We start from the raw sequence: 111,643 nt of genomic DNA on the forward strand, positions 1-111,643 counted from the left end.
GGACTTTAGGATTTTGTTTTCGCTGGTGTCCAAATTAATTCTGTTTTAACTTTCAGATTTAAGTTTGTCATGAGGGCTACTGCATGTTTTCAACCTGAAACAGTTTTTATCTAAAGGTAGGTGGGCTTTAAAATGTAGCAATAATAGTTCCTGACATTTTAATTTTTTTAAAATCTAGTTAAAAACTAACTAAAAGAACAGCTTTCGATTTTATAGTTTTGCCTTTCGTCTTGTAAAGAACACATACTGTTTTCCCTGTTTCCCCCTGTAATAACAATTAGATGACAAGTATTTAAAAGTTTGCTTAGTGTCAGAACTTTGCATAGATACTTTCCCCTGCAGTGACCTGGTAGATCATTTAGTTTTTTATTATCGCTCAATTAAACAGTTTTATGTAGCATCAGCATCACCACCTGTTGTTTTTTTAAGAGAATTCATTTCAGGTCTTCTTCAGATGATATTAAATCAGAAAGAATGACACGTCACACCACTCATGCTGCAGAAAAAAGACAATAAGAGAGTGATTGCCCTCAAAATCCAAAATAGAACTCATTGGTAGGACAGCTATAGCAGTGCTGCTCCTGCCCTTAAAGAGCTAAAAAAGCAGGTGAACCAGAAAACACACGAGTCAGCAGTATTTTTGCACCAATGCATGTGCACAGTTGAGGTCCACGGAAGTTTAAACTGTGCAGTGACAGACACATCTGGTTGGTGTTGTAGGAAAGACATGGGTCAGTTTTTGGTTTTCTTTGCGTTCTCTATGATAGAGGTGAATCTGCATAGCTTTCACTCTGAGTTTTGATTGGATGAGCCACAGATGTTGAATTAAGCCATTAGTGAAGTCCTAATGTGTAACAAGCTGAAGGGACAAAAACAGCTTTTTAAATCTTGTTGGGGAAAGTCACCATGATCTGTAGCTTTTACATCCTGGTGATCAGTGTAATCAATGATACTGTGCACGGTTCCCTCGCACAGCGCCCCAGGTTTGACTGTCCAGCCTCTCCCGAGCATGACTGTTAATGAGAATGCACACTTTCTCAGGATCTCACACATATGTGCTTTGAAGCACAACAAGGTAAATGATTGTATGCATTCAGTGTCTTACTGCAGGACACACAGTCCACTCACATGTGTCTTAAAGATAAAGATAAAGATGACCTTTATTAGTCCCACAGGTGGGAAATTTGTTTTGTTACAGCAAAAGTGCAAAGTTATGTTATTTACTTAACAACAATATGATTTTCACAGAAGCAGTTCCATGCTCAGGCAGAGTTAGCAATCATATTACCTGAGTGCAAAAGTCAAAGTAAACCACACCCATATCCAACTCTTTAAGCCAATCAGAGCATGGCTCACTTAACAGTGGCACACAGTGGTCACACTGGTTGAATGAACTGGAGTCTGGGGGGCAAGCACTCTTCAGCACAATATGAATCACATAGTTCGAGTACAACCTAAAGTACTGGCTGTTACCCTCCATCAGTATCAAAAAACTGGCTGACTGACTCGAATTTAGCCGTGTTGTAAGACTTTCTTCCAGAAGGACTCGTATCATGTTTATACACCACATCAAATCAGAGCGACTTCTGCCAAACTTCTTTAAACCTCACTTGTTGTAGTTCCCACAATAGGAGATGTCATAAGTGCCACATTTTGTCCCGATGACACACAGAAACACACATATAAACACACACACACACACAAGCTGAAAACAATACACTGTCACAGCTGGTAAATAAAACCTCGCTACACCTGATGCACTGCAGTGCTATGTGGCAGCAGGTGTGACATGCTGAGAAAATCTTTGTGGCTCAATAATGGACGTACTCTTCTCTGTCTGCGGCCACAGATGAAATGCCTTTAAGCAAAGCGCTTAGGAATGACACCCACCCGTTTCTGACTCAAAAAGGTTTGTGTCCTCACCTCAACAACAACAAGAAAACATGATTTAAAAGGAACACAATGTCCATGGACAAGAACAGCAAGTTCTTATTAATTGCTAATTTCACCAGGTTTTGTCTCTGACTAGAGTTCGGTCTTATAGAACAAAAGCAGCAGACTGTAGTTACTATTCAGTGTTGCCTCAATCTAAGGAGCTGGAACTACAGTGAAAAGCAATGATACTGAAAAGGCACTCAGATGCTCACCAAATCACTACAACAAGGGAAGCAAACTAATGAACAAACAAAAAACTCCTGTTCAGATGGGTAGAGATAAAAACAAGTCAGCAAAATATTCAGAAACAGTACAGTCCGCCTGTGGGGATGGATGATGAACTTTAAACAGTGTTTACAGTGTTTCATCACATGATCAACCATAGGCAATAATGGGAAATGGCAAATGATGAAGGTTAAAAGCCCAATGGTTTAATATTTTTATTTGATGTGATTGTACCGTCTGATGCTCAAACAAATTTTGTTTTTTTCTTTGTAAACAAACAAACAAAAACACCAGACTGGAAGTGTTTGTGTGCGAGCTTTAAATCATTCATCAGAAAGAGCCTTACATAATGTGGCCCTGATAAGTAGCTGACTTGCAGTTATACTTGCTGTGTGTTTTAACTTGAACTCCAGCTACTGAATAACATCAGAGGGGGGTGTGGCTCCATATTTCAAACTCTTACTTTTCCAAGAGCTTAAAATCAGACACTTAACAGCTCTGACAGTTTAAACCTGTCTTGGAGTCAGTGTGCTCAGAGCAGAGTTGACGCAGAGGGACATTATTTGAAGAAATCTTTGCTCTGTATGCAAAAGTGTTTCTCATGTCTCAGATATGAAGCATCTAAAAACACCCAGCTCTGCCTGTACCACCATGGCCGATCGTAGCCTCCCCTACCTGAGGCATTTCTGCCCTCCGGTCAATTTTGCCCGTATCACAAATTACTAACAGTCTTGCTGTTAGTAATTTGCTTTCTTATCCTGAATTTCTTCAGCGCTGCCTCTTGCAGCTGCAGTTGCAGTTAATGCTTAGCACTCCTCACGCCCCATCCAGAGGAATTCTGCAATACTCACCTGACCCGTTCCTCCAGCTTTCCAGCCGGAACCTTCGCCCATCCTCTCACCACCTTCCCCTTTTCATTAAATTCACCTTTATCCGCAACCTGTCTCCCCTGGTTTGTGCCTGCTTTTGGATTTCTTTTTAATAAAAAGCTCATTTTCCCCTGGCTTTTGTGCACTAGTTTAGTTAGCTGATCATATCAAGAAGCCCCACTGAGAGACTTAAAAGAACAATGCACAGAGTGAGTGCATTGCAGAGAGTGAAATGAGTGGTGAAAGCTGATGAAAACCCTTTTGTGGAAGGGAAACATTTTGAAGTGAGGCTCGACTGCTGAAATTAATACTTTAGTCTAACCACAGGTGATTCGTTCATTAAATATCATGTTCATACTCAATTCAAAACATATTTTTTTATGTGGAACTAGAAGGACATTAATGCTGCTTATTTTAGTTCATCTACTTATCACCGAACCCACCGATTTTATGTGTGCAAAAAATCTGTTTGTGTTTGTGTGTGTGTGGCTTTGTCTTAAAACCTGTTTTTTAAACCTTATTTATATTTTGCCTGTTTTTCTTTGCGTTTGCTTCCAGGTACTACACAACTCGTTTGTTGAAAATGAGAGCGACGTCAGGTGACGTGGTTCTTCGGAAGGTAGAGTCACACAGGTACAACAAGCAATACAGCATAAAACACCACTGCAGAACATTTTTGGATACACCCTGGTCAGTGCAGTTTTACAGTTGTACTAATGTTTACCTTCATGGTCACCATCTTTGATCACTAACTTGCGTTGCTGGTGCTTCTCTGACTTTCTAAATTGGAAATCCAGGGGATGTTCTAGATTCACTGGAAACTTGGAAATTCCAATTTTCTCATTTTTCATTATTTATTGCTCCCCACAAACCTTGCCAACCCCTGACCCTGTCACCACTGTTCTCATAGATATGTCCACTCCACACTGGGAACACCCCACAAGAGCTGCCCATTTTTCTTGCTTCTAACTCATCAACTTTGAGGCCAAAATGTTCACTTGCTCCCTAATATATCCCACTAACAGGTGCCATGATGAAGAGATTGAATGTTAATCACTTCACCTCTGGGTGCTCATAATGTTATGCGTGATTGGTGTGCAGTGGCTTCCTTAACAATATTTATTGTCTGATCCCACGCCTACACAAAACAGGCAAAACAAGTATGAGAGCAAATTGGGTGTCCCACAGACGATATAAAAACCTGGACACGGGTTTTTTGGGAGGGGTGACACAGACCAGATAACCTAACCCCACTAATTACGCGTCTTTGGACTGTTGGAGGAAGACAGAAAACCCAGAGAGAACCCACACGGACACGGGGGAGAACGTGCAAACTCCACACAGAAAGGTCTGGCCAGATGGTGGAGTCAAACTCTGGACCTTCTTGCTGTGAACTAACCACCATGCTGCCCTAAACAGCACACATATATGCTAATTAGGGCTAAGTAACTTACAGATAAAATCCAGAAACTTTACCAAAACTGAAACATAGACTTCTTGGGTGGGCTGTACCACACAGCAAGTAATAGATTTCACAAATAATTCTCGTTCCAAAATGTTCTTTATAACACTGTAAACATGCTTTTAAATCCTGTAAAACTGAACATTTTAATATAGGACTCGATGTCCATCAGTTGGACACTAACTGCAGTTGTTGTTGTCTCCGGAGGTTAGCACTTTCACTTTACGCTTTCTACAAAATCCATGTTCGTCAAAGTGTTGCCCAGATGAGTGACAGCCCTTAGTAACATTTTGTGTTGTCCACAAGAGCAAAAAGGAAAGAATAAGCTTCTGTATGTTCAGACACAACTATTGAACACTACAATAAAGAGCACAGACCAAGACTGAGGAAGCATTTCTGCCCAATTTCAGCTCTTCTGTTGCCTTCTGTAGATTTCACAGCAGATTAAAGCAGACACAAAGAATCCTGAATAAAACTGCATGAGAAAATTCTTTAATGGTAAGGTTGCTGGCCCCCTAAAAGAGCCAAGCAAAGCTTGGAAAAGAAAACACGAGCCAGTCAGGTTGTTGCACTGACACATGAAAACCATTGAAACTGTGTTACTGTTGTTCTTGTTGGCTTCAGATGTCTGTATAATTCAGTGCTCGGGGGGGGGATGGACCAGAGACACTGATTGTGTCAGCACTCTTGATTGTACCTGGCGTTGTTTCAGTTTCCAAATGTGTAATGTAAGTATGACCTAATTTTGACCTAATTTTGAAGCTGTTTTCAACAAAAAAGGCCTGCTATGGCCTGCTTTAACAACATGCTAACTAGGGATGGGTATCGTTTAGGTTTTATCTGATACCAGTACCAAACCGGTACTTTTGAAACGGTGCCGGTGCTTAAACGGTGCTCAAACCGGTGCTTAAAGAATGGAGAACACAAAATTGGTCCAAAAACCTCTCATGTTCAGCTGTTTTTTTGTAAAAAGATAACAATGTTAGCCTTTTCTGCAGCTATAGGGCATATATGGTATCAGTCTTGGCTGGAAGCAGTGCTTAAACAATGGAAAAAACACAAACTTTGTCCAAAAACCTCTCATGTTTAACTGTTTTCCACTTTTTCTTTGGTCATTTTAGCCTTTTTGGCCAGGGTGAAGGGAGTATCTGCCATCAAACAAGAAGACAGCCGCATGTAACTACGACGGTGTTTGTTAGTTCACCTTACATGCATTAATGTAATAATGTGGTTAGCGTACTCAACGTTAATTACACACGAACAACATGAAGCTACTCACGCAGAGGAGAACGGCTGCTGCTGCCATCATCATCCGTCATCATTTCTGCTACGCTGACAGGACTAGGGGCCAGGACTCTACTCTTCGGGTTTCTGGGGGATGTTGCTAACTCCGGGTCCGATAACAGGCACCACACCCGCAGTAGATGTGCGCGGTGTGAGGTCTCGCAGCAAGCTATCAAACACGGCGCATTTCTCGGCTTTTAATTAAAGCGCTATGCGTCGCCAGGTGTTTCATCAGATTCGAGGTGTTACCTCCTTTGCACAGTATCACAGTATCACCTTAAAGCACTTGTTGCAGGCTGCTGAGTTTGCATCTTTTGCTGTGAAGTACAGCCAGACTTTGACCGCTTCGCCTTGGGCGTTTTTAATCTGTAGCTCTGCTCTAAAAGAACGTACGTACCTGGGCCGGCCTACTACACTTGCAAAGGTAAAATGATTGGCTAGAATCCAAAGTGTATGACATCTCAGGGAAAAAAAAAAGCACCGAAATAAAGCACCGAAATGTGCGCTGCTTTTCGGTCTGGTTACTACCGTTTATGTCAGAACCGGTACCATTATGGCATCCCTAATGCTAACCTTATTTACATACATAGTCTTTGTCTTCTTCATGTTCTGTTGATATACAAAGGAATTCCAAGCAGTGGCTCCATTGTGTAGGGGTTAAAATTTTTGCCTAACAAGCAAAAGATCAACCTTTTTCAGAAAAAGCAACTGAATGATAAAGAGTACTGGAGTATATTGGAATAAGACTTGCATTTGGTAGCTTTTCACTGGAACTGTCAGTAAAGCACAGCTCGACTGTTTGATTTGTTGCTTTCAAACCACTGTGGTGAATGCACAGAGGTATAATTACAGAAATTGTCCAAATACCTTTGAACCTACAAAAATCTGGTAGAAGGACATTGGACAAATGCAGCATTTGTCAAGAAATGCCACCTTTAAATTATAAACCAGTAAGAAAAAGGACGAATGCCAAACATTAACCAGCGTTCTCTGCAGCGACACGTTACAAGCACTAAATGAATGTCCTGGACGCGTGCATTTTTCTCACACAGCCTGGGCAAATAAATGAGCACTCAGTCGTCAGCGAGAACCAACGAACTACACAGCAATTTTAACCCAATCACTGCCTCTAATTGCTTCAAAAGAGACTAGTGTGTCGAAATTTGGTACTGTGCACCACGGTTACTGGAGAAGATGAAAACTGGGTAAGAAAGAGAGATAAGTAACTAGAGAAGAGTCAAAGGGAAGAGGACAAAATTAGAGAGGAGCAGACAATAGTGGTGACATCTGTGAGAAAATGAGGAGGGAGAGGTGTAAAGAGAAAAGGAGAAAAAAGATGAAATGATATGGGAGCGGGAGGAGAGCAATAAAAGATCTGCTTATTATAACATTTAGAAAGAGAGTGACAAAAGGAATATGGCAAGACATTCGATACAGGAAAATGAGGAAAGTGAAGATGTCAGTGCACGGAAAGAAAGGAGAAATTAGAACGTAAAGTATGCAGAGGAGAGTCTCCTGTTGCAGGCCTCCTTCCTTTGCAGTTTTCTCACTGGGTCTTATTATAGAGCTGAATGTAATGCATGTATCATGTGTAATGCAGACCTCATTATATGCTCCCTCTCCCATGTGTGTCACTATGTTCTGCATTCCTATCTGAGGTGCCGATAACGTTGCCGCGCACATGACACCGATGACAAACTTACTGAAGGTTTGTTGTGCTTGGTGAGGGGTGAAGGAATATTTAATTCCCTGGCTCAGTGGAGCGCCCTGATGGATCAACACACAAGGAAGCGTTCTGTGCTATATGCTTCTGATGTTGTAGGTTTACGTCTGACATGCAGTCCTCCGACTTCCTCTCTAATTCCTCCCTGATAAAAAAAAAAAAGAGAGAAAAAAGTGGAGGAAGAGTTTGATCTTTGATAATCTCAAAAACTTCCCAACCTCAGAATAAGTGTGATGCTCTCACTAATTTTGGAGATAAAACACAGAGCAGGAAGGATGAGGGGGATGAGTCTTGCATGGCTGATGTAATATGATGCCGTTTTGCTGAGTATCCAAAACCAGAGGGGATAGTCAGGCACTCAGGGTTTAAAAGCTCCGATGCAAATTGGTTTCATCCATGCAGACATTAGCATCATCAAAAGGCTAATTCAGCTCTGGAACCGGAATATCAGCACACAGAAGGTAAAATAAACAACATAATTAGCAAAATGTGACTATAATTACATTTTAAGTGGATAAAGAAGAAAAAAAAATACACACAGAAAATCTCTCTAATCTCTTTCGCAGGAGGTGGAAATGACACGACATAATTAGAGTCCGTATCAGGAGAGAAGAAATTCCTTAAGGTGAGCTTAAATTCACGAGTCATTATATCAAATTACAACTCATACTTAAATAAGGATGAAGGCTATTAATGTAAAGAACTGCCCTGAAAAAAAAACACTCCTGTGCCTCACAGTCACAGGTTAAATCTATAATACCGTGTAATCAGCTGTGGAACACATTTAAATGGATTTTCTCAGCTGAGAATATGCCCTCTGAGGTGGGGTCTGATTCACATATGGCTTATTAGCTCTGGACACCCATCCATAGCTTTAATTAAAATGCACATTTATTTTAAAAAGGAAAATAAACAAAGTACTGCTTAGTTGAGCTATTTAGGGATCTGGTCATTAGAGCAAAGGCACTGTAGTTAATAAGGGATTAATGGAGCCCAATTTTAATGTTTAGAAAGTTTGTTCAGAAGCGAAAGAAGTTCACTGGTTACAGCTACAACGCTTCATATCATGACACTAAATACATACTGTGAAAAACACCACTCATTTGGGTCAAAAATTACCTTCATTTGAAAAGTGCAGAGAATATTCACTATATGATCATAATTGCTACTCAAACTTGGCGTGCGAGAGCGCTCTCAGCACGGCCTCTTTGCACCACATCATGTATCTATTTAATTAGGACCAGGGAGGTTTCTCATCAATGTAAGAATCAAAGCTTTTCTTCAGGTCCTAAGGGCCAGATGTGTAGAAAAAGGGGAAAAGAAGTTTATTAGCGCCTTCATTCCCCTCCTCAACCTCAATATTAAAACCACAGATAATCATTTCGCTATGATGCAATGTTCTACTTGATTCCTGGCATTAATTCCTGATGTAACTTTGACAATAACACAGCAGTTTTAACTGAGGGCAGCGACTGCCCACTGCTGCTCCCCTGCAGCAAGACAAAAATTGCTTAAGGAACACAACAAAGACCCAGGCCCATAACTCCTGTGTTAATGCCCCAGTGGTTTAATAAGTTCAAACAAAGTGACTGACTTAGTTGTATATTTCTATCACATGACAAAACTAGAGGTGGCAAAATAAGATTCAACTTTGTTACTCAAGTAAAAGTAAAAATGTACAGGTTATGAAAACTAATAACGTGTATATTAAGTACAAGTAAATACACATACTTACCTCTGGATACAATCTATGCAGACTTTCCTAAACAACATGAGCTGTGTTCACTTTTATCCACATTTAGCTGGGTCTAGGCAATAAACTTCTTTGAGCTTATGATTTAGGTTTAAAGACGTCTTTGCAAAAAAAACATGTTGGAAAGTTTCCAGGGTTCCAAGGTTCATATGGATTTTATATTGTAGCAAAATGATTGGAAAGCTTTCAGTTAAATCGAACTTTAAATTAGGTTAGCAGTTAAGAAAATCCTCCTCTTGACTCCATTTGTCCTTTCTGGTACCTTTATTTTATTATGTAGCACTAATGTGCAGGTATGCTACACACACTGCACACAAAGCTGCCAGACAGCTGCCAGGGGTTACTTTACTTTCAAACTATAATTATCCATTAGAGATGACATATCTGGTAGTTTCCTGGTGGAAGATAGTGTTGGTTTTAAATGTTGTAGAATATTTGTTTATAATGGAGTAAATAGGCAAATGAAAGACATTAAAACTTTTATGACAGTGTGTAACACTGTCAGCTATGTCATACACAATGTTTTTTCTTTTAGCCACTTTATACATTAATGATGTTAATAAAAGCTTGTTTTATTCATCATAGAAACAGTTAATACTTGCAATTAATTGATTGTTATACCACATTATAAATACTATTAATTAGAAAGCTATCACACCACTGGGTTAATGAGTGTTTCTATGAAAATCAGCTTAAACCATCCACATGGAGCCATGCATACACTTACATACAGTATGCACATGTTCTTCTTCAGGTGACTGCCTTCATTTCTAACCCATGCGAATGAACTTGACTGATTAGAGAGAATTAATCAGAGTAACAAGCTGTTGGAAATCCTGTGTGGGGGTGCAGACAGACACATCCTTCATCTGGAGGACTTACTTCAATGAATTCCAAGGAGACACAGGGTCCCACAAAGATTAGCATTTTTATTCTGCCTGTTTAGACAGTGGTGTGATTTTGTTGGAGAGATTAGGGAAATATTAAAAACAGCTTTAACCCAGATTTTTTAAAAAAACTACTCAGGCTGTACAATAATAAATTTCCTCATTAGAATAACACCCGGAGACTGAGGCAATGACAGGTATTGTTTGTAAATATTAGATGATTTCAGTATAATTTTACAAAGTTAGAATTATGTAGTGGGGCATAGTTCTCCAAAGAAGACTTCACTCAGAAGTAGTATTTTCCAGAAAGTGAAAGATTCTATTAACCATTAACATCTGTGATTCTATAATATATGGTGAATGATGACAGGTTTATTTTTCCAAATAAAATGTAAAGTCCTGTCCTTGATAACTTGTGTGTTCACTGCTCCGTGAACACTGATCATTTTGATACTGATCAGTGATTTTGACATGGTCCATGCAGGCACGTCACTGCAGCCCCTGTGGCCTCTGCTCTGTGGCTGCTGGGTGTCTGGGGCTCTCCTCAGCTCTTTCCAGGAGGGTGGCGCGGCTGCCCCCCCAGTAGCCCTCCTTGGGCTCTCGCGCTCTAGGGGGCCTCTGGATAGGGCCCTGGGGGGCAGGGCTGTGGCTCCCCACACCCTCTAGCAGATACATGGAGAAACCTTTTGAATAGAAGCGTGTTCACACACACACAGGTGCTCACAGACACACACTATATCTTCCTTGGCTGCTGCCTCAAAGCATACCCTGCACTATTGGTCTTGCATGCTGCTCAGTAACATTCAGTATTTATTATTTACTGTTACTCTGCTCATCTAGGTTGTTGCTGTGGTTTCCTGTCTGTGTTGTTCTCTTTTTGCTTGTTTTCCTTTTAATTCCAACAGGTGATTATTTGTGTGTGTGTGTGTGTCTTCTCTCACTGCCCCTCTTCCCCTCTGTTTATCTTTCCCTCCCTTTCTTTCTTTCTTTCTCCTTCTTTAATAAGTTAAAATAATATAAAGTATTAAAAATAATAATAATAATAATAATAATCAATCAAGTGGACCAAGATGGCAAAGCCATAATGACCCACTTGGAAAAGTTAATCCGCTGGGCATCTTTCTTGGAATCCAGACAATAATTCTGATTGCTAAAGTACCAAACGGGACTTTAGTCCTAGTTATTGTTTCTTGTTCCTAAGTTGTTTTTTTTTATGTTTGTACTTTTGAGTCTCATTTAACAGCAAATAAAATTGCCTCCTTTGTTTCACTCCCTTTGTCTCTGGATCCTTCGTTTGGGTCCTAACTCTGCCTGCCACACAGCCATGTGTGACAGATTAGTTCAGTGGTGTTTCTTGTCAACTATTAAATGTTTCAGTGTTATACAGGGAAAAATGTCCTCAGCACATAGTTTGCTTGTGATGTATACGTATAAGTGCTCAGTGCAGACATCTTCAATAACACTTGTTCGTCACCCCTCCTTCATCAGTGTCTCTGTATCCACTTGCTTCAAGCAAAACGAGATAATTATTGCTCATGCAATATTTTCCCAGCTGTCACTTGATGCCTGCTGGGGAGTTTTACGTTCCTCCCCCATTCAGTCATTACAAGCTCAATGATCCAGTCCACACTGGTCTGGTCAAATGACCACACCTCAACGAAACGAGAGCTAACACAGACAGACACAGACACAACTTGTTGTATAGCAAAACTTTTGATCATGCACGGGTGTTTTGACTAGCGGCAACCTGTAAAAGCATGGGTTGATTTATAAATACATATATTAAAGTAATATTTCTGTAATCTTTCAGAGAAAATAACAATAACAACACAGAAATCTGTTATAAAACTGATTAATGTGCCTTTGAAAAGAATCATCAGACAAACAATTCACATTTATCTATTAATTATATTATCTTGTTTTGCACACAGTCTGCTGTAACGTCTCAGACCGACACCAACCAAAACCACATTAGTCACTGCTGAATACTGATAATGTCATTAGTTACGTGCTGCCCTGTTTTGCACCGGTGCACAATTGAATCCATTAAATTGAATGAATGGTGAATGTGGCATGGAAAATTTGCTGGTTTGTTTTTTTCTTTTTTGTTCATCAAAGTGGCTCTGGTTCTGAAGAACATAAAGACTTTCAGAACATCCATTAGCTGTTTGAAACCTGTTTCCTTTCCCCCAGCTCGACTCACAGAAGCTCAGAGTGGATTTCCAGCTTTTCAAGTGTAAACCTAAAGCTTTCCACTTTTGTCAAAGCAGTTAAATACATTTCCTTCAACAGTTAGTCCAACATTTCTTGTGACCACTAATTTGAAGTACTTTAATCTTTTCTGGTCATCGAACTATTTGGCACAAAAACCAGTTTCACACCACTGGTGACTTCAGGTGCATCCTCATTTTCAGAGCCAATGTTTTGAAAAATTCCTCACAATGCAGGGTCTCCACCCAAAGTCCAGCATCCTGGGGTTCTGTGAGCAATGAAAAGAGGGAGGGCAAACATTAGTGAGTGTCAGGGCCACAATCAGGATGAAACATGGAGACATACATCAGGAGGATAGAGCTGAAGCTGACAGCTGAAGACAGACAGTTATGAGGATCAGGAAGAAGAGCTATCATGGACCAGCAGGCGCCTGCATGGAATGCACCATCAAAAAACAGAGGAAGTGGCTGACATCAAGAAATCCTTCACTGCAGGATGCCAGTAGATTAGTGTAAAAAGTGTTTACAATAACTATAAATAACTATAAAAAAAAATAAATTGGGTTAGTAACTGTAAATTTAATTTACTGTCTCACTGTAAATTTTAATTACAGTAAAGTCACTGTAAATTTAATTTAAATAATTTACAGTAACTTCAACTGTAGCAGTTTCACTAAAAAGGCGCGTAACTCCAGGGATGAACCAGTGTTGTCTCTGCACAGAACATACAACTTAGCAAAGAATCTACTTTTAAATTGCATCTTTAGGCACTTTGTTACAAGTATCCTGTTCCAAAAACCCATGATTTGTTCCCATTTTTTGTTGTTGTTGAATCTACGAAAAAAGACAAGAATTTGACGAGCACAAAATAGTATTTTTGCACCAACAAGATGATTCCTGAAGAGCTATTAGCTGAAAACTTGGCATATGTCAGCATGGTGTGCAGTATGTCCTTGACAACTGGGGAAACTGGAAAGGTGGAGGGAAAAAGAGGAAGTGGAAGGCCTCATTACTATGTGGTTAAGAAATAGGAATAAATCCAGCAAAGACCTGATACAGGACAGTCTGGTCTTGACCATCTGCTGGTCCATCTACTGGTCACTGAAGCTTCATCAGAAAAGGGCTTAGTGGAAAGGCAGCTGTCAAGAAGTTATTGTTAAAGAAGGGAACGAGTGAGAGAAGGCTAAGTTATGCAAACTTACAGAAGAGTTGGGCTGGAAATCAGCTGCAACTTGTCTTCATAGTGATTTCGTATTTGGATTTTAGCCAAATACTATTGGAGATCTTGAAAAAATGAATATAACGTTATTATAAAGTTCTGAACCGAGACAAGTACCGTCAGATTTTGATCCACCATCCAATGCCATCTGGGGCATTAGTCCAACATCCAACAAAGAGCTTTGAAAGTGCTTCAAGAAAACAGAAGAAAGCTTGTCTACAAGAGTTCAGGCTGTGTTGAAGAATAAAGCCACAACAAATATTGTTTTTATATCGTTGATATATTGTTCTTAGAATTGTACAAACTCTGGTTTTGCCTTGTATGTCTATGTGTGGTTGGATATGTTTTGTAAGACATTGCTGCACCTGTTTCCCATTTTCCTACCAAAATATATACAAATGAGGGGCGGCTAAAGACTTTCACACAGTATTGTAATCTGGGAAGCTCATACTCTGCTCAAATGACATTTCTAAACAACCAAGAAGATTAGTAGCTCCAAATAGTTATTCAGTCTGGAAAAACAACAGGAGGCAAGTCACCATGTCGATGACAACTGGAGCTATCCTGCTTTGAATTCATTACAAACCTCCACATTAAGTCCAGTGGAGTCGGTCTCCTCCTCCTGGAACTTTACTCTACAGAGCTAGACCATGTTCCCCTGAAACATCAGGACAGCATCTTTTTAACTGTATTATAACAGATGCTAATATGCTACCACACTATGGCATTACTTATGACTTGTGAAAACATGGTTTCATTAATGGTTATACATAGTGTGACCTACCATTGATGGCCAGTATCTTGGTAATTTAACAATGTATTTCATAGAAATTCCAATGAAACAGGGTTGAAATTGTAGCATGTAACACATGAAAGGTGTTTGGTGATTTTACAGAGGACTGTGTACGCCTCTGATCAGTGCAGGCAATATATTTTTTATTGTTGTTTTGTTTTGTTTTGCTTTTAGCCAAAGAGCATTGCTGTAGCTTCCATGAGTTTGGGCAGAGACAGCCTGGACGCAGATATCGCAGGCTGATTTTTTTTTCCATGTCATAAGTGTTCAGGGCTTTCTCTAAATTGGACATATTTTTTAAGCTCATTTCAAACAGGCACTCCATTGTGTTAATCCAAAAATACCTCCATGTCTTTTTTAACCTTTCATAAAGTTGTGCCATTTTTTCTTCTTTTCAAAGAGAAAAAAATTAAGTAACTATTTATTAGACTTTTTAATTAGACTTTCCATGAAACATTATGTAACTTTGTTAAGAAAGGTGTTTTAAAAGATACTTTATTATAATACTTTCATTAACCATTTATCTGGCAGAGCGTCAATAAAACAATAAACAGGTAGAAGAAGGTAAAAAGCAAAGAGTTGAAAAATTTATCGTTAGTCACATATTATTTTTAACTTAACAATCAACTTCACAGTCTTCTACCTGGCAAGACTGTTTTTGTGTTTCCTGCATCCTGAACTGCACAACTCTCAAATCAAACATATGACTGGATTGGCGAATGCCCTAACATTAAAGCACCATTTAATTTCTTTGTAATTCACTTCAAATTACTGTTAACATGAAATTTTGAGTGACTCCTGATTAGCTAACAATATCAGAAGAGGAAGCTTAAAATGACCTTTCATATATTTAGCTAATCTTATTTTTGGCTAATGAATAACTTACCAGCTGAAGTGTCCAAGCTACAGCCAAACTGACACAACAAGTTGTTGCAAATGACAAACGTGAAAGTACTGAAAGAAAGATGCATTTTAAACTATGAAAGGACTGTGAAACCTCAGGTTCTTCTGTCTCACACAGTTAAGTCACTGACTTACAAATTAGCTAACATGAGCTTGGTTGGTTGGTTGGTTGGTTGCAGTCAATAGACTTACATAGTTTATGTTAACTAACTAATAACTTACCAATAACTCAGGGAAAAATAAGGACACAAAGTAAAACCAGTCCACTCCCTGGCTGTAACAATGGGTTTTAATGAGTCAGTCAATACAGACCTCCAATTTAGGGATAGCCTCTTCCCGTTCTAACATGACTGCGCACCAGTGCACAAAGCAAGGTAAATAAAGGCATAGATAAGCGAGCTTGGTGTGGAACTTGCCAGGCCTCCCCATCCAACATCAGCATCTGACCTCACAAATGCACTTCTGAAGGAATGGCCAAACAAACACATAAACACTCCTAAACCTGGGGGAAAGCTGCAAAGGGAGGGCCAACATCATATTAAACCCAAGGGATTAAGAATGGGATGTCGCTCGAGTTCCTACGCGTGTGAAGGAAGATGAGCGAATACTTTTGGCAATATAGCGTACCAGAGCAGCTGTTTCATACAAATCAGATTTGGGCCTTCTGTGAAGATTTGTGTTAATTCCTAAACTCTGAACTGTCCCACAGTACCTTAACACTGCTGCAGTTTTGAATGCTGGCAGTAGATGTTAACAGTAAAGACAATAAAACCCGTTAGTACTGTGCGCATTCCCCATTTTTCAGCCTGTGTTGTATAAGACTTGTTGTGATCCCAAATCACCAAGGCTCAAATGAAAGTTTAGGGTAAATCATTTTCAGTTGATATGAAATGCTCTTGGCTAGTGATTGATTGCTCCATCCAGACAAAAAACAATATCAAAAAAGAAGGGAATTACCTCCATTCTTCTCCTGCAGACGACAGTTATTGTTGATGGCCTTATAATGCATTAGTCACCAGATTAGGTGGTGCTACTATCATCCAACTTTTCTTTTGTCTGCTCTCGAGGGCTTGATCTCTAAGACATTACATCCAACATACAAGGTTAGTTTCCAGCTCAATAACTACACTAACAACTCTCTGTGTCCCTGCACGGAGCCTCAGTTTGTTTTTATTTGCCTTTAGCCATCGACTGCCTTTGCTCCTGCTGCCGTCTGGGGCTGACAGATATGATGTCTGTTTGTCCAAAGCTATTATCTGCTGCTTCTATTATTTTGATTTTAATTAGTTGTAGTTTTCTTCCATTAAGAAAAAAATACAAACAATCCAAAACTAAATTAAGGGCAATCTGCTGTTATGCTCAATTAAATCTGTTTGGACTGAAATTTATTGTAACTCCTGTTCTCATCATGTGTCCTTGCAATCTGCATTTATTCCTAGTAGAGGAGCTTTAGGTTGAATTTCTTCAATTATTAAGAGTCTCATGGATTATCTTTAGTTTCCAGCTTGAGGGTGGGAGGGAGGTTTGATGGGGAGGGGGGCTGCTGTAATAGAGAAAGTAGCATGCTGAAATTTTCAAATTCAATACATGCCTTTTCTATCCTACTGTCCCAACTCGGTTAACAACAACAAAGCAATAAATCATATCAGACCACAACAACAGCAAAATCAAAGCATACAATGGAGGGGAAATTTAGAAAAAGGCAAGACAATTAGCAAATGAACTTCAACCATCCCCAGTGTGCTACTCAACTGCATAAGGTTTAACACATTTTATCTGATGGTAACCTTTCATATCACACAGGTGAAAGTACATCCAGCCAGACATGCAGGATTAAAGGCTATCTTTCATACAGCATGATTCTTAGTAGTCATGTTGTATGTTAGATCCTATTTTTCACATTTTTCCCCTCATGCCAGAAGCAGTTCCAGGAGATGACTTTCTCTCCCTTAGTGTTGTTCTACTGGGAGTCTCTTCCTGTTACTGCTACAATCACACTATGCATGGAGATTGCAGCACAAACAAAATTAGTGCATCTGAGTGCAATGAACTTGCAATCTTGTTGACTGTTCTTGTTGGGGACCGGGCCTGCAACCACTCGCAGTCAGCTGCTGTCTTCAAAGTGACTTTGGTGGATCAAGATGGTGATAAAATGGCAAAACAAAGTGAGTCAGTAATGTTTACAGTACATCTGTTTGTGATACTACATAGACTAATTGGGATAAAATAACAAAAACTATTGCCATCTGTTGTAAATCTGTTCCCATTTATTTAAAACAGAAATTTTCATTCAGTACTTACATGCAAAGTCCAGCTAAACAGAAATTGATCCACAAATGGTGACAAAAAACAAAGAACAGTCATAAACAGATTACAACCAGTTGGCAACCAGGGAAGTTGAGTCCACTACAACGAGATGCATCACAGATGACTTCACTAAGTGGTGCACTTTTATTTGGAGAAATTAGCTCATACTGACAATCTGCCTGCATTTATTGACCAGTGTGTACGAGCGACTGCAGTCAGTCGAAGTCAGATGTGTTTGGAGACAGGTTGTCTTCCACCAGGTGTCCCGTGCAACACGTGGGCAACACAGGCCTCCAGGCAAAGGTGTTGCCCAGAGGCCTCAACCATGTAGTTACACTTGGTTGCAGTAACTACTTTTATTTAATTACTGAAAGCAAAAAAATAAAACACAATCACTGGGCAACCACCAGCTTTTCCTAGTCTCAAGGAGATCGCCCCCTTTTTTTTTACTCTAGTGTGACTAAACCATAAAAGGACATTCGTCATCCTCACAGTCAACAACTGCTTCTCACAGGGGAATGCTGAGGCCTTCTCTCTAACTGCCTTGAGATGATTCTTGATATGCACTAGGGCTGTATAAAATTAAAATAAAAAATCACTGAAAACCATAGAAAACTAACCCCAATACATAATTTGGCATCAGTTATCAGTCTTTATTTGACCTGAGTCTTTCGTAGTATAGAATGCTATAAATGTATATTCCTAAACCTCTCTTAATAAAAAGAAAGAAAGAAAACAAGGCTTTTAAGATTTCAGCGATCCATCTATTTTCTTCCACTTATCCAATTCAGGGTTCCAGGAGCTTGTCCCAGGTGTCATAGAACAAATAGCGGGGTACACCCTGGACAGGTCACAGGCTATTGCAGGGCCAACGCAAAAAAAACCAAAAACCATTCATACCAGCAGCCAAATTAGAATCTCCAGTTAACATAATTACCATGCAGAGACGGGGAGACCATGTAAATCACACAGAGACACTCTGGATTCGAACCTGGCGCCTTCTTGCTGTGAGGCGCCAGCGCTAACCACACCATCCAGATTTCACAAAACAAACCACAAATGCAGTTTAAAAGAAAAAAGCCTAAACATTTATCTTTCATTTTTAAAATCCTTAAAAGTTGTTCAGCTTTGTAATCATATGTACCATTTCCATCACTCAGAAGCCGTCCTAGTAAAAGTCACAGTCAGACTAAAACACATCCTTAAGATTAAAGAGACAGTGCTATTCCAGTTTAAATAATACTTATATGCTAGATTGTGATTTAGTTACTGAGTACCATGGTGTTATCACACCCCAAAGCTTAGAGGGAAAGAACCTTTGAATGCATCTTAGTTACTTTAAATAACTGTAAAGCTGTGATTAATGTCAGGCAGCTAAAACACAAAGTCATTACACTGTTAAACACAAATTCTGGTCTTTCCCATTAGTCCTGCACACCCTTACTCACTTAGTCTACCAAGCGATATAAATGGCACACTAGATTTGTGACATTAAACTCTGGATGTAAATCATAAGGTGTGGCTTCCACTAATGTAATCATAAATTTCAGAGGTATGGGGCTTGAGGGAAACTACTCCATATTCTCTTTTGTACTATAAGATAAATAAAGCACTTAAGGCTGCTCGGGCTGACTACTTTCAAGGTTTTGTGATGCTAGAAGTTTGGCTTCAATGCTGAAGTTCCATCACTCTCTCGCAGCATGACTCCTCATGTCTGGGCATTGGCTTAAAAAATAGCTGAGATCGCCTGTCAAGTTCATTATACTTGAAATCTCCTGTCAGCTTCTTTTTCATTCTTCTCTCTCTCTCTGCCTCTGTCTATTTTCCCTTTCTCTTTTCTCAGCTCTTGTTCATCAACATTAGCACCAGGCAACTCAGGGAAATGTTCTGTCTCTCCTTTCACTATTTTTTCCCTCTATCCTTCTTCCTGCTGTTTCTCCTCCTTTTCCTCGTGGCCCTGGCATCAATAATTCACAGTCCCCTGTGGAGGCAACCACACGGTGGACTGATTAAACATGAGAGAGAGAGGAAGACGGAGAGAGATTGTAGAGGTGTGAGGTAGGTGTAGTGGAGCAGGAAGGTGATGGCAAAGATGAATCAATCTTTGAAATGCACTAAATACAGATTTGAGATTTGCAGTATGACCAGAAATTAGTTCATTATTGACTTCAGATATATTTGTGTGCATGTGAGGCTGTATGTGTTGGTGAAAACAAAATTTAAATGTTCTAATTGAGTCTAGCCAGTCTTGGTCTCTTAGGGCAGTGTTTATCAACCTTTTGGAGCCATGGCACATATGTCACATTAGAAAAATCACACCAAACAAACAAAAATGTCACAAAAAGCATATTGATAAATTTTCCCCGCACACCAGGTATATCGGAATTGGTTCGGTTTATCCCCAGTACACCTTTTTGCTTTCTTTAGCCACTACTCATGCTAGGGCCTTCATCTGGGTTGGAATTTTCTCCAGGACACAGGTAAGACTGACTAAATTTTTCTTTTCAAGTATGTATCTATTGCTATTATGCGCTGCATCGTCTCACAGCATAACTATAATGCAATTGCTTCTTCATCTTCTTCTGTTTTACTGGCAGTTGGCAACCCATTTAATTAGAGCAGGTAGTTGGACTGCCCTCTAGTGGAAGAGAATGTAATTGTTCTGCCCATTACTCATGCTGGTCACTTTGAGTACTAATCAGGTGGAACCAGATAATCTTCCATGGCACACCTGGTCATTTCTCACGGCACAGTGGTTGGGAAATACTGTCTTAGGAACTAGTGTTAAGAAAGAGTGTTTAGGAAAAGGCAGACTAACAGCTGTAGACAGGCAACTATAGACCGAGGGACTGTTCAGGGTTTACCCTTCATATAACCACTGGGACCACTTTTGACCTTCCACGTCTTCAGCCCCTGATACTTCTGTTTTCTCATGTTCTTGATGTTGCTGTCCCACCCTGGGATAGGCTCCATGCTCCTGTAATGTTGAATGGGATAAGCAGTTAAGTAGAAGAATGGATGGGTGGATGGATAATGTAATAGTTCAGTCACCTCAGCTGACTTTAAATTGTAAAGTTAAGACCTGGCAACAATACAGCATTTGGCAACAGTGGGAAGGAAAAACTCCCTTTTAACAGAAAAAAACAGGCTCAGGAAGGAGCAGCCATATGTGTTGAATGGTGGGGGGTAGAGGGCAGTGTATACACTGTGTATGATGTAAATGAGTACTTTTTACAGGCCAGTGTCACAGCAGTTTGTGGAACAGTCATGAAAAATGATTAGTGATTATTGTGAGTTTTCATCAAACCACTCTCATGTAGAGGTCATGCAGGAGTAAGTCTTGACTTTGAGTCGTACACATCAAATTTTTTTGATGTGTACGACTCGAGTTTTTATAATGAAAGCAATAATGAGGTCACTATAATATCCAGTGAAGTCACTGATATTATGTTGTGTGTGTGTGTGTGTGTGTCTCAGCATGTGCTTTTAAACCATCATTCCAAATCCCAATATTATCCCTGTTACCGAGTGAGCAGGCGTTATAACTCAGCCAGCTTTGATTTACACTGCCTAGCTAATGCACTGCCGACAGGTAAAGGAAGCACATTAATATTGTCTCCTCTCTTTAAATCTGTCATATCCTCTTCTACCCATTTTCTAAGCAGTCACCCATGAAGGAGTTTGGAGCTTGAACTTTAGGGTGTTGTTCTTTTGTTCTACTTGTATTCCCTACTGGCTTTGTGACTACCTTTTTTGGAAAAGTTGGGACATGTTATTCAGTGTTATTCAATAACACATGAACAGAAAAAGTCTGCTTTAATGCAAGAGTTAGCAAATTGCAAAAAGAAAATGTCCTCTTCTAAATGATACACTTTCAGTACGAACTGTAAGGGGATTTTTTTTCTTGTTTATTGTCTGTCTTACTTTTCCCATTCAGGATAAAACATGTTCAGCAGTGTAGTATCAAAGAAAGCCTTCCACTTTGCAGCTTTCTTTTCGGTATTATTCAATATTCACAGTACCGTTGTTCTGTCAGTAGCATAACAGGTACAAATATCAGTTACAGTAGCATCAATATGTAGAGTGTGCTCAAAAACTTTAGTTTTCTGTTTTCTACAGAACACTTGTGATCCATGCTATTTTCAGTTTTTCACACCATATTTTTAAAGAGTAAACAAGGTAGAGATTTTAAGGTTTATACAAGCGGCTATTAATAAAAAAATAAATACAAGATTTCTATAGAAATACCTTTGCTGCTATTTGAACTTTGTGTGAACTGTCACTGCCATCATCATCAGGTCTTTATTATGTCATTCTTTCATAGAGCTTCAACTAAATTCCAAAAAAGTTCCATGCATACATAAAAGGGTGACAGGTGCATTAAGGAAATGGGGCAGGATTGTGTGAACTACTAATGCATTTGACATAAAGACTTTACTTGCACCAAATTTTGGCTGTGAGAAAGAACAGATGCTAATCCAAAATTACATTCTTTTATGAAGAATAACACATCCTGTTTCTACATAAGTAACACAACATGATATTATTAAACGGATACAGATAGGCTACTACTGTCTAATTAGTGCTATGTAACATATAAAACTAAAATACTAAAACTTTAGTCCCAAAAAAAATAATTGCAAACATCTCGGACCACCTGTACCATATAGCAGTCTGTGTTATTTGACAGATAATGCATAACGACAGCTGAGAGGTGCAGAGGGTTGACTTTAAAGGGGTAAAGCTTATTTGTAGTGACCCTACAAACACAAACCTCAACCCTTAAAATAACAGGCTGGCTAATACTGGGCACTTTTGTCGGCTTAATTTTTCAGGCCCGCAGGTTGTGTTGTAGTCACACTGTTAGTCTACTTAGACCATTACTTGTGGGGTAATTAAAACACAAGACATATATGAAATATGCACACTGGGAAACGACGTATGCTTTTTGTGGAAGAAGAACATGTTTGTCAGAATCTGACAGTGTCCATTAAATGGTGGTTGCTAGAAGTCTGCAACATTTAATGAGTTTTAAAGCACACCACCTGCTTGGGAGGCATGGAGGCGAGGCCAGGAGATTAGTGTTTATCAATGGCACCTCGAAAGCTGTGGCAGATGATTGAAAGTTATGTTTTCATAAAGTCTTCCCCTTCACTTCCCAATAAGTTACAGTGACTGTTCATAATTCTGCTTTGGCAGTGGTGCACACGACCACACAGCTACACCTCAATACTAGTTAGATGCAGCTTGCATGAATCTAAAGTTACACACACATGCACAAGCTTGTTTTGAGGAGTGAATTTTTACCAGACTGAAGTATTATTTTCCCTTAATGTTTCCTGCCAATGCCTCAGGCTGCTGATATATTAGTGTCATATTAGGAAGAAATGGAAAGAATTTATCCAAAAGGTGTTGAGTATTTCCATGTATTTATGGGCCTGGAAGAAAGTAAAACACTTTGACATGGAAACGGGGAATTTAGCGATACTGAGCAGATGACAGGGACAGGTGTATGTTGTTTTGCATGCATGCAATTCATTAGGTCTGTTGATTGAAAGCTCCTAAGAAATGCGACTGTGTGAAAGTTTACATTCGAAACTGAAACCATGGTTGGATTCATTAAACAGCCAGGGCATCAGAAACTGTCATTTCACCACCATTTGCAGGTTAACATTATACATGAGGTGTGAACTGAACATGTGCGCATATTGCGGCACTTCAGAATTTCATACCCTGTAATCTCCTGTTTGGGAGATTTGTTTCTTCCATGTTTTTTCCCTTTCACTATTTGCTTAGGGTTAGGCAGAAAAACAGCTCGGTTTGATTAGGAGAAAAAGATTGCGATATCCGGTCTTTAAGTCTGACGTCATTAGCCGTGTCTGGGCCCAAACTCCGCTGCAGGTCCCAAAGTCAAACGAACACTGCGGCATCACTGAGAGTTAAAAACTGTCTAAATTCTTTCATCTGTAATAAAATGATCAGTGTGGCTGCTCTAACAGGTGTAACAATTAAGTTTAACATCCAGGCATCCATGAAAACAGAATTAATGAAATTTAACAGAGATATAAATTAGCAGGGAGTTAGCAAGCTAGTTTTCATCTAAATGTACTATAGCATGTTCTGACTGAGAGATTTCTGAAGCAAACTAAGACATACAGCTCTGCTGTCACTTCCAACATTAATGAAGACAGGAAACTAAACAGCAGTGATGTTTGTAGGGTTACTGAAGTTGGGCTAGCTGGTATATAATGATGTGCTACGAGATCGCTAGCGACACAGCTATGTTAGCATAATATAAACACTTAAACTGGAGGATGAACGCTAACTTTTTTCCACTCGATAAATGTTAACGTGAGGGTTCTTGATGGTCAGGGACAAATGCGATCGCATGGCAGGATGCTGTAAATGGACCAAACTTAAGTCAGGGGAACAACTGAGGTAATCCATCCACAATACGAGGTTAGTCATCAATGTGCTGCTGCATTGCCTGGGCTGTAGTTACATCGTAAGGTTTTAAAAACAGAGCTTTAAATGAATAGCAGTAATAAAAACCGAGAGAGAAATTGCCCATAGGTGTGAATGTGGGAGTGAATGTGAGTGCGAATGGTTGTCTGTCTCTGTGTGGTCTGTGCCCTCCAACAGACTGGCGACCTGTCCAGGGTGTACCCCACCTCTCGCCCTATGACAGCTGGGATAGGCTCCAGCTCCCCCCATGACCCTGAAAAGGATACGCGGAAGCGAATGGATGGATGGATAAAAGATGCAAAGCATTAAAACAGCCTTATTAAACGCAGAGTAGTTTGGGCCCGGAAGCAGGGTTCATCACGTCATTACTTAAAGACCAAATAGGTTTAAATATGTAAATTCTCACATTAACCCTACAGATAAAAAAAAATGCTGTACAGCAGTCATACAGAGTGCTTGTCGCTTCATCACTGCTTTCCTTGTGTATCACTCATGCTGTGTTTCCCTGTCATTTTTCAGTATCATCCTGTACTAAATTTCCATCAGTTATATTCTGAACAAATTTATTTCCCGTCATTGTTGTCAGGCTGTCAGAAAACTCTGAACTTCTTGATGAATGATGTAAGTGAAAATATGACAAGGTCTTCTTCACATGATGTTGAGAGAATTCATAAAAAAATAATTCGCTAATTATTTTAAACTAAATAAATAAATTTGTAATGATTGTCAAGTAGAGGTGTCCCGTCTGACGCCAGATAATGGTATGACAGCGGTCCCAGTGATAATAGGAGCATTGGGAGCTGTAACCTTGAAACCGGAAGAGTGGCTCCAGCAGATTCCAAGCACTACATCACAGGTCTCTGCTCAGTAGCTCTCCAGGCTTTCTGGAGGTCTTTCAGTGTTTTTCTTTTGATATTGGCTCACTGTATTTTCAGAGCTTTCCATTTACCTTTCAATGTTTTTTTTAAACACCACTAAACTATAAATCATTCAAGCGTAAAAACTGCATCTAACTGAAGGGATGAACCAGTTTTCCATCCACACATAACAGATGAAGAAACCGTTTTAAATGATATCTTTAGGCACTTTGTTACTTGCAGCCTGTCACACAAACGCAATTTGTTCCCAGCCACTCTTCCACTGGGACTGCTGGCTGTCAACAGCCCATTCTTAAGGAAGAGAAAGAAGAAAAAACATAGAGGTATGCGAAATTACAAAAGAACTGAACAAAAATTCAGTGGCAATAGGTCTTATGGAGGGATGAATCCAAATTTTTTGGTTTAAATTCTTGTTAATAAGTTCACAGCTTTTGCAGTTTTAAAAAGTTTATTAACAAATATGCTCTGAAAGCAGCAAAAGGAACTTGTGGCCAGTGAAGCGTTGGAGCTCAGGTTTGCATCGAGGGAATATCGGTCTGCCAGAGAGGAAAGGTAGAGGAATTTCGGAAAGGGAGGACTTGGACGTGAGCTGGATTTAACAATTGCCCAAATATCCTTAAGCAAGATGCTAACCCCTAACATTCACATGTGAATGGATATGAATGTTAGATGGAAAGCAGTTAAGCACAGAACAAAGTGCTTGTGTGAATGGGTGGATAAATAAAGCACAATGAGTGCTCAGGCAGAGTAGAAAAGCACTATACAAGAACCAGTCATTTTACCATTTACTTGAGCGATCCAGGATAACGTCAATGGTCGCAGTGACTGGTTGAGGTGGGTGTCAACAGTGCAGGGTGGATAGGCAGGCGACTTTTCCAGGTGACTATTGAGCAACTTCCTCCAGAGAATGGAAGAAGAGTTTTCCACTGGACATGAACACACTTGACCAGAACAGAGAGACAGAAATCTTCTGGAACATCTGGGAGCCTAATTATTGCACATGTTGATGACAATCTGGCAAAGATAAGTGGCCGGAGGTGGTCGTGTTACACTGGCAGGTTGGTTAGTAGATGAGCAACAGTTATATAAATGATAGCCATTTGGAAAACACAGTGGAGGCTCTGTATCATAAGAAGCTGCCAGAAGAAACAAACACTGTAGTTAACATTTAAAAACTGGTCAGTATTAATTGGCGAGTCTCTTTATTCACCTAATTTATGAATAGGTCTTTGTGGGGCTCACAAATAAAGCATGTAAACTGTTTTTAGGAATCTCTGATATCTGCGGATCAGGTGCTGATAAAATCTGATATTAAGACTAAAAAGCTGACTTATTTTTGATAGGTACTGGCTTTAAGGGGCTCCTTGTTATTTGGTATGACGTTTGTTTGGACAGCGTGAGAATAAAGGTTAAAGCATGTGTCACATGCCAGAAGTCTGAGAGTTGGCAGCTCTGGGATGGACAAGCTCTTCTCACTCCACCATCCTCACATACTGATGTATGTGTGTAGAATGAAGTAGGTGATCCTGTAGTATCATTTGTCAGCATGCCAGGTAGCCTAGAGCAGTGCCCGGCTAATGTCATCAATGTGACAGGAACACTGTGAAAAGGTGTACTTTAACCCAAACCATGATTAACAGGATTAATTTTCCTCAGTTGTGTTTCTATGGTTTTGCAGTTGGGTTGATTCTTGTGTGCCTACCTTTAATGGTGGACTTTTGTCTTATCTTTCTTCTGTCAGCCAAAATGATATCAGGGAAAGCAAGGCAAGCAGTGCTTTCCACTGAAATGAAAAACAGACCCTTATTAAAACCAAAGTGACAGCATTTTGAGAAGTGTAGTCGGACAGTCGCTGATATTGAGAAATCCTACCAGAGCTGGACTGAAAGATAGCAAAGAGGCAGCAATCATGGTGGCACAAGCTCAATAGACCCTGGGGCCTACCACACCAGGCAAGACCCCAGGTGCAGGCTGTGTAAAGATGCCCCTGAGACAATCCAGCAAATAAGAGCAGGGTGCAAGATGCTAGCAGGCAGCATACATGGAATGCCATAACCAAGTGGTCGGCATAGTGTACAGAAACATCTGTGCTGAGTATAGGATGGAGGTCAAAATGAGTATGCCCCCTAGGGTGTTTGAGAATGATGTAAGACTTCATGATGTCAGATACAGAGAGACAAACTGGTGATGGCTAATCAACTGGACATAGCAGTGGTGGACAAGCAGAAGAAGGCGTAGTGATAATCGAGCTGTACTGAGTAATATTAGCATCAGGAAGAAGGAACACAAGAAGCTTGAAAAATACCAAGGGGTGAAAAAGAAGCTCGAGAAGATGTGCAGGGTGAAGGCAACAGTAGCTCTCGGGGCAGTGACCCCCGATTCCCCACTCGCCCCTGCAGGTGGAACAACAATATTTGGTATATAATGTGAGATTCTTGAATGAGTAAGGAATCAAACTCAAAACAATATTCTGGGCCAGGGAAAGTGTTAATGTCATGGTTTGATACTAAATTTTCCTACAGCGCTGTTCCCAGAGTAATTACATTGTTATACTCAGAAGATGACTGAACATATATCATTTCTTGTTTTAAAGTTCAAGTCAATTTAAGTCCATACATAGGCCCCGAGGAGCTACTCCCAACAAGTATTTTGCTGACACTAAGAATTATATCAGTACCCATATTAGTCTTCTGTTACTGCAGACAGCCACACAAAAAGGCTCTCATCTCGCTTAATGTGGTGTACAGCTGAGCAGAGATTCAGTCTTTTTGCCATGGTTTATCTCTGATATTGGAAACCTCGTGCACTGACAGTGATAAATTAGAATCCAAATAGCAAATATAAACAGAAACAGTATTCTGTCTCACTTCCATTTTAGTTGATGTAAAGTTTAAGTTCTCTCATATAATATATAACGACAAAGGTCCTTTATCTGCCACTTCCGCGTCCATAATTCCACATTTACTGAAGCTTTAAGAGCAGAGAAGATAAACCCTCCTGACAACCCAGCTTCATTGTTCTTCTCTATCAGTTTCAGGTTCAGTCAGGATACTGTTGTGATGCAAAGGCAACTAATGTGAGACGAGTCTTCATTTCAAAATTTCTGCTTTTTTAGGACAGAAAACACCAATAATGGTGCAAGAAATGGTCACAAATATATATTTTTAATTTGATTTGGTTTTCACAGCACTTTTTGAGTTCGAAAGCTCACAGACAATCATGGTTTTTCTTTTTTTTCTTTTTTTTTAAGAATTTGTAAGGATTTTAACCTCCCAACTACAGAATATCCCTGCAGGCAAAGAATTTAATCCAGCCAGAACAACATGTGTCTGCCAACACATTGTTTCGCCTGACGGTCTTACAGCCTCATCAAAGAATCCATTTTTTACACCACAGGCCATTTTGCAGTGTATGAAATACATTCATATTTCAAATCTGCATTCCTGAATAATGTAGGCACACATAGACTGAAAATGGTGTCAGCATTAGAACATTTCTCTTTTGTGCCTAAGTTGCATGAATAGAATAGATGTATATGAAAAATAAGATATGCCATCTCATTAAGACAGGTTGTAGGTCATCTATTTCAGTTATCTGACCCAATAACTAGTTTTCTGTTCTCTGTGGCACCAAATTTACATGTACACAGGTTTGCACATAACCTGTGCCAAGTGTGACAGCACACAGTTATCAGGGTTATTATTAGAGCAGAATGTGTCTTGTAGCTCACACACTAGAGCAAAAATAGTACGCCAACCTCCTTGTGGATAGAAAACCAACCCAACATCATGGCAAAGTGTGTAATAGACACACCAATCCACTGTGTCCATTTCACACTTTGCCTCTCCAAAGTGTGAAATGGACACAGAAGTTGCAGTACATGTAGAAGTTGAGACAATACATTTAAAGCCAAGTGACTAAGGAGGTATGAAGTACAGTTCAGGGTCCCTTTATGCCACAAGTAATTATGCTAGGTGGCTTTTTTTTAACACTATTTTTCTTATTTATTTTTTCTATTTTTATTCGTGAACTTTATACACAACTTGGACCACACAGTGTTATATGTCCCTCTGCTGCTAGGTTATGTTATGCTGTTATGGATTGTCTTTTATGGGGATCTCACAATGTTTCGGTTCTGCACCAACATTCACTACGTGACTCCTCAGCCTTTCAGCTAACTCCACTCTACCGTCACCAGCGTCACTGAGAAAGGCGCTGGCACTGCCCCTCGAGCCTGCAGCGGGGCCATAGACCACACCTCTGCCACATTAGTGTTTTCAAATATAAATCTAATTCTATAAATCTAATTCATCTTTTCTTCCTGTCCCTTGTGCTGCTGTAACAAATGAATTTCCTCAGTGTGGGATTAAATAAAGTCTATTTCTTACATGTATTTATATTTTAATGTAAATACCTAATGAGTGAGAGCATCCTACAGGACTGTTTTGCCCAAACAGACTGGGATGTGTTTCAAACTACAGCCACCATGGAGAGCTGCTCTGTCAACATACAGGACTACGCTGAATATGTGACTGGGTACATGATGTGATGGTCTGATAAACTGCAAGTAAAATATAGTGGTGATAAATTATGCTTAAATACTAAAAATGGGTACCATCATCTCATCCATGGTTCAACTTTTGTGGATATATTTGTGGATTGTTACTGTTGTAAAATTAAAATAATAGGATGTTTTTATCAAGTGTTATAAGTGGATAAATATTCAAATGGATCATTTTAACCTGCTGTAAGGTGTTTGCCAGGCTAAATGGTGACATAATATTTGACATAATTACAAACCTTTAGGGGCGTTGGATGTACCTGTGTGCTGAGTTTGGTTCCTGAACTCCTGATAGTCTATGAGGCAGTTACACAGACAGAGAGTTTGTCTGTACTGGTAAGATGATGCTGCTAATTTAAAAGTCAAAGGACCTCAAAAATAATGAGTATACCTGATGTGGGAATCATTCATTTCACAGCAATCCAACCAATGACTGTTGGGGGACTAGAATTAAATCAGGAGATCATGAAAATTTTCTGGAATTTATCTCCTGGGGACTCTAAATATCTGCACCAAATGCCATCCATTTATAACACACTGTCCCCACAGTCATTATTATTGTAGGGTCTTTACTTTACAATATAAAGTGCTTTGGGCTTATATAGATAAAATTAAAATGAACTGCATGCCTGTCAGCCTGATGTTCCTATACTGTAATACTGTAAATATGAATAAAAACACACCAAAACTTGACAATTCCTTTGTAAGTAACTGAGAATATTCTTTCCTTATTTCAAGCAATCCGGTCAGTTAAATACCCTGATGGCCACAGTCTGCAGAAATAAAAGTAATAACAGGGAGAAATGTTACTGATGGTCCAAGTTTTCTTTTTTTGGTTTAGGAATTGAATCAAACAGAGACAAAGAAAAAGAAAAGAAAAAAGAACCTGTGTAGAGAGTACTAGGAAGCAGGGGATAAAAGGCTGTTCTTGAATTAAATATAATGTGCTGTGTAGCTCTTTTGATGCATCCAGTCAATATGAAAGCACAGCAATGTTGTCAAAATGCAAAGAAAAGGTAACATTTATATTTACACATGATTTTTTTAAATCTTGAGGAATATTTTTTTCCTGTCAGAATGCTTTCATAGCATAAATGCAAGCGCAGAAAGATTAAACTGAGGGAAGGGCAGATGGACATAAAGGGACAGACTATAATGATTAGGTCACCGCTTTGATCCTATAAAAGACATAATGGGTTTAAAAACAGCTACAAAGTCTGCTGCTAAAGTGTCCTTGAGAAAAAAAACACACACACTAGAGAGTTTTTTAAAAATGGGAGAAGCAGATGAAACATAGCCGTGCGTCTTTTTACTGTAAGACAGTGAAATGTGCTGCTAGACCTGATCTAATCTGAGCCCTTTCACTCCAGTAAAGTTGTTGAAGGACAGATTTGAAAACTAATTCTCAACATTTATGCAGACACTGTCAGATCAATACTTTTACTCTTCAGTATTGGTCAGGCTCCAGAAAGCATGGCCTTTTTCATTTTACATAATGCAGGTTGTTAACATTTTTCATAATTTTGTCATGCTGTTTGGTCAAGGACGCACAGCTTCAAAGTAGAAAGCCTCAGATTAAAACACATGGTGTCTTTAAACTGGGCTGCAGCCATGTTAATAGCTCTGTGATAACGGTGCTATATTTCATCAGAGGTGATAAGTTACAAAGTACAAATACTTTGTTACTGTTTCTGCTTTTTACACTTTTAAAACAGGCTTTCAGTGTAAAACATTTAAATATTTAAATATTAAACTGAAATGAGCCAAAATGGAGGGAACAATAACACAAAAGACCTAGTGGTTTAAACAAAAACAAATAAAAGACTCAAACTATTCACGCACAGTTTATGGAGCTGTGCTGAGGGGTTAAAGTGGATCCAAATGATCCACAATTTTCCGTGCATTATTCGTGTAGATGTCCTTATGTTGTGGTCGATGTACTTCGGCATCTAGCTAGTGCTACAGAAGAGGAGGGAGCATAAAGGGGTTAACAGGGATTTTTAAGCAGCAGGTCATTTCAACATTGCCACATTTCTAGCCCGCAAATATCATCAAACTCATAAACTGTTCCAGCAGAGTGTGTCACAAAGTGTGTCTGCCAGCTAAAGGTCCCGCTGCTGTAAGCTCCAGGTTAGAGAAAGGAATGTGAGATAACTTCAGTCAGAGATGGAGAAAGACGTAGGAAAGACAGGACGGGGGGGGGGAGAGAGAGATTATTTTGGAAGTAAAGAGCGGCTCAGTGACTTTCGATAGTGTGGCAATTTAAAGCTTACATTTAATGTCCTGACCAAACCCAGTTGGGGAATACAGATTTTTTCCTAGCCAGTGGTTGCTCACTGGTCTCTGGGCCTGTGAAGCTGAGGCCTAAATGGTAACTTACCAGCCTTTGTTTAAACATTTAAATTTAGGTGCATTCATTGTAAAAAAAAAAACAAAAACAAAAACAAAAACAAACCTATATTCAGTAACTAAAAATGGACTTAACTAGTTTCTAGGCGAGTCTGCAGAGAATTTGAATTTGGATTTTCAATAGATGTCTGGGCTCTTATTTGTTTTGTACCTGGCCTGACATGACAGTAAGAGAATAAATATGGTTTACAGAACACCTTTTTAAAAAAGAAAGAAAAAACAGACTTGTTGCAATAGCCACAAGAGACCATCTACAGACTGACTGCTCTGTTCTGAATCACAGCTGAAAGATTATGGGATTTAAAAAAAAAAACAAGGTAAAGAAGAAAAGGGACAAGATGAGAAATATTTTATGAACTAGAGATGATTCACATGCTTGAACTACGGTATGCCATCAGGGCCCCAGAGGCAGTATTGAAGCACACCTGGCAAAATGCTTTGCTTAAGCCGGTCTGGGCGGTTACCACTCATCTCTCACAAGTGCCCACAGGGCAGGAGAGGTTCACCAGGCCTCCAGGCAGCACTTGCACTCCCGGTTGGAGGTGGTATCCCAAGGCTTCCTCTCTATCCTTTGACAAGTATTATTGACTTGTAGACACAGAGCTACATAGAAACGTGATGGGGAAAAGCATTCACTGGGCTTTTGGAGACAGGGATGCAACAGTCACCCTATTCCATCACATCATTTTCACCTCTCGTTTGTGTATAGACAGCAATTTTCATAAATAGAGATTTTAAAAAATATCATCTCTAAAAGACACATTGTTATAATTATTGATCACAATTGAGTGTTCATAGTGTTCTTTATGGATGCGTCTAAAAACAACCTTTTACACTGATATTTGCCAATGGGAGCTTAGCCTAGGTTTCTTGTCTTTCCTAATGTTTTTAATAATAGCTGAGATAAAGAATACATTTATAATCCTGAAACCAGGAGCTGTGCAAGTAATCTGGCCCAAAGGTCAAACAATGTAAAACTGTTGACTTTCAGTAATAAATATATTTTAATTGAAAGTATGTTGAGTCATGTGATACCTTCAGTAGGTATATTCGGGTTTTTTGCAGCTATATCATGTAGCTGGATGTGAAACCTCTACCAAACATTCACACAGAACTCTGGGGTCAGTGACAATCCCACAGAGAAACAACAATAATTTCACTCCAATAACATTTTTTTTTATTAATCTACAATCAAGGGGAGAAACTGTTTTTGCAGCTGTCAGCAAAGCTGACTGTATGTATCAGTGTGATTGTTAATGACTCCTGAAGAGCTCGTCCCAGTCAGCATTTCTGACACATCACAGGAAATGTGTGTGTAATTTACTCCGAGCTTTTATCCACCCGTTTATATTTACACCAACACAATGCCCATGTGATGACTCTTGTGCTAATGATACATTGCTGTGAAGTCAGTCACAGGGGATGGATGAGGTGATTTGGTCTGTTGATTGATTAAACATCAAATATCTATACATATGAGAAGCACACTAATATTTTTATTTAACCATCTATTACTGCTACACCATTAAGCATTCATTTATAGTTCTTAATCTAACATCCATCAGAGATACAGTACATCAGTGTATTATGATGAAGTTTCCTTTTCACTGCATTTAATCCACAAAACACTTGTTGCTGATTTGTTTTGATGACTTTCAGGAAGACTAAATGTCATTTAAGTACTTCACCTTTCCACAGTATTGCAGGAAGTGGTGTGAACTGCATGTCTTGGCTAATCTGCAGGAAACTGCAGTCAACAACTGTTGTCCTTTGAATGACACTGAATATATCTACAGGCTGCCCCCACACCTACACACTAGAGATGGCACGATACCACTTTTTTATGTCCGATACCGATACCGATATCATAAATTTGGATATCTGCCGATACCGATATGAATCCGATATTGTGTGTTTTTTAATCAATAAAACTGTTTTTTTAATATCTTGCTGCATTTTGTATAAGTTCATACTCAAGTTTAAATAAACAACAACACTAAAGCTATTCTGTTATACCTGTATGTAAAAAATACACTGCACCCAAAATATTTCATAGTTCAGCAACGCTGATCAATCTAATAAACCTTACCTAACTTAAAACCTAACTTAAACCTACTCCATCCTCCCTCTTCTGGTATTTTAAAGAGTACTTAGCAGAAATATTAAGCAACCTAACTAATAGGGTTGCAAACTCCAGCAAAAAAAAAAAAAAAAAAAATAGGGAACCACCCACCCTCCACCTCATGATGCTTAATCGATGTAATCAACTTTAATTTGATGCAGGGTGAAAAAAAATGCACAGAAACAAATTATTTTTCAAGAATAATTAAATAGATTCAACATCTTTCTTCAACAGAATTGCAGAATTCACAGATGGTACCTTCCCAAAGGAAAAAGTACTATAGCTTACTAGGGTATATAGACTTAAGAGTTACTATATATAGTAATGGACTTCTATACATTTTACATCAGATTAAAACTTTGGGTGTAAGATTCAGATAATTATTTATTAAAAGCTAGACATTTTAAATGAGAATAAGAAAGAAAAGTATGTCTTTGTGCCCCTTTTCCCTGTTCATGCCCCATCGGCCCCCTGGCTAAACTTTGCTAGATCCGCCCCTGCACAGTTACCAGCCGTCAGCTACGTAGAAAAGGATCCTGGTGTAGAAAGTAATATTAAATAAATTCTAACAACAGCTTATCAAGGTTAAACGTGCTGCTGTTGTTCAGCCGCTGGTTTCCTCTTTCTGGTGCAAAGTGGGCCAAAAACAAAGAAGAGAGACGGACTCACGACAGAAAAGCCGATCAGCTGATCGTTAAGCAGTTTCACGATTGAAGTAGCAGCAGGAAGGTGAGGGAGAGGCAGTCGCTCCATATATCGGTTGTTACGCTTAACGTGGGAATGCTTTACAAACATTCAGAGATGAACTTACACACTTGCTTTACTTCTCTCTGGGATAACTTCCTCGGAGATGAAATGCTGGTTTGGTAGCGAGGCTACAAATACGCACAGCCGCTCTATCACGTGACATGAGGCATACTGCTGCAACGTGCTACGGTTATGAGCCGAGTTACGCCGTGTTGCAAGTTTTGTGAGGTGCTTTTTTGATATTTAATGGATCGGATTACATTTTTTATTTTTCGCCGATATCCGATCCAGTAATTTAGGTCAGTATCGGACCGATACCGATACCTAATATCGGATCGGTCCATCTCTACTACACACACAGACAGCTGTAATGAGATTTCACCCTAAAATGCAGAGGTCTAACCTTCGCTCCTGGACTGGAACAGGAGGATGTTTAGTTTGAGTTAGAGATCAAAACAGATTAGTGATGACTATTTTCTATCATTTTTGCAGCCTCCTCAAAGTCCTGCTTTTATAGTCATAAAATGCCAGAAAAAAAAGTCAACCACTTCTTTTTAGCGCCTTCAAAAGCACCAGCAGCCAGAGAGTTTAAGCATTTTTAAAGTAAAAACAGACTGAGGAAAAAACTATAGGGAACACCAACACACACATTGTACAATGTCAGCATGTACCCATCACATGCAGCTTTTCCTGTTTCATTAACTTCAAGGGTGTACTTTCTGTATGCTTGCTTGCAGATTTGTCCTTAACCAGCATCGCGGTGTACGAGAGCATGGTGGTAACTCCTGCAAGCAAGAGATTGCTCATGCTGCTACAGAGAAGATAGAGCTTTTATTTTATAAGCTGACTTTTCAGCATCAACCCACGCTACTCAAAGCTTTCAAGTAACATTATACAGAGTGTAATCATTCCCATTATCCCAACAGGACAAATAGTAACTAAAGATTTAAAGGAACAAATAAAATACATATGTATAATCACATGTAAATTTAATATACTAATACCATCCTTACATTTTCTTAAATGTCCATGTCAGGGTTGGCATAGCCATCATCCAAGCTGGACAGGTTACCATCAAATAGTCTTTACATAAAGACGTCTTTTTGATCAAAATCCCACTTTTGTGTGTGTTTGCTTACCTTTTGTCTGTGCATGGAGAAGAATTATGCAAATTATTCAACCAACTGAGATGCTACAGAGACGCAACAGTGTACAGCCCCCTGAAAGTAGTCTCGTAGTATGCTTTTGCGATAGCGCATGAAGAATGCTGAGTGGTGGAAAAGTTGGCTTGAACAGGGAATGACAGTGGAGCTCTTAATAAAGACGAAGTTTGGGAAAAGTCATACACAGCTACAGCATGTACACATGGGCCTACAGAGCTCTGTAGCATGTGCCGACTACCAAAGCTGCATCGTGCTGGGACCTTGAGCCAGTGTGGTTTGGCTGATATTTTTGACAGTCTGGATTTTACATGTTTTTAGCAGTTGGAATCTGCTCTAAGATCATTAAATAATGATGCAAGAGATACGTACTGTTATTATTACTCACAATGCAAGCTTTGAAGATATAACCTCACCGTCCAGATCCTAATTAAACTAACAAGACTTTATGCAGAGTTCTGCTATTAGCCCTGACTGGAAACATCCGGTTCTGAAGATAAATTTTTTTTTTTTTAAACTGAGCGGGGGAACTTAGAGCAGCATTGTTAAGAGGTCTGTAAGCTGAGGACACGCAGCAGGGGCTCGGGATGGCATCCTGCTGATTTTCCATCCACATTTTTATCAAAGTGAAATTCACTAAATTATTGACGGAGCCATGCTACTGTTAGATTACTTTAATATGTTTGAATCAACTAATTCGTAATTGCATCGAGGCAGACTGTTGTGCACCATCCCTGTGAAACTGAATAAACCGAACTGTGAAATGAAATGGGATATGCAGGAACAATCGCATTTGCTTAAAAATGCAAATATCACCACACTTTTAAAAGTTTTCTCTGTTCTGAGTGCGTGTGTGCAACAGAAGGAGAAAAGAAAAGAAATAATGCAAGAGTGAAAAAGAAAAGAGAGAAAGTTGTAAAGGACTAACAAGGGGAGGATTAAGGCTGGTGGCATAAAACGGATTAAGACTGATGACAGGGAGGAGATTATAATAATTATGATAAGAATAATTAAAGTAGTGGGTAACAGTAATTTTTACTGCTTGTTCTCTATGGAATAGGGATGTGCTTATAATTTTTAGTATACGGATGGACAAACTGGGCTTTAGCCAGAAGGCTTGTTGTCAGGTCCAATTCCCAAATGATCAGAAGAGAGAATGAAGATTTAAACTTTTTAGCTTTTTTTTTTTTTTAAGTTTGTTATTGCTGCATTATCCTCTCACTATAATGCACACTGTGTGGCACAGACTGAGTAGTGTACCGGCCAGGATATATGGTAGGCAGAGATCAGAGAGGAGAGTTGATTTGTCAAATAAATCATGACACTGTCATTTAGGATAAAGTATGTAATACTGCATATACTGCCACAAGCATATCAAATTCATGGTTAACTTACACATACATGGATGATTAAGCCTGTCTTATTTAATGACCAGAAATGAACATATAATACGTATAACATCATTTCCTCAGGGTAAAGTATTCTGATTCTGATAGTCTCTGATCATTGGTTGAGCAAACAGAGTTAATGTTGTATCAAAAGGTATTCTGACAAAGGAATGTAAAATACACTAAGACATTCATTCTACTTTAGCGTCCCACCTCGGGTCTGCCTAATTCAAGAGACTGTCATCAGAGCCACAGCCTGGCAGTGAGGGAAATGTTCTGAAACAGGTGAGCTGATTCATGGCTCATTTATCTATCTGTTTGGAGGCTCTGACTGGTGTGTGCGAACGATTCTGACTGCTTATGTTTCCATCTGGGAAATTGATTGTTAACTGGGCTCCAGCTGTGATGACGTGAGCTGATGATCTTGAATGCCAGTGCTTGCTAAATAAGCCCACGGTGCAGTCAGTGACACATGAAGGGATTTGTGTGTTACTGAACTTGAAAAAAGAATTCAAATCACATGAGAAAACGGAGGAATAGTGTTTATGGTTTTGAGGAATGGATACGTCTTTCCTCTGAGCGTGTGAGCTGTGGAGAAAAGCTGCAGTAAGTTCATTATTCACATGCTTGCGACCTGCTATATTTGTAAATCAACATTTTTCTCATTACTTTAGTAGAAAAAGCAACGGGGTCCTAATTTCTACTTTTTCTATAAAGAATAGTTTACTTTAAAGTTTATTTGTTTTGCTGTTGTTCTGCTGTGAGCCTATAATTATGCACAGCAGTGCCTTGAGCTCAATGCTAATGTCAGCATGCTACTATGCACACAGTGGAAACATACTGATGTTCAGATAAATTAAAAATCTGAACAGATGTAAAGTAATTACAATTTTTCTGAACGTCTGTGCCAGAATTTACAGTAATCCGTCCAAAAATTGGTTGAGAACATTTCATGTAGTGATGTGCTTCTCTCTTTTAATTCAATTTGATTCAGTTCAATTCAATTTTATTTATACAGCGCCGAATCACAACAAGAGTCATCTCAAGGTGCTTTATATTGTAAGGTAGACCCTACAATAACACACACAGAGAAAAACCCAACAATCATATGACCCCCTATGAGCAAGCACTTTGGCAACAGTGGGAAGGAAAAACTCCTTTTTAACAGGAAGAAACCTCCAGCAGAACCAGGCTCAGGGAGGGGCGGGGCCATCTGCAGGGACCAGTTGGGGAGAGAGAAGGAAGACAGGATAAAGACATGCTGTGGAAGAGAGACAGAGATTAATTATAAAAAAAATTATTAAACAGAGGTGTATAAACACACAGCGAGCAAAAAGAGTGACTGAAGAAGTAACACTCAGTACATCATGGTAATCCCCCAGCAACATACGTCTATTGCAGCATAACTAAGGGAGGATTCAGGGTCACCTGGTCCAGCCCTAACTATATGCTTTAGCAAAAAGGAAAGTTTGAAGCCTAATCTTGAAAGTAGAGATAGTGTCTGTCTCCCGAATCCAAACTGGAAGCTGGTTCCACAGAAGAGGGGCCTGAAAACTGAAGGCTCTGCCTCCCATTCTACTTTTAAATACTCCAGGAACAACAAGTAGGCCTGCAGTGCGAGAGCGAAGTGCTCTAATAGGGTGATATGGTACTACAAGGTCATTAAGATAAGATGGGGCCTGATTATTTAAGACCTTGTATGTGAGGAGCAGGATTTTGAATTCTGGATTTAACAGGAAGCCAATGAAGGGAAGCCAATACAGGAGAAATCTGCTCTCTCTTTCTAGTCCCTGTCAGGACTCTTGCTGCAGCATTTTGGATTAACTGAAGGCTTTCAGGGACATTTCAGGACATCCTGATAATAATCAGTTCTTTCCTGGTGACAAACAATGCATGGATGTTGACCTTCAGTTGAACACTACTATTTTGGAGGTGAGTGTGACACTTTGAATGACTATAGCTTACAGTAATACTCAGTATACATTTAGAAATCCCTTCAAAATAGCAAAGCCTCTATTGTGAACTAGTATTGTATAAAAATCTTAAAGGGACATCTCTGTAATTTCTGTGGCCTTGACCAATAGTTCTCAAGTCTTTTCTGAAGATCTTTCAACGCTGGCTGCCATCCAGTCCTTGTATCTGATTATTTTCAGGAGAATGCTTATTTGTTTCTTTGTTAAACCACTTAACACTGACCTATGAGTCATTCCAACATACCAAAGGCATCTAACTCAACAAGCAAGAACCCATTTTAAATTGCACTGGACTAGAGATGCAGTTTAAAATTGTGTACAAACACCAACAGCTGTTCCAATGTCTTTAGTTCAATCTATGAAAAAGGCATGTCAATCATAACATAGTTTGACAGAAATAAAATATTTCGGTTTACACCACCGGGTTTCCCAAAGAGCTTTTAGCCGAAAACGTGGCATATCTCAGCATGTGTGCAGTGTGTCCTTCAAAGACTGTGGAAACTGGATAAGTACAGTCAAAAACAAGAAGTACCAGGCCTAAAAGACTATCAAGCAGATGACCCTTACCTGACATTCAAGTTGATCCATCTACAGTACACCAAAGCCTCAACAACTGTGGGTCAGTGAAAGAGTGGCTGTGAAGAAGCCATTCTTAAGGAATGGAGGCCTGAAGAAAAGACTGATACAAGCCAAATGACACAAAAATGGGACTGAAAAATCTGTGTCAAGAGGTCTTATGCAGTGATATATCCCGATCTGCCATGGCTTGAGACTGCATTTTACTTCATCTTGTCAGAATGGATGTAATTAGGAGCACAGGAAGCACTGTCGAGTTTGATCCACCATTCATTACCACCCGGAAAGCATCTTTTTCCCCCTTTTTTTGCATCTGATTAGCATTCATTTTTCAGCATGAAAGTGAAAACACATTGCTAATACCCCAAAAGCATACCTGGACAGAAAAACATACAGTGGAACACTATCAGTCACGGATTGGCCTCCCCACAAACTCTGCTCTCGTTTTTTGCAATACATCCTGTGTTTCCATAGGGGTTTGGACGTATTTCAATAAATCACTGCACCCATTCACCATTTTCCAAGCAAAACATAAAGGAGCGTGTGGTGATCAAGACTCTGCTCAGTACTGTATATACAGGATATCAGGCGAGTGATTTTGGATATAGCATTTGTGTAAAAATAATTAATTTTGTCAGTAATGGCGTCAGTATTCTGCACACATTGCACAACAGCTACATTTCATGGAAGATCCAGTGCTTTCACGTATCCACAAAAGACCAGTGGATCATAGCAGTCAGCAGCGTTCACCCTCTGGGAACCGAGAACCTCTGGAAAAAAGGTCATGGCAGCAAATAATAGGTGAGATTTTTCAGTTTAAGGCAAGATACGTTACCAACAATATCACAGAGAAATAACAATTAGTAAAGGTTCTCCTGTAACATATGAATTTGTAAACGGATTCCCATCCCAGGTTATCACACGCCACTGCTTTGAAACTGCTGCAGTGATATTTGATGCGAGTCCTCTTTTGATGAGCCACACATTTAGAAGTTAGAGGCTGGAAGGTAATTGTGGAGTAAATCAGTTTTCAAGCTGTTCTTTTTGTATTAAGCCACTAGAACTGTGAGGCTGGATGCAGGAAATGATTCCTGGGTACACCCCTTCCCTACATTAACACAAAATAGACACTTACCCAGTCCACATTAGATTAATCAATTAATTAGTTAACAGCATTTGAAGCTTGACTGGTTAGCTAACCATTTTAAAAGCAGCTTGAATCTGTGAAGATCAAGGGAAATATTTGGAGTGCAGCAGTCCTGGAGGAGCGCTGAAGATGAAATCTTTGAAAAACAAAAGCAGAGGACTTGACATGTTGGAGAAAGACGAGACAAACAAGTTGACAGATGCAGGAACAGAAAAGACTGAAAGTAAAACATTTAGAGTTTGGCTCGGACAGAGAGAGTGCTGGATGCAGAGTTGCATCTTGGCCGGAGGGTCTGGGTCCTCTTGGCCCTCCCTTTTCCCCGTGTTTGGATGCACCCATGCAGCTGGAGGAGGAGAGGGAGACAGCAGGCAGCTCTGTGTGTGTGTTTAAAAGAAAGAGAGAAAGGAAAGCGAGCCTGGAGAGGAGATAACAGCTGAATCAGGGAGAAACTGAGCCAAAGTTGGGGCCCAGCTCGCCTAATGAAACTCCATAAATACAACAGACAACATTCATTACCGCTTTTTCTTTATTCTTTATATAAGTGCATCCTTCTTTGAGACAGCACACACATACACACACACACACTAAAAAGTTCTCTATATTCAAAAGTATCTTTGCTTTACTGGTATTCCATGGAAACATGCCATGTTGCTTTACAGCCACACACACTCGCAAATACCCTGTGACTGATTACTTTCGCTGGCAGCTGCATTTGAGTGAACCCCAACGCAACAATGACACCTGCTGGCCAGCCGAAACCTCATGCAACAATCAGGTCTTGATGAGATTAGATACGCTTTACCTTTTCTGAATCAAATCAGTGTTATGTTCCCATCATTTCATCCAAACGAGCAGCTATTGAAACTCACTATTTAAGTTTAAATGTTTTCATCTATTTTAAGATGTTGCACTTGTCAAAGAAAATTTCTTCTGCATTGCATGTAATCCACCAGATAATAGGAGGAAATTGCATATGTATGCCTGTGATAAGTGTCAATGCAAGGTGTATTAATATTCATTTAAAACTAACAAACAGTAGAATAAAAAACAAAGGCAACTACATCACTTGGGTTGTGAGTGCATTAGTATTTCCATTTGGATGCACTGCTTTAATCTCTTACACAAATTGACCATTTAAGAACCATTGGGACTGAACTTTCTTGAAATTCTGTGGTGAGATTCATTTGGAAAATGTTGATATTTCATAAAAGCTGGTAAAACAGGATCTCAGCAAATACGAGCCTCAAAGGAAGACCCAAACTTAATGAAATTCATCTCAGGTTAACGGCTCTGTAAGCCTGGATGATTCGATTTCGCAATAAATCTGCTTAAAGTTTACAGAGCTTAAGTGAATAAATGGTTGTGAAATCCTTCTCTGTTAAAGAACCAGCTCTCTGTCCTTGACTGAGCGAATGTGACTCCTGCTGGCTTTTGTGCTGAGTGGCTAATTTCTCCAGTCTTTATCCCCTTTCATCGGCCGTTCCTCTCAAATCAGCAGATTAGATTCATGTACTGACACAGCAAACCAGCATAACATAAAAGGAAATATTCCTCACAGACTGAAAAAGATATTATATGACACACAAGACATTTGGGGAAAAAAAGTTAGTAGTTCTTGGAAAATAATTATTGGATGACCTTTTTTGGTTCGCTTGATTTTAAAGCATAAACTTATTTTACATGTAAATACTACTACTACTAATAAAAGTAATAATGTTGTTGCCATTGTCATTGTCAGCTTATCTATTAAATAAATGTAATGAACAGTGGATGGAGGGCCCTATCAGACTCTACAATCACCACTGAAGACATCTTTGTCCACTAACACGTGTACATCTTGGGCCCCTGAAGGTTCTTATCTACATCAGATATTAATATGGCATGATGTTGCCTGGCAACCACTTAGTAAATTAGCCTGTAGTTTGTTTGTTTTTTACCTTTATGCACTTACAACATCTTGTGAAAGCATCCTGCCATTTAAACTACAAGAACATCTCATTGATATCCACAAAATCTGACATATTATAAAGCTATCATGTTGCCTAGCAACAAATTAGCAATTGAAATGAGTGATTTCGTGCATTTATGCACCTTCAACGCCTTATAAAAGCTTTATATCACCATCCAACATCTAACATCACAAATAGGCTAAACTCTACTGTAACATGTGTGTACTATACTGAATCTGAATATAATGTAGCATGATGTTTCCCTCCAAAATCTTACATTCCTTTCAAAGTTTGTTCTCATCGTACTCATTTTGCCTTGGATTTCACATCTGATGTCTGCAACTGATTTTTGTAATGCACATTCTGTTGTTTATTTTTTACAGTGTTCTCCGTTGTTTTCTTTTTCCTGACTCATTCACTTTCTCATTGTCTCCCTCTAGCCGCCCACCCATGTTTTCACTCAATACACTACTCCTTTTGCCTGTTATTCTGCCAGCCTATTCCTCTCCATCTGTCTATCAGTCTGTTTGTTCTTCCTGTCTGTACAACATATACCAGAGTTGGCTCACTCACCTTCCATCTCTGTTGCTCATCTCTGGCAGATTGTCGTGTTTGTCATACAAACATTCACTGAGAGCAGTTTTCAAAGGAGCCAGAAATCGTGTAATTGCCTGAATTAAACCTTGATGGAGTCAAATGACTGTAAATATCAATGGACTAAAATAACAATGGCTAACATGGGAGCTGACTTACTGTCTTTGTACTTTTTTTTACCCAAGTTTAGAAGTAGTACATGGCCATGCTTTCTTCAGTTGCATCATTTCTATTACATTCCCTTTAACGATCAGGGCAATGGTCAGTTTCACTGCTTCTAAGGATCATTTGATGTAAATATTCATTTAGCAGGATGTTCTACTACTGCCTTTTTAATTTACTGTTCAGAAGTACCCTTCACAAGGAAAGCAAAAAGTTCCATGTGTAAGAATTGAACTCCTTCATCAAAATGAAGCATGGTAGGCCCGCTAACAGCGTTAAGTGTCAGTTCCCTGGAGCTAGAGCTCAAGTCCTGAGGCTTTGTGCTAAAGCTATCCACAAATAACTTACATTATGATGGCCCAGAGCACACAATGCCGATCAATACTGAGCTGAGTGACTGTCAGCGTGAGCGATTGTTTGCACCTCTGGATCTCCACAGGGAACAGAAAACAAATGCTCTCTCTAAAATATAGACAAAAGAGTGGCAACATTTAATGAAAAAGGCTAATCTTGAGTTGTGGATAAGTTTTAAACAGAGAAAAGAGGGAGCTGGGAAACACAAAACAATACAACAGGATGTGTAAAGGAGCAAGGATGGGGATAAAGAAAAAAAAAGCATGCTGATGTATGCAGAGTGCTGCAGTCTGCTTGGAATGACCTGGAGAGCACGACGGAAGAGGAATGTTGGACAAAGATGCTTTGGAATGAAATAGTGCTGTCAAATGATGGAAGGACGAGGATGCTGCCACACACAGTGACAGCGACATCATCTCTGTCTGACAAAAAAAAAAGGGCATGTAGCTACATTGAGACTTAGGGTTTGTTTCCAGGTTTTACCTTTGCTTTGTCTGCTTTCTACAGTAATATTTGCAGTGGTTTGGTTCTAGGATGAACTAAAACCTGACCAGTCAACCGGCTTTTAAAGGAACATTTGGTATAAGTAGACCACCTCCTGGAATTCCAACGATTCTTTCAGACAGGCAATCCAAATTTGGCTAACAGGGCAGATCAATGAACCTCTATAGGCAGTACTAACAACTAAGTCTGACATAATGATATCACAATTAATCAATCAATCAATTTAATTTCTACCAAAGAGCCTATTCTCCCTTTAGCAGAAGAAAACTGCTGCAGGAGAAGTGATTAGCTAATGAGGCAGCATCAGGAACCAATTTTCCTGCATTCACAAAGAATTTTGGGTTTCCGGAGCCATTACTCATGTGAGCCTCTGCGTTCTGACGGGATTTCACATGAGCTTCATTTAGGGGCAGATTTACTAAGTGGGGCAAATTAGTTTGGGAATGGGTTTACTGAGTGGAAAGTTCTGTGTGTGATCTACAAACAGTGTGCGCATTTATAAACACGGCCAATTCATTTTAATAGTGACCACCACAGTTGGTGCAGAAAATACAGAATGCAATAAGCAAAACTGAAGTTTGGTGTGACAAACATAACACAGTCTAATCATAGATTTTTACTCATGTTTCTCTCAGAAAACAGCATGGCACAGTGCAGGCCAAAAAGAGGCAACAGGACACTTTTGATTCAAGTACAGTGTTTAGCATAAAGTTAAGCCTGGCTACAAATTGTTGGACAGGCATGAAAAAGAGTACAGTCTATCCACAATCTAATGTAACCCACAAAGCTGAAATCACATCTGTATGCTTGTAAGATCCTTGTGATTTGTTTAATTTTTTTTTTTTTTTTTTTACAAAATGAGCACTTTAGGGAAAGCACGATGAAAAGAGGAACATCTTTTCTTTTTTGTTTTTGTTAGTAGGACATGACATGAAGTCCCACGGCAATTTATCAAAGTCCTGCTTCACTTGTTGAAAACAACCAGATGCCAAAAAATGAAGGCTTGCACAAAGTTTTGGTTGAGTGGGTCCCACATGACTTTTTCTCGTTGGGGGGTTCACATCATCTCTGATTTTCTTCCAGCAAATTAAAGCTGCCATGGCAATTGATATTTTATAACAACACCTTCCTCTGACATCCAAAATAAATTAACGTGTGTGGAGAAAATCCTCTCCAACTACGCAGTTTTATTAGTGTCATCTCTGTACTGCTCCACCACAAGATTTTGGTAAATGGACTGGTTTTATGCATAAATGCTTTGTGTCTAGTATTTTTCCCAAGGATATGTGGCATGCAGACTGGAGCAGCCAGGGATCGAACCACCACCTGATTAGTAGATGACCTGTTCTACCTCCTGAGCTGCGACCACCCCCTGTTTATTTAAATCAAACAATCAAAATGTGATTAAAGTACAGACTTTCAGCTTTAAGTAAAACTGTTTTTACTAAAGTGTTGCATTAACTCTTTAGGAGCTACAGCCCTTACACACAGTTCTCCATTTTGAGAGGCTCAAAGGTAACTGCACAACCTAACATTATTTTAAATATAATAATTGTTTTTAATAGTTTGATGAAAATAACTGCCCAGACCCATGGACATCACCAAATGCTGTGTTTCCCTGTACACACTGTATTTGCTATACATTTAATGCAACGCTTATGTTAAACTCCTTGAATTAGGGAACTAACTGTGGTGCTGTTGTGTGTGTCACTGTATTTATGGACCCAGCTGTATAAGGAGACATTCACAAAATCATCAGGTGAAATCTATGGAAGGATTCTGCAAGAGCAAAGATGGTGTTAGAAGTACAGCGTGTTTCAGAAATAATCATCTGAGTTCACAGTGCTTTAATCCTATTTATTTCTTGTTATATATTATATATTTATTATTATGTATTATTATTATTACTGAATATAATTATTTTAGGGTCTTTACCTTATGATATAAAGTGCCTTGAGCCAGCTGTTGTTGGGATTTTGGGCTATATAAATAAAACTGAATGGAATTAATTCTGCAGCTGTTCACCAGTAACAATCAAAATGTGTACTGTTAGAACAGATTCGTGAATTTCACATGGTTGCTGTTGTCCATTTCTTTTAAAAATATAGCCTGTTTTGATTCACCGGGTATACCTGCCGTGGGGAAACAGCTTTGAAAACCTTAATTTGGAGCAAAGTCACCAAACTCTTTTAGTGGCTTTTGTCAGATCTGACTGGTGACTCTGTGCATGACGTCTTAATGCAATATGATGTGAACTACTGCTGCTAACCTTAACTCACATTCAACAAACTTCATTTTTATGTTTATGGCACCGTTCCACAACAACAGCCACCGCACATTATATGACTAATTTGAACACCTTACCCAAATTTTGTGGTCTCAAAGGAAACTCATACAAAAGCATGAGATAAGACAAAAATAACTGTGCAGGAAAACTGCAAATCTGTCCCTTGTGGCAGGAATATTCAGGCAACCACATCATCTTTAATCTAAATTAAAAGTGTATGTCATTCAGCCATAATGCGATGGAGGCATTAAACTACGCCATGCAGTCTTTGTACTTTTCCCTGTAAATGTGAACAGTAAATACTGGCTGAAAATCATTTTATGAAACTTTTTTTTTTTTTCAAAATGCAAACTATTGCTATTGGTTCTGGTGTGAGGAATGTGGAAGCTTGTAGTTATGTACTCAAAAGCCTCATTCAAAAGGATGAGTGTTCGGGCTGGCTCTGAGCAGTGCCAGTTGGTTCATAACTGATTGGATCCCATTCTCGTGCAGAGTTTAGCACTCGAGCACAAACACGCACTCCCTGGACTAATTAAAGGAAGTGGGCCTCTCTTTTCCAGAACGTGCTCTTGTCAAAACAAAAATGAAAAGCTCCTTTAGTCATGTGCTAAGACAAATTTAATGGGCTTTATATTTCATTAACTTGCCACAATTACATTTAACGGTGAGTAAATTAGACACAAAGTGTCACTTGTGCTTTCTGTCCTTACTCAGTGGTGTAGTTTGATGGAGCTGTTGTTCTTAGCTCTGGAATCTTTAGTACGTATCTTTCACTTACACTTTGCTATCCTTCAGTCTCTTAGTCAGTCTGTGTACAAGCTGTCACTGCAGAGTATGTGGAAAACGCTTTGTTTAAATATGTGACTGGGTTGATTTAACCTTTAAGAAAATGTGATTTGTATTTTATGAGACCAGTAGTTACTGCTCCCTAACACATAACTAACTACATATGATTATGTGTTAAATATTCTGATCATGTCATTAGAGTACATTTGTTATTTTTTTTTAAACTTACCTCATATACGTTTTACACAAAGCTCCCAAAACACTGAACTCAAGCAAACCTTCCTCTGCAGTTTACAAGTCACTGGCATCATGGCAATTGATCACCTTTCAAACATTCATCTGGTCTCCCAACTCCAGGTAGAATAATTAGGAATGTGAGTCTGTTCATACGTTAATATTGGTGAGTTTTATTTTATACCCATTTTTCATGAAAGCGTAAACTGTCTTAGTTTAAACATAACATGGTGTCTTTGTTCCATTTTGAGTAAAACATGGGCGTATAGTATTTCCAAATCATTGCATTCTTGACATTTCATGTATAAAAAGACATTTAAAGGTATAGTTTATTAACAAGTGTATATATATCAAGTTGCTCAGGTCTCAGTCTGAGCTTGGTAAAACCTGTTTGTGTGAGGTTGGCTTCATTGTCCTGAATCTGTCTTTGCCTTTTAAAATGCTTCAGTAAAGAAATAATTAAGTCTGTTTATATCGTGCTTGAGATGACACTAATGGTCCTGCGGATGGTGATGAGGTCCTCACACTGCATGGTGCAAAAACCAATAAGATCAGAAGGAGACAGAGTGAAAAACTGTTATTGGTGCTTTAATTCTATGCATGGAGATGGATGGATACACAGAGGAGGAGTGGGAATAAACAGAGAGACATGGTGCGAGGAGTTACTTTAATTCTTTCATAAACTGTGAGTGTACAACACTGAAATGCCCCAACCCACATTCATCAAGTCATTCAATGACCCTGGGCTCTGCATCAAAGGCCTGTTTGTATTTCCATTTTTATACCATCTGAGAGAACACCACCTGTGAAAATGAGCTGACAGGTTCAGAGAGCGAGACTTTGATTGGATTGGAACAAAAACAATCAGTTGTTTCCGAATACAATATTAAACCCTGGGGTGTTTGAAAATAATTATGTTTGGAAGGCTGACTCTTTATGAACTATTGAGCAAAATTGATTGAAAGCCTTTTGCATCAAGAGCAGGTGAACAGTATGCAAAGAGTCCAAAAGCCAGGAAAAAAAGGTTTTGGTGAAAGGGAATTTCAAACATGACTCCATAACTTCCTCTGTGTGATTATTAAAAAACGTTAGTAACAGATACAAAGGAAAAACTCAAAGGTCTTTATTGGAATACCAAAGATAGGCAGCCCGGAGGCGCAGTGGTTAGCACTGTTGCCACACTGGAAGAATGCTCAGGGTTTGAATCCAACATCTGGTCAAGGACTTTGTGTGCGTCTTCTTCCCATGGGAGCCTGGGTTCTCTGGCTTCCTCCCAAAGGGATATAGTCAATAGGGTTAGGTTAACTGACGACTCTAAATTGCTCACAAGAGTGAATCGTTGTCGGTGTTAGCCCTGCGACAGACTGGCAACCTGTCCAGAGCATACCCTGCCCCTCACCCTATGGGAGCTGGGATAGGCTCCAGCCCCCCTGTGGATTGGATAAGTGGATGGAATCCACAGAAGTTTATTTAGCACAGGTGTGAATTGAAAATAAAAAAAATTTAAAAACCTGGGAAATTGTCAACTTTTCCCATCACATTAGAGCAATCAAACAGTTCATCTTTTTTAGATCAGAAAAAAAAGGACAGCTATGAAGAAAGTAAGTATGCACCTACACTTATCACATCTTCAAACGCATCAGCTGCAGGGATGTTAGGTCCACATGATAAGACCGTGCTTAGAGAGTGACAGATGGTACCTGTCTTATTTAAACCCCTGATATCTGAGTATGAGTATGGTTCTCGTTCTGCCACTCGAGTTCATGGTGTCATCATACCAAGATCTAAAGAGTTCTTCAAGACCTTCAGAAAAAAAAGGGGGGCTGTAGATGCCTATGAGCCTGACAAGGGATTTAAAAAGATCAAAAGAAGGAATGGAGGGTTATGAAATTGGCCAAGAAAAAGAGAGAAAGAACACCGATCTGAATTCCTTTGAAACGTGGTCGGGGGATTTGAAATGGCCAGCACATACAAGAAAAGTAAAGAAAAGTCTGCGTGGAGGACCACCTTTATCTGTAGGCACTGTTTCAAAGGGGATAACATCTTTGCACATCAAAATAATGTCAAAAAATAAAAAAAGCCAGTGTTTCTGTGACATGCTGTGACTTTCCCATGGCTTTCCTTTTTTCTTTTAGGAATTTGAATATATGAAGGGGGTTTGGAGTGGCCTATAACAAGTCTAAGTCAGTCAAGGATGCTAAAGCAATGCTGGAGATGATGCTATCAGAGTCTATGCGTATAACAATACTTCAGAAAAAGTGTCAGCAGGGAAAAAGTGGAACCTGAGGGAGAGAGCTTTACAGGCTCAGACAGCACAGAGACAGATGGGTAATGTAAGCCAGGATCTGAATGGGTGTGGGTGGTTTTTGGATGTTCGGTCCACATGAAGCAAAGCAAAACAGCAGAAGCTGGAAGGAGTAAACCGCTTGAAAGAGGGATTCAGAAGAGGCTGCTAGATGTGCAAAATGAGTCTCTTGGGCACAGCAGGGAGCGTGACTGAAATGGGAAAGTGTTGAAAAGCAAAAAATTAAGCTCGAGGCAAGCATGAAGGCACAGAACAAGGCAGCGTTATTTTATGATATGAGCAGTTTACTTTTTGTTTATCTGCCTCAAGTATAAGTAAATGAACAGGAACAGGTTCACCTTCACATTCAGGTGTAAGGTTCACTTCAGCATGTTGACAGCTGATCCCACAGACGAGGAGTTACAGTCTGTGTTTGCATTACTAGTTGCTGAAGCTTAACACACATTTGCACCAAAATTGAAATAATATGTTCTAAAAAAACAAATTTTAAAAAGTTAGAGCTAAAGGCGTGGACTGAATGGCAAATGAGATTTAAGAAAACAGGTCATATCCCAACATGAGTTATCTGTCACGAGCTTCGAGACCACATCTTGAGGTTATTTTGTGAAGCTGACAGCATCTCGGGGGGTACACAGTAGGAATGGCCTACAGGGAAAACCTGAGATGTGCAAAGCTAGCACAAGAGGCAAAGGGGGATGTGGAAACCTTCAAGAAGGCTGGCTTTAGTCGGTAATTAACAAATCAGTTATGTCCCAGTAAAGCGAGCCTAAAGCAGACAGTGAAAGCATGACAGACAGTAAGGACGCTGTCGGTGCATTACGTTATTACTTACCAAGTTCTAATTTTAATTCACATTTAAAAAATGCCCAAGTGCATATTCACTGGATATTGTATGGAAAGACTTATTAAAAGACTATTTTGTTAGCTTTTAATCTAAGGAACAGGTAGAGGAAGATAACGGGGCTTTACGGTGGGGCAATGCTAGCTGTAGGTTCTACAGTATATGTTAATATAGAAACAAGTAAAGGCCTTCAGGAGAACCAGTGGAGCCACTCAAAAGAAGCACTCTAATGAGAAATGTTACAGATTGATGGAGAATGTAAACGATTTTCTCCCTCAATACATGACTAGAGACCAGAATAATCTGCGCAGTGGATTTACACAACAGAATGTGAGATAATATCATGACTGCTGAATGATGAATGCATGCATGCGAGTTGCAGTGTAAATTGCTATAAATAGTAGAATTCACCAACATAACCTGGACTTGAAGATGGAATGCTTCAGTTTTAGTTTATCTATGGTGACAAACTGAAGGTGATCAAAATGTAAACTTTAGTTTTTCTAAAATTCAGTTCAATTGTATTTATACAGCATCAAATCACACCACCAGTTCTCTCCAGGCACTTTACTGTAAGGTAAAGACAGTCATACAGACAAAACAGAGAAAAGCCCAACAATCAGTGCTTTGGCAACCATGGGAAGGAAAAACTCCCTTCTAACAGGAAGAAACCTCCGGCAGAACCAGGCTCAGCTGAAAGAGCTGAAAAAGAATTAATTTCTGAAGAAATTGATTCACTGTTCAGCCATTTTTCATGTTGTGTTTGGTGGCTCGGCTGCAGGGGAGGGGTGGAGCAGCAGGTTAAGGGTGTGGTGTCAGGGGAGGCTGAAAACAGTAATCGTGCAGCCGCTGGGGCCAGAGAGGAGGAGAGACAATAGCAGGAGCAGTGAGAGGAAGGCGCTGCCACGCAATGAGGAGCCGAAAAGCTGCTGACGATAACGCAACAACACTGAAAGGCACACTGTAAAAAAACCTTTGCAGTCACACCGCCGAGCGTGGGTCATTCCTGCTACAAATGTGTATAAGCATTAAGCATAATCAACAAATGAAAATACAAATGTCCCAAATTCAGACTGCCATAAAACACTAAAATATTCTAAAACTGTAAACAGAAGAATAGTAGAACAATACACCCACCACCAGTGTCTGTTTCCTATTTCACAATGTTTATTTTATATTCTTCCACTGACCATGTTTGACCCGAACAGCAGGTATATTATCATTTGCATGCTGCATTTTTTAATCTTATTCTTGCTGACATAAACAAACATTGGTGAAAACAAACTTGAATGGATATCCAAATTCTTCTTAATGGCATTACAGTGATGTAGTCCGAAGGAAGCCACACCGACTGGCATGGTGAGATGTGCCAAATTTTCAGCTAACGGCTGTTTGGGAATCACCCTGTTGATGTAAAACAATTTGGCAATTTATGTCAATTCGACTAAAGAAATTAGATAAATTATGTTTTTGTGATAGGCTGTTAGTAACGGTGTCCAAAAGATAAGACACTGTGTGTAGATACAGCACTGGTTCATCCCCTGAGGTTTTTATCCGTTTTGTCAGCAGAGTAAGATTTTTAACCAAAATCATCACAAAACTTTACGGTTGTGTAATAGAAGCCAAAAATCCAGCCGCTTCTCCAGCTCAGGGTCATGGGGGGGCTGGAGCCTGTCAGGTAAAGGTAACAGGCAAGGTACACTCTGGACGGAGCACCTCTGAGCTTCCAAAGTATAAAATATAATTCTGAATTTCACCAAAGAGTCCTAAACTTGTTCTTGAAGGCATTATTTTTAAATGATTCAATATTAAAACACATTTTTTAAAATAACATCTTTATTTAAAAGGATTTAGAACATAAACTGGCACCACTTAATTTAAATGGCATGTACAACTTGCGTCTCACATACAGATTTTTGGACAGTGACACTTCTCCCACCGTTCGGCCTCCACGCGCCACCGCAACAGTTAAGATGTTAACAACATGAAGGCTCTCACCTTTAACTTCAAAGCTTGAAATGTGACTGAACAATTCACTCATGGCCTGTCGTTTTCATTAATGCAGCCTGTCGAAGATCTGGAGATGATTTTAAGTATGGCATCTGATGTAGATGGCACAACATGTGGTTGAAAAGAACAAAATAAATCTATTGTAGGAACATCTGCCTGGATGTCAACAGATGATTTACACCTTTAGTTTGGTGATCCAGATTTAAAATGTTACTAAGGTGATTCTCTTTTTTACAAAGAGAACTTTGGCTGAACACATAACCTGCATTTAAAGGTAAAAAGGTACAATATTCTGGAGTGTCTAAATCAATCACCTGAATCAGATATGAAAGCAGAAAGACCTATGAAGACAGCTGCAGTCATGGTGTTGAAACAAAGCGTAACCACAACTAACAAAAATGTGTCACTGTCCAAAAATGTAACAAATGTACACACAAACAGTCTCTTCAGATAAACATCGACGCACTGTTGGTAAAATCTAAAGGGGGAGAAGGGGAGTAATGCTGTCTTAGTTCATTGTGCTTATGAGACGTATAAAGCTGGTAGTTCAAGGACTGTCGGACCAGACTGATCAACATCAAGTTAAAACGAATGTGAGGGGAGATCTGTGCCCCCCAAAGAAGAAACAGAGGGCTGCAAAACTGTGACAACTGCTAACACGGTCACCTTCCCAATATAAAGACAACTGGTAGAGAAACCACTTTTATAAAAAACCAGTGGAAAACATCTGTGGCAAAAAAGGGTGTAGTTTACTGATGCTTCCTTTAGCTTGATGTCATTAGGGGTACACGTCAGGTTAAGGCAGGATGCAACATGACTTGCATCATATAACTGCACACGTGTACCACAAAATATCTCAACTCTGGTGATTGTCCACGTTTGCTTGTGAAGCTTTGCACCTGATTTGGACTTCATATGAAAATTCTCAATTAAATGAAGAACAAACACAAAATGTGCAGCAAAACTTCAGTTACTGAAACATGTTCTGTGTAGGCTTTGACATCATTAGAGTTTGTTTTTTTATAATTAAATCAGTAAAATACCTGATGGATGTTTTTGTGCACAAGACTTATCAGCTTTTGGATTTTTCATTTAATATACTGGATCAAAGTGGAACTGTGCTAAAGGTCCTCTGCCTGCTTTGCTTTTTAAGTTCAAAAAGCACTTTAAGTATGTTACACCATAACAAACGCCACTTTGCCACTCAACACTCCAACGTTAGAAAAGGATGATTCAGAAATGTTCTCTTTTGGCTTCATGAAAAACTAGAAAAACTGAAACACGGACTCTTAGAAAAAGTCAAAGATTTTCTTCTATAACAGGTTTAAACATCGGCTACATGAGCACTTTGTGTACAAGCCGATGTTTCATTATAAGTGATGCATTCATAACTAGTCTCAGGGTAACAACCACAGAGTTTACATCATCAGTAGGTTTCCAGAGAACAGTTTGTAGCCGAACCCCAAAACCAGTGGTCAGCTTAAACTAACAGCAGCAGCTACAGCCGACCGCTTACTATCAAATCCCTTTCAGCTCAATGGATCCCAAATACACATTTATACTGCTGGCTTCAGTAAGCAGGAGTTTAAAAAAAAAAAACAATTTTCAACTACTGAACACATCCTCCTTCACTGACCAATGTTAGCAGACTCCAAGTCTGGTGCCTTCTGAAAGTCCCATTAATGACAGAACACAAGGAAATGTAGAATAAGGAAAAAGCAGGCTGACCGATGGGGGGAAACAAAAAACAGAGGCAGGAGAGAGAGCAGAGAGAGTGACTGATCCATCTGCTAGAAGCTGGGAAAAAACAAACGAGATAAACACCTCCTGGAAAAACTAATTAAAAAAAAAGAACTATCACCTTCATCAGCAAACAAGAAAAAAAATCTATCATTTTTGATAAATATGTCACTCTCTTGACTCAAACTGTTCACTAATTATTTATTTGTTTTTACATGAAAGAAACGTGGCCAGTGTTTGCACACCTGCAAGAGGCCCACACAGTCACTCTCCCTCCTCTCTGTGAAGAGATGATGATGATGATGATGATGATGATGGGCTGTGAAGAAACCTATGCTTGTGCTTTTAGGCTGTGCCCGCTGCTCCTGCGGGCACTGCTGTAGAGTGCGTCGTGGCGTTCACGCCTTTCCCTCGATGTCTCTGACCACCTCTCCTGCGTCCCCCGCCTCCTGACTTGAGCTGTGGACAGACAGACAGCACTGTGAGCCAGCTGTTAGGTGAAATCAGGTTTGAAATAAAGCACAGGCGGCAGGTAAAGCTTGTTGATCCAAAACAGTTGATGCACTTAAGAGCAACAGGAACTCCTTTAAAAAGGTTAAGAAGGTAAATACGAGGTTAGAGGTTCTCTGAGGGGAACAAACAAAAAGAAAAAGGAAAGTGAACAGTTCAGAGTTTAGCCCAGGATATTTTAGTGGATGAGGTAAACACCTTACAAATGCAGGCCCTTTTTTCCCTTTTTTTGTTTAACACAAGTGCAATTACTTCATTTTAGACGGGGTCACAGGAAACCCTGTAACTGCACAAATGTTCTGTCTGACAAAATAAAATTATAAGTAATATTTAAAAAGCTAACAGAAACAAGTCGTGTTTTTCTAATTGGTACATTCACCGGGGAGAATTCAGAATGAGTGTAGTTAAAAATAGAAGAACAATTAGGGAAAAAGCTCATTTTTCTTCCTCTAGCACCTCCACAGCTTTTAATCCCACTTGGGTCCAGTTCAGTAAGTAAACACTTGCTACTTGCAGTACAGCAGCTTCCTGGTGTGACTGAGTAAATTTTGTGAATATAAAGCAGAACTGCACTAAAGCAGAGTATGCATGCCAAAAAAAAAACCTATCTGCTTAGAACCTGGGAGGGGGGGGGACAACAGAACAACCAAACTTAAGGAAACGTCATCATCACTCCCACAGTCTGCAGGAACTTTACCTTGTTTTCTTTGTTGCCATCGTGACACAGAGCCTCCTCCTCTGCCACTGTCTGACGCAGCATGCCAAGACAGGGAGGGAGGAGAGAGAGAGAGATAACAGCGAGAGAGTAAAGTGTTAAAACTGAAGGATCGGGAATGCAGAGCGAAGACAGCAGTGAGGAGGGGTGAGGATCAGAGGGCAGAGGAGGGGGTGAGTGTAGGTACATGTGGCGATGAAGGCAGGGTGATGGGCAGTGTAGGAGAGCAAGTTGGCAATAAAATGATTGAAAGTCAAAGTAATTTGGAACAATAATGTGAAAGTTGTAGACATTAAGTAGCAGATTTAAGCACTGTGAAGAGCAGAGAGAAGATGTCTTCAAACACGAGGTTGACTATAATAGAAAATCTAATGTCTGTGTTGACATTACCACACTAATCCACTAGCAGTGATAACTTTTGAGTCAACCAACAGTAATTGGTTGGCAAGAACTGAAGGGTGGAGTAACTACAGCCACAGAGAGGGAGTCAGTGACAGTCACTGTGACCAACAGGAAGCCTGTGGCTGAAAAATTCAAGCAAGCACCCAAAACAGAATTTCTGCTGCTCCAGATAAAACCTCAGTGTTCAGAGGGTGGATTACAGGATCGACCACAAGGACAAATGTCATAAGTGCATAAAGACAGTGTTAGTGCCCAGAAAGGAAAACAAAAGTTCAGCACCGGAAAATTAACTGTTTGACACACACACAAAAAAAAAAACCGCTGAAATTTGTCACTTCTTATGTTTTTTGTAAAACATGCACTCATAAGGATTCCCCAAGCACTGTTTTACTCACCGGTAGCTGCGCTGTGGTAGGACTGGGTGGCCGTGCTGCTGATCCACTGTCCTCATTAGCGGTTGTGCCCTCTTTAGAACTCTTTTTGCTGGCCAGAGATTTGGACTGCTGGGCCTTAGCTGCCTGGGTGTTCACTGAGTGGAGAAGCTGAAATTGCAAACACAACCTTGTGTTTGTTACACCAGTGTTCACATAATATTAATTACAGGATAATTAAAGAGTTTACACTGAACCAGAGAGGTAAGCACAAGCCCCAGTACCTTTGTAATGGTGCCTACAGCTTTGGTACGTCCTTCCCTGAACACTAGCTTCTGGTCACAGTGCAGGTATTCGGGGGTCTTGATGAAGCGAAAGTGGACCGTGGCTTTGTCCCCAGTCCTCAGACAGTCTTTGTTCATTGACAGGATTGTGGCTGTCTGCCTAATGCTGCCACAGTGGACTAATGATATAGAGGGAGAGTGGCACAGTTACCGATTTGCCCCTTTTAGAAAAGGGAGTTTAAGACACACAGATGCCCATCGGTGCTATTTAAACTTGTGAGTGTCTGTATTTACTAACCCATGGCCTGGTATCTCGGGGATATCGTGGTCGGATGGTGAAGCACCAAAATCTCAGCTTCAAACTCCCAGGTGGCCTGTGGGATCAGCTTGGGGGAAACCATCACCATTCCTTTCCTTATAGATGATCGTTTGATCTGAGAAGACAGGAGGGGGGAAAAAAGCAGCAGGAACAAAGGAAAAAGAAATGAAGCTGGGGGATTGGTTAAGACAAAACTGAATTAGAGCCAGAACACTACCTGCTTTCACTCTTTGGGATTTGCATGTATTACAAAACTGATTCTAAAGTTAGGAAACTAATTCATATGCATATAACATCTCAAAGTTTCTGAATAATTATCCTCTTGAGAAGTTTTCAAAACTTCTTGCCAAGTCATCTTTGAGCTATTTTTATGCTGTCTTTTGCACTGATATGTAAAAAGAATTCAAATATGTCATGATGGCTGTGGTTCAACTAAATTGTTTCCACACAGACCTTTTTGAGGGCGAAGGACGCGGTCTGTCCACCGCGAACCTCTCTGACGGGCATCCTCTTGCGGTGGATGGATTTAACTGCGATGGGGATGAAAATGCCAAGGGGGTCTGGGCCTAAGAGGAGCGTGTCATTGAGTCGTATCAATCCACGTAACGTAGTGCCTGAAACTACTGTGCCCACACCCTGCAAACGACACGTAAAAGTCAAAATAAGGTCACAGTCGATCTCAGGTGCTTCCTTTCCTTTGGTGCTCTTGTTATCTATAACCAAATCTCTTACATCAGAGTAAATAGAAACAGGAACTTCAGTTTTACTGCATCCAAGATGATCTCTTCAGATTCCTATACAGTACTAATCAGTGCACTCTGTTTTCACCAATATGTCAACTGCCTGCTTTACTGTAAAAGTGGTGTGAAAATGTGCAGAATGTCCTTGTTCCTGTTCTTATAGTGAGCCCTGCTGTTCAGGGCAGTGAGTCTTACTGTGCAGATCAAACCAGTGTCGGTGTGACTGCTGTGACAGGCACATGCAGGCGCAGACACACAAACACACGCAGGGTTATGACATGTTACTGCGGCTGAAAGACACATGAGAGTTTGCACTAGTAGTAACCTTCAATAGCAGAGCTGCTATTTCCTCCCTTCAGGCCTAAACTTATTCATTAAGCACCGGATTTAATAAGTGGGAACAATTAGTGGAACGTTTTGCACACATTTATGCAAAACAATAAGCAAATTTATGAGTAAGATGCAGTTATTTCACTGATGACCAACTCAATCTAACAAGAACAGCACAAATTAAAGGTTTTAAAACACTTGTACATGATGAGGGAGTGAGTAATCAGCGTGCAGCGTAGTATTACAGTCTGAGCACAGATTTCAGCAATCTCTTTCACTGTGGCACTTCAGGTCTATGAGAGGCAGATGAAAGAGAACTGATAGTTTTGGACTCTTCTGTTAGATACTAGGACTGTGTGAAGTCTTGGAGGTTGGGGCGGCTAATGTGGAGTGCAGTATACTCAGAGACGTGCTGCTTTATTACAAACATGTCTGTCATATGAATCTGAAATCTATGTATTACAAATGTACTCTAGAAAGCACAGAAGAACAGAGAACATTATTTACTATCAAACCTTCACCAGTCTGTGTATTTATCAAATTGACTGCTACTGTGCCACACTGAAACTGAAAACGCTGTCCATCTAATCTGACTGAGCTGGAGCTGTTTTGCAAAGAAGAATGGGCAAAGATTTCAGTCTGTAGATGTGCAAAGCTGGTAGAGACGTACCCTAAAAGACTGGCAGCTATAATTGCAGCAAAAGGTGGTTCTACAAAGTATTGATTCAGGGGGCTGAATAATTACGCACACCCCACTTTGCAGTTATTTATTTGTAAAAAATGTTTGGAATCATGTATGATTTTCGTTCCACTTCTCACGTGTACACCACTTTGTATTGGTCTTTCACCTGGAATTCCAATAAAATTGATTCATGTTTGTGGCTGTAATGTGACGAAATGTGGAAAAGTTCAAGGGGGCCGAATACTTTTGCAAGCCACTGTAGGAGATGACCACAAGTAATTAACAACATTCACCGCAGAAGTCTAAATTATGCATTAAAGAAAAAAAACCCTCAGCAATCTAATTGCTTCCTATGAGCAAACGCTTGGCAACAGTGGGAAGGAGAACTCCATTTTAACAGAAGTGACCTTTGGCAGAACTAGGGTCAGGGAGGAGCAGCCTTCTGGCTCGGGAGAGTTGAGGGGAAAGAGAAGAAAGTAAAAAAAAGAGTGTACAGAGTAGAAACACATCAGGGCTGAAAAGGTGGGACTGAAGGATAAAATGCAAATAAAAGCTTGATCAGAAAGAAACTAAACAGGGCGATGCAGGGCGTGGCTCTTAACATTGGGGCTGAGGACTCATAAAAACATGCAGGAACTACAGGAAGAAATCCAACTCTTTTTGCTCCCAGTTTTGGCCCTTCTACATGCCTCAATGATACACTCTTTCTGATAAGATCTCCCACTGGCACTCAAAAAATGTAAGACTCCTAGAAGCAACTATCACAGCCACATCATGTTCAAAATAAGACTACCATTAAATCACCATTAACAACAACTTTGTCCACACTTTTCGGTTTCAAATTTGTTATTGCATATTTGAGTTTTTAACCCTAGAAAAAGGCACTGTACTGACATAGATCATTAATAAATCTACTTCTATCTACAATGTCTTTGATCTAGTTGCCCTTGTTAGCATACTTTTTCATGCACTTAAACACTAACTGTACAGAAATGAACATCCATGACTGTATAATTGAGTGTGTGATCTATTTCTTACAGGTACGGAGTATGTGTCGTCTATTTGGAACTCTGCAGGCTCATCATTGCTAAAGGTGGTCCGAGAGGAAAGGAGGTTCAAGAACATCTTCAGCAAGTCCATGTTCTCCCCCGTCACATTTGAGATCTGGAATATTGGACACATCCTGGAGAGAAGGAGAGAGAAAAGAAGAGAGATGATCAAAAAACTATCCTCTATTCTCTTTAACCAACGTTGCAATTACAAAGCAAAACATTTAGCGTCAAAGGCTTATACATAATTACAACATGGAACTTCAAGTCAGAGTCGGGAAGCATCTACTTTGCCTAAATGGGCTTAAGCAAGACTTTAAAGCCTCCCGTCTCAGGGATGCTGCTATTTGAACAACCCATCTGACCTCCCACTGGGCTGGATGGCAGATTCCTTAAAGGGACTGATAAACCAGCACATGAATATTTACACAAAGAGACACAAGACCTCACATTAAATCTTAGGAAAAAATTAAAGAGGCAAGGGAAAGCTGTTTAACAGCATACCCACCTGACTTATAAACCTAAAATAAAAATGCACCACCCAGGCGTTGGTATAAATACACACACACCAGAGGTCAATCAAAAAACAGAAACCAGTGTTCTGATTGGTTCCGATTTGAAAACAGAATCAAGATGAGCCATGTGAACAAAGCTATGTGTGAAAGCACTGGGATAATATGAGTTACAGTTATAATGCTGAAGAGGACTCATCCAGCAATGCCCCCACAGACAAAATGTATACGCTTTTATTTTTGGCAGGAAACCGTATGATTAAGTAAAATTAAGGGTCAAGCTGATATAGTCAGTTTTATTTGGCATATTGGAGAGTGCACATATGATATCCTGTTCTCTGTAAGTGTTTTTTTACTTACTTTCATTAAATTTTTTTCAAAAATCCTAATTCTGCAGGAACATTTTAAGGATCAAACATTATTTCTAACTGTATGAGTATGCTGTCAATCAACTGTCATCCATTCTGTTATTATTTCTCTGCAGAGTCACGCTCATCGTCCCACCTGTTCTTTGGTCTTACCTCTCAGAGCTGAAGTTAGAGGCTGTGACAATGACGTCGTCCTTGTTCTGCACCAACACCGGGATTTTCCTGCAGCCTGGTGACTTTAATAACCTCTGTAATAATTTTAGTGTCTCTGCAGACAAACACAAGCAAACCTGAGTTTCTTAAACCCAAAAACAACACTCATGACAAAATCTGAACAACACAACTTGAGAGTGAAAATAAATGACATATTTAAAGAGATGGAAACTGGAGAAAGTAGTAAGCTTTAAGTGGAAAAAAGACTCCTTACTTTTGCTTTAAAAGCATATTTAATCATGTTTTATTATTTCTTAATTACCATCACTTCCTTTATTTGCTCTTCCAGTGGTTTATTGTTTTTGTAAACTTCTCAGTTTGCTTCACTTTAAAAGCCTTCTAGCGATTTACTTTATATTATTCATTTTCTTCCCAAAGAGGCTTTTTAAGAGTTCGAGCCCAGTTTCCTACCTTAACATCATTAAAGCAGAGCCATGAAGTGTATAGCATGAAAGTATTTACTGCCTTTAACAACACAATGGTGGTCTTTGGTATGGCTGTGTTCCTGTAAACATTGCTGTGGGAATGGAGATTATGCTGAATTTGCAAAACCTCTCACTCTGAGCATGAAGTTAAGAAACTGGGACCTAAAGATGTAGAACAGAGCAGTTATACAGCTGTGCTGGAGAAAGTCTCTTTACCTTGCAGGATGTTAGCTGGGCACATGTCTATCTTGGTAACCACAACAAACACAGGTACGTTTAGGGCCAGCGCTAGACCCAGGTGCTCTTTGGTCATGCCAACAATGCCAGCATTGCTCCCAACCTAAATGGAGAGACAAGAAACACAGAGATGATTGGTTAAATATGTGAGGCCAGAAAAAGGGAAAAAAGTAACAAAGGATTTGCCAGGAAATAGTTAAATATAAACTTTCATTCTCTCTCACCATGAGCATGCAGAAATCAGGCAGGTGTCCCGTCATGCCAAAGACTGTGGTCTTCAGGTACTTCTCGTGCCCAGCTAAGTCAATAAAGGTGATGACTTTGGAGGATTTCTCACAGATCTTGGTCCAGTCTAAACCCCCGCCGTGGCTGTCTGGCTTGTTTACCACCTAAAGAAGCGAGCAGACAGAAAAGAAAACTTACTTATAATGGATGTGAGAAAAAACAGTAGGAAGAAACTTTGTAAGAAAGCTTAAAAATGTTCCTGCAAGAAAAATATATGCTGTTAACTAAATGTGAGCAAACCTTTCGCAATTATAATTTCACATAAATCCATAAAGCTAACAAGAAAAATTACCATCTGAATAGTGTCTTTCACTGAGCACTGTTTTTTTGATATTTGGTACTCAAAAACTTTTAAATAAATATAAAAAATAAGGAAAAGTCACTACAGAAATGAATTTCTCCAGTGATTTTGCCCATTCACAACTGACAGTAGCTCACCTGTCCTTCCTGATCAAAGCCCAGGATATCGTTGCCCACACTGCTGGTCCTCCCACTCTCCATCTCATGTTTGTGCCTGAAGAGCTTCTGACGAGCGAAACCTCTGCCATTATCCAGCTCACCATGGGTTAACACTCCCAGCAGGGTGCTCTTCCCAGCGTCTACATTTCCAACAACAGCCACTCTGGAGAAAAGATAACAGAAAAGGAGTGAATAACACAAGTTTCAGTACAGGGGAATGCAGAGCTGCTACTTCAGTCAGGACCCTTTAAAGTGGTGGAGGCTAAAGGAGCTTAAAACAGTGAGCCCTATATGAGAGAGCCAGTCAGCTGAGCCTTCCATGGCCTGGCACTGAGTTCAGCTGATCTGCCTGGCGTGCGGCTGACTTTGTGGACTCCCTCACCAACACTTTGGGCAATTTTACAGCCAAGTCATTACAAATCTTTCTACCACCTCTAAACCCTCCCATTGAGTCTATGACGGTTCTCAATCTTCATTTCTAAAAATAAAACTGATGGGAGACTGCCGGGTATTTTATTGAGCCTAAAAAGAAATCCAGCTCAAGCTTTAAAGACCTACATCTATATTTTTTTTTCTTTTTCACTAATGATGTTGTCCATTTCTGTTCTTGTGCATTTGATTATAACAAACTGGAAGTAAACAAGTATCCTCGGCTCAACCTACAAAATAAATAAAGGGTAAATTAAGTCAAATTCAGGACGAGATAATTTTCAACTTTCTAAATTCAATCCAACATAAATGAAACCCAAATTACGCACAATAAGAAAAGACATGCCAAAAGTGAATAAATACTCCCAGCAGCAACATCAGGTACAAAAAGGGCCTGTGCTATAATAAATCATCACCTGTCACAAACAGGCCAGCGTATTTGTTTTCTGGTTTATTGCTGTTGTATAAACAGGGACAAACGGGACCAAGCTATACAATATTGATGCAGACATCAACAATACGAAGTACAGCATAAAACAGGTGCAGCGTGCAATTCATTTTCAAATTGGGTTAACTTGCATGAGCAAGGCTATAAAAGACCATCACAGCATTCTCACAGCTGGGCCTTTGATTCTTGGTTCTGTCTAATGCAACAGTACACAACTCTTTTATGAAGGTTCAGAAGAAAGTGATTGCCATCAAAAAATGACTCCTCTTTGCTGCCTTGCTCTGAGACACAGACAAGTACGTGATTCTGACACAAGGGTTATCTGTGCTAAGGTAGGGTGAAAGAATGCACAAAGTAAGCCTCTGTGGACGCTGCAAAAGGAAAAACTCTGCTCACACAACTGCTGCAGTGACTGTCCAGTGCTGACTGTGAAACACTGGGCTGGTGGTGAGCTGATAATCGAGCTGCAAGGCTGCAGAAGGTTTAGAAGATTACATTTGATGCATGCACCGTTTTTGGGTTTACATTCTGTTTCTGCACATGTTTTAAAGAAAACGGAGCAATGTTAGACAGGTGCATTAGTTTGATTGCATACTTCTTCTACCGCTGGAAACAACTATCACTACACAGGAACCTGTGCTTTAAATCTGCCTATAAACCTCTTCTGCAGTGCTGGCCAAACAGCCATTTCGGTAGCTTTCTGAACCCAGTGATACATCAAAACTCATTTATGCAACAGAATATTTTTGATTCATATTTTCATATAACCTGGCATTCAATAATAGCCAAACCCAACAGTCACATTAAGAAGTTAACAATGCAGGTACATTTTCTAATGATTCTTTTGCCTACACCCCAGAACCTCTCCTCATATTTTTTACCTGACTTCTAGGAAATCCTGCTCGCCCACACGTCGACGGATGAGGTAGTCCCGAATCTTTCCTCCAGCGTCTGTCCTTTCTCTCAGCATGATTAAGTCAGCCTCAATCTGTTCACACAGCGACCGCACGGTGGCTACCGACGCCTCCATGTCCTTTTCATCCAGACCATAATCACCTCCATCTAAACGAAGCGTATGAGAAAGGAAGGAGTCACTCTGATGCAGGACAGTGAGGGACCAATTTAATGGATGTTTTTAGAAAAAGCAATTTCAGGAGTAATGTGAAGCCACACCCTTGGAAAATTGGCATCTTCACTGCTAACCGGGCAATACAGGAATGTTAGTAACATGTAATATGAGAGGGTGGTGACTGGGAGGACAAATACCACACAGAAGAAGAAAGAGGGAAAAACAGGTGGTTTTTAAAAGAAAGATGGGAGTAGGTGTAGAGAGACGAGAACATTTCAATTACTGAGACCAGAGCAATTTTCAAAATGAGCGAATCACAAGCAGTCAGCTTCAGACAACTTTAAGAGAAGGTGGATTGTAGACTTTATTTTCTAAAGGGTGTATATATGCAGATTACTATAAATTTTTAAAGAAACCCACAGTATTCATCCACTTAATGGGTAAAGAAATGTATTAATCCATTGGTTGCTGCCAGTTGCTTTACAGCTAGAACTGGCACACATAAATAACAACAACAACAAAGCTTCCACTAAATGCACTGTGATTGACTGAAAAAAAAACAACAACAAACAAACAACAACAAAAAAAAAAACAGCCAGTCACATTAGAAAGTCTGTTAGTTTTTGTCTGACTCGTCAGACAGCCATTGGTGCTGATATTCTGTCTGTACCACTGCACTACTGACAGTGCCTGTGCTGACCGAGGATAAAGTGACACGCTCTTATGTGTGCTCTGGGTCAGACAGTTGCTTTAACAGTCAAAAAAATAGCACAAAAAGGCCTGCTGCGTTTGTGTGTAGAGCTTTAGAATGAACAGCAAACAAATGGGATTAGCTGTTTGGGAGGCCCAGAAGTGATGACACAGCTACAACACAACAGTGACTGAAATATACTAATAAAACTACTTTCCCCTAACAATTACTATGGCTATGAAACAATATGTGTTATACCCCACAGCCACATGTTTGAATTTATGTTTTTGAATAGTTAACATTTTTTTTTAGAAGTCAGGCACTGACACGATATAGCTGTACATTTTTTTTCCTTTGCTTTACAGATTTCAGCCTAGTCTAAAAACAATATGCCTGCTAAAAGTCTTTGGTGCCACCTACGGGATATCCTGAACATACACACACACCAGATGACTGAAAACACAGCTTTCTTGCCTTAGATAATCTCAGATCTTGAGCCCTAAATAAATATTTCCTTTCATTCAATAACAACATACAGTTTCCAAGTGCTAATAGATTATTTTAAATTTAAAAAAAATGACTTTTATTAAAAAAAACAAAAAAAAAAACAACAACACACACACACACACTGCATATTAAGTTTTAATTCTGTATTCCTTTATTGCTCAAACACTGTCATCCTTTTTTCCTGCCTTTTGTGTGTGCATGTGTTTTCTTGCCACATTATCCTATTTTAAAATCTATACATTACTGAATTTCACTGGAAGTTGCTAACTCTTACCTGAGCCCATCCCAACCACATAGATTGTCTCTCCGCAGCCCTCATCTATCCGCTCCCTCAAATGTCTCAGTAATGAATCATATTGTTCCCCTGTTGGACTCACAAGGACAAGCTGAAAGGTAGAGACAGTAAATGAGATAACAGCTGATGATTTGCAAAGGTCAGACAGGGCAAACACAGTTAAACAAGTCTTCTGTGAGTGCACATACAGCAAGTCACTACCGCAACAAGTAGTCAGCATTTTATAAAAACTATTTTACACAATAAAGTTTTTTTGGTGTTTTGTTTTGGTTCAGTCTGACTATTTAGGATGCTCCATTCAACAATACAAAAAGAACTGCAAAGTTTGCATATACAGTAGTTATGTTACATGTCTAGTATGCTGCCAGCTGGATGCAGTTAGATATGCCGTGCAAAATACTGTACGTGTCACTTTCTCTGGGATGCACAGCGAGCATTAAATGCCCTGTGTACAACTTTCAGGCACCTGTAAAGTTACTATGGCATACTACGTGGCACTCATTCACACAGTTACAATATAGAAAACCAATGAACAATCTGCTCAGTCGGAATGTATTAAAACTTAACGACTCAACGCGCAATTAACAATGAGGCCCACCTTGCTACTTAAGTCTAAATGATCCGCGGGCTCTCCATTTGTATCCTCGCCGTCTTCAAAGCCCTCTCCGCCGGACGGATCCTCGGCACACCCGCGGTCCGGTGCAAACATACAAGCAGGCACTATGGACTCTGCTGCTGGCGCTGTACCTGGGTGTAACGCTGGTTCTGTCGCCGTTAACGACGCCATTTCTAGAAAAAGTATGAAAATGGCAAATAAAGCAAAAACGTATAAACTCCTATTATGTGTTTGGCTTCAATGGCTAACATTTAGCCATTAGCAATGATAGAAAGTTAGGCTGGTTAACAGAGCCAGCTAGCAAATGCTAACCAAACATCGAACATACAACATTTAACACTCTTAACAGGGGAAAACGAGGTTTTAATAAATCCACACAGCTGTGAGGTGACGACTACATGTTCATACTTTTATACGTTTAAACTGTTGATGAAGCTGAATTATATAATACAATCTCTTAAGAAACGAAGGCATACCAGAAGTTGCTAGCTAGCTGATAGGCTAACTTAGTTGTTTACTCTGGTTGGCTTCGTTTGCTTGGCACTGACTGTATGACACGCCCATGAAAAAATAAACACAAGGGATTGGCTACACTATAGGTAGCCCCGCCCACTGTTCGCGTACAACATACATGAACGTGTCGCCTTTAAAAACCTACTTTGACATGCATAGCCATCAACTCAACATACACGCTCTGACTATAACATAATATGCATAATAAATAAAAAGTGTGTAATTTGAGTGTTTTAAGAAAATGTACTGATTTGTTAAATCAGTTATGCAGTTATGTAAACATGCATGGAAATCGATTATAAAAGGCAAAATATGCAGAGTATGGTCCAGAGTTGTTTTCATTTTGCAATTTCAAATTTGTACAATACAATTATTTGTTTCATTTTAGTTCAGTTTCTGTTAGTTTCAGTTGTAGTTTTAGTCTTTATTTGTGGCCTGAAGGACGTTTTCAGAAGTCTTCACCTCTAAAAGCAACAACAAAAACATGAGCACTGAGCAGCAGTGGGCATCCAAATCATGGAGATTAAAACAGATTTGAAAGTTGATCATTTGTACAGAAGTACTGCTAAAGATACTCACACATCCACTATTAACACAGACTCTCCCCAGTGTCTGTGTCTGATGAGGTCAAGCAGGTACTGAGAGTCTGGTGTGGGGACGTTCAATGAGTCCACAAAATTGTGTCAACAAGCAGTTCAAAAGAGGGTAAGAAAGTATACAGCTGTCAATAAATATTACGGATACGTAATAAAGTAGTTAAAGTCATCATGCATCCTATTCTCTCGTGTCATGTGTTCTAATTATAGTGTCACAGATAAAGAAAGGCTTTTCTTTCTTTCTTTTGAAAACTTACAATTCGTCTGTTTTGGAGGAAGGAAGGCTCAGGGTTTAAGTAGTCATCATCATGGGCTCATCCGATTAGAATGAGAATAGGCAGTCATCAATCATTTGCAGGTTTTTATCGTTTTATTGAATAATGGGTAAAGGAAAGACACACATGGACTGCTATCTCTAAAAGGGACATAAAGTATGATTTAAAAACCAAAAAGGGGGATCATGAGCTACAACCAAGAAAATGTGTTTAAACTTTCACTAAAACCAAAATATTCTAACAACACAACCCTCCATCTTATAATAGAATCAAGTTTGTTTTATTTCATTACATTATAGTGAATTTCCTGAGGGACATGTGTAGACTGATATTGTGTTGGATGTGTGAGTATTAGATTTTAAGTTAAGGTATGCCTGCTTTGAACGATTCTTCCTTTTTGTGTGTTTGGGGTTTTCTTAATCATCTCTGTTCTCTTCTGCATGTGAAAGTCTGTGTTTCAAAGATCCATGCTCTACAGAATGATTGTGAATGAATTCCACTATTATTCCACATATATGTGTGAGGCTTTTAGAAGCAGCAACATATACGCAGCTCCGACTGACCCCTGCCCTGTTTTGTACTTTTTTCATTTGTCACACATTTAAAAGGTTTAATCAAAGCTAATACATTCATTCTACTAGAAAGTGATGACAAATGATTAAAGTGAGAGGTTACTTATGTTTCATTTTCCAATTAAGGTGAGTTATTTTTAAACTGGTCCCTGTTATCCAACTGAAAGCTGCCGACTCATCTTAATACAGGAAGTCTTGTTAAAGAAAGCTCAGTTTAAGTTATTCAGCTTTTCCTAAGAACCACTACTACTGTTTGTAAACAATTTTACCATTAAATAAGACCATAAAGAACAGTGAATTTATTTGCAACATTTATTGTATGATTTTCCCCTGTTGGATTAAGATGGGGCTACTCTTGACCAGGCTCAGCTGAAGAAGAGTCCTTCTTCCAGAAAAACCAGAAAGTCTTTTTCTTCTTTTTTTGAAGCAGTTCTTGGAGTTTGATGTTCTGTGCTGTGAGGTTTGTAATGTCAAGGAAAAGTTTCTCAGTGCTTTTCTCCAGTTCAATTTTGTCTTGGCTTTTTTCATATTTTTCTTGCAGTTCTTTGTACTTTTCTTGCAGATCTGTGTATCTTTCTTCTTGACCTTTCTTTTCCTCGCGCATGTCGTTGCTAGTTTGTTGTGGTCTGTCATGGATGGCCAGTAACTTTTGATGTCTTTTTTCCAGTTCTTGAACAGTAGCCTGCATGTCTTTATTTTTATTCTCTTGTTGTCGCTTCTCTTCTTGCATTTCACTATTTTTGAACGGGACTTTGTTATACAGTCCTTGCAGGTGGTTATTTTTGCTGACCAGCGCTTCGATTTTACCCTGCATTTCATTATGTGTTGCCCCCTGATTTTTCTTCTCTGCTAGTAGTTTTGTGTTTTCTTGAAGCGCTTGGTCAAACTTGACTTGCAGCCCCTCTTTTTCCTTTGCCATGTTGTGGAGCTTGGCTTGGATTTCTTCTTGTTTCTCTCGGAGGTTTCTCTCTAACTCCTTGTTTGTTTCCTCTTGTTGTTTCTTATCTGTTAGTAGTTCTTTGTTTCTGTGAAGCGCTTGGTGCAACCACCTGCAGAGAGTAAGGACAGTTCAATTCACTTGTACTGCGCCAAATCACAACAACAGTTGCCTCAAGGTGCTTTATACTGTAAGTTAAAGACTCTACAATAATACAGAGAAAACAGAAAAAGCTCCAACAATGAGATCACCCCCTATGAGTAAGCGCTTGACAGATAGCCATACCAAGTGATAGCAACATCACTCGAGAAGCTCGAGAAGGGTGAAGATTCAAGATTCTTAGTTTGTCACATGCAGAGTCATACAAGTACGACACACAGTGAAATGTGTCCTGAACTGCTTCTTTGACTGTGCAGAAAAATACATTATATATAATAAGTAAATTTAAAAAAAAAAAATCTGCTTTACAAGTGAAAATTTGTAAATTAAAAATCTGAAAATGTACGAATGGAATGTTAAAGCTTCCATCCATCGAGAGTAAGCTCTCTGCAGCAGGTAGATGACTGCATCTAACACTTCCAGATTTGGTTTGTATGCCAACTGCACAGTCAAGAGACGTTTTCACTCATGGTCTTAGAGACACCAAGACTTGTCTTCCCTGCACCTTCTTCACATATGATGGGAGGACAAGTGCCTAACAGTTGTTAAGCTCTGATGGTGTTCACTTCAGTACAGGAACCCAACAGGTTGTTTAACATAACACTAGGATGGTGTCCTGATTCATACAGGCTGAAAATAGACCGCACTCTGTGATGTCACGTGGCCTACCACTGTGGGAATGACAGCAACATGGACACAATCACTTTAACTTTGTTACACCATCTCTAACAGTTGACTGTGGAACACTGAGAAGCAAGGACATTTCACAATTAGGACTTGTTGGACAGGTGACATCCTGGAAGCTAGAGGATGCCACAGTTACAGCCATGCAGGTGATAGGAACACCTAAATTCAACGATTTGGACGGGTGAGTGAAAACCTTTAGCATTATAGTGCATAACTCAGGATCACAGACAAGCACATGTCCTTAAAAATAATGATATAATTACTATAACTTCAGCCTTTCTCTTAGACCAATGACGGTCCAATAACTCCAGGGGTAACCCACAATGAAAAGAGAAAATATTCAATAAGTGATCCTTGCTGTTATCAAAGAAGATAAGCCAGATTGGTTTCAGAAGCGAAATTACAACTGGGAAAACCTCTTGTGGTGTTTGATTTCATTGTACAATGTTAAAATAAAGCCCATTAAAACCCTTTAAAATTAAAATGTTATTAGGAAATATTCTTTGGTATTGACACAACTTCTCAAAGACATAAGGAAAAAAAAAGATCTGGAGAAATATGTAAGATGTATGAGCTGAGTTCTCACCTGATCAGCTGTGATTGAGATATGGGGCTGGGGCGGGGTGGGGTTTGGTGGGTTGGGGGTGGGGCAGAAGACAGCACAACTGATCAGGTGAGAAGTCAGCTTGCCTGATCAGTTGTGCTCTGAAGTAGGGGTGGGGTGAGGGGTGGGGCAGGCTCCATTGTGCTGTCCCCCCCCCCGGGGAGAGTATGGAGGGGGGTTGATGGAACCTGGGGGGTGGGAGAGGTGGTAAGTGAGGACATATATGACTCAATAAAAACAGTAGATGTTACAATCCCTAATGGCATTTATAACTATTAAGGAAGTGCAAACAGAATGTTACAGAACTGCTATAAAGTATGGAATACTGTCTGTACTGGACATACCTGCAGACATGAGGAAAAACCAGTCAGCAAACGTGTAGCTATCACATGTCAATCTGATGGGTGTGATTCTTCCAGACTGCTGCTGTATTAAGCAAGTGCCAACAGAAAGTTACTGAACTGCTATAAAGCATTAAAGGGTAATCAGTTCAAATTACTGTTCTTTATTTATCACTGTCTAACTGACACTAACACAAGTTACAGGTAAGTACTGTCAGTTAAATTAAGCTGACGAAAACCTTTTAGTGCTAAATAGATACTTGCAAGCTCTACATTCAAGAACAATCTGAGCACACTGTCGCCGGCCGATTCAATCCGAATCGGGGAAATTTATCCTAAGACAGTCAGAGGACGGAGATAAAACAATCTCTTGTTTCAGACAAAATCTAAAATAAAGAGCTGCAGGTCTTTATTTTTACTACTTTCTACACTATAGATGCAAACTAAAGACATCAAATATATGACGCAAGATATATGGAATTAAGCAGCAAAGAAAAGATTGATAAAAACTCTAAACATGTTTTATATTTTAGATTCCTGAAAGTAGCCGCCCTTTGCTTTGTTGACAGCGCTGCAAACCCTTGGCCTTCTCTCACTGAGCTTCATGATGTCGCCACCTGAAGTGGTTTTCACGTCACAGGTGTGCCTTGTTCACTTGTGCAATTTCTTGCCTTCTTAATGAGGTTGGGACCATCAGTTGTGTTGTGCAGCAGTCAGGTTGGTACCCAGCTGACAGTCCTATGTGACAACTGTTAGAATTCATATTATGGAAAGAACTGATCAGCTAAGTAAAGAGAAACAACAGTCCATCATTACTTTAAGAACTGAAGGTCAGTCTATAAAACTGCTAAAACTTTCAATGTGCAAAAACCATCAAGTGTTCCAACAAAACTGGCTGACATGAGGACGCCCAAGGAAAGGAAGACCAAGAGTCACCTCTGCTGCTGAGGATAAATTCATCTGAATCACAGGCCTCAGAAATCGCAAGTTAACATCCACTCAGATTAGAGCCCAGATAAATGCCACACAGAGTTCCAGTAGCAGACACATCTCTACATCAACTGTGCAGAGCAGACTGTGTGAATCAGGCTTTTATGGTCAAATAGCTGCTAAGAAACCAAGACTAAGGAAAAGCAACAAGCAGAGGAGATTTGTTTGGGTCAAGAAACACAAGGAGTGGACATTAGACCAGAGGAAATCTGTGCTTTGGTCTGATGAGCCCAAATTTGAGATCTTTATCTTTGTGCGAAGCAGAAAAGGTAAATGGATGGTCTCTACATGAATGATTCCCACCGTGCAGCATTGCAGAGGAGGTGTGGAGGTGCTTTGCTGGTGACACTGTTGTGGGATTTATTCAAAACTCAAGGCCCACTGAACCAGTTCATGTTTAGTTGGATCATCATAAATTTTTCAACAGCACAATGAACCCAAACACACCTCCAGGCTGTGTAAGGACTATGTGACCAACAAGGAGAGTGATGGAGTGCTGCACCAGATGGCCTGGCCTTCATAGTCACCTGACCTAAACCCAATCGAGACGGTTTGGGATGAGATGGACCGCAGAGTGAAGGCAAAAGGGCCAACAAGTGCTCAGCATCTCTGGGAACTCCTTCAAGACTGTTGGAAAACCATTTCAGGTGACGACCTCATGAAGCTCATGGAGAGAATGCCAAGAGTGTGCAAAGCAGTAATCAAAGCAAAGGGTGACTATTTTGAAGACTCTATAATATAAACATGTTTGGAGTTATTTCACACTTTTTGTTTACTACACAATTCCATAATTTCATTCATAGTTTTGATTCTGTCAGTGACAATCTACAATGTAAATAGTCATGAAAATAAAGAAAACCATTAAATGAGAAGGTGTGTCCAAACACACTCTCATATATTGACACACATATGCATGCTCACCTGATCAGCTGTGATGGAGATGTGTGGCTGGGCTGGGGTTTGGTGGGTTTGGGGTGGGGCAGAAGACAGCACAACTGATCAGGTGAGAAGTCAGCTCGCCTGATCAGTTGTGCTGTAATAGGGGTGGGGTGAGGGGTGGGCTGGCTCCGTTGTGCTGTCCCCCATGAGGAGAGGGGGGGGGGACAGCGTATGGAGGGGGTTGATAGAACCTGGGGAGTGGGAGAGGTGGTAAGTGAGGACATACGATCCAATAAAAAGACTGGATGTTACAATCCGTAATGGGATTTATAAGTACATAAGTACCTCCAACAAACAATCCTGCCCAGGACAACGAAACTGACGGTGGAATACCTTCATGCCTCATCCCACACATTTGCCACTTGGGGTGGGGTGGGGTGAGGGGTGGGGCAGGCTCCATTGTGCTGTCCCCCCGGGGAGAGTATGGAGGGGGGTTGATGGAACCTGGGGGGTGGGAGAGGTGGTAAGTGAGGACATATATGACTCAATAAAAACAGTAGATGTTACAATCCCTAATGGCATTTATAACTATTAAGGAAGTGCAAACAGAATGTTACAGAACTGTTATAAAGTATGGAATACTGTCTGTACTGGACATACCTGCAGACATGAGGAAAAACCAGTCAGCAAACGTGTAGCTATCACATGTCAATCTGATGGGTGTGATTCTTCCAGACTGCTGCTGTATTAAGCAAGTGCAAACAGAAAGTTACTGAACTGCTATAAAGCATTAAAGGGTAATCAGTTCAAATTACTGTTCTTTATTTATCACTGTCTAACTGACACTAACACAAGTTACAGGTAAGTACTGTCAGTTAAATTAAGCTGACGAAAACCTTTTAGAGCTGAATAGATACTTGCAAGCTCTACATTCAAGAACAATCTGAGCACACTGTCATCAGTTAGCATCAGTAGGTAACTTTAGCTAAAGACTGTATGAAAGCATTAAGGTGCTGCATCATCTCATCCTCTTCTTCTTTCTCCTCATCTCCATCAGACCAAAACGAGGAGAGGGAATTCTTGTCATCTTCGCTCTCTTGGTCTGAATGCTACACATTTTGTACATGTTGAGCTTTCACTACTATTGAGGTGTATGGAGTGTGTGATCTGAGAAGGCACAGGACTTAAGGAAGTTGCTAAGCTGAAGCCTCAAAAGCTTCTTCTCACTGCAACAGTGCCCACTGCTGCTGACCTAAAGGATTACACTGTTGCATTTATTTTTTAACGCTGCTTGCTTCAATAGTTGTTTCTTATTGTCAGACAACGAAAGCCAGGATTCAACTACAAACATGAAACTTTGGAAAAACACTTGTTGTGATTCATAAATGCAATCTGGATATCTTCACCAACACTCAAGTTATTCTTGAAATATTCATGCACTTCAGTTTACCTATTTTTATTATTATTATTATTTTAATTCTAGTCCAGTTATAGTAAAGCTACCTTAAAAAAAAAATCACCATTTGATTAATAGTACACAGTACAATTGTTCATTACAGCTTTGTGAAAACATAAAAGAAAAGACTATTACTTATTATTTTAGAATAATAAACCTTAAAGCAGATGATGAGAAGATATTGCAGAAGTTTTGCAATGTCCATTAGTCTTCACAGATGCCAGGATGTCATTGTCTTTCCAGGAGGGTGGGCAGCATCATTAGAGTTGAAGACCTTCTCCATGTGGCACATCTTCTGGAACAAGTCATCATCTCCACAGCAAGTAGACATGTTCCAGATGTGCCAAATTCCCTTTTTCTTAAGCAATGAAGACAAGAGATAAAAAGACAAGAATATGTCAATCGTAAAAAAACAACTTAAATATGTATATCGCCCAGCAATATAAAATGGAAATCAGTGTCAGAGATTATGAAAACACAGGTTTTATTTTACATTTATTTAAAATCTTGAACAAAACTGCAAATAAAAAGGTAGGAAAAGGACTAATCCACATTTCAGACAGTAAGCAAGTAGGGCCATACACTCAAAGACTCTTGCACTGGTAAGCCAGTAGGGGTTATAGAGCAGTATAAAATTAAAAATCCAAACTTGTTCTCTTGGCTAACAGAACAAAATTGGATCTGAAAAGCAGTTTCAAATAAAATGTTAATCATTTTAATAAAAATGAGAAGTACTTGCAGCTTGACTAACCAACTAGAATATGTTAAGCAAGTTTACTTTGTTTTGCTCAAATTCCTAGAAATGCAGTTCCTACTTTTAAATTTTCTTAACTATGAAATTATGGTTCATATTTATAACCAATTAAAGTATTGATTGTTAAATCGTTGTTTAAGTTTCTGTAGATCATGAGATGAAATACAACTAACTTATCACTCTGTAACAGTAACTGAGCTACTGGGTGTATGATCGCATAGAATTTACTGTAAACTTTCACACAGTAAACCACCAAAATATAAATTTTACATCAAACAAACATTACATTTCACCACAAATAGTGCATAAAGAACAAAAGTGCTTCGTTACATCCTTATGGTCCAAAATTCAAATCTGGTAGAAACAGATTCTAACACAAAAATCGTTTTTGCTTTTAAACAGAAAACAAACACTTCAGTGATTCCTGAGATTAGGGACAAAACAGGTTTTAAATTTCTAAAATATATATTTTTGATTTTTCAAAAACATATTTATATATAATTGTTACACAAAGCTTTGGCTGTCTCACCATGTTTTGGTACAATCTCCCAGGTGTAACATTTTTTAATAATTTATGTTTTTGCTGGAGAAGTGCAAGGTTTTTGTCAACACCGTCAGACACAAAGAAATGCAAAATATATATTTTAAATTAAGTTGTTTCAGCTATTTTGACTATTAGCAGCTTCTCTATTCTATTGTTTATGCACATATGTTTTCAGAGTAATTTTACCACATTTAAAAGTAAGATTGTTTTGGCTTTTTATTATTAAGGTTACAGTCATACATATTTTCAGAAGCTTGTATTTAATCTCTATAAGAAACAATCATATTAAGCAGAATGCAAATTACACATTTATTGAGAAAATTACGTATTTTTATTGGAAGATCATGAGGGAGGAAAATATATGGTTCTCCAAAAGAAAAAATAAACAAAAAGCGAATAGTTATGTCTATAACTTCTGTTCCCTGAAGGAGAGGAACGAGTACAACACATAAGTATGGGATATCACGCCCTCGCATGTCCTGGCTGAAGAAACCTTTATTCACGCTTTTTAGGCACATGACGTGTGATGACACGTGCACGGCCCCGCCTGCACATATAGCCGCTGTCATCACGGTCATCCCTCAGTTCGATAGCCGCTCTTCACCGAGCCAAACTGCTCAGTGGGGCCACCTTGTGTTGTACCTCGTTCCTCTCCTTCAGGGAACAGAAGTTATAGACATAACTATTCGTTCCCTTTCAGTCGATTCACTCGGTACAACACATAAGTATGGGACATATATACACGCCCCACAGAGCAGCCACCGAACCGAATCGGGCCACCACTTCCTTAGTGAGTGGTAGACCCAGCAGAAAGGACAGTATGAGCCACCGAAGGGGCTGTAACGTCCAACCGATAAAACTGCACAAAAGTGTGCGGTGATGCCCAACTAGCTGCCGCACAAATATCAGCTACAGGCACCCCTTTAAAAGAGCCCATGAGGTTGCCATCCCCTGGTGGAATGAGCTCTCACCCGTGGGGCAAAAGCAAGACCTCTGGTGCCGTATGCCAGTGAGATAGCTTCTATAATCCAGTGGGACAGCCTCTGTTTGGACAGAGATCTACCTCTATTTGGATTGGCGAAGCAGACAAACAGCTGGTCACATAAACGCACATTCTGAGTGCGCTCAATGTGAGTGCGTAGCACACGCACTGGACAAAGAGAATGCATCCTCCTCTGCTCCTCAGATGCAAAAGGAGGGGAGCAAAAAGCTCAGCAACTCAAACTCCATTGAGCTATAAGATGCAGGCATGATCTTGGGAAAATAGGCAGCATTTGGGCGCTTGTCACGACCTTGTGGCCATCAGGAGAAAACTGTGTGCAGGCGGGATGCACGGACAGCGCATGAAGGTCACCCACTCGCTTTGCGAAGCCAAAGCGAGAAGTAATCTGATCTTATATGAAAGAAATTTCATATCCACAGACTCGATGGGTTCAAACGGGGGCTACAAAGGGCCTCCAGCACCAAAGACAAGTCCCAAGCAGGAGACTGGACTTAAGCACGGGTCTCAGCCGGCGAACCCCTTTCAGAAAACGTATGGCGGGGATGTGCACCTGCTGTCACCCGTCAAAGCCAATATGACAAGCAGATATAGCTGCTAAATAAACCTTAATTGTCGAAAATGAAAGGCCCTTATCCAGCAGCTCCTGCAGGAATGTCAAAACATCCACAATAGAGCACTGAAATGGGAGAGTGTGGCGGTCCTGGCACCATTGCTTGAAGGCTCGCCATTTGTAAGCGTACAAGCCTCTAGTAGATGAGGCCCTAGCGCTCTGGATTGTCGCTATCACACTGGGTGGCAAACCCTTAGCAATCAAGTTTAGCCTCTCAGCAGGTAAGCATGAAGGCGCCACAGATCTGGGCGCGGATGAAACACTTCTCCTCCCGCCTGAGAGAGGAGATCCCTGCGGAGAGAGAAGCTGCCAAGGACTCGCTGCTAGCAGGCTGAATATCTCTGCATACCACGACCTTGTGGGCCACCAAGGGGCCACTAGAATCAGAGAGAGGGAATGCCGACGCACTCTCTCTAGAACTGGAGATATCATTTCCACTGGGGGAAATGCATACAGGAGCACGTCTGCCCATTGGTGCGCTAGCGCGTCCAAGCCCAAGGGTGCATCGTGGTCGATTATGGAGAAGAACAGGGGGCAGTGAGTATTTACCCTGGAAGCAAAAAGATCTATTTGCGCCTTGCCAAATAGATCCCAAATCTGAGCCACTATTAAAGGGTGTAACCTCCATTCTCTCACCAGAGGACCCCCCCTGGAGAGAAGGTCCGGCCCCAGGTACAGGTGGCCCGGGACATGGGTGGCTCTCAGAGACAGAAAATGAACACTGCACCATAACAGCAGAGAGCGAGACAGCTTCAACAGGGGAAGAGAGCGTGTTCCTCCCTGCCTGTTTATGTAAGACACCACTGTTGAATTGTCCGTCCTGACTAAGACATGCTGGCCCTCCAGGACTGGACGCAAATGCTTTAGAGCTAAGAACACTGCTAACAGCTCTAAGTGGTTGATGTGCAGCTGGCGCTGAGCTGCGGACCAGATCCCTCTCACTGATGCACCCTTGCACAGTGCTCCCCACCCTCTTAGGGAAGCATCTGTGGACACCACCTTGCGAAACAACACCCTCCCAATCCGAGAGCCCTGATGCAGCAGCCTGGGCTCCCTCCAAGGATGGAGAGCTAGCATGCAAGGCGCGGTTACCGGCAGCCTCCTCCGGAGGTGACGCGATGCACATCACAGGCGGTGAGAGAGTCCAGCGTTGAAACGCTCTCATTTTTTTAACAGTCCAAGTGGCACTACGGCGATCATAGATGCCATCATGCCCAACAAGCGTAATATCGTCTGGAAACGCAGTCTGCGTCCCAGCTGAAACTGAGCGAGGCAGCGATGAAACGCGGCCACTCTGTGCTCCGACAAACGTGCGCGGCTGGAAAGCGAGCATATTTCCAAACCGAGGAAAGAAATCTGCTGACTCGGGATTAGCGAGCTCTTTTGAAAGTTCACAGAGAACCCCAGTGTCTGAATGTGTGACAGAACCAGTGACAGCTGTGTCTCCGCCTGCTCTCTGGAGCAAGCTACGAGAGCCCAGTCGTCTAGGTAGGCTAAGATGCGGATGCCTCTCTCTCTCTGAGGGGTGCTAGCGCTGCTTCAGCACATTTCGTAAAGGTGCGAGGAGCGAGCGACAGCCCGAACGGCAGCACTAGGTATTCGTAGGCTACGCCCTCGAATGCAAACCTCAGAAACTGCCTGTGTTTCGGGTGTATAGCCATATGAAAATAAGCATCTGTTAGATCGATTGTCGCAAACCAATCTCCCGGGCCGACTGCATTCAAGAGCTGTCTGAGTGTTAGCATCTTGAACCCGTGCGTGCGTGAGATCGTGTTCAAGACTCGCAGGTCGAGGATGGGACGAAGCCCTCCCGCCTTTTCGAACAACAAAATAGCGGCTGTACCAACCTTTGTCTGTCTCCGAGCGGGGACCACTCGTGTGCTCTTTTCTGCAATAGCGCCTTTATTTCCTCTCTGAGTATCATGGCCGCCTCGGTGTTGACAGTCGTGTTCACGACTCCCCTGGAAACGAGGCGGCCTGACCCGAACTGCAACCGGTAACCCATGGCAGCGGTTCGCAGCACCCACGGAGAGGCGCGCAAGCGCGCCCACTGAGGGAAGCGAGCAGCCAGCCCGCTGACCTGCAGCACCGTCGGCGGGCGTTGTCGCCCCAGTGTGTCTGCAGGGGACTGCATCACCTGCCTGACCTGGCTCATTCTGCCCGCAGGCTGAGCATTTGTGATTGTTTGAGAATAAACAACACTCTTTATTGATTGTAACATGGGAACATGTACATTCATACATTTTGTTGGAGGCACCTTTTCTGGGGCACAACAAAGAAAAAACAGCGGGAACACTTGATGTGGTCACCTGAACATTTAACACACCTGAACAGGGAGTTACCTGAGGCATTTTGTGTGCAGGGGTTTTGTGCTTGGGAGACTGTGTTAGGAAAGTGCAGCGCCTTCTGGGGCTGACAACCTGAACAGAACTTAAGTGGCACCTCTTGGGCGGCAACAGAGGGGTAAAAGCAGCGTCTCCCTGCTGCTGGACCCCTTCTCCACTCGAAACCACAGCTAGGAGGGCTGAGGCTTCTTCCTCCTGGGCGTCGGGTCAAGCCGGGGCCCGGGGTGAGCCTCTGCTCCAGGCCGACTGGCGTGGAGCTCGGGCGGAGGATGTGCTCTCGCTGGCGGCGCACCCACTTCAGCAGTGGGCGCGGTCTCTTGCCAGTCGGCAGAGGAGCGGCGGGCCTGTGAGAGCTAGCTGCGGGCTTGGGCTTCGGCTGGCGTCTGGGGATGATGTCGCGCAGAGCTTCCGTCTGCTTCTTCCTCAGATCGAATCTAGCCTGAATGGCTTCAAGTGAATGTCCGAATAACCCAGCCGCAGATACTGGTGCGTCCAGATATACAGCTCTGTCCCTATCCGGGACGTCAGAGAGGTCAGCCACAGGTGCCTCTGCGCCACTACTGTCGAAGCCATCCCTCTGCCCAGGAGGCGCTGCACAGCGAGGCGCACGGAGGATGTAATCTGTGGCGACTCTGACCTCGTTAAGAAGAGGTGCCAAAGGGCTGTCATCAGGAACCAGCGATCCGAGCTCCGCCAGGCACATTGCCTGGTACGTCTGGAGCATGGTGACGGAGCTCATGGCGCGAGCAGTGCCGGCCTGAGCCCGATAAATCTTCTCCAGCTGCGAAGCAGAGAATCTGCAGTGCTTGGACGGCAGAGTTGCGGGGCCGCCGACACCATGGTTATGGGACGGGGCCAGATAAGCAGCCAGAGATGGCTCCATAGGGGGTGGGTTAGCTAAGCCAGCCCCCTCGGCGCCGTCCAACTCCATGTACTGTCCATAGCCGGGCACAGTGATGCGGGTAGACAGAGGTTTGTCCCATGATGCTGTTAGCTCGCAGAGAAAGTCTGGGAACATGGGAAGGCAGTTTTTGGCCGTTGCGGGCTCCGGTGGGAGGAAAAAAAACCATGCGACCGTGGCGGCTTCTGAGCTGGCGGAGGAGAGGGCCAGTCCACCTGCAACTTCTCAGCAGCACGGCGAAACAGGGAGAAAAGAGAGGTGTCATCGTGGCCACCGGCGCAGCAGCGGCGGCACATTGGGCCGACAATGAGCTCTCCTGCTCATCCTCCGACAAACCATGGATGTCCAGGCCGATGTCCAGCACGTCATCGTCTTCCTGGGGAGCGCTGGCGGGCTTCAACCCAGGCTGAAGCCCGTCAGCGCTCCTGCATGGTTCCGGCTCGTCATCGGCTAACCTGTCAACATATTCCATGTGGTCAGCCCAGCTAATTGCGGGGACATCGACCGGGAAATCCTCGTCTTCGGAATTGGACGAAGCTGGGGCTCCAGACTCGGAAAGGAAAGGGTCATGCCGTGCGACAGCCAAGCATCCCAGCACTTTTTCCACAAACGTCACCCGTCTTTCCAGGGTCGAGCGCCGGAGCTGGCGACAAAACGCACAGGCTTCGGGCTCCGTCAACGCTCTCCTAGTGTGGACGATCCCCAGGCAGACAGGGCAGGCATCGTGCTGGTCGCTGTCGTGCAAAGAGAAACTGCATCCCTGAGGACAGGGGCGAACACAAGATTTCTGCTTTGCTCGCTTCGGTTTGGAGTCCATTCCAAAACGCAAAGCGAAACGCTGCACAGGAAAAACTTGAAATTAGCGCTCCGCGGGCAGCCTACACACCAACTGGGCGGTGGAGGCTAACACCAACAGGGGCAGTTAAGCTAAGTTCAAGTCGGCAGACAACGGAGCTAACTAGCAGCAGCGAGCTAGCCCAACTCAGCAGAGGTATTCTCAGCGAGGTGAAGAGCGTAAGAACTGAGGGATGACCGTGATGACAGCGACTATATGTGCAGGCGGGGACGTGCACGTGTCATCACACGTCATCTGCCTTAAAGGCGTGAATAAAGGTTTCTTCAGCCAGGACACGCGAGGGCGTGATATCCCATACTTATGTGTTGTACCGAGTGAATCGACTGAAAGGGAACCATCAAGTGTTCCAACAAAACTGGCTCACATGAGGACGCCCAAGGAAAGGAAGACCAAGAGTCACCTCTGCTGCTGAGGATAAATTCATCTGAATCACAGGCCTCAGAAATCGCAAGTTAACATCCACTCAGATTAGAGCCCAGATAAATGCCACACAGAGTTCCAGTAGCAGACACATCTCTACATCAACTGTGCAGAGCAGACTGTGTGAATCAGGCTTTTATGGTCAAATAGCTGCTAAGAAACCAAGACTAAGGAAAAGCAACAAGCAGAGGAGATTTGTTTGGGCCAAGAAACACAAGGAGTGGACATTAGACCAGAGGAAATCTGTGCTTTGGTCTGATGAGCCCAAATTTGAGATCTTTATCTTTGTGCGAAGCAGAAAAGGTGAATGGATGGTCTCTACATGAATGATTCCCACCGTGCAGCATTGCAGAGGAGGTGTGATGGTGTGGAGGTGCTTTGCTGGTGACACTGTTGTGGGATTTATTCAAAACTCAAGGCCCACTGAACCAGTTCATGTTTAGTTGGATCATCATACATTTTCAACAGCACAATGAACCCAAACACACCTCCAGGCTGTGTAAGGACTATGTGACCAACAAGGAGAGTGATGGAGTGCTGCACCAGATGGCCTGGCCTTCATAGTCACCTGACCTAAACCCAATCGAGACGGTTTGGGATGAGATGGACCGCAGAGTGAAGGCAAAAGGGCCAACAAGTGCTCAGCATCTCTGGGAACTCCTTCAAGACTGTTGGAAAACCATTTCAGGTGACGACCTCATGAAGCTCATGGAGAGAATGCCAAGAGTGTGCAAAGCAGTAATCAAAGCAAAGGGTGACTATTTTGAAGACTCTATAATATAAACATGTTTGGAGTTATTTCACACTTTTTTGTTTACTACACAATTCCATAATTTCATTCATAGTTTTGATTCTGTCAGTGACAATCTACAATGTAAATAGTCATGAAAATAAAGAAAACCATTAAATGAGAAGGTGTGTCCAAACACACACTCATATATTTGACACACATATGCATGCTCACCTGATCAGCTGTGATGGAGATGTGTGGCTGGGCTGGGCTGGGGTTTGGTGGGTTTGGGGGTGGGGCAGAAGACAGCACAACTGATCAGGTGAGAAGTCAGCTCGCCTGATCAGTTGTGCTGTGAAGTAGGGGTGGGGTGACGGGTGGGGCTGGCTCCGTTGTGCTGTCTCCCCACACCCCGAGGAGAAGGGGTGGGGGGGCAGAGGATGGAGGGGTTGATGGAACCTGGGGGTGGGAGAGGTGGTAAGTGAGGACATATATGACTCGATAAAAACACTGGATGTTACAAACCCTAATGGGATTTATAACTATTAAGGAAGTGCCAACAGAATGTTACAGAACTGCTATAAAGCATTAAAGGGTAATCAGTTCAAATTACTGTTCTTTATTTATCACTGTCTAAGTGACACTAACACAAGTTACAAGTAAGTACTGTAAGTAAATTAAGCTGACGAAAACCTTTTAGAGCTGAATAGATACTTGCAAGCTCTACATTCAAGAACAATCTGAGCACACTGAAATCGTTTCGAGGTCAGTAAACACAACCAGAATTCATACATAAGGCACACGGGATTATAAGGGGCACTGTCGATTTTCAGAAAAATCAAAGGATTGATTTGAAGTGCGCCGTATTTTCCAAACAACACGGTAATAACGACGGCCCGCTAGCATGCGCTACCAAAAATAGTGCTTTGTTGTGTATCTGACGGACGAAAGCTAAACCAGCTCCACACCACTGTAGTTGCAGCATTTTACAAACCAATTCTGGTTCATCCGTTTCATTCAACGATCCACTTTCGCTCTTCTCATTCTGCGTCCGCCGCCATGTGCGTATGTAAACATAGGCACTGCGCATGCGCGCTTTTACCCACATTCTATCGCGATATTTCATTTTCCTATCGTTGCCCAAAATTACACCGGTATTACCGTGAACGGTATGATATGGCCCAGCCCTAGTAGAAAGAAAAGTTTTTATATTGGTATTGTGGTTTCTTGCAGACTTACAGGATGTTGCTTTTTCCTCCAGTTACCATCATTGGTAATTATGGTCTGCTTCCCCACAAAGAAAAAACAGAAGCAAAAAGATATTACAATTTTGTCCAGGGATATTGTTTTGTTTCTCTGTGTTGCACTGAAATGCAATTTAAATGTTTGTTTTTTCCCTAATAAATTGAAAGAGCTTGACTTTACAATATTTATGTCCATGTCTATTTTTGGTTCTCTTGCCCACTAAACCTTCAAAATGGAAACATTTGTGCTTTACAGCAAATTTTCTTGTACAATTAACTGAGATTAAGTAATTACAAAACCTCTATTTAATTAGATTAATTTTTTAATCGAGTCTCATCCCTAATATATACTTTTATAACACACACACACACACACACACACACACACACACACACACACACGGGTATGCCTCACCTGATCAGCTGTGAAGTGGGGGAGGGGTGGAGGGTGGGGCAGGCTCCATTGTGCTGTCCCCCACAAGGAGGGGGGGACAGCTTATGGAGGGGGTTGATGGAACCTGGGGGTGGGAGAGGTGGTAAGTGAGGACATATATGATTCAATAAAAACACTGGATGTTACAATCCCTAATGGCATTTATAAGTACATAAGTACCTCCAACAAACAATCCTGCCCAGGACAACGAAAGTGACGGTGGCATATCTTCATGCCTCATCCCACACATTTGCCACTTGGGGTGGGGTGGGGTGAGGGGTGGGGCAGGCTCCATTGTGCTGTCTCCCCCACACCCCGAGGAGAAGGGGTGGGGGCAGAGGATGGAGGGGTTGATAGAACCTGGGGGTGGGAGAGGTGGTAAGTGAGGACATATATGACTCAATAAAAACAGTAGATGTTACAATCCCTAATGGCATTTATAACTATTAAGGAAGTGCAAACAGAATGTTACAGAACTGCTATAAAGTATGGAATACTGTCTGTACTGGACATACCTGCAGACATGAGGAAAAACCAGTCAGCAAACGTGTAGCTATCACATGTCAATCTGATGGGTGTGATTCTTCCAGACTGCTGCTGTATTAAGCAAGTGCCAACAGAAAGTTACTGAACTGCTATAAAGCATTAAAGGGTAATCAGTTCAAATCACTGTTCTTTATTTATCACTGTCTAACTGACACTAACACAAGTTACAGGTAAGTACTGTCAGTTAAATTAAGCTGACGAAAACCTTTTTGAGCTGAATAGATACTTGCAAGCTCTACATTCAAGAACAATCTGAGCACACTGTCGCCGGCTGATTCAATCCGAATCGGGGAAATTTATCCTAAGACAGTCAGAGGACGGAGATAAAACAATCTCTTGTTTCAGACAAAATCTAAAATAAAGAGCTGCAGGTCTTTATTTTTACTACTTTCTACACTATAGATGCAAACTAAAGACATCAAATATATGACGCAAGATATATGGAATTAAGCAGCAAAGAAAAGATTGATAAAAACTCTAAACATGTTTTATATTTTAGATTCCTGAAAGTAGCCGCCCTTTGCTTTGTTGACAGCGCTGCAAACCCTTGGCCTTCTCTCACTGAGCTTCATGATGTCGCCACCTGAAGTGGTTTTCACGTCACAGGTGTGCCTTGTTCACTTGTGCAATTTCTTGCCTTCTTAATGAGGTTGGGACCATCAGTTGTGTTGTGCAGCAGTCAGGTTGGTACCCAGCTGACAGTCCTATGTGACAACTGTTAGAATTCATATTATGGAAAGAACTGATCAGCTAAGTAAAGAGAAACAACAGTCCATCATTACTTTAAGAACTGAAGGTCAGTCTATAAAACTGCTAAAACTTTCAATGTGCAAAAACCATCAAGTGTTCCAACAAAACTGGCTGACATGAGGACGCCCAAGGAAAGGAAGACCAAGAGTCACCTCTGCTGCTGAGGATAAATTCATCTGAATCACAGGCCTCAGAAATCGCAAGTTAACATCCACTCAGATTAGAGCCCAGATAAATGCCACACAGAGTTCCAGTAGCAGACACATCTCTACATCAACTGTGCAGAGCAGACTGTGTGAATCAGGCTTTTATGGTCAAATAGCTGCTAAGAAACCAAGACTAAGGAAAAGCAACAAGCAGAGGAGATTTGTTTGGGTCAAGAAACACAAGGAGTGGACATTAGACCAGAGGAAATCTGTGCTTTGGTCTGTTGAGCCCAAATTTGAGATCTTTATCTTTGTGCGAAGCAGAAAAGGTAAATGGATGGTCTCTACATGAATGATTCCCACCGTGCAGCATTGCAGAGGAGGTGTGGAGGTGCTTTGCTGGTGACACTGTTGTGGGATTTATTCAAAACTCAAGGCCCACTGAACCAGTTCATGTTTAGTTGGATCATCATAAATTTTTCAACAGCACAATGAACCCAAACACACCTCCAGGCTGTGTAAGGACTATGTGACCAACAAGGAGAGTGATGGAGTGCTGCACCAGATGGCCTGGCCTTCATAGTCACCTGACCTAAACCCAATCGAGAGGGTTTGGGATGAGATGGACCGCAGAGTGAAGGCAAAAGGCCAACAAGTGCTCAGCATCTCTGGGAACTCCTTCAAGACTGTTGGAAAACCATTTCAGGTGACGACCTCATGAAGCTCATGGAGAGAATGCCAAGAGTGTGCAAAGCAGTAATCAAAGCAAAGGGTGACTATTTTGAAGACTCTATAATATAAACATGTTTGGAGTTATTTCACACTTTTTTGTTTACTACACAATTCCATAATTTCATTCATAGTTTTGATTCTGTCAGTGACAATCTACAATGTAAATAGTCATGAAAATAAAGAAAACCATTAAATGAGAAGGTGTGTCCAAACACACACTCATATATTTGACACACATATGCATGCTCACCTGATCAGCTGTGATGGAGATGTGTGGCTGGGCTGGGGTGGGGTTTGGTGGGTTTGGGGGTGGGGCAGAAGACAGCACAACTGATCAGGTGAGAAGTCAGCTCGCCTGATCAGTTGCGCTGTGAAGTAGGGGTGGGGTGAGGGGTGGGGCTGGCTCCGTTGTGCTGTCCCCCCCATGAGGAGAGGGGGGGACAGCGTATGGAGGGGGGTTGATAGAACCTGGGGAGTGGGAGAGGTGGTAAGTGAGGACATACGATCCAATAAAAAGACTGGATGTTACAATCCGTAATGGGATTTATAAGTACATAAGTACCTCCAACAAACAATCCTGCCCAGGACAACGAAAGTGACGGTGGAATACCTTCATGCCTCATCCCACATTTTTGCACTTGGGGTGGGGTGGGGTGGGGTGAGGGGTGGGGCTGGCTCCGTTGTGCTGTCCCCCCCCCCCCCCGGGGAGAGTATGGAGGGGGGTTGATGGAACCTGGGGGGTGGGAGAGGTGGTAAGTGAGGACATATATGACACAATAAAAACAGTAGATGTTACAATCCCTAATGGGATTTATAACTATCAAGGAAGTGCAAACAGAATGTTAGATGACTGTTATAAAGCATGCAATACTGTCTGTACTGGACATACCTGCAGGTTATGAAATAAATACTTCGATTCGGACACCTTGGAAGGTTTTCTGCCTCACCATGAATTAAAAACAAATGAATCCATGAATCTTAAAAACATTGGACAAGTTTACTTTTGTAATGTTGCATTACAATATGGTTAGGCAAGTGAAATAAATAGCATTGTTTAGCCCCGGTCACAACACCGTCAATAGTATAGACACTTATTTTAGGAAATGTGCTAATTTTACAGGTCAAGACGGGTGGCAAACAGCATTAATGACATTACATCTGTTTCAAATGAAACAATCTCAAACGAAAACGCGTACACACACACGGGCATTAAGTATATTAAGGAAATATTCTTTGGTATTGACACAACTTGTCAGGGACAAAAGGGAAGAAAACCTCTGGAGAAAAATGTAAGATGTATGAGCTGAGTTCTCACCTGATCAGCTGTGAAGTAGATATGGGGCTGGGCTGGGGTGGGGTCTGGTGGGTTTGGGGTGGAGCAGATCGGGCAGAAGACAGCACAACTGATCAGGTGAGAAGTTAGCTCACCTGATCAGTTGTGCTGTGAAGTAGGGGTGGGTGGCGGGTGGGGCAGGCTCCCCGACGAGGAGAGGGGGGAAGAGGATGGAGGGGGTTGATGGAACCTGGGGGTGGGAGAGGTGGTAAGTGAGGACATATATGATTCAATAAAAACAGTAGATGTTACAATCCCTAATGGCATTTATAAGTACATAAGTACCTCCAACAAACAATCCTGCCCAGGACAACGAAAGTGACGGTGGCATATCTTCATGCCTCATCCCACACATTTGCCACTTGGGGTGGGGTGGGGTGAGGGGTGGGGCAGGCTCCATTGTGCTGTCTCCCCCACCCCGAGGAGAAGGGGTGGGGGGCAGAGGATGGAGGGGGTTGATGGAACCTGGGGGTGGGAGAGGTGGTAAGTGAGGACATATATGACTCAATAAAAACACTGGATGTTACAAACCCTAATGGGATTTATAACTATTAAGGAAGTGCCAACAGAATGTTACAGAACTGCTATAAAGCATTAAAGGGTAATCAGTTCAAATTACTGTTCTTTATTTATCACTGTCTAAGTGACACTAACACAAGTTACAAGTAAGTACTGTAAGTAAATTAAGCTGACGAAAACCTTTTAGAGCTGAATAGATACTTGCAAGCTCTACATTCAAGAACAATCTGAGCACACTGAAATCGTTTTCGAGGTCAGTAAACACAACCAGAATTCATACATAAGGCACACGGGATTATAAGGGGCACTGTCGATTTTCAGAAAAATCAAAGGATTGACTTGAAGTGCGCCGTATTTTCCAAACAACACGGTAATAACGACGGCCCGCTAGCATGCGCTACCAAAAATAGTGCTTTGTTGTGTATCTGACCGGACGAAAGCTAAATCAGTTCCACACCACTGAAGTTGCAGCATTTTTACAAACCAATTCTGGTTCATCCGTTTCATTCAACGATCCACTTTCGCTCTTCTCATTCTGCGTCGCCGCCATGTGCGTATGTAAACATAGGCACTGCGCATGCGCGTTTTACCCACATTCTATCGCGATATTTCATTTTCCTATCGTTGCCCAAAATTACACCGGTATTACCGTGAACGGTATGATATGGCCCAGCCCTAGTAGAAAGAAAAGTTTTTATATTGGTATTGTGGTTTCTTGCAGACTTACAGGATGTTGCTTTTTTCCTCCAGTTACCATCATTGGTAATTATGGTCTGCTTCCCCCACAAAGAAAAACAGAAGCAAAAAAGATATTACAATTTTGTCCAGGGATATTGTTTTTGTTTCTCTGTGTTGCACTGAAATGCAATTTAAATGTTTGTTTTTTCCCTAATAAATTGAAAGAGCTTGACTTTACAATATTTATGTCCATGTCTATTATTTGGTTCTCTTGCCCACTAAACCTTCAAAATGGAAACATTTGTGCTTTACAGCAAATTTTCTTGTACAATTAACTGAGATTAAGTAATTACAAAACCTCTATTTAATTAGATTAATTTTTTTAATCGAGTCTCATCCCTAATATATACTTTTATAACACACACACACACACGGGTATGCCTCACCTGATCAGCTGTCAAGTGGGGGGCAGGCTCCATTGTGCTGTCCCCCACAAGGAGGGGGGCAGAGTATGGAGGGGGTTGATGGAACCTGGGGGTGGGAGAGGTGGTAAGTGAGGACATATATGACTCAATAAAAACAGTAGATGTTACAATCCCTAATGGGATTTATAACTATTAAGGAAGTGCAAACAGAATGTTACAGAACTGTTATAAAGTATGGAATACTGTCTGTACTGGACATACCTGCAGACATGAGGAAAAACCAGTCAGCAAACGTGTAGCTATCACATGTCAATCTGATGGGTGTGATTCTTCCAGACTGCTGCTGTATTAAGCAAGTGCAAACAGAAAGTTACTGAACTGCTATAAAGCATTAAAGGGTAATCAGTTCAAATTACTGTTCTTTATTTATCACTGTCTAACTGACACTAACACAAGTTACAGGTAAGTACTGTCAGTTAAATTAAGCTGACGAAAACCTTTTAGTGCTAAATAGATACTTGCAAGCTCTACATTCAAGAACAATCTGAGCACACTGTCATCGGTTAGCATCAGTAGGTAACTTTAGCTAAAGACTGTATGAAAGCATTAAGGTGCTGCATCATCTCATCCTCTTCTTCTTTCTCTCATCTCCATCAGACCAAAACGAGGAGAGGGAATTCTTGTCATCTTCGCTCTCTTGGTCTGAATGCTACACATTTTGTACATGTTGAGCTTTCACTACTATTGAGGTGTATGGAGTGTGTGATCTGAGAAGGCACAGGACTTAAGGAAGTTGCTAAGCTTCAAAAGCTTCTTCTCACTGCAACAGTGCCCACTGCTGCTGACCTAAAGGATTACACTGTTGCATTTATTTTTAACGCTGCTTGCTTCAATAGTTGTTTCTTATTGTCAGACAACGAAAGCCAGGATTCAACTACAAACATGAAACTTTGGAAAAACACTTGTTGTGATTCATAAATGCAATCTGGATATCTTCACCAACACTCAAGTTATTCTTGAAATATTCATGCACTTCAGTTTACCTATTTTCATTATTATTATTATTATTTTAATTCTAGTCCAGTTATAGTAAAGCTACCTTAAAAAAAAAAAAATCACCATTTGATTAATAGTACACAGTACAATTGTTCATTACAGCTTTGTGAAAACATAAAAGAAAAGACTATTACTTATTATTTTAGAATAATAAACCTTAAAGCAGATGATCAGAAGATATTGCAGAAGTTTTGCAATGTCCATTAGTCTTCAGGATGCCAGGATGTCATTGTCTTTCTGGGGGCATCATTAGAGTTGAAGACCTTCTCCATGTGGCACATCTTCTGGAACAAGTCATCATCTCCACAGCAAGTTGACATGTTCCAGATGTGCCAAATTCCCACTTAAGCAATGAAGACAAGAGATAAAAAGACAAGAATATGTCAATCGTAAAAACAACTTAAATATGTATATCGCCCAGCAATATAAAATGGAAATCAGTGTCAGAGATTATGAAAAACACAGGTTTTATTTTACATTTATTTAAAATCTTGAACAAAACTGCAAATAAAAAGGTAGGAAAAGGACTAATCCACATTTCAGACAGTAAGCAAGTAGGGCCATACACTCAAAGACTCTTGCACTGGTAAGCCAGTAGGGGTTATAGAGCAGTATAAAATTAAAAAATCCAAACTTGTTCTCTTGGCTAACAGAACAAAATTGGATCTGAAAAGCAGTTTCCAAATAAAATGTTAATCATTTTTAATAAAAATGAGAAGTACTTGCAGCTTGACTAACCAACTAGAATATGTTAAGCAAGTTTACTTTGTTTTGCTCAAATTCCTAGAAATGCAGTTCCTACTTTTAAATTTTCTTAACTATGAAATTATGGTTCATATTTATAACCAATTAAAGTATTGATTGTTAAATCGTTGTTTAAGTTTCTGTAGATCATGAGATGAAATACAACTAACTTATCACTCTGTAACAGTAACTGAGCTACTGGGTGTATGATCGCATAGAATTTACTGTAAACTTTCACACAGTAAACCACCAAAATATAAATTTTACATCAAACAAACATTACATTTCACCACAAATAGTGCATAAAGAACAAAAGTGCTTCGTTACATCCTTATGGTCCAAAATTCAAATCTGGTAGAAACAGATTCTAACACAAAAATCGTTTTTGCTTTTAAACAGAAAACAAACACTTCAGTGATTCCTGAGATTAGGGACAAAACAGGTTTTAAATTTCTAAAATATATTTTTTGATTTTTCAAAAACATATTTATATATAATTGTTACACAAAGCTTTGGCTGTCTCACCATGTCTTGGTACAATCTCCCAGGTGTAACATTTTTTAATAATTTATGTTTTTGCTGGAGAAGTGCAAGGTTTTTGTCAACACCGTCAGACACAAAGAAATGCAAAAATATATATTTTAAATTAAGTTGTTTCAGCTATTTTGACTATTAGCAGCTTCTCTATTCTATTGTTTATGCACATATGTTTTCAGAGTAATTTTACCACATTTAAAAGTAAGATTGTTTTGGCTTTTTATTATTAAGGTTACAGTCATACATATTTTCAGAAGCTTGTATTTAATCTCTATAAGAAACAATCATATTAAGCAGAATGCAAATTACACATTTATTGAGAAAATTACGTATTTTTATTGGAAGATCATGAGGGAGGAAAATATATGGTTCTCCAAAAGAGAAAAATAAACAAAAACGAATAGTTATGTCTATAACTTCTGTTCCCTGAAGGAGAGGAACGAGGTACAACACATAAGTATGGGATATCACGCCCTCGCATGTCCTGGCTGAAGAAACCTTTATTCACGCTTTTTAGGCACATGACGTGTGATGACACGTGCACGGCCCCGCCTGCACATATAGCCGCTGTCATCACGGTCATCCCTCAGTTCGATAGCCGCTCTTCACCGAGCCAAACTGCTCAGTGGGGCCACCTTGTGTTGTACCTCGTTCCTCTCCTTCAGGGAACAGAAGTTATAGACATAACTATTCGTTCCCTTTCAGTCGATTCACTCGGTACAACACATAAGTATGGGACATATATACACGCCCCACAGAGCAGCCACCGAACCGGAATCGGGCCACCACTTCCTTAGTGAGTGGTAGACCCAGCAGAAAGGACAGTATGAGCCACCGAAGGGGCTGTAACGTCCAACCGATAAAACTGCACAAAAGTGTGCGGTGATGCCCAACTAGCTGCCGCTGAAAATATCAGCTACAGGCACCCCTTTAAAAAGAGCCCATGAGGTTGCCATCCCCCTGGTGGAATGAGCTCTCACCCCGTGGGGCAAAGCAAGACCTCTGGTGCCGTATGCCAGTGAGATAGCTTCTATAATCCAGTGGGACAGCCTCTGTTTGGACAGAGATCTACCTCTATTTGGATTGGCGAAGCAGACAAACAGCTGGTCACATAAACGCACATTCTGAGTGCGCTCAATGTAGGTGCGTAGCACACGCACTGGACAAAGAGAATGCATCCTCCTCTGCTCCTCAGATGCAAAAGGAGGGAGCAAAAAAGCTCAGCAACTCAAACTCCATTGAGCTATAAGATGCAGGCATGATCTTGGGAAAATAGGCAGCATTTGGACGCAATACGACCTTGTGGCCATCAGGAGAAAACTGTGTGCAGGCGGGATGCACGGACAGCGCATGAAGGTCACCCACTCGCTTTGCGAAGCCAAAGCGAAAGTAATCTGATCTTATATGAAAGAAATTTCATATCCACAGACTCGATGGGTTCAAACGGGGGGCTACAAAGGGCCTCCAGCACCAAAGACAAGTCCCAAGCAGGGAGACTGGACTTAAGCACGGGTCTCAGCCGGCGAACCCCTTTCAGAAAACGTATGGCGAGGGGATGTGCACCTGCTGTCACCCGTCAAAGCCAATATGACAAGCAGATATAGCTGCTAAATAAACCTTAATTGTCGAAAATGAAAGGCCCTTATCCAGCAGCTCCTGCAGGAATGTCAAAACATCCACAATAGAGCACTGAAATGGGAGAGTGTGGCGGTCCTGGCACCATTGCTTGAAGGCTCGCCATTTGTAAGCGTACAAGCCTCTAGTAGATGAGGCCCTAGCGCTCTGGATTGTCGCTATCACACTGGGTGGCAAACCCTTAGCAATCAAGTTTAGCCTCTCAGCAGGTAAGCATGAAGGCGCCACAGATCTGGGCGCGGATGAAACACTTCTCCTCCCGCCTGAGAGAGGAGATCCCTGCGGAGAGGAAGCTGCCAAGGACTCGCTGCTAGCAGGCTGAATATCTCTGCATACCACGACCTTGTGGGCCACCAAGGGGCCACTAGAATCAGAGAGAGGGAATGCCGACGCACTCTCTCTAGAACTGGAGATATCATTTCCACTGGGGGAAATGCATACAGGAGCACGCCTGCCCATTGGTGCGCTAGCTAGCGCGTCCAAGCCCAAGGGTGCATCGTGGTCGATTATGGAGAAGAACAGGGGCAGTGAGTATTTACCCTGAAGCAAAAAGATCTATTTGCGCCTTGCCAAATAGATCCCAAATCTGAGCCACTATTAAAGGGTGTAACCTCCATTCTCTCACCAGAGGACCCCCCCTGGAGAGAAGGTCCGGCCCCAGGTACAGGTGGCCCGGGACATGGGTGGCTCTCAGAGACAGAAAATGAACACTGCACCATAACAGCAGAGAGCGAGACAGCTTCAACAGGGGAAGAGAGCGTGTTCCTCCCTGCCTGTTTATGTAAGACACCACTGTTGAATTGTCCGTCCTGACTAAGACATGCTGGCCCTCCAGGACTGGACGCAAATGCTTTAGAGCTAAGAACACTGCTAACAGCTCTAAGTGGTTGATGTGCAGCTGGCGCTGAGCTGCGGACCAGATCCCTCTCACTGATGCACCCTTGCACAGCGCTCCCACCCTCTTAGGGAAGCATCTGTGGACACCACCTTGCGAAACAACACCCTCCCAATCCGAGAGCCCTGATGCAGCAGCCTGGGCTCCCTCCAAGGATGGAGAGCTAGCATGCAAGACGCGGTTACCGGCAGCCTCCTCCGGAGGTGACGCGATGCACATCACAGGCGGTGAGAGAGAGTCCAGCGTTGAAACGCTCTCATTTTTAACAGTCCAAGTGGCACTACGGCGATCATAGATGCCATCATGCCCAACAAGCGTAATATCGTCTGGAAACGCAGTCTGCGTCCCAGCTGAAACTGAGCGAGGCAGCGATGAAACGCGCCACTCTGTGCTCCGACAAACGCGTGCGCGGCTGGAAAGCGAGCATATTTCCAAACCAGGAAAGAAATCTGCTGACTCGGGATTAGCGAGCTCTTTTGAAAGTTCACAGAGAACCCCAGTGTCTGAATGTGTGACAGAACCAGTGACAGCTGTGTCTCCGCCTGCTCTCTGGAGCAAGCTACGAGAGCCCAGTCGTCTAGGTAGGCTAAGATGCGGATGCCTCTCTCTCTCTGAGGGGTGCTAGCGCTGCTTCAGCACATTTCGTAAAGGTGCGAGGAGCGAGCGACAGCCCGAACGGCAGCACTAGGTATTCGTGAGGCTACGCCTCGAATGCAAACCTCAGAAACTGCCTGTGTTTCGGGTGTATAGCCATATGAAAATAAGCATCTGTTAGATCGATTGTCGCAAACCAATCTCCGGGCCGACTGCATTCAAGAGCTGTCTGAGTGTTAGCATCTTGAACCCGTACGTACGTAGATACGTGTTCAAGACTCGCAGGTCGAGGATGGGGCGAAGCCCTCCCCGCCTTTTCGGAACAACAAAATAGCGGCTGTACCAACCTTTGTCTGTCTCCGAAGCGGGGACCACTCGTATTGCTCTTTTCTGCAATAGCGCCTTTATTTCCTCTCTGAGTATCATGGCCGCCTCGGTGTTGACAGTCGTGTTTACGACTCCCTGGAAACGAGGCGGCCTGACCCGGAACTGCAACCGGTAACCCATGGCAACGGTTCGCAGCACCCACGGAGAGGGGCGCAAGCGCCACTGAGGGAAGCGAGCAGCCAGCCCGCTGACCTGCAGCACCGTCGGCGGGCGTTGTCGCCCCCCAGTGTGTCTGCAGGGGACTGCATCACCTGCCTGACCTGGCTCATTCTGCCCGCAGGCTGAGCATTTGTGATTGTTTGAGAATAAACAACACTCTTTATTGATTGTAACATGGGAACATGTACATTCATACATTTTGTTGGAGGCACCTTTTCTGGGGCACAACAAAGAAAAACAGCGGGAACACTTGATGTGGTCACCTGAACATTTAACACACCTGAACAGGGAGTTACCTGAGGCATTTTGTGTGCAGGGTTTTGTGCTTGGGAGACTGTGTTAGGAAAGTGCAGCGCCTTCTGGGGCTGACAACCTGAACAGAACTTAAGTGGCACCTCTTGGGCGGCAACAGAGGGGTAAAAGCAGCGTCTCCCTGCTGCTGGACCCCTTCTCCACTCGAAACCACAGCTAGGAGGGCTGAGGCTTCTTCCTCCTGGGCGTCGGGTCAAGCCGGGGCCCGAGGGTGGCCTCTGCTCCAGGCCGACTGGCGTGGAGCTCGGGCGGAGGATGTGCTCTCGCTGGCGGCGCACCCACTTCAGCAGTGGGCGCCGGTCTCTTGCCAGTCGGCAGAGGAGCGGCGGGCCTGTGAGAGCTAGCTGCGGGCTTGGGCTTCGGCTGACGTCTGGGGATGATGTCGCGCAGAGCTTCCGTCTGCTTCTTCCTCAGATCGAATCTAGCCTGAATGGCTTCAAGTGAATGTCCGAATAACCCAGCCGCAGATACTGGTGCGTCCAGATATACAGCTCTGTCCCTATCCGGGACGTCAGAGAGGGTCAGCCACAGGTGCCTCTGCGCCACTACTGTCGAAGCCATCCCTCTGCCCAGGGAGAGCGCTGCACAGCGAGACGCACGGAGGATGTAATCTGTGGCGACTCTGACCTCGTTAAGAAGAGGTGCCAAAGGGCTGTCATCAGGAACCAGCGATCCGAGCTCCGCCAGGCACATTGCCTGGTACGTCTGGAGCATGGTGACGGAGCTCATGGCGCGAGCAGTGCCGGCCTGAGCCCGATAAATCTTCTCCAGCTGCGAAGCAGAGAATCTGCAGTGCTTGGACGGCAGAGTTGCGGGGCCGCCGACACCATGGTTATGGGACGGGGCCAGATAAGCAGCCAGAGATGGCTCCATAGGGGGTGGGTTAGCTAAGCCAGCCCCCTCGGCGCCGTCCAACTCCATGTACTGTCCATAGCCGGGCACAGTGATGCGGGTAGACAGAGGTTTGTCCCATGATGCTGTTAGCTCGCAGAGAAAGTCTGGGAACATGGGAAGGCAGTTTTTGGCCGTTGCGGGCTCCGGTGGGAGGAAAAAAACCCGCGAACCGTGACGGCTTCTGAGCTGGCGGAGGAGAGGGCCAGTCCACCTGCAACTTCTCAGCAGCACGGCGAAACAGGGAGAAAAGAGAGGTGTCATCGTGGCCACCGGCGCAGCAGCGGCGGCACATTGGGCCGACAATGAGCTCTCCTGCTCATCCTCCGACAAACCATGGATGTCCAGGCCGATGTCCAGCACGTCATCGTCTTCCTGGGGGCGCTGGCGGGCTTCAACCCAGGCTGAAGCCCGTCAGCGCTCCTGCATGGTTCCGCTCGTCATCGGCTAACCTGTCAACATATTCCATGTGGTCAGCCCAGCTAATTGCGGGACATCGACCGGAAATCCTCGTCTTGAATTGGACGAGCTGGGGCTCCAGACTCGGAAAGAAAGGGTCATGCCGCATGCGACAGCCAAGCATCCCAGCACTTTTTCCACAAACGTCACCCGTCTTTCCAGGGTCGAGCGCCGGAGCTGGCGACAAAACGCACAGGCTTCGGGCTCCGTCAACGCCTCTCCTAGTGTGGACGATCCCCAGGCAGACAGGGCAGGCATCGTGCTGGTCGCTGTCGTGCAAAGAGAAACTGCATCCCTGAGGACAGGGCGAACACAAGATTTCTGCTTTGCTCGCTTCGGTTTGGAGTCCATTCCAAAACGCAGCGAAAACGCTGCACAGGAAAAAAAACTTGAAATTAGCGCTCGCGGGCAGCCTACACACCAACTGGGCGGTGGAGGCTAACACCAACAGGGGCAGTTAAGCTAAGTTCAAGTCGGCAGACAACGGAGCTAACTAGCAGCAGCGAGCTAGCCCAACTCAGCAGAGGTATTCTCAGCGAGGTGAAGAGCGTAAGAACTGAGGGATGACCGTGATGACAGCGACTATATGTGCAGGCGGGGGCGTGCACGTCATCACACGTCATCTGCCTTAAAGGCGTGAATAAAGGTTTCTTCAGCCAGGACACGCGAGGCGTGATATCCCATACTTATGTGTTGTACCGAGTGAATCGACTGAAAGGGAACCATCAAGTGTTCCAACAAAACTGGCTCACATGAGGACGCCCAAGGAAAGGAAGACCAAGAGTCACCTCTGCTGCTGAGGATAAATTCATCTGAATCACAGGCCTCAGAAATCGCAAGTTAACATCCACTCAGATTAGAGCCCAGATAAATGCCACACAGAGTTCCAGTAGCAGACACATCTCTACATCAACTGTGCAGAGCAGACTGTGTGAATCAGGCTTTTATGGTCAAATAGCTGCTAAGAAACCAAGACTAAGGAAAAGCAACAAGCAGAGGAGATTTGTTTGGGCCAAGAAACACAAGGAGTGGACATTAGACCAGAGGAAATCTGTGCTTTGGTCTGATGAGCCCAAATTTGAGATCTTTATCTTTGTGCGAAGCAGAAAAGGTGAATGGATGGTCTCTACATGAATGATTCCCACCGTGCAGCATTGCAGAGGAGGTGTGATGGTGTGGAGGTGCTTTGCTGGTGACACTGTTGTGGGATTTATTCAAAACTCAAGGCCCACTGAACCAGTTCATGTTTAGTTGGATCATCATACATTTTCAACAGCACAATGAACCCAAACACACCTCCAGGCTGTGTAAGGACTATGTGACCAACAAGGAGAGTGATGGAGTGCTGCACCAGATGGCCTGGCCTTCATAGTCACCTGACCTAAACCCAATCGAGACGGGTTTGGGATGAGATGGACCGCAGAGTGAAGGCAAAAGGGCCAACAAGTGCTCAGCATCTCTGGGAACTCCTTCAAGACTGTTGGAAAACCATTTCAGGTGACGACCTCATGAAGCTCATGGAGAGAATGCCAAGAGTGTGCAAAGCAGTAATCAAAGCAAAGGGTGACTATTTTGAAGACTCTATAATATAAACATGTTTGGAGTTATTTCACACTTTTTGTTTACTACACAATTCCATAATTTCATTCATAGTTTTGATTCTGTCAGTGACAATCTACAATGTAAATAGTCATGAAAATAAAGAAAACCATTAAATGAGAAGGTGTGTCCAAACACACACTCATATATTTGACACACATATGCATGCTCACCTGATCAGCTGTGATGGAGATGTGTGGCTGGGCTGGGCTGGGGTTTGGTGGGTTTGGGGTGGGGCAGAAGACAGCACAACTGATCAGGTGAGAAGTCAGCTCGCCTGATCAGTTGTGCTGTGAAGTAGGGGTGGGGTGACGGGTGGGGCTGGCTCCGTTGTGCTGTCTCCCCACACCCCGAGGAGAAGGGGTGGGGGGCAGAGGATGGAGGGGGTTGATGGAACCTGGGGGTGGGAGAGGTGGTAAGTGAGGACATATATGACTCGATAAAACACTGGATGTTACAAACCCTAATGGGATTTATAACTATTAAGGAAGTGCCAACAGAATGTTACAGAACTGCTATAAAGCATTAAAGGGTAATCAGTTCAAATTACTGTTCTTTATTTATCACTGTCTAAGTGACACTAACACAAGTTACAAGTAAGTACTGTAAGTAAATTAAGCTGACGAAAACCTTTTAGAGCTGAATAGATACTTGCAAGCTCTACATTCAAGAACAATCTGAGCACACTGAAATCGTTTCGAGGTCAGTAAACACAACCAGAATTCATACATAAGGCACACGGGATTATAAGGGGCACTGTCGATTTTCAGAAAAATCAAAGGATTGATTTGAAGTGCGCCGTATTTTCCAAACAACACGGTAATAACGACGGCCCGCTAGCATGCGCTACCAAAAATAGTGCTTTGTTGTGTATCTGACGGACGAAAGCTAAACCAGCTCCACACCACTGTAGTTGCAGCATTTTTACAAACCAATTCTGGTTCATCCGTTTCATTCAACGATCCACTTTCGCTCTTCTCATTCTGCGTCGCCGCCATGTGCGTATGTAAACATAGGCACTGCGCATGCGCGTTTTACCCACATTCTATCGCGATATTTCATTTTCCTATCGTTGCCCAAAATTACACCGGTATTACCGTGAACGGTATGATATGGCCCAGCCCTAGTAGAAAGAAAAGTTTTTATATTGGTATTGTGGTTTCTTGCAGACTTACAGGATGTTGCTTTTTTCCTCCAGTTACCATCATTGGTAATTATGGTCTGCTTCCCCCACAAAGAAAAACAGAAGCAAAAAAGATATTACAATTTTGTCCAGGGATATTGTTTTTGTTTCTCTGTGTTGCACTGAAATGCAATTTAAATGTTTGTTTTTTCCCTAATAAATTGAAAGAGCTTGACTTTACAATATTTATGTCCATGTCTATTTTTGGTTCTCTTGCCCACTAAACCTTCAAAATGGAAACATTTGTGCTTTACAGCAAATTTTCTTGTACAATTAACTGAGATTAAGTAATTACAAAACCTCTATTTAATTAGATTAATTTTTTTAATCGAGTCTCATCCCTAATATATACTTTTATAACACACACACACACACACACACACACACACACACACACACACACACGGGTATGCCTCACCTGATCAGCTGTGAAGTGGGGGGAGGGGTGGAGGGTGGGGCAGGCTCCATTGTGCTGTCCCCCACAAGGAGGGGGGGGGACAGCTTATGGAGGGGGTTGATGGAACCTGGGGGTGGGAGAGGTGGTAAGTGAGGACATATATGATTCAATAAAAACACTGGATGTTACAATCCCTAATGGCATTTATAAGTACATAAGTACCTCCAACAAACAATCCTGCCCAGGACAACGAAAGTGACGGTGGCATATCTTCATGCCTCATCCCACACATTTGCCACTTGGGGTGGGGTGGGGTGAGGGGTGGGGCAGGCTCCATTGTGCTGTCTCCCCCCCCCACACCCCGAGGAGAAGGGGGTGGGGGGGGCAGAGGATGGAGGGGGGTTGATAGAACCTGGGGGGTGGGAGAGGTGGTAAGTGAGGACATATATGACTCAATAAAAACAGTAGATGTTACAATCCCTAATGGCATTTATAACTATTAAGGAAGTGCAAACAGAATGTTACAGAACTGCTATAAAGTATGGAATACTGTCTGTACTGGACATACCTGCAGACATGAGGAAAAACCAGTCAGCAAACGTGTAGCTATCACATGTCAATCTGATGGGTGTGATTCTTCCAGACTGCTGCTGTATTAAGCAAGTGCCAACAGAAAGTTACTGAACTGCTATAAAGCATTAAAGGGTAATCAGTTCAAATCACTGTTCTTTATTTATCACTGTCTAACTGACACTAACACAAGTTACAGGTAAGTACTGTCAGTTAAATTAAGCTGACGAAAACCTTTTTGAGCTGAATAGATACTTGCAAGCTCTACATTCAAGAACAATCTGAGCACACTGTCGCCGGCTGATTCAATCCGAATCGGGAAATTTATCCTAAGACAGTCAGAGGACGGAGATAAAACAATCTCTTGTTTCAGACAAAATCTAAAATAAAGAGCTTGCAGGTCTTTATTTTTACTACTTTCTACACTATAGATGCAAACTAAAGACATCAAATATATGACGCAAGATATATGGAATTAAGCAGCAAAGAAAAGATTGATAAAACTCTAAACATGTTTTATATTTTAGATTCCTGAAAGTAGCCGCCTTTGCTTTGTTGACAGCGCTGCAAACCCTTGGCCTTCTCTCACTGAGCTTCATGATGTCGCCACCTGAAGTGGTTTTCACGTCACAGGTGTGCCTTGTTCACTTGTGCAATTTCTTGCCTTCTTAATGAGGTTGGGACCATCAGTTGTGTTGTGCAGCAGTCAGGTTGGTACCCAGCTGACAGTCCTATGTGACAACTGTTAGAATTCATATTATGGAAAGAACTGATCAGCTAAGTAAAGAGAAACAACAGTCCATCATTACTTTAAGAACTGAAGGTCAGTCTATAAAACTGCTAAAACTTTCAATGTGCAAAACCATCAAGTGTTCCAACAAAACTGGCTGACATGAGGACGCCCAAGGAAAGGAAGACCAAGAGTCACCTCTGCTGCTGAGGATAAATTCATCTGAATCACAGGCCTCAGAAATCGCAAGTTAACATCCACTCAGATTAGAGCCCAGATAAATGCCACACAGAGTTCCAGTAGCAGACACATCTCTACATCAACTGTGCAGAGCAGACTGTGTGAATCAGGCTTTTATGGTCAAATAGCTGCTAAGAAACCAAGACTAAGGAAAAGCAACAAGCAGAGGAGATTTGTTTGGGTCAAGAAACACAAGGAGTGGACATTAGACCAGAGGAAATCTGTGCTTTGGTCTGTTGAGCCCAAATTTGAGATCTTTATCTTTGTGCGAAGCAGAAAAGGTAAATGGATGGTCTCTACATGAATGATTCCCACCGTGCAGCATTGCAGAGGAGGTGTGGAGGTGCTTTGCTGGTGACACTGTTGTGGGATTTATTCAAAACTCAAGGCCCACTGAACCAGTTCATGTTTAGTTGGATCATCATAAATTTTTCAACAGCACAATGAACCCAAACACACCTCCAGGCTGTGTAAGGACTATGTGACCAACAAGGAGAGTGATGGAGTGCTGCACCAGATGGCCTGGCCTTCATAGTCACCTGACCTAAACCCAATCGAGAGGGTTTGGGATGAGATGGACCGCAGAGTGAAGGCAAAAAGGCCAACAAGTGCTCAGCATCTCTGGGAACTCCTTCAAGACTGTTGGAAAACCATTTCAGGTGACGACCTCATGAAGCTCATGGAGAGAATGCCAAGAGTGTGCAAAGCAGTAATCAAAGCAAAGGGTGACTATTTTGAAGACTCTATAATATAAACATGTTTGGAGTTATTTCACACTTTTTGTTTACTACACAATTCCATAATTTCATTCATAGTTTTGATTCTGTCAGTGACAATCTACAATGTAAATAGTCATGAAAATAAAGAAAACCATTAAATGAGAAGGTGTGTCCAAACACACACTCATATATTTGACACACATATGCATGCTCACCTGATCAGCTGTGATGGAGATGTGTGGCTGGGCTGGGGTGGGGTTTGGTGGGTTTGGGGGTGGGGCAGAAGACAGCACAACTGATCAGGTGAGAAGTCAGCTCGCCTGATCAGTTGCGCTGTGAAGTAGGGGTGGGGTGAGGGGTGGGGCTGGCTCCGTTGTGCTGTCCCCCATGAGGAGAGGGGGGACAGCGTATGGAGGGGGTTGATAGAACCTGGGGAGTGGGAGAGGTGGTAAGTGAGGACATACGATCCAATAAAAAGACTGGATGTTACAATCCGTAATGGGATTTATAAGTACATAAGTACCTCCAACAAACAATCCTGCCCAGGACAACGAAAGTGACGGTGGAATACCTTCATGCCTCATCCCACACATTTGCCACTTGGGGTGGGGTGGGGTGGGGTGAGGGGTGGGGCTGGCTCCGTTGTGCTGTCCCCCCCCGGGGAGAGTATGGAGGGGGGTTGATGGAACCTGGGGGTGGGAGAGGTGGTAAGTGAGGACATATATGACACAATAAAAACAGTAGATGTTACAATCCCTAATGGGATTTATAACTATCAAGGAAGTGCAAACAGAATGTTAGATGACTGTTATAAAGCATGCAATACTGTCTGTACTGGACATACCTGCAGGTTATGAAATAAATACTTCGATTCGGACACCTTGGAAGGTTTTCTGCCTCACCATGAATTAAAAAACAAATGAATCCATGAATCTTAAAAACATTGGACAAGTTTACTTTTGTAATGTTGCATTACAATATGGTTAGGCAAGTGAAATAAATAGCATTGTTTAGCCCCGGTCACAACACCGTCAATAGTATAGACACTTATTTTAGGAAATGTGCTAATTTTACAGGTCAAGACGGGTGGCAAACAGCATTAATGACATTACATCTGTTTCAAATGAAACAATCTCAAACGAAAACGCAGCACACACACACGGGCATTAAGTATATTAAGGAAATATTCTTTGGTATTGACACAACTTGTCAGGGACAAAAGGGAAGAAAACCTCTGGAGAAAAATGTAAGATGTATGAGCTGAGTTCTCACCTGATCAGCTGTGAAGTAGATATGGGGCTGGGCTGGGGTGGGGTCTGGTGGGTTTGGGGTGGAGCAGATCGGGCAGAAGACAGCACAACTGATCAGGTGAGAAGTTAGCTCACCTGATCAGTTGTGCTGTGAAGTAGGGGTGGGGTGGCGGGTGGGGCAGGCTCCCCGACGAGGAGAGGGGGGAAGAGGATGGAGGGGGTTGATGGAACCTGGGGGTGGGAGAGGTGGTAAGTGAGGACATATATGATTCAATAAAACAGTAGATGTTACAATCCCTAATGGCATTTATAAGTACATAAGTACCTCCAACAAACAATCCTGCCCAGGACAACGAAAGTGACGGTGGCATATCTTCATGCCTCATCCCACACATTTGCCACTTGGGGTGGGGTGGGGTGAGGGGTGGGGCAGGCTCCATTGTGCTGTCTCCCCACACCCCGAGGAGAAGGGGGGGGGGGCAGAGGATGGAGGGGGTTGATGGAACCTGGGGGTGGGAGAGGTGGTAAGTGAGGACATATATGACTCAATAAAACACTGGATGTTACAAACCCTAATGGGATTTATAACTATTAAGGAAGTGCCAACAGAATGTTACAGAACTGCTATAAAGCATTAAAGGGTAATCAGTTCAAATTACTGTTCTTTATTTATCACTGTCTAAGTGACACTAACACAAGTTACAAGTAAGTACTGTAAGTAAATTAAGCTGACGAAAACCTTTTAGAGCTGAATAGATACTTGCAAGCTCTACATTCAAGAACAATCTGAGCACACTGAAATCGTTTCGAGGTCAGTAAACACAACCAGAATTCATACATAAGGCACACGGGATTATAAGGGGCACTGTCGATTTTCAGAAAAATCAAAGGATTGACTTGAAGTGCGCCGTATTTTCCAAACAACACGGTAATAACGACGGCCCGCTAGCATGCGCTACCAAAATAGTGCTTTGTTGTGTATCTGACCGGACGAAAGCTAAATCAGTTCCACACCACTGAAGTTGCAGCATTTTTACAAACCAATTCTGGTTCATCCGTTTCATTCAACGATCCACTTTCGCTCTTCTCATTCTGCGTCGCCGCCATGTGCGTATAAAAACATAGGCACTGCGCATGCGCTTTTTACCCACATTCTATCGCGATATTTCATTTTCCTATCGTTGCCCAAAATTACACCGGTATTACCGTGAACGGTATGATATGGCCCAGCCCTAGTAGAAAGAAAAGTTTTATATTGGTATTGTGGTTTCTTGCAGACTTACAGGATGTTGCTTTTTCCTCCAGTTACCATCATTGGTAATTATGGTCTGCTTCCCCAAAAGAAAAAAACAGAAGCAAAAAAGATATTACAATTTTGTCCAGGGATATTGTTTTGTTTCTCTGTGTTGCACTGAAATGCAATTTAAATGTTTGTTTTTTCCCTAATAAATTGAAAGAGCTTGACTTTACAATATTTATGTCCATGTCTATTATTTGGTTCTCTTGCCCACTAAACCTTCAAAATGGAAACATTTGTGCTTTACAGCAAATTTTCTTGTACAATTAACTGAGATTAAGTAATTACAAAACCTCTATTTAATTAGATTAATTTTTTTAATCGAGTCTCATCCCTAATATATACTTTTATAACACACACACACACACGGGTATGCCTCACCTGATCAGCTGTCAAGTGGGGGGGGGGGGCAGGCTCCATTGTGCTGTCCCCCCACAAGGAGGGGGGGGGGCAGAGTATGGAGGGGGGTTGATGGAACCTGGGGGGTGGGAGAGGTGGTAAGTGAGGACATATATGACTCAATAAAAACAGTAGATGTTACAATCCCTAATGGGATTTATAACTATTAAGGAAGTGCAAACAGAATGTTACAGAACTGTTATAAAGTATGGAATACTGTCTGTACTGGACATACCTGCAGACATGAGGAAAAACCAGTCAGCAAACGTGTAGCTATCACATGTCAATCTGATGGGTGTGATTCTTCCAGACTGCTGCTGTATTAAGCAAGTGCAAACAGAAAGTTACTGAACTGCTATAAAGCATTAAAGGGTAATCAGTTCAAATTACTGTTCTTTATTTATCACTGTCTAACTGACACTAACACAAGTTACAGGTAAGTACTGTCAGTTAAATTAAGCTGACGAAAACCTTTTAGTGCTAAATAGATACTTGCAAGCTCTACATTCAAGAACAATCTGAGCACACTGTCATCGGTTAGCATCAGTAGGTAACTTTAGCTAAAGACTGTATGAAAGCATTAAGGTGCTGCATCATCTCATCCTCTTCTTCTTTCTCCTCATCTCCATCAGACCAAAACGAGGAGAGGGAATTCTTGTCATCTTCGCTCTCTTGGTCTGAATGCTACACATTTTGTACATGTTGAGCTTTCACTACTATTGAGGTGTATGGAGTGTGTGATCTGAGAAGGCACAGGACTTAAGGAAGTTGCTAAGCTTCAAAAGCTTCTTCTCACTGCAACAGTGCCCACTGCTGCTGACCTAAAGGATTACACTGTTGCATTTATTTTTTAACGCTGCTTGCTTCAATAGTTGTTTCTTATTGTCAGACAACGAAAGCCAGGATTCAACTACAAACATGAAACTTTGGAAAACACTTGTTGTGATTCATAAATGCAATCTGGATATCTTCACCAACACTCAAGTTATTCTTGAAATATTCATGCACTTCAGTTTACCTATTTTCATTATTATTATTATTATTTTAATTCTAGTCCAGTTATAGTAAAGCTACCTTAAAAAAAAAAATCACCATTTGATTAATAGTACACAGTACAATTGTTCATTACAGCTTTGTGAAAACATAAAAGAAAAGACTATTACTTATTATTTTAGAATAATAAACCTTAAAGCAGATGATCAGAAGATATTGCAGAAGTTTTGCAATGTCCATTAGTCTTCAGGATGCCAGGATGTCATTGTCTTTCTGGGGGGGGCATCATTAGAGTTGAAGACCTTCTCCATGTGGCACATCTTCTGGAACAAGTCATCATCTCCACAGCAAGTTGACATGTTCCAGATGTGCCAAATTCCCTTTTTTCTTAAGCAATGAAGACAAGAGATAAAAAGACAAGAATATGTCAATCGTAAAAACAACTTAAATATGTATATCGCCCAGCAATATAAAATGGAAATCAGTGTCAGAGATTATGAAAAACACAGGTTTTATTTTACATTTATTTAAAATCTTGAACAAAACTGCAAATAAAAAGGTAGGAAAAGGACTAATCCACATTTCAGACAGTAAGCAAGTAGGGCCATACACTCAAAGACTCTTGCACTGGTAAGCCAGTAGGGGTTATAGAGCAGTATAAAATTAAAAAATCCAAACTTGTTCTCTTGGCTAACAGAACAAAATTGGATCTGAAAAGCAGTTTCAAATAAAATGTTAATCATTTTTAATAAAATGAGAAGTACTTGCAGCTTGACTAACCAACTAGAATATGTTAAGCAAGTTTACTTTGTTTTGCTCAAATTCCTAGAAATGCAGTTCCTACTTTTAAATTTTCTTAACTATGAAATTATGGTTCATATTTATAACCAATTAAAGTATTGATTGTTAAATCGTTGTTTAAGTTTCTGTAGATCATGAGATGAAATACAACTAACTTATCACTCTGTAACAGTAACTGAGCTACTGGGTGTATGATCGCATAGAATTTACTGTAAACTTTCACACAGTAAACCACCAAAATATAAATTTTACATCAAACAAACATTACATTTCACCACAAATAGTGCATAAAGAACAAAAGTGCTTCGTTACATCCTTATGGTCCAAAATTCAAATCTGGTAGAAACAGATTCTAACACAAAAATCGTTTTTGCTTTTAAACAGAAAACAAACACTTCAGTGATTCCTGAGATTAGGGACAAAACAGGTTTTAAATTTCTAAAATATATTTTTTGATTTTTCAAAACATATTTATATATAATTGTTACACAAAGCTTTGGCTGTCTCACCATGTCTTGGTACAATCTCCCAGGTGTAACATTTTTAATAATTTATGTTTTTGCTGGAGAAGTGCAAGGTTTTTGTCAACACCGTCAGACACAAAGAAATGCAAAATATATATTTTAAATTAAGTTGTTTCAGCTATTTTGACTATTAGCAGCTTCTCTATTCTATTGTTTATGCACATATGTTTTCAGAGTAATTTTACCACATTTAAAAGTAAGATTGTTTTGGCTTTTTATTATTAAGGTTACAGTCATACATATTTTCAGAAGCTTGTATTTAATCTCTATAAGAAACAATCATATTAAGCAGAATGCAAATTACACATTTATTGAGAAAATTACGTATTTTTATTGGAAGATCATGAGGGAGGAAAATATATGGTTCTCCAAAAGAGAAAATAAACAAAAACGAATAGTTATGTCTATAACTTCTGTTCCCTGAAGGAGAGGAACGAGGTACAACACATAAGTATGGGATATCACGCCCTCGCATGTCCTGGCTGAAGAAACCTTTATTCACGCTTTTTAGGCACATGACGTGTGATGACACGTGCACGGCCCCGCCTGCACATATAGCCGCTGTCATCACGGTCATCCCTCAGTTCGATAGCCGCTCTTCACCGAGCCAAACTGCTCAGTGGGGCCACCTTGTGTTGTACCTCGTTCCTCTCCTTCAGGGAACAGAAGTTATAGACATAACTATTCGCTCCCTTTCAGTCGATTCACTCGGTACAACACATAAGTATGGGACATATATACACGCCCACAGAGCAGCCACCGAACCGAATCGGGCCACCACTTCCTTAGTGAGTGGTAGACCCAGCAGAAAGGACAGTATGAGCCACCGAAGGGGCTGTAACGTCCAACCGATAAAACTGCACAAAAGTGTGCGGTGATGCCCAACTAGCTGCCGCTGACAAATATCAGCTACAGGCACCCCTTAAAAAGAGCCCATGAGGTTGCCATCCCCTGGTGGAATGAGCTCTCACCCGTGGGGCAAAGCAAGACCTCTGGTGCCGTATGCCAGTGAGATAGCTTCTATAATCCAGTGGGACAGCCTCTGTTTGGACAGAGATCTACCTCTATTTGGATTGGCGAAGCAGACAAACAGCTGGTCACATAAACGCACATTCTGAGTGCGCTCAATGTAGGTGCGTAGCACACGCACTGGACAAAGAGAATGCATCCTCCTCTGCTCCTCAGATGCAAAAGGAGGGGAGCAAAAGCTCAGCAACTCAAACTCCATTGAGCTATAAGATGCAGGCATGATCTTGGGAAAATAGGCAGCATTTGGACGCAATACGACCTTGTGGCCATCAGGAGAAAACTGTGTGCAGGCGGGATGCACGGACAGCGCATGAAGAATCACCCACTCGCTTTGCGAAGCCAAAGCGAGAAGTAATGCAGTCTTATATGAAAGAAATTTCATATCCACAGACTCGATGGGTTCAAACGGGGGCTACAAAGGGCCTCCAGCACCAAAGACAAGTCCCAAGCAGGAGACTGGACTTAAGCACGGGTCTCAGCCGGCGAACCCCTTTCAGAAAACGTATGGCGAGGGGATGTGCACCTGCTGTCACCCCGTCAAAGCCAATATGACAAGCAGATATAGCTGCTAAATAAACCTTAATTGTCGAAAATGAAAGGCCCTTATCCAGCAGCTCCTGCAGGAATGTCAAAACATCCACAATAGAGCACTGAAATGGGAGAGTGTGGCGGTCCTGGCACCATTGCTTGAAGGCTCGCCATTTGTAAGCGTACAAAGCCTCTAGTAGATGAGGCCCTAGCGCTCTGGATTGTCGCTATCACACTGGGTGGCAAACCCTTAGCAATCAAGTTTAGCCTCTCAGCAGGTAAGCATGAAGGCGCCACAGATCTGGGCGCGGATGAAACACTTCTCCTCCCGCCTGAGAGAGGAGATCCCTGCGGAGAGGAAGCTGCCAAGGACTCGCTGCTAGCAGGCTGAATATCTCTGCATACCACGACCTTGTGGGCCACCAAGGGGCCACTAGAATCAGAGAGAGGGAATGCCGACGCACTCTCTCTAGAACTGGAGATATCATTTCCACTGGGGAAATGCATACAGGAGCACGTCTGCCCATTGGTGCGCTTAGCGCGTCAAGCCCAAGGGTGCATCGTGGTCGATTATGGAGAAGAACAGGGGCAGTGAGTATTTACCCTGGAAGCAAAAAGATCTATTTGCGCCTTGCCAAATAGATCCCAAATCTGAGCCACTATTAAAGGGTGTAACCTCCATTCTCTCACCAGAGGACCCCCTGGAGAAGGTCCGCCCCAGGTACAGGTGGCCCGGGACATGGGTGGCTCTCAGAGACAGAAAATGAACACTGCACCATAACAGCAGAGAGCGAGACAGCTTCAACAGGGAAGAGAGCGTGTTCCTCCCTGCCTGTTTATGTAAGACACCACTGTTGAATTGTCCGTCCTGACTAAGACATGCTGGCCCTCCAGGACTGGACGCAAATGCTTTAGAGCTAAGAACACTGCTAACAGCTCTAAGTGGTTGATGTGCAGCTGGCGCTGAGCTGCGGACCAGATCCCTCTCACTGATGCACCCTTGCACAGCGCTCCCCACCCTCTTAGGGAAGCATCTGTGGACACCACCTTGCGAAACAACACCCTCCCAATCCGAGAGCCCTGATGCAGCAGCCTGGGCTCCCTCCAAGGATGGAGAGCTAGCATGCAAGACGCGGTTACCGGCAGCCTCCTCCGGAGGTGACGCGATGCACATCACAGGCGGTGAGAGAGAGTCCAGCGTTGAAACGCTCTCATTTTTAACAGTCCAAGTGGCACTACGGCGATCATAGATGCCATCATGCCCAACAAGCGTAATATCGTCTGGAAACGCAGTCTGCGTCCCAGCTGAAACTGAGCGAGGCAGCGATGAAACGCGGCCACTCTGTGCTCCGACAAACGTCTTGCTGGCTGGAAAGCGAGCATATTTCCAAACCGAGGAAAGAAATCTGCTGACTCGGGATTAGCGAGCTCTTTTGAAAGTTCACAGAGAACCCCAGTGTCTGAATGTGTGACAGAACCAGTGACAGCTGTGTCTCCGCCTGCTCTCTGGAGCAAGCTACGAGAGCCCAGTCGTCTAGGTAGGCTAAGATGCGGATGCCTCTCTCTCTCTGAGGGGTGCTAGCGCTGCTTCAGCACATTTCGTAAAGGTGCGAGGAGCGAGCGACAGCCCGAACGGCAGCACTAGGTATTCGTAGGCTACGCCCTCGAATGCAAACCTCAGAAACTGCCTGTGTTTCGGGTGTATAGCCATATGAAAATAAGCATCTGTTAGATCGATTGTCGCAAACCAATCTCCCGGGCCGACTGCATTCAAGAGCTGTCTGAGTGTTAGCATCTTGAACCCGTACGTACGTAGATACGTGTTCAAGACTCGCAGGTCGAGGATGGGACGAAGCCCTCCCCGCCTTTTCGGAACAACAAAATAGCGGCTGTACCAACCTTTGTCTGTCTCCGAAGCGGGGACCACTCGTATTGCTCTTTTCTGCAATAGCGCCTTTATTTCCTCTCTGAGTATCATGGCCGCCTCGGTGTTGACAGTCGTGTTTACGACTCCCTGGA

The 111,643-nt window shown here is 41.7% G+C and overlaps 1 protein-coding gene and 5 long non-coding RNA genes across 8 annotated transcripts; all 6 read right to left on the reverse strand.

The window, feature by feature from the left end:
• Positions 1 to 52,830: 52,830 nt before the first annotated feature.
• gtpbp1l (GTP binding protein 1, like) lies at positions 52,831 to 67,274 on the reverse strand. 2 transcript variants are annotated; one of them, XM_031736064.2, is made up of 14 exons: positions 67,195 to 67,274; positions 66,701 to 66,891; positions 66,082 to 66,193; positions 64,422 to 64,602; positions 62,643 to 62,826; positions 62,144 to 62,308; positions 61,899 to 62,022; positions 61,198 to 61,312; positions 60,154 to 60,298; positions 57,817 to 57,999; positions 57,343 to 57,478; positions 57,045 to 57,223; positions 56,785 to 56,931; positions 52,831 to 55,221 (listed from the first exon to the last, which is right to left on the reverse strand). In XM_031736064.2, exons 2-14 carry the CDS (start codon positions 66,887 to 66,889, stop codon positions 55,108 to 55,110), a joined length of 1,974 nt encoding a protein of 657 aa, XP_031591924.1. In that variant the 5' UTR covers positions 66,890 to 66,891; positions 67,195 to 67,274; the 3' UTR covers positions 52,831 to 55,107. The 2 variants fall into 2 exon arrangements, with proteins under 2 accessions (XP_031591924.1, XP_039469685.1); XM_039613751.1 differs by lacking the exon at positions 67,195 to 67,274 and having other exon boundaries at positions 66,701 to 67,162.
• Positions 67,275 to 68,188: 914 nt separating this feature from the next.
• LOC120440703 lies at positions 68,189 to 73,406 on the reverse strand. The gene is made up of 4 exons (XR_005613467.1): positions 73,314 to 73,406; positions 71,406 to 71,487; positions 71,044 to 71,249; positions 68,189 to 69,723 (listed from the first exon to the last, which is right to left on the reverse strand). It is a non-coding gene; the product is annotated as an uncharacterized LOC120440703 (long non-coding RNA).
• A 223-nt stretch (positions 73,407 to 73,629) lies between these two features.
• Positions 73,630 to 83,262, reverse strand: LOC120440738. The gene is made up of 4 exons (XR_005613485.1): positions 83,125 to 83,262; positions 74,885 to 75,085; positions 73,932 to 74,013; positions 73,630 to 73,775 (listed from the first exon to the last, which is right to left on the reverse strand). It is a non-coding gene; the product is annotated as an uncharacterized LOC120440738 (long non-coding RNA).
• A 1,372-nt stretch (positions 83,263 to 84,634) lies between these two features.
• Positions 84,635 to 90,994, reverse strand: LOC120440506. Of its 2 annotated transcripts, none has more exons than XR_005613296.1 (6): positions 90,909 to 90,994; positions 89,958 to 90,039; positions 87,304 to 87,474; positions 86,992 to 87,209; positions 85,083 to 85,164; positions 84,635 to 84,652 (listed from the first exon to the last, which is right to left on the reverse strand). It is a non-coding gene; the product is annotated as an uncharacterized LOC120440506 (long non-coding RNA). The 2 variants fall into 2 exon arrangements; XR_005613297.1 differs by lacking the exon at positions 84,635 to 84,652 and adding an exon at positions 84,911 to 84,927.
• Positions 90,995 to 100,642: 9,648 nt separating this feature from the next.
• On the reverse strand, positions 100,643 to 103,162 carry LOC120440507. The gene is made up of 4 exons (XR_005613298.1): positions 103,019 to 103,162; positions 101,113 to 101,194; positions 100,767 to 100,956; positions 100,643 to 100,671 (listed from the first exon to the last, which is right to left on the reverse strand). It is a non-coding gene; the product is annotated as an uncharacterized LOC120440507 (long non-coding RNA).
• Positions 103,163 to 103,332: 170 nt separating this feature from the next.
• Positions 103,333 to 104,501, reverse strand: LOC120440508. The gene is made up of 4 exons (XR_005613299.1): positions 104,379 to 104,501; positions 104,076 to 104,284; positions 103,648 to 103,696; positions 103,333 to 103,492 (listed from the first exon to the last, which is right to left on the reverse strand). It is a non-coding gene; the product is annotated as an uncharacterized LOC120440508 (long non-coding RNA).
• Positions 104,502 to 111,643: the final 7,142 nt, after the last annotated feature.

Source organism: Oreochromis aureus, linkage group 6, assembly GCF_013358895.1.
Source record: "Oreochromis aureus strain Israel breed Guangdong linkage group 6, ZZ_aureus, whole genome shotgun sequence".
Lineage (NCBI taxonomy): Eukaryota > Metazoa > Chordata > Actinopteri > Cichliformes > Cichlidae > Oreochromis > Oreochromis aureus.

Bases quoted from the DNA above. Each gene is read 5' to 3' on its own strand.
- gtpbp1l (XM_031736064.2), bottom strand. From the start codon at position 66,889: ATGGCGTCGTTAACGGCGACAGAACCAGCGTTACACCCAGGTACAGCG. The intron at 57,479-57,816 runs GTCTGTGTGGAA...CTGTCTTCTCAG, and splicing joins CGTCCTTCGCCCTCAAAAAG to ATCAAACGATCATCTATAAG. The intron at 56,932-57,044 runs GTACTGGGGCTT...TTGCAATTTCAG, and splicing joins CTGTAGGCACCATTACAAAG to CTTCTCCACTCAGTGAACAC.